Below are 123,563 nucleotides of genomic sequence, written 5' to 3'. Positions count from 1 at the left end.
TGAGTGCAAAGTGCTTGGCTGCTGTCACAGACTGCACAAAGCATTTCGCAATCAAAAACCCCAAAAGAACTGGGGCGCGCAAATCAATCAAAACACAGAAAGGACAACTAATTGCCCAAAGTAATTGTAAACAAGGCACAACAAAAGTGCTTGGCAGTGGGAACACTCTGAAAAATCTATCTTAACCAATGGGGGGGGGGGAGGACCACACATGAAAGACACCAAAGTTCTGGGCTAAGATGTCTGGGTAACATCTTTGTTTGTCAACAGCCCATACAGGTCAATGGTGGTCCCAGCAGAAGCCAGCCCTGTTCAACGTTTAAGTAACAAGTGGGAAGAGACTGCAGTTTGTCAAGTTTAATAAGGGCACTGTAGTGTAATTGCTGCCTTTGGATGGATCAACGCACACAAACTCTTAGACCATTCTGACTGGGGAAATGCTTTGTGCAGTCTGTGACAGCAGCCAAGCACTTTGCACTCAGATCCCCCAAATGCACAGGGTCTGGCAACTGATATAGCACAGGGAGAGGCGTACTACTTGCTGAAGGTGATTGTAAACAAGGCACAACAAAAGTGCTTGGCAGTGTTAAGCCACTGAGGATTCTTTCTTAATTGAGTGTTCCCAAATGGTCAAGAAACCCCAACCCAAGCTTTTGCATAGTGCTTTTTGTCCCATTGTGTCCGATTTCGGAGTGCTTTCCAGTTAATTGTGTTAACTTTCTCCTACTGATACAAGCTCAGTTGGTTAGAGAATGATGCTAACAACACCAAGGTTGTGGGTTCGATGCCCATAGGGGCCATTCATTTAGGAGTTGGAGTCGATGATCCTTCTGGATCTCTTCCAACTCAGAATATTCTGTAAACTTCTGTTTACAGTTTCATGAAGACGTCCTCAGAAATAAACCTGGTCAAATAAGGTACTTGCTAAAAAAAAATGGGCATGGGAAATTTTTTGGTGGCTGTTGAAGAAAAGGTATTTCCAAAAAGTGTTCTGTCACAGGATGGGAATGTTTTTATTAAGTTTTGTGCAAATATTATTCTACTTGGCAAACTCTACCTGTGATAACAGCAAATGTATACTTTGTAACTTAGCAGTCATGCCACTCAAAACAGTGTTTGTGAGTTTCTCCAGGAGACAAAACAAGAAAATGCAGAAGCTGCATGAGTTCTGGTAGTAAGGGCAGAGATTTCTGTTTGGGAATTACATTTGGGTAATACAAACCACCAGTTACTCCAAAGCTTGCCACCTCTTCCAAGCCTAAGCAAATATTTCATGGTTCCTGGTGTCATACTCAGGATTTCTTTTACAGCCAGAAAGCATATATGTGTGCAGAAACAGGAATTTATTTTTAGTCTGTCAATGTTACCAGTTCAATCAAAACAGACCAGTATAAAGCCTGGGATTGCATTTACTGGACTATTCTGGACCTGGCAACAGAAGCATAGAAATTTGAAGTTTCCTGTGGCCTGTCTACCATCCTTGGTTTTGGGATGAAGGTTGTGCCTCATATCTTAGAATATTTTGTGTGCATCTAGAATCTCCTATTGGGGTTGTTGGCTGCCCAGTGCTATCTACAACCAGGTTTACCTTCCATTTTCATGTTTACCAGAGTTAGTGTAATAAGAGTTTTTCTGTGTTGATTATGTTGGTTACCAGTTTCTGATTTCTTCAAGTGAACATTTAGTTATGAGACCTCCAATTCTATCAATGGTTTTGGAAACAGTTTATTTCTAATTAACCTCTGAAGTGAAACTTACTCTATAGCAGAGTTGCAATTGCTGTGATCAAAGAGATGATCTCTAGGACAGCAATTCAGAAGGAAGTTTAGTTGCGTACTTACACACTTATTATATGGCAGCCTGTGAGTAGCTTTAATTGTATTGACCTTTAAGGAGAATGTGAGTAATCTGCAGTTTTTACCAAGGAGAAAAAAAAAAAACCAAACCACAAAATAGTGTCAGAAGAGTACTTAAGTACTTTTAAGTAGAATTATATACAGGTAGATAACATTGAGACTGTTATTATGGTGAAAGTGTCCTTTTGTAGATAATAGTAATAAGTATTTGTTAACCATTAAAAGAATATAAATTACATACTGGAACTGCACAGTCTGTCAAATTAATGCTATATGCCTGTTTAAAATTAAGAGGAAATAGTATATCCCACATTTGTGAACATACTTTTCTGCCTTCTCTGTGGGAAGTGTATGCATTAAAGTTTCTGGCATTGTGCAGCTTTAGTACCAGAAGAACTAAGACCTCTGTAAAACCAAAAGCAAATGTGTCAATTTTTTCTGCAAGAAAATCTTTTCCATTAGAAATACAGACTTAATATGATGAATACCCAACAGCTGCTGTTTAAAAACTCCACTCTGCGGACAGCAGCTGAATCAGTGACTCTGTAGGCTGGATTGGAATAAGCATGTCTGATGAGCATCTGAGAATGATAGCTGGAAGGCAACACTCATGACAGCTGGACCACTGAATATAGACACTCATGCTTAGTGTTGTGCAAAGGCCAGCACTTGAGGTCCTGGTGAGTAGATAGGGAGCATGGAAGGGGACAGATGACACAGGATGCATTTTCAAATATGGTCTGTAATTATACGCACCATTTCATGTATGTGATACTAATTGCATACATAATTTCTGGAATGCTGGTCCACATGTTTACCCAACTGTGGAGTTTACATTTGACTTTTCTTTGAGCATATGCAAATTTTATCACTTATTTTCACATGCAGTCATCTGAAAAGATGAGGGCACACTGCTGTATGCACCGGGGTTTACTCATCAGTAGGCTGAGTCAAGTCTGTCCCAAAATCATACACAATCCTTCCAGTCTGGAAAGAATATGTGTTTTGGTTATGGAAGAAATTATTGGGCAAAATTAGTGCAATCAAATGACAATTTTTTAAATTACTGTTTTTTTCTCAGTTCTTTTGTATTCCAGAAAGAGTATGTCAGATGCTGCATTGATTTAAAGCAGTTTGTTCATCTAGCTATTAGTGATGTTCTGTATAATTCAATGTGGCTAATGAAGCACTGCATGCTACCTTCGGGGCTGTAACTGTGGCTTGGCATGAAAATATGACCTTGACATTGTTTGAGCTGCACAATGAACTGGTCAATAGGAAATGATTACAGTTTGTAATCCTATATAGTCTCAGAGTAAACACACATTATGTTCCCAAACACAAAGAGAAGTAAAAGCTGGAGGGGAAAGTGACTTACCACTTTAAATACATCCAAGTAAACTGTACATTTCCATTTCCTATTGTACAAAATACCTTTTGTTGACAAGCTATGTTTTACATTGAGGTGATTGGACACTCTTTTCAAGTGGTTAATGGAATGGATGCAATGATATGCTAGGTATTCTAGTAAGGCATAATTCTGACAAGATACAGTTCATTGAAATGGCTTTTATCTTTGTGGGATGACTTCCTGGTCATCTCAAAGGAGGTTGCTTCAAATTTGGGGGAAAAAAGCAACTTTGATGTTAAAAATTGAGGCCTATTTCTGTCATGCTTTTGTTCATAACTACAGTAAACAGTGGGAGCAACTCTGGAGTAGTGCATTAACTTTTCATTTCTGTTTTTCATGAGAAATTTCTGACTCATTGTAAAACTATAAATCTGAAATGATCTTTCTCCAAGTTCAGTTCCAAGATACTCTTGCAAATTATATGGATAGTTTTAAAATAAAATATATTGAACTTCTTATGTATGCCTCTGTTCCTGAATTGACAGGGATTTAATACATTAATTGTGGTGGAAATATGTTATTTTAAATAAAATTCTTGACTCCACACTACAGTGTTTTCCAGTTGGTTATTTCTTTTATTCTTTGGCAAACTTTTTACTCCTACTTGTATTCTTCTCTATGAGATCATGTTTTCTGAAAAAAGCAAGGGAAAAGTGAGTCTTACTCTTTTCACCAGTTCATTAGGTGATCTATTACTTTCACATTATTCACCACATTATTCATCACTTTTATCTCTCAGCATTTTAGAGGCAAAGAGAGGTTAAACCATGCCAGGAGATTTGAATGCTGTCACGTAAGTGGAAGCCATCAGGTCCTGGTGATTGTGTGTTGTTCCTATTCTGGAAGATACAAAACATGTCAATTCATTCCGTACTATAAAAGTGTTAAAAGCTAAATAAAGTTTGTAATTGTATCCAGAGATTTCCTGAAGGAAACTGGAGAGTTTAGTTTCTTTGCTCCAATGCTGTCAGAACATTGTGACATCAATGTTCTTTGTCACCAGAACACCAGATACATTGCAGTAGGTAAATCATGACCTTGGTTCTGATCTTTGAGACAAGTCTGATGTTGGTATGCCATGTACAGATTTATTATACTGTTTATATGCACATTTCTTTTCTAAAATGTTTATAAATGTTTTATATACTTGTAGGTGCAGGGTTCATGTGGAGGCAGTACTCACATATTTAACTACAATGAATATTGCATATAAACACAAACTGGTTTCATTTATACTTTTAAAGGAGTCCAAATTAAAAAATCTAACATGAGATCTTGCTGTTATGAATCCATGGAATCATCCAACAGAGTTTGTTTACATTCTCACACATTCTAGTGTTTCTGCTCTGCACAGGGAGGTGCATAATTTTTGCTTGCTTCAAGAAGTCATGCAGTGTGAGAAGATGAATGAGCTGTGGATTGTGATTGTTATAGAAACTCTTGTCCAACTTCATAGCTTCGCCTTTGATACTACAAGCTTAGTAGAGAATTTGGCTAAATGTTTAACATCTGCATCATTAGCCTTAACAAAAAATGTAAATGAAGAGAAGAAGGAGCTCTACAATTTAGCTGTGATGCATTTGCATGCTTTCTCCTCTTAGGTTGCTCTGATTATTTAGACTACAGAGACACTCTGTCTGAATGACATAGGACGAACTGCTTCCAAAATGTCAAAACGGCCAGGGTCCAAGTTAGAATTTACTTCAGTTTAGAAATTCAGACTCTTCTGTATTCTACAAGGAACCTAGGTAGGACAGTGAGCTTGAAATCTCTGAAATTCCTTCAGGGCCCGTGGAAGAAAAGTGCATGTGCAATGAGGATTCAGATAACCCAAACAAGCAGCACAGAATTGTGCTGGTTCTAGAACAGATACGTAAATGTGGCACCATACCTGAGCCAGTAAGATGTGTGGGGGAAAATATTGGATCCTTGCTACTCTTAGGATTAAATTATCTTTTGTGCTGTGCTATGCTTTAGAAACCTGGGAGTTTGGAGTGACGCCAGCTTGGGATCTTGAAGTAATGGCAATTGAATTTTACAAATACACACTTAGGAAGCTGGATATGCTAAACTCAGCAGTATGATTATTATGTGTCTGGGTTCTTCAGCTGGCTTGGTATCCTAATCTAAAGATTGTATCCCAATTCTGTGTTTCTGTATTTACATGCATGGCCTCCTGGGAATTCTGCAAGAAATTGGATAGCAGGTGTTGGCACTCACACATACATCTCTTGATGAGGAGAATTTACTTCTGCATGCTCTGTCTCATTAGCAGATAGCACTGTACCTCTGTTACTATTAGTAAAAGTTTAGTGAAATATTTGTCTGTTTACTTTTGTTGACAATTGTGTTCTGAATTTGATTTTATTCAGCAAGAGATTTGCAGTGGTCTGGGTATTTGTTCCCCACGGTTTCTCCCTAAAGCATATCTGCTATTCATAATATTCATCAGTTGTAGAAAGCAGCACCAAAAGAAGGTATATAAAAGCTCAAGTCACACCCCCCATTGTTTTAAAAGCTGACAGAAGAAAATGTTTCATTCTTAACTTTATAGGTATTTTTTCCTTTTTTAAAATTAATAATCATTTTCAGTTTCATTTCTCTTCTTTGAGCAGCTAATGAAATACTTGTATGCAATAAAAAAATACTAAATATATAGAATGAGCTTTGTTTATGTGCATTGTTCCCACAAAAATATATGATGCCTTCATCTTATTCTCTCAAGGGTTGAGTTTTCCATCATCTATATTTTATTAGTATTGTTACTTAACCCATTGCAGAGAGTAAAGAGGGGGTTGGGAAGGTGTCTGTTCTTGTAGCCATCAAGATGCTTTCTCCTCTAGTGAAATGTTTACTGCTAACTTTTTGTAATTCGAAATAGCAGTCAACATATAGTTAACGGCATTTAAATGTATAATGAGCATTTCCTATATGTAAGATAGGAAGGACAAATTAAGAGGCTGGATTAAAGTGATTGTATCAACCAAGTCTGGCATTTGGAATTTATCAAAGGCAGAGAATATTAAATCTTACCAAGCCATGCCTGTTCAGCCCTAAGGTTTTGTCACCTTGTCACTGATGTTGAGTTTCTTGGTATTGCAGATACTTTGACTGTGAAATAAGATGGGGGGAGGTTCTGAAGAAAATGATTTTTTTTTTTTTGTCAGCTCTTCAAGTGAGCAAGGCACCCTTATCTAGACCTGCTGTCTTCTTTTCCTATTACCATAAATATAACCTTTCAGATACTTTATAAAGCAGAAATGAGTCAAAACCATGCAAACCAGTAACAAAGGGCTTTGTGTTTGAGAATTCCTGGGAAAAATACACTAATAAAAGAGTCTGCACAACATTTGGTATAATTTTCCTTTATTTCCTTGTGTATGTTAAATGATTCATTTCTAAAACTACTACTAATAATTTGTCAGTAGAAAATAGCTATAAACACATAAATAATCTGGCTTTAGAAACCATTTATTAGTCTGTGCTTTTTGTCAAACATTTAATAGCATTAAAATAAATCAATAATTTTTTAATGCGTAACATTTTTATTTCTCTGAGAGAAAGGCTGTTGTACCCTTCTGAATTCAGAGGTGAATAGGCTTGCTTTAGGTTTTTTAGTTGCTCAGTTTTGCAGTAGCTGCAGTTTTTTCAATATTAACATAATTTAATCTTTACCGTAAGGCATGATCAGTAATGCAGTATCAAATGGTAACTGTCAGCTTCTTAGATTCTTCGTATTAGTGTTCAACTTGACAGCTAATTTGCAAGCTCCCTCCCCCTACCACATGTGATGCTGTAACTTTTAGTGTGGATGAATCCTCTGACTCCAGCTGGAAATGCAAATTTAACATGGTATGATCAGGATTCTTTTACATGAGCAACCATATTCAGTATATTAGAGGCCAAAGATATACATGACTTCTCTTTTAATGCAAACAGGAAAAACAGAGAAAAGAAGCAAAAGACAAATAATCTCGTGGTTTCCACTGGAAATTTCTGTAAGTATGACCAATCAGGTAGGTAGGGAAATCTGACTTTATAGTTTCCCACCTAGTAGGGCTGCCCCTTTGTAACCGCATACCAGACAAGAAGGCTTTGGATGCTTTTACTATATAAAGATATGTTCACGTCAAGGAGTTTGACTGACAGTTTTGTAAACTGAAGTATTGTTTATTCTTAGAAAAGAAACAACATCTTGTGTCTAGATATGGAAAAAATATTTGGAGTGGACTTTCTTGGAATGAATTAAAGAAAAGAATTAGTCTATAAAAAGCAGAAAGCATAAAAATATCCCTGAACTTGCTGCATTGCAAAACTGCAGAGTTAAAGCTACCTTTTCAGTTCTTACAGTAGCCAAAAAGTTGTTTAGGCTACTTTTAATATAAGCTCAGCAAACTGTGTGCAAGTAGAAAATGTGTGCTTTCTAATATGCAAAATCAGTGCTAAAAATCTGTTTCATGTGAGGGTTTTTTTTTTCTGAGGCCTAAGTCTAGCAGATTTCTATGGTGCATGGTTAGCTGTAGCTTGGGAATAATCCCATCCTTATACAGAAAGGCCTGTTTGTAGATCTCAAAGAAGACAATGGATTCTATGAGCATATATTAAAGACTTTGAATCAGAGCCCTGATATTTTTAAATGGGAAAGATAGGAGTGGAAGCCTGCTACAGGCCTGGTATTAGCCATAATTACAGCTTCAGATACTCAAATCAGAAAGCTTAATTTCTCCACAGTACGTGCAGATCTGTGTCTACGAAATGCACCATAGCAATGTCTGTTACAGGGAATACATCAACACTGCTGTAAGTAGAAAAAAAAAATTATCTGATGGCAGGAGTTTTCCTTTGCCTTGATTTTTGTCATTTCTCAACTTCTTGCAGATTTTCATGTCAGAAAACTCTTGTGTCATATGGAATAATGCTATCATTCAAGGCTAAAACTGATAAGTAGGCAGTTCTTGGGCTGCTGATTCTATTTAACATGTTGGGAGCAGAGCTCACCCTTGGCCTTCCTTTTCTGTGTGCAGATTCCACATACTGTGCCTGAACAGCTGCAGTGGGACCACAAAACACCAAACAGAGGGTGTGCAAAGCCCAGGACAGTCTTGTGTTGCTCTTGCTTCACAGCTGATGCATCCTCAGTGCTGTAATGATATTGTAATGTTGTGGCATCAGAATGTATCATAGCAGCATGACACAGTATTAGTACAAAGCCTGGAAGCCAGTGTCCTCATTTGAGAACCTGTGAAAATCTAAGGTTATTTTTGGACCTTTGCATCCTTCAGATACGGTTTATGAGATGTGTAAGAGCCTCATCTGTCTTAAGACAGCAGAGGAAACTTGCTTCAGGCTTTTCTATCATCCAGCTCTCAAAGTACCGTCTTTGTGTACCTATCCTATTAGGGAAGGTTGGATTTTCAGCAAAGATGACTGTAGACACAGCACTAGGATAGCTGAGACTTCTATGCCTTTGAGAGGAGATAAGCTGCCTGAGCCATGCAGGCTGGAGGCAAGGCGGAGCAGTGTGTTGCTGCCTTTCCCTTCAGCTCACCTCTCTTTGGCCAGCATGTCAGAAAGCATTGCACTGCTTGGTCGGTACTCGCTTATGGAAAATGTCTGATGAAGCCATTATATGCCATGAAGCAAAAAACTCTGGAAATGGCTACAATACTTGTAAATTATTCCATTATTTGAGGCAAGGTCAGGTGTCACTGCATAGTTTCTGTAGGACTTGGAATTTAATATCTTTTCTGTGATGCAGTATTTACTCTGGGAAGGAAAGCAAGTTATAAAATATGACTACATACCTTATTATGGCTACTAATCTTGCTTCTGGTGCCTTGTGTCCTTCCCCTACATTGATTTAGTTTCTTCTTTCATGAGAAAGTAAAAATTCAAAACATGCTTTCCTGCTTTTTATTTTAAATGAACTTTTAATATGTAGGGCTCATACTTTCTGATACATCTTTCTCGAGTATGATCTGAACATTTCCTCTTCAATAGTTCAAGCAGGATGAAAAGATTTTAATGAATGGGTTTAATGAATCTCATGAAACAATTGTTTACATACAAAAAGCTATTTTCAGATATATGGGCTGGGGATGTTTCTAAATAGGACCCACAGCCATCTAATTAGACATGCATGGTGGTAGTAGGCATTTGTACTACTCACAGGAGTAGTCCAAGGACAAGGGATCCCTGCTGAAAATCTTCCATTAAAAAGATAATTGCATAGCACAAGGTCTTTCTAAAAAACCTGTTTTTAATTAGGTGCTGAGATCTACATCTAAATAGACTGAAAATAGAAAAAGGATTTACTTTTGCAGGTAGTAGAATTAGTCATGCCAGCAGTGACTGTGGAGTTGTGAAAGATTCGAAACAGAGTGTTTTGCTTATAGTTTTATGATCTGATGATCCTGATAGACTTGAGTGTTTGGTGTATACACTGCTAAATTATTTCATATTTTGCATACGGTATGACAGACTACCTCTGGTTAGTTAATAGCTACAGTACCTAGGTGTGTGCTACCTGTACCAGGAGGGTCCAAATGTTATTTTTTCTTAAGATGCGTTTTCTAGGAGTTTTTATTCACCACCATTACCCCATTGGGTTCAGCTGTGTGAGGAGTTGATGGAGGGAGAGAACACTGGCCACTCTGGTATGCCCCTTAACAGGAAATGATCAAAAAAAAAAAGCCTGGTTTGTGTGTTAGGTGGGAGTAATGTGCTCTCTTTAAAAATAAAAACCCAAAAAATGTGTAAAAAACCCAGCACAGAGTAACCATCAGTTACTGTGAAAAATGCTGTTTAATTAATTAAAATGTTGTTTTCACTGGTTACGTCAGTGTGAGTTACTAAAACTGGATAAATAGGTAAAGAGGAGTTTGCACATTTTCAGAATTGGAGAGCAACCAACAGAGTGATTACTGGGGTACTTTTACCATGAAATTTAGATGGAACCTAAAACAAGTATGGTGAATTTCAGCTAAGTCAGAGGGCTTCAGTGTAAGGGCTATAGGCTACATTCAAATAATCTGTTACTCTGGGTCAGCATGAAGAAGGAAGAGAGAGATGTAAGGTCTTAGCTGTAGCCTCGTTATGAAGGGAATGAGAGAAATATAGTGCGCACAGGTGAAAGTGTTCTGTTCCAAACCTTACATGTTGTGAGGTGATAATGGCAACACATAATAGTATCACAAAGAGGAAAGAAGTTTTAAAGAATGGTGTGAAATATGTTTGGGCTCCTTACGTTGTGTTTCTGCTCAGTGTGTGGTATGCTTACTGAAGTAATTTTTATTTTTTAATGGGCACCTCCAGATTGAGGAATGACAATGGATCTCAAAGTATGTTCAGCAGAATTATAGGATGGAAACTAAATCTGCTTCTCAAGGCCTTAGCAAGGGCTGGAAGAGAAAAACAATATACATATCTTGAGGTGGTGTAGCGGTTCTCAGTCAAATGGTAATTGCAGATTGGACCTAGCAAAGACACATGATTCTCCCATCTCTGGCCAGTATAAGAAAGGCAAGTTACAGCCCCTTGAGCTGGGTTTGGGGAATTGCAAGGACAGTGTCTGGACCTGAGAAGTCCTGGTCCTTTCACAGGGAATAGCTGACAGGTGATGATTTTTACATAGCAAAATATAGGTGTAAATAAAAGATGTCAGGAAGATTTGGGATGGCCTTTGGACGTTAATTTTTCTCTCAGAAAAGAGATAGTCACAACAGAAGAACACAAATGTAAAGACTGAACACACAGCAGCAAATAGGTCCCATAAAAACCCCAAATTAGGTCAAACATTGATGAGAAAACTGATCCCAGTTGGGGGGGGGGGGGGGGGGATGCAGAGCTTTGAGTTAAAGCGTTGGACAATTCTACTGAGGGAAAGTAAAAATAGGTAAACTACCTATTTCTGTCTTTGATGCTTTCAAATGTATGTGATAACCTCTGATGTGTTAGGTTGTCCCATAGTCTTATTTGGAACATTCTATTAATCGGTTGGGAAAATGTTATGCACACACATCTACCATATAAAGCAGGCTCTTTTAAAAGAGAGACAAAATCTGCTTCATAATTAATAATTACTTTAGATGTGTTTATGGAAATGAAAAGAACATCTTCAGGGCTGTGCTTTAGCCATGTTTGCCTTGACTCAAGCCTTGCATCCATTTTCAGCCACCAGTTTGCAGTTGGGTGATGGGGTTTTTTCACTACTTATATTAAGAAACTGATAAAATAGTCACTATAAAAAAATCAACCAAGCTTCTTTCATTACAAATGCCTAGTGCAAGTGTATAGTGAAAAGGTAGCTAAAACGGTTGCCATTTGCCTCTTTGTGTTACTACTTGCATTGTGAGTTGTTTACATTGAGTGATGGATTTGGCAGGTAATAAATTAGCTATAGCTGTTGAACATGAGTCTCAAAAGCTATTTGCCAATGTGTTAACATTGCCAATGCCTTTATGTTTATTACAGGGTAAAAATGAGAATCTTTTTGAATTTACTCTGAGTAATGGATACATTGTGTATACATCTGTATGACCTTTCTGCTAAAAAGGCTAAAATATAAAATCCTATAATGCTCAGACTGGTCCAGGTGGCAGAGGCCAGAAATAATTTATCAAGAAGTTAGTCTGTAATCACAGATCTTGAGTCTTTTGTGTAATGATTTTTCATGGACACCTCTTTAGGAACTTTTGTTGGCTAATGCAAAAAGAGATCTAAAAGAATTCACCATTTTACCCACAAGAAACTTAAGCTTGTGCCAAAAATGACCTTGTGCATAATAAAATTGTGACAACACACTATAAACAGAACCCAGCACAGTTTATTGTAGATTAAATATGTACATTTATATTCTAAAGCTGATGTACAGAAAATGCAATTCTCCCTTACCTCTGCAATGTTTACTCACTTCACTGATGATACACAATGCACAGTTGTTCAGGATGCACTCTAGGGAATGGCTAAACCCATGCTTCTTCCCAGGCTTGTTTATTTCTGACCATCATTTTCTTGGTGAGATCATGAAGGTCGTTTTATGTCATTTCCTCCTGTACTGCCATGTGTTGGGTTTTCTATTTGGTTTATTTTTTTTCTTTGTTTTGTTTTTGTTTTTTTATAAAAGGCAAAAGAGCCCCTTTTCACCACTGCAGGTTTTTTCATGATATGCAAAGTATATCCAAAACTCTGGAACTGACTGAGTTTAGACAGGCTGTCCACTTCTATTTCCAAAACACAAAGATGGAATGTGTGGAAAAGTTAAAATGTGGCTGCAGACCCAACCTGTAATTACCCTTGACATACTTGTGATACTCTTGCTAGTGCAGCTCCTGTGCCGGTGGCCGTCATGGCTCTAAAGGCACGCAATCCACTTCTGTTCCTCTGGAGGTCCACAGGTCCTGTTTTTCAGAGTTGCTCCTTGGACTGTAAGTGCTGCCTGGAGTTATTTCATCCCTAGTGCAGGACTTCGTTGAATTTCAGGAGTTTCTTATCAGCCTGTTCCTCCAGCATTTGAGGGATCCCTCCATTGTAACAGCAACTTCCCAAGTCTGGTGATCTCCATGAACTTGAATTTGCTTGGTACTAATGACCCATAAAAGAACAGTTGCACTGTTTCAAGGAATGTTTACTTTTTTAATAAGGAGCCAAACTCATAAGTCTGGTAACCTGTCTCTTTGTGCCAAATGTACATGAAATTCCAGAAAGCTCAATACAAAAATTCCTGGCAGGCATTTTTTTCTTGCTCCTTCACAGAATATTTTGTTTCATTTATTTAACAAAATTATACTGCCAGAGTTCATATTTATTCTTTGTTCTCACATTGAGAAATGAGTCCAGGTACCCTGAGATGCAGTCCAGTACCTAAAAACATATGGTTAATTTACTCTGAGATCATTTACAGATGATTTGTTTAAAGGAAGCCTTAGCAGTCTAAGTTAATATAGCAGAAAGTTCATTCACATGTGCTCCACAGTGTCCCTTGTGGCTACTGTGAGTTAGTTCATGTCTCAAAATTGCCACCTTTTGCTCCCGGGAAGAATTTTCCAGGCTTCTCTCAAATGCCTTTTAAAAAGACTTGTCAAAAGCAGTGCAAAGAAAATTACTGTTACAAAACCACTGCCTGCTTTCTCTGTTATTAAACTCTTGCCATGTCTGCCTGCCTGGAAGCAGCTACAAGAGCTGCAAAGATGAGTCAAACACGCAGTGGAGTGGCACTGCACGTCTAGTGGGACACTGTGACGGCTCTGACCTCTGAGTGACTTGCTAACTCTACATCCAGTGGAAGCTCAAAACAATTAGAGCCTGTCCAGCTACACCCACGTTTGTTTCCTGCTGTCGTACTTCAAGGAAGTCTGCTCTGTGTGGGACAGGGGTGTGGAAAATGTTCTGCAGAAGCCCAACAGTAGCAGCTGAGAACAACACAACTACTGGTGTTAATGCCCATCATCTTCATGTGTGAGCTATACGTGCAAAACTCTGTGGAATAAAATAGTTATTAAACATAATTAGCTGAGACGTGTTGGAGTGTGGCACTTCACTATAATTTAGGTTTATATTCACTTAGCCTAGCATTCTTGGAGAAAGAAGCAAGTGGTTTGACAACCTTCTAGCCACAGTGGCGATGAATTACAAACTTCAAGTCCCGTGATGAATAATTTCTTACAAGACAAATTTCAAAAGTATCATTTTAGTAAAGGCAGGATGGCTTTTCTGTGAATCTCAACATCTCTAGTTTCTAGCTTGGTAGATAGTGTGTGGCTTTTTGATAGCGACTTTCTTGAATAGCATGTCATCTCATACAGAGTACAAAAAAAAAACCTGAGATTAGTGGAGAGGAGGGCTCTTCATCCTCCCATGTCTTGGAAACAAGGCTTGGGAAAAAAAAGGTGCTTTTTACTTGTGTATATGGTGATATTTATGTAACAGGTGACAACACTGATCTTGGTTACTTCAGTAAAATAATGTTTGTACTAGTGAAGTCCTCAAGACCTGGTTCAAATATGCTGGTAATGGTTAACCCTTAATAGGAAATAATTTCTATTTTAAACATCAAGATGGAGTTCTTAACATAAGCTGCTATGGTCAGGTTTTCAAAGCACAGAAGTCAATGGAGTACAACAGTGCAGGAATCTTGCTTATTTGCTTCAAGCACCTATTTCGACAACAGTGCTCACTGTATGTGCTCTTTTAGAATATAAATCTCTAGTTGTGTAATTATATATTTCATGGGGGAAAAGGAGAGACAGGTTTTGTTCCTTCAAGATAGCACAAACAAAAATGTTTTTCCCCGAATGAGGCTGTCTTAATGCTGTGAAGTCAGGAAGCCATTAGATGTCCTTGGTGGTATGGAAATAGGACTTCTGTAATGGAGGAAGATGAAACTAGCCTAAGAAAATTTCACGGATTTGATAATCATTAATGTGTACAATGAATTTTGCTCTTGTAAACTATACTAAAAACTGAAGTGATGCATAGGGGACAAAAGGTGACGGAATTGCTTTTTGATAGTGGTTGATAGTTACATCATTTTTTACAAAGGTCATTTGAATTTCATAATAAGGTGATACTTTGGACACTTTTGGATAGAAGTTACTGTAGAACTTGTATTAAATCACTGAGCACAGTCTGTGTATGAGAATTGAAGACAAATGCTGATCCCTTGTAAGTGTATCTATCACAAAACAAAATTGAAACAAGAAAGCCCAAAAATTACTTTGGAGACACTGAGCAGGTCTGTGGCACTTCTGCAACCAAGTCCTCATATGACAGCATTCAGAATATCACATTTATGTTCTGTATCTGCTTTCTAGAGGCAGAAAGGTAAAACTTTTGTCTTGTAGTAGTTCTTCTGTCCTCTTCTATTTGCTGTATGGTAGTACAGCAGTATATATTGTCCATTAATGTTGACAGGCCACTCCAAATTGTGATTTATTGAACATTAATTGTATCCATATAGTGGTTACTTGTAGGTGACTTATTAATGCATAGTATTAGTTTGTATTTACATAGTCTCTAAATTTAAAAAAGCAAAACAAGAAAGCCTGTATTGTGTTTGATGTCGTAAGTGGTGGAAGAAATTCCAGAGGCTGTGATGTCTGTTTACATAGAACTTCCTTGTATGAAACAGGTTTTTAGTAAGTGTGAGATAATTAAGGGGTAGGATCCTAAAATAGAGTAAAAGGGCACCATTGACCTCAGTTGAACTTCACTGGTTTATAACAGCTGAAGAAATAGCAGGAAGTATTTGCATTCTTCACTATTTCATAGACTGGAACATAGAGAAAAGAGCTGTGGCCAGAGGGCAAGCAGAAAAATTAGGGATTGTTACACAAAATGGTACATTTTAGTTTGGAGTAGGACTCTCTTTCATTGCTAATATTATGCAAATAGGTATTTATTAACTCTCAGGTCTCACTTTTTGCTTTCAGTTAATTTAGGTAGTGATTTGGTATCATTTTAAATGAAGCTGATAACCTACTCGTGCAAAACTTCAGAGGTCATCAAGTTTAAGCACAGTTTCCTTGCATTTAGCAGAAGAGTAGAGGACTTGGGGCTGCATGCTTATACTAAGTGCAAGGTTCCTTCTTGGAATGATATAACATATAGCATTTAGTTCTATATGCTTATGGAAATGAAGAGGCTTTATGCACACATGGGCAGCTTTTGTACAAGTTCAGGTGTTTGGAAGACTTTTGCCTGATACCCACTAGAAATGGGGTACATAAGAGCAGCCTTCTACAGCCACTGAACTGTGGTGGAGGATATGACTGAGGTATGTATTTGTGTCTTTCTTGCTCTTTAACTCAGGCCACAGCTTCATCTGGTATCACTATTTCTAAAATCTACCAAACTGAAGCAAATCATCCAGTCTCTAAAAATGCTGGCTAGAAAGGAAGGATGGATTGTATTTGCCAATCAGCACAGACGCCATGAGAGACAATGGGATATTCAACATAGAATAAGAGTCCCAAGGACACAAGGGAACAGTTAATCATTTTTGAAACCTACAGTTCTGGTTCATTTAATATTCAGAAGCATTTGCTGTTTCAGAGTTGCTGCACTTCATAAAAATTCAGTGGTTTTGGATGGCATGGCCTTAGTTACTGATTCACTGCTGATATGTTCATAGAGCCTTATCTTCTACTCTAATTTCTGTTTATGCTGATGTCACTCAGCTGAAGACAGTGCAGCATGGTCCTGCACTAGAGCACAGATGCAGCTTATATCTTTCTTTAGACATCCACAAAGCCTGTATTCACATCTGTTACCCTGTCTAGTAATACAGTTTTTGATAGCTATTCTCCCAGTAAGATAGCCTGCAATTCTCAAACAAAAGTCATATTCAAGAACACACCATTGCTAGACACTGATTTTGCAGTATACTTCTTTACCACCCTAATAACTTTTTGAACAATTGCAAAGTGGTCTTTTCTCTTTATTTGGTACATATTCTCCTGGCTTTGATAAGATGGAATAAAAGTTTTAAAATACAAAGCCTTCACACCACAGTAAGAATTTTATGCAGCAGTGTTGTTTGCTTTTACTAATGGATCAAATCTGATGGCTGTTGTCAAAGCAGACTAAAAATGCATGTTGTGGTTTACCCCCAGGCAGCAGCCAAGCCCCACACAGCCGCTCACTCACTCCCCCACCAGCAGGACTGGGGAGAGAATTGGAATGATAAAGGATAGAAAACTCGTGGGTTGAGATAAAGGCAATTTAGTAGAGAAAGCAGAAGCCACACACTCAAGCAAAGCAAAACAGGGAATTAATTCACTGCTTCCCATGGGCAGGCAGGTGTTCAGCCATTTCCAGGAGAGCAGGGCCCCATCACACATAAGAGTGACACGGGAAGACAGAGTCACAGAATGACTGAGTGACAGTGTTGATTTTCAAAATGCTTACTGTTTTGTGGTATTAGCACTGGGTTACCATGTGATACAAAAATTTCTAGCAAGAGTGATTTATCTGTTGTACAGCTTTCATTGTAGTGGTTGTGTTGAGACCGCTAGTTTTGTAAAGTAGGAAGCACAAGTGTTCTTTAGAAAGAAATAATAAAATAATTGTATTGAAAAGCAGTGCGACAGACACGTAGAAATGAGTTGTAAAGTACATATAAAGCAGACATCTCTTACCTGAGCAAACAATGAGTTATATTAGATTACTGTGCTATATCAAAAAATACTGAATTCAAAATAATGTATCAGGTAGAAGTAGTAGAGAAGGTTTTTAAAGATGAAGTATGAACATGAGAACATGGAGCAGCTGGTTTCAAGGAGGTATAAATTATTCTAAATACGAGCAGAATTTATATATTATAGCTATATAGCAGAAGGGAATAGGAGAAAAATATGAACCTTATCTTCAATTAAATCTGATGTTTGCCTTGTGGTTTCTTTAAGGTAACTAATACTACATTAAAATGGGCTTGAAGGCAAGGCACTGTTGCTGTGTCAGTAGTTAAACTGAGGTGACTCATAGGGAAGACCTAAAGAGCTGAGTGGAGTTGCATGGGAAACTGTTACTTTGATTTACAGAAATTGTTTTGAAATTACATGAAGTATTCCAGACTTTCTAAGCAGATCAAAACCTGAATGTCAATGTCAAATTTTTGTGAGTGGAAAGACCAGATTAAGATAATTTTTTGAAATATTTAGTTTGTTTTGCTCTTCTGGGACAATTTACAGTAAATTAACTTATGTCTAAATGAAAGCTTAGACTAGCCAAAAAATCAAACATGTGATTTGAAAACAAGCAAACAAATAAATAAAGTCAAAACAGGACCTCTTAACAATTTTGCAACTTATGCACCATTTTCCAGAATTGCTACTCTTATCTACAAACATTTTTCTATGTAAAAGTGTTTTCCTACAAAACGTTGTGTTTGCATGGTAATTACAACCTCATCAAGTTTTACAAGAGAGATACACATAGTGTTCATTAAAATAAAGAAGTGCACATTCTTCAGCAACAGAGGGGATACTTAAGAATGGGATTTTGAGTGTGAAGGGGAGGCTTCCAAGAGGTAAAACAGAATGGGATGAAATTACAGCCAAAATAGCAGAAAGCAGAGATGTTCAGAGCCACACCTTTGAAATGAAAGGACTTTATTTAGGAATTTCTGAACCTATGCCACTGATAATACTTAGAGCAAGTGGAGAGGAGAAAAATTTTCTTCAGAAATGAGAATAGGATGCCAGGAAAGTGAGACAGTGTGGGGTTAGAGATACAGGTGAATACTGAATGTGAAAAGGATCATGGTACTGAAAGAAGGGAAGTAGAGAAATTCAGCAAGAGTACAGAATAGAAAGAAAAAACTAGACATTCATCAGCAATAATACAGGTCATTTATTCTCTAAAACTGTTAGTTTCTCAAGAAGTAGATAATTTTTAATTATTTGAAATAGAAATCAGAACACTAATCTGTCTTTTTCAAAAATTAGCTTTCAAAGGCAAATTGATTCCAACATACATTCCTTTGTTTATGCCTGGACTTTCAGAATTAGCTCATTTTTTGATTGGAAGTACTCTGATACCATTTCACTTAGATGGGAGAAAGAACATCTTGCTACTTCAAATGTTACTGATCTTCAGGGGAAGTATTTTCATCTCCTGGGACCAATTTAAGGTGATGGATTTGTGGAGATATTAAAATAGCTTTTTACATTTTAAAAATTATTCCTTCTTTTAGGCTTCTGGTTTCTTGTACGCTGTGTTTTGTAAGCAGCACCAGCAACTGCTGTAAAGAATGAAAAAGCAATTGTGTTTTCAGTTCATTAACTTCATTAATTTGACAGCTTTTTACAGATAGGCATTTCATGACTTCAGGAAATTTCAAGACTAGTTAGCATAACTTTATTGGAGGAGAAAGATACATGTTTAAAAATGCAGTGTGAGTTTAAACCTTCTTCCGTTTCATTCAGAAAGTTCAGGTGAAATAAATATCAGTAATTTGAGTCACTAAATTTCTTACATCTGATTTAATATTGATCCTTTAAATGTTGAATCCTTTAAAAAAGGAGAAGCTTACTTCTTTACTCACCTGCCATACAGTCCTGTCTTACTGTTTCATGTGACTAATTATACATTTTTGGATATGAATGATTGTGAAATAACAAGTTCTAAGTAATACCGTTATAAGCCAGACTATTAAACATAAAAATCCTTAATAAGCAGGTATGGATGAATTCCACAGTTACCATATTTTCATGCCTATAGCCCCATGATTTTTAAAGATTTTTGAATTTTACCAATCTCCTATATAGGACCATGATTTGTAAGATAATTAAAATTTACCAATTGCCACTGCAGATCTTGGTATCACTCTTCTGTCTGCAGAAAAATCTGGAAATGGTAACTTTATAGATGCTGTAGTCCATTGTAGATGTAAATCATGTAGATCCACTGAGGATAGCTGGGCTGCTGCCCAGTAGCTTGTAAGTAACTTATAAGTGCTGAGAAACATCCCAGAAAGCTGGTGAGAAAATCAAGAACTGACAGAGCACCCTGACACTTCTTCCTGACAAAAATCTTCTGCGTTTTCATATGGCTAAGCTGAAAGAAGAAGGTGACAGGCTGCTATGACAGTATTAAAACATGCACTGTTCCCATCACTGTTCAGTATGAGGTCTGAATCCTGTTTAAAATTTTAGATTTTCGTATAGTGGTGATTGAAAGCAACCAAAAGGTAATAGTCTTACCTGTGTTTCTCAGTCTGCCTAGTTTGACAGTAAGATCTGTTTACAGTTAAATTTCCATTTTTTCAAGCTATTTTAAATAGCTCTTCAGAGGAAAAATTACTGTACTTGTTATGCCACTTAACAATTGGTGTAGCATATTAATGAAAATCATAGAATGTAATTTACCTTAATGATATTTTCTTCTTCTTAACACTCCTAAACAAAATTTGCATGCCTCCATGTTAACTTGTTCACATTCATGTGAAATACATGTGCTGGAGTTGAAGCCTGTGTCCTTGTCACGTGCATGTGGGTTGGCATACAGTTGAAATCAGTTGTGCTCTACATAGCAGGGGAATTTAATGAGCAAGTAACAGTGGCTTTTGAAATGACACACTGCTGCAGTGCACTGTATGGTAGGTGGCTGTAGTTATAAAACTATAATTAAGTGTGTGGGAACTGAGAACATCTGCTAAGGGAATGGCACTTACTGTTGCCAATTTAAAATAAATAAATAAATACAAATGCCTAGTGCTGTAAAACTGACATTAGGATACTGGGTACACCAGGTTGAGCTGAGGACATATTTTAATAATTGCATTAAGTAATCTGGGGGGTAGTACATGACGGAAGATATTCTGTCATGGTGCATTATGTCATCTATCCGCTATCTGTTATTCATACTGCACTTGATGAGGTTGAACAGCTGGTATTACAGCAAGGCATGTAACTGATCTATGTGTTTTCCTGAAACAGATACCATCTCATGTGCAGGCACTCCAGGAGTTAGTTGAGTGACGCTTACCAAGCAGAACAATGAGCCCTAAATAGCACTGGTGGTGGCGTCAGAACTGGGGCTGTTGCAGGTACATTTGAACTAATCTGATAACCTCAATGTAACACTGCATTTGGAACCAGTACTAAACCCACTCAATCCTGCTGGCATCAGAGCTCCTGGGAACATACCCTTGGCAAAATGTCATGGGTGGTTAGAAAGCAGAACAGGCTTTATATACTATCATTTATCATTGTAATAATGAAACAAACCTTGTCCTAAAACTTTAAAATATTCAATAATTTTGTTTAGAACTGCACTATTAGCCTATGTTAACTAGCTGGAGGAGACCAATTATCTGTTTAACTATTATCATAATTTTCTGGTTTGAGATCCTGTTTCAAGTTTCTTGTCAAAATAAGAGGTCATGGTTCTACAATATAATGATTTTGTTTACATTAAAAATTCTGGTCACTTACAGCAAAGTTTGGACTCACTGGGTGGAATACAGTGGCATTCCAGTTACAGTGGCAAACTTTTAACACAGCTTTGATAGGAATGTGACTTTTCCTTCTCATTACAAAAATTCACAAAAAAATCTGTTTGCAGGTGCTCAGTAGAGATTTGGCAAAAGTAGAATCTGAAAATCTATTCCCATTGCACATGAATAGAAAATTAGAATTGAGTACTTGAATGCTTCTAAGTGCCAGGGCTGGTATAGGGAATGAGTGGGACTATTCACGTAGTTGGTACTGCAATGAATGCTAGAGCAATCTGAAAATGAGGTGCTGGTGTTTGCTATTCTTTCAGACCCACTGTAGACTAGTCTTTGCAGAGGAAAATGCTGCCTGGCTTGAAGACTGAGGGAATAAAAGCAGTAGACTGTGACAAATTGCCTTTGGCGGGGGAAGGAGGAGTTTGGTTTGGAGAGTAGTGGCAACAAAACTGGGAATTCAGTGGGTTAGAGCGGCAAGACTGGCTAGGAAGGGATCTGGGGCTGAGAGCTTAAAAGGCGGAGGTTTCTCTGATGTCTCTAGAGGAGTGATTTGGGTGTCCCTGTGGTGCCAGATAATGCAACTTCAGTATTTCCCCTTCCTTTCAGAAGGAAAGAAAATCTAGAAGGAATTCCGGAAGGAACATAGAAGGGATGACAAGGAATTGCTTTAGCGTTGTGAAGGCTGCAGTAGGAAATGCCAGCTAATGCTACGTCTACTGCTTCAGCTTGTTCCCTCTGTGTGGATGTAGTACTTGCAGTAGTTTTATAATCACTTGTTTTCTGCAAATCTGTGGCCTCATCCAGAATGCAAACTGGATCTCCTCATGGGATGTGGGAGTAGGTTTGGGTAAGGAATGGAGTCAGTAGTAGACTCTTTAGGGTGCTTCTTCCATTTGCTGACACAGTTTGCTTTGGTAGTAGGGAACTAAGAGAGTGAAAACTCATCCTGGTTTGTGCCCTCCCTCTTCGTTCCTGTGGTAGTGGGTCTTGTACATAATTGTGGAAGAGCACGGAAAGCTCTCACTTGTGGGTGGCTGGCAGGCAGATTCCAGTGCACTTCATAGCCACACGTGGCAGTGCTGTACAGGCACCCAGTCACCTCTCGGGTGATCCCTAACCATTGTCCCATTGTCCAAGCCTTGCACAAACCTCTGACATTTTCTTTCAACATTTCTGTGAAGACTGAACATTTTTTTGTGTGCCATCTCGCAATTGTTCCTGTACCATTCTGCTTAATCTTTGTGAGTTTTTAGCTTTAGACAGTTTAGCAGAAATCTTAAATGTGCTGCTGAAGAATAAGGAGTTGAGAGGGAGAGAGAAGGATAAGCAAACAATCTAAAAATTAACCAGATGTCTAGAAGTTTTGAAATTCAGCTAGCAGGTACAGGTAGTTAGCTTTAACACTTCTTATTTTCATGAGTTAACTATGCTCCCAACTATAATGGTTGGTAGGTCTTTCTTTGGCTATTTATATTAGGAAGAATTGTAGCTTTTTGTTGTTGTTGTACATAGCATTGAGGCATGTTGGATTTCATGAGGTCTGAAATCAACTGATGGTACAGTGCACATACTCATGTTGTAAACAGTAGTAGTGGCATTATTTTGATGTCTGTTGTATGGAGGAGTGAAGATATGTGAAATGAAAATTGCTGATTGTGCCCCATGGGAAAAGGCAAAATACAATATCAGCAAAATATTCAAATTCAAGCTTGCAAGGCTGATTATTCTGGTTTTCATGTGTTGTACATGAGGAGTTTTCCTTTGTTTTGAGAGCACATAGTACTGCTGGTGTTAAATATCTTCTTTCCTGCAAACAGTTAAGTCTAATGGGACTACACTTATGCAAAGCAATGGTAAAATTCTTGAGAAATGGCAAAATGTGCTAGGAGTTAATAAGATAAACTGCATGGTATAAGGCAGGCTTTATAGCAGGGATAGAAGATAGAAGTTTACAGCACTTGACTTTCTTTGAAGCCTGTCACTGATGAATCATTAGGTATTGAGGCATTATGATATGTCAGCATGAAGATTGAAAGGCCAGAAGTATTTCTTGTGCAGCAGAACTGAAGAAACCATATGTCTGTTCAGATCAACAGTGAATAAATCTACTTTAGCTTTTGCTTCTAAACTCCTTAATCTAAAGTAAAATCTTACGATCTTTCCCCATTTCATTGCTCTTTAGTTCTTGTCACTTTGGGTTCACAGAATAGATGTGCAGATGTACCAACAAACCTAAATTGGAAGATGTGGCTCAAGGAAGGAGCCTGTCAGTGCTTCCTCTCCTGGGGGTCACTGAAGTAGGTGTGTCAGTAGTATTCTGTCTACAGAGCCAGAGTAAAGCTGATCTGAAGTCAAGCCCCTGTGTGGATGTCAGGCTTTGACACTTACCTTTTGGCTGGAGAAAGTTAATTCTACTTGCTGATGCTGGAACACGCTTTGGAACTGAATCACACCAAGGCTGTTCAGTGAGTTCCAACTGTATTAGTCATCAGCCCATGCAGAGCTTGAAATGAATATAGTGGGAAAAGCTTGGGTTCAACTCTCCACCTTTTTAGACAGCAGAAATCTTCTGGTTGTTTTTGTTGTCTTCCTCGTGTGTAACAAGGCAAATTAAACTGGATGTGGTGTGGGAGAGAGTTGTGTGTCTGGGTTTATGAGGTCCATGCATTTATCCACACACGGCTCCTAAGTCTTCCTTCCTGTATGAATTCACCTACATCTAATAATGCCTGAGTATATTGCCCACTTGGTTTTGGTAAGGTCTATATTCCCTATGAGAATTTGTTACAGAACCTGTAAACCTTCAATGTTTCCAAGACCTCTGCATCTCTGTCAAACTTAGCCAAAATTGGCCACAGGTTTTAAGTACTCAGTAGGGGTACTGAAAGTTTTTCTGTACAATCCCTTCAAGTTATTATCTTAGAAAATAATAAGGATTCAAATCCTTCACTTGGTGTCTCTTTGTTAGTCTTTTAAGTTACAGGTATTCTTTCGGGTTTTATGCACATGTTACAAAAAGATTAAAGCAAAATGCTGCTCCTTCAGCATAGTTAAAAGAATATGTTAAGGAGTCTTACATCACTTCACACATTGGTCCAACTCTATTAGCTATATGTGACATAACCCAGTAGTTCAGGGAAGTATATTTTTATATTTAAGACAAAACCGATAGAGGGAAACAGAAATGGACTTTTCTTTCATGAATTAACACTATTCCCACTGATTCTATGGGGAGTGGTATTGACTCGTGGGGGAAAAAATCTGTATTGGAAGGAATTCTATTTAGGTGGAACTTTATGCATATTTAGTCTGAAATTGGTACATATTACATACCTAATAGAAAAGAGCAAGAATGCATTGTTTGTCATACTGTATAGAAGCAGAAAATTAGACAATACTTGAAGTATTCAAGTGACCAGTAATTTGCAAAGTTCTGGAAATTAGTGATGAAACTAAAACTTTCTTATGTTCCTGACAACTTTGGTAGTTACTGCAATGTAAAGAACCCAGATTTAACCCTCCAATGATGATTTTTTTAACAGAAACATGGTTCTAATGATATTTGTTTGTCTTGAAAAAGATGGAGAAATAGTTGGATATTTTGGGAATATTTGTATCTTCTTGGAAATGAAACTTTAAAATAAGATTTTAAAGAACATCTAAAAGATTTGACAGGTGAATTCTGGGTACCATTGTTTAAAAATTGTAATTCGTAGAAGACAAATACTTCATTGTGATAAAATGAAAACTTTCAGAAGTACTAAGAACATGCAGAATACTTTTAAGACACTCTGTCTTACAGTGGAGTTTTTTGTAATTATGTCTGTGCACACCGATCCACTGCATGTTTACTTCAGTGACATGCTCTCATACAGTAATCTGCACTAATTTCCAGCCTACAGAATGAGTCCATTTGAACAAATACAATTCCTGTAAAACAACAGCAAAGGCAGAAGACAAAAGTACTGAACAAAAATAACCACCACTAAAGGCTAGAAATGTAAAATTTTGTATTATTAAAAGCAGTAGTAGGTGCCTGGAAAAAAGGCTAAGAAATGTGAATTGGAGTCAGCAAGTTAATGGAACTTTTCTTTTAACCTTTAGTCAGTTAATGGAACTTTTCTCCTTTTTTATTTATATTTAAGTAGTAAAAATAATGAAAAAAAATCACAAACACCACAAGCATGACTGGAATTATTAATAAAATTTTCTGTAGTAGTAGAGGAGGAGATGCAGAATGTAAGAGCAGCAGTCTGTCCTCCTTGTTCCTTGTGCAGCTGTAAAAATAACCAGTAAAATGTACAGAATGTTGTCAGCTTGAATAACTTTCTTGGTATCCTCTTATACTTGCAGTATCCTTTTAGGAAAATGTTCTGCTACTGAAGTATTTGAGAAGTGTTTTGAGATGACAGCAAGTACCTATTTAGAACCAAATGCAGAAATTTTGTTCATTTTTCAGTACATAGCAAGTCAAAATAAGTATCTAGTAAAAATCATGCTACAAACAGGCAAAAATTTAAGCTTTGTGTGTTTTCTTTAGAGACTTAACTTGATACCAATTTAAATACAAGTGTTTGAACTTTTTCTGCTGATGCTATGTGCAAGAACAAAGATTGCTGTTAGAAACCTGCAGTTTAGAAACATGGTCTTTGCTTTTCCTATCAGACAATTGGTAAATTTTCTGTGTTTCATGAATGAACATGGGAAAGGAAGATACTGATTTCTCTTAATCTTGCATTTTTAACATTCTCAGAAAAATTGCATTAGGAGAAGTGTCTGGAAAGAAGTTCCTGTGTCATCAGATTTATTCCCCTGCCTTCAGACAGTCACATTTTTTCACATACATTTGTCAAATTCAGAATATTAAGTCTGACCACAGCATTTGTGACAAGTGCTTCAGACCTTTTTTGTCATGAATAGAAATTGCCTTATGATTTTCAACTTAATTTAAGATACATGAAATGGTTAATAGTGCATTTATTTCCTCCACTTACGTCCAATCCCTTGATGTGCTTATAGAGAATGTTCAGTCATAGACTCCTGTGATGGATTCTCTTGTATCTGATACTCTGAACATTTGTACATGGAAACTAGAACCACTTGGATTTTCCAACACAAAATCTTAGCAGTACATTGAATAACAATGTCAGTATTGTATTTGCTGAGGAAATAGGCTCAAATATCTGATCTGCTGTAGGTTAGATATCGGCCCAAGATTGTTTGTAATACTGCAGATGATCCAGGAAACAGAGGTTTTGTATGTAGAGATTTCTCTGGTCATGCACTTACTGCTGCTGAGTACAATGTGAGTTATCTGTTGTGTTCCAGTAGAAGTTTATGACCATGTACCAATTATTCCGCCATCCCAATCGTTTAATGACCTGATCAGTGCATTTGCAGATAATGTGCATGAGTAACGTGCGCAATGACACTGCACTTCTTAGAGTGAGGATGTCTTCACAACCCTGTAAGAAAAACTGAAAAGTTAAAGTTACAGAAACTGCGATGTCACTTGTCTCCCTGTGTTTGTCTCTTTGACTACCTATCTGAAAACACTTTAAGTAGAACTGGAGTTCTAGCTCCTGAGTGTTCAGATCCTTATAGGGTGAGGCAGTGTGGTCTGGGGGAAAACAGTATTTATGCTTGTGATTAACATAAAGCATAGTTCTGTGGGGCTTTCATAAAACATATGCTTATGCATATGCTGACCATATGCCTTACTGTGTTGGATCTAAGTAAAGATGCCCTGCCATTTTGGGGACTTCTTGTTGCATGTTGATAAAATTGAAACATGGGGGAACCATTTTCATTATAAGCATCATCTACCTGTGCTCCATCAAACATTTTTTTATACAAACAATATCTTTGCATCTAAGCTTTCTACCTGCTTATAGGCTCAGCAGGAGAGACTTCTTCTAGCAAGGCAGCTTCAGGACTGTTGTTTCTTTGTGTGAGTGTTGTTGTCACAGTCTAACATTTTGGGGTTTATCAGTTTCCATTGCATTCTCATTGCCATAGTTGTCCTGCTAACAGTAAACATCTGAAACAATTTCTTTTAAATAGTGAGAGAAATAGTCAGCTTCACTGTAATTTCAGAACTAATGCTTCATACATTTTTTTACCTTCCATCACTGAATGTATGAGTTGGCATATGAAGTATTGACCTGTTGTGGAGCAGGAATGCTCTGCAGAGTCTTAATGATGTGTGTTAAAAGAATATACTGCCACATGCAAAATAGAATCCTGCCGGGTAATAAATATGTGCTTGTGGATCACCTGCAATGTTTAAACTCACCGAATAAACAATCCTTGTAGTAAACTCACCCACTGACTTGTTTTCTTAGCTTTGCAGATATTTTCTCAAGTAGATTACTCTCTCTAGCTCAAACTGTGAAATTAGCAAACAACATTAATGAAAGTTTGACACTCCTTCTGATGAAAGTCGGGACAGCTCCTGTCCTCTGCAAATATCTGGGAACTGCTCTCTACCTAAGAAAATGAAAATCTGTAATTTTCCAGCCAGACACATATCTATGCTGCTGTTGATCCATCTGCACTCTGTGTTCTAAATCAATTGCTTCTCTCACTAAAGGTCCTTGAAGTAGAATTCATTAAAAGGATGGTAACTGTAAAAAGCACATACTAGAATTAGATTTAGAATTAATATCAATACTCTATCAAAAAATTACATTTTAAACCTGCTTTTTATAATATCTTTCGTGAAATGGCAAAGAATAAATAAGAGCTAACTTAGAATCACAGAATGGGTAAGGTTGAAAGGGAACACATTGGGTCACCTGATCCAACCTTCCTGCTCAGGCAGGGTCATCTGAGAGCACGTGGCACAGGATTGTGTCTGGATGGTTCTCCTGCCTTACGGTTGTAGGTGCTTGAAGAGCTGATCAAGAATGGAATTAAACCTCTAGCAGTAAAGTCATGCATCTTGATTCATGAATAAACTGAGGGTGGGGAAACCTTCCTTGACTTCTCACTAACCCTTTTTATAGCTTCATATGAGTGTGGAACAGAAGGGGTGACAGAATGTTTTCCTTCAGCACCCCCCACTTCAGAACTTACCAGGAACAGAAGTAATCACAAGTAGATATCAGGGTCTCTTGGAGAAAATAGAGCAGATGTCAATGAGATTCCCACAAGACTTTGCAGTAACCTCTTGCAATGCAAAGAATTTCTGAGCTAAGTTAATCATTGTAATATTATCAAGGATATGTATTTAGTGAAACTAAATGTAGCAATGGTAACTGCAGTTGTATGCAACCTAGCAGGTCCATTTTTGTGCGTTAGCACAGTCATTCATTTCCTGCTTCATTAGCTCTTCCAAATGAAGCTAGCTACAGAAAATGACACGAAGATTAATCCTGGATTTCCCTCTGCAAAAGTTGGGCCTGCTACTGTGCTTAAACTCGCTATTCTTTTACCTCAGCATCAAAGATCAGATGTGAACTGAGTAGAAGACTTGCCCAATCTAGGTGACTGATTTTGAAAACTCAATAATTCCTGTGGTGCTTTGTGTCCGTACAGTCCTTGCAGGCCTTCCTTCTGTCACAGCATTGGCTGTCTGAGAGCTGAGTATTGTAGCTGATCTTTGGGTGTGCATTTTGGCAGTAGTTAGTGTCTGATGCTTCCAGTGGAACATTCATCTCTCCTCTGTCAGGGGCAAACCCATTCCCAAAGAAAAATTTTCAGAAGGAAATCAAGAAGGAACCTCAGTACAAAACAAAACCAGCCCTTTGCTCCCTGTTCCTCCCCCCACCACTTCCTCCTTGAAGCAAGGATCTTAAAGACTGATTGAAACCATGTTGAATAAAGTCATTTCAGGCATATGGCATTTAATTTCATCGCATTCATTTGGCTCCTACCCCAGTATCATTAAGTATTTGAATGGTGCTGTAGCTCCTTAGAAGCAGGGAATTCAAAATAATTTTAGTATTAAATACAAGGCCTGCTGTTTGCATGCGTGAGATTTGGATTGCCTTATTTACATGCATATGTTAGGTATGCAAGACTAAGTTGTTTTTTAGCAAAATTAGATTAATGTAGAAACGGTAGTGATTTCTATGAGGTCCCTCGGTGAGTGTCAGCAATGTAGCCTAAACTGTTCAGATAGAAATTCTTAGGAAGACAAAGCTATGGTGCTGAAACTGAGTTTTGTCTGTTAAAACTTGAGTAAGAGTTAAGCATGCTTTGGGTAAATATATCAAAGCCACCTGCTAGAAATCATTTTGGCTCTGCAATGTTCCAAGAGTCCTCTACTTGTTGGGTCTGAAAATAAATATCATGTTGCATTTCATAGCTTATACGTGGTACCATCAGCAATCCAGTTCCAAGCTAAAAGAAGGCTTGGAAATGGTGTCTCCTCTAGCAGTCTGAAAACACAGTGGGAATTTGAGGCTGTAAGAATATTCTGTAGCAGTTAAAGAAATCCAAAGTTTCAGTCTGACACCATATATCAAAAAATTTTTTTTACAAGCTGAATATGCCTTAATTTTTAAAAGATCTTTTAAAAATTCTCAGGGATAGTTTGCTGATAGCTGCAGCATAAAAATAATGCAATAGAACTTCATTCACTGCCAGTTATTTATTTCCATAGTTCTCAAGAAGTTTAACATACATCTCTTTTTGTCACAAAACTGACTGCATAATAGCAGCAGAGTTCAGATAGTTTCTGAAAAACAGTAGTTTTTTCAAGCAGTGGAATGTCTGGCCTTGTTATGAGTACAAGAGAATACAGCAATATACATGTTACCTCAGAGGTACAGTTAATTCAGGGTTCCTGTTGAGTCGAACTGGAATTCTGTTTTGATATTTTGTTTACTTGTATTAATGAGTACCTTGAGTCTCCCATCACAAAAATGGTCCCTTATGCATACCTTCCAACTTATTCCAACGTAGCCAGGCAGTTTATATTTTTAATTTATTTTTTGAAGCTGTATTACATCACAAAATCTAATTTTCCCCTTGGTTTTATCCTGGGCTTGGTGTGGGAACAGTGCAGTGGGAGAATGATTTTTTCTTTTTTTTTTTTTTTTTTTTTTTTTTTTTTTTTTTTTAAAGCCCTCAGTATTTTGGCCTCTAGTGTGTCTGCCCATTTTCTAAAGTAAATTATAATGGACAGTGTATATGTAACAATACAGCTAAGACTGGCTAGTATGCAGATGCCACTTCATCCTGAGATAAAGCTGTGACATAAACTGGCAGTAGGTGGAAAATAGTGTCTACTTTGTCCTGTGATATCAGTAGGCTGTTAATGTAGGATGCTATGAGTTTTCTGCAGTTGTAGTTTGGTTTGTTGTGTTTCACTATTTGTTTGTTTGTAAGTACTGTATAGAGTTGGGATATCTGAATAGACTCAAACTTTGTGTGCACTTTACATTACTTTGGTGCAGATTATTATCTTTCAAAAGTGCGTTGGCGTATAGTGACTTGGTTCACTACCTAATGATTCCATTAGGAGTTTTGATAAGGATTCCTGTGGGTGCGAAGACACATCCCAATTCTGTGCTTAGAAATACATCAAGCAACATTAAGAATTTCAGTGTTGTCTGTGGAGATACGTTAAATCACTGGATGGAAACAACCACATCTGCTCATAAATTGTTAAGAAAGACTTGGTAACTTTGGCTGCTTAGAAAATATTTGGAGAGACCTACTCTTCACAGCTTTTAGTTTGCACAAAGGAGTGAATAAACCTTATAAACATCTTTTTAAAATATTTCCATGTTCCTGTATGGAAAAAATTTTTAGTTTATAGTTTCAAGACCAGAAGTTAATCACTAGGGGTTTTTTTATGCCAGAGAAAATATTTACAACAGAGATATTAAACACTTGAAAATAGGGTGACTTATAATGGAAGTGAGAGTTCATCTTTAACTTTGGAAGGACAAGCAGTACCAATTTAATTAAAGCGGTGTTAAAATAGGACTGCCATTTGTATCACAGTGATTCTCCACCCCTCCAAAAAGCCCTGCTGCCATTTTGTACCACACATTCTTGTCCTGTGCAAATTAATAGATCGTTTTATTTTCCACAGGAAATCTGAAGACTTTTATAGCAAATCCTCCAGTGTCAAAATGAACACAGGTATGCTGCATCTGTGAGATTTTTTTTTTAATGTGTTGTTTTGTGAGCAGAGAAAATCCCAAATTTACTAGAATTTTCATGAACAAATTGTACTTTGAGTGCTGAACTCAAAATAACCAAGATACTTTGGTAGTGTGCCTGCTTATGTGCATTTGTATTCCATATGTAAAATTTACATACATGTTTTTCTATGTATGGATATATATGGATACACAAAATAAAAGTGCATGTTTAGCCTTCTGTTCTTAATTTTATAGTATCAGTTTTGTGCGTGTATATGTTTTATGTGAAAATGCATAGTATGAGGGTATAGCAGTGATGGAAGAGTGTCATTAAAGCATCACATTTTCCTAAGAAAATGTGCATGCTTTTAAAATCCTTTATTTCCATTCTGTACTGTCACTAAATTAAGGGGCATATAAACACAGCCCTGTATTATAAACTGCACTTGCATATCAGCTGAGGATAATCTTGAGGATATGTTGTACTTACGGTGCTTTGTATTTTCTCTCAAGCTGCTGTAACAGATGTATTGACCAAATTAAGTACTCTGTAGAAAGTTATCTTCATGATCTATGACAGCATACTAATAGTTGCTCCTGAACTTCCGAAGCCTGTAAGATAGTGCTGCTGTTTGTGCTGGAAGAGGGAATAGGTCTCTTGAAAGCAGACTGCTGAAATCCTGGCCTCATTTAGGTGTAAATTTTCGGTTGCAGTCAGCTCTTTAGGTGAACTGTCTGGTTTGAAGATTAACCTGTGGCCCAAGGATAGACATATCCATCCTTTCCAAACCAGTGGCTTTGTCACTGACCACAGTGCTTCACCATGATATGGTATGTGGGACCTGAGGACCAGAACTACCTTTGCAGTCTGATTTTCAGCAGCATGCTCTAACTCAAAGGGATTAGCTTTTCCATGGTGTAGGTGCCGTTATCTAGATCACTGTATTAATCAGGCTTCATGACTTCCTGTTGTCTCAGACATTCGGAACTCAGTAGGAGCCATTTTTTGAACATGCATTTTAATACAAAGTTAAAATATATTAGCTCACTTGATACCACTACATTTGTAAATAGAACAAGCAAGAGAAATTAATTTCCTCATTTGAGTGTGTACTTTTGTTCCCCAAAGTTTTGGTTGTTCTTAATTGTTTATCCAAGGTGGTGTATTTTTCATTTATAAAAATACTATTTGATATTTTTCCCATCCTCTCTCATTTTTAGTGAAGGTGCCTTTCCTAAACATGTCATTCTATATAATTAAGATAGTACTAAAATAAGACTTGTTTAATAGAACTGTAATTTCAGAAGTAACTTGGCTAATCATCGTACTATAATTACATTGTGCATTGCTGTCATATGAGTTAAAATCATATGATAGAGGTAATTTTATAGCTTCACATTCAAAAAACGTGAATAAAGAGGTAAATTGCCAGTTTGTGCTACTGCAACCCTGAAGTATGACTTTTTTCAATGTTATACTAAGATTTTTCATGTAAGTTATGAATTCTCAAGACAAAAGACATAAGATTTAAATAATCTGTGGCTGAATGACTTCTCTTGGGGATTGGGAATCTTCTGATCACACAGGAGCCTTGAAAACAGACCTTAAAGACCTGAACATGCCTGAAATCCTCTCCAGTTACTTAGAGATATCATGATTTTAGGTTGAACTTTCATCTACTCTTCACTTAGACAGTGAAAACATTTTTTCATCTTCTGTATGCTTGATATTAGTGTGAATATTATCAGCTGCAGTAAAAGAAGGCATTGACAGAAAATGTGGCATTTCTTATCAGTTCCATTGATGTAGATTGTTCTCTGACTGTAAAAAAAAAATAAAAACCTGCGAGTAGGGTGTAAAAGTGGACATCTTGCACCTATCCTTGCACTTACTTAAAGCGTTACTTCATTAAGAGAGTGACTCAGGTGGAAGCTGTTCTGCCTGGTGTCCTGTCTAGCTATTTTTTTTTCCTCTTTCCTTTTTTTTTTTTCCTTTTTTCTTTCTACACTATGCTTTCTTTGAACATGAGTGCTACAGCTTTGGTTTGGGGTTGATGGGGGTTTTTTTATTTCACTGCTTTATAACAGGAATTTGTGCATGGTCCAGTTGGAGGTTATCAGATACTATTGATTTGCCAGTAGTTTTTTTTAAAAATACATGTTTCATTAATGACTCCTGTAGGTAAATGAGCTCTCTAGTCTGATGCCAGTAACTGGTGGAGTGGTAAAGCTGGTGTATATGCAGCTTTAAAAGTAAAAAGTAAATCTACTGCTTAGAGGGGGCTCCCCTAAGCCAGTGCTCCCTGTGGCTGCAGACTTGGCAGTCTGTCTCAGCAAACCCTCCGGAAGATATTTTTGTCTACAGAGAAAATGTTTTGAAGAGCTTTGGTTTGCAATACTCTACCATATATGGGAGGGATTTTTTAGCATTTGATGTTAATTCTGTACCACATGTTAGGAAGGAATATTCAGCAGCATAAGGCAATGAAACATTTTTGCAAAAGCTAAGAAATAGAGGTAAAATATAGAGAAGGTTTTCAAAAGTATCAAGGGTACTTTGGCTCATGCTTCCTTTTGGAGTTCAAATGTCACAATTTTAAAATAGTAGTCTCATAGAATGTTGTGTGTGTTTTTAAACCCAGACTAAGCAATCATCAACAGAAAAGTATTTTAAGCTATATATAGGGGATTTCTTCAGTAAGTATTCAGGTATTTTACAGATTGATGAACATCATTAACTTGGTTGCTTGATTAACTAACTTACAGAAAACATGAGCTGCCCACGAAGCTCACATCAGATTAAAACACAGGATAAATGTCCTTATTGTTCATTATACATATGTGCATGCATAGCTCATGTTGGAGGAGAGGTAATTGCATTGAGGAATAATAAATGGATAGAAGTTAATAGTTAAAACGGATTTTTAGTGTTCATCTGTAAATATTTTGGCTGAATTTCACACAGATCATTCTTGATAAATGCATCTAATTTTAAAGTTATTAAACAGGTTAGCTGTTTGCATTAGATGAAGCACATAAAAACAGCCAAGAGTGAAAAGTATGCAGTTCTGGAAGACTGCAAATATTATCTGTTTGTTAAAATTATTAATGGAAGCCATTACATGGACTGTTCTCTTAAATTTTGTCTGGGACACAAGAACAGAACTTCTTGGGTCTATGCAGAGTTCCTGAATAGATTGTTAAGCCGCTTTTAGATCACTGAAGTAAATTAGCTGGGCTTGAGTTCCAGGCATTCTACAAAAAATTGACTTTTTAGCAGCATGAAAGAACCAAATAATAGGTTTGTGTAGATTATGTGGTAAAAAGCTTATCAGCACATCCAAAAAGGACTTCAGAGAAACAGTGGAAGGAGAGGAAGCCCAAGTAATAGCCTGCCCTGCCAGGATACTCCCAGGCCCATCATAGGAGCCATCAAATGCCTATCTATCTCCATAAGCCTGGAAGGGCACAGAGACACAAGGGCAGCCAAGAACACAAATTGAGAAGACCCAAGGAACAAAGGGTTTCCCTCATTCAGGGCGTTCCCAGGGCTGTCACAGGAGAGCCAGGCATGCATTGAGTGGCAGACTCAATGTTTGAGCCCAGTTGCTGGAAGGATCCACTCTGTCCATGTGTGCCATTCTCCCTAGTGGACCTTCAGCCAGAGAGGGAAGGGTGGTGAGGCCGTTGTGCTGTATTAGTGTGAGTGCTTGGAGCTGTGTGTCCACCCGTGTATGGATGGGGTGTATACATGTGTCTGCTGGGAATGCATTTCCAATCTCCCTCCTGGCTGGATCTGGGGACATAGAGAGGCAGCAGCTTTGTCTGCCTTGGACTGTTGGACCCAGCAGTATGTATTTGCTTCAGAAGGTCAGAATGCAAATAAGGAGTAAGAAGCCCTGATCTGAAGACTTCTAAACTTGAATTCACTGTACAGACAAAGGGAAAAATGGTACCATTCACAATTACAGTGAATAGACTAATAATCAGCAAACATGTTTGGATGCCATTTTTCTTTTCTTTAATAAGCTTTAAGAGCTTATTAAGAATTTCTTGCCCCTGGCTGCTCTCTCTCACCTCTTCACACAAGGTCACCATCCTTTCATCTTTGCCCCCTTTGTTTATGCCACTGCTTTTACGGACTGTCTGAAACAATCTTTTCAGAAACCCACCCCCTGTTCTTAAATGAAATGGTGGTATTTTGAATCGTCTCCATCTAGCTTTGGAGCAGGACCCAACCAGTAGCCTATTTGTCAAATACAGATACAGCTCACTCAGGGTGATGCTGTCTCTAGTGGGAGCAGCTGTTGGGGCTGTGAATTTAGGGGAAGGGGTTAAAGGTGGAAACAGAATTAAGAGAGGGAGAGAAAAAGAAGCTGCAGTTGCATTTTAGGCAGCTGTTTTGATTGTGAGTTATTGCTTAGTTTCACGTTCTAGCATTGCCTGCAGACCTTAGCTGATTCCGGTCTCCTTTGCTTCAATGTTAAAACAATACCTGGTAAGACAGGGCTCATTCCTGAAGAATTTTTCAGGTCAAAAGAGTTGGGAGCATGTAAATACATATTTGCGCGCATATTTTTTATATATACAAGCATTTTGTATAGATTGTTTCACATATCCTCATTTGTTCCTTAAGTAACAGCTATGCAATATTAATTGCTTTTAGTTTGCAAGGGAAATGAGCAGAAGATCATTAATTCAGTTTCCAGTACTGTTTCTTAATACTCTACACTCCACTTAATGGGAGCCTGGCCTGAACATAGATGGGAAGATGGAATCCATCGTGCATAAATATGTGCTTGCCCACATACATTCATATTCTACTAGAAATTTTGCTCAACTCAATATCATATAAATGGGAGGTTATGTCTTAATTGAGTGCTAATTGGATCTCATTATGTTGTACAGATACTGATAATTAATGCAGGTACAGACTTGTGAATATATATATTTATATTATATATATAGGGGTAAATATTGTATGTAGTCAGGTACAATCTGTTTTATTTATCTTGTATAAAGCCAAAACACTTTGCTAGATTATGGGTCCATGAAGTATAAAACTCTGACTCAGTTCAGTTACATTAAAAACTAAACTGAAGCAGAATTTCCTGAAGTTAAAATAGTTAAATATTTGTAGTCAGCTTCTCGTTGTCTTCACTTTCTCTATCATGAAATTCAGGAAGGTAGCTCTTGAAAAATTACAAGTAAAGTATCACTTTGTTTGAATAAGAGCTGTGACAGTATAAAAATTTTTTCTAGCTTATATTAAATGTAGTATGCTTTCAAAGTCTGCCAATATTCAGATTGGAACAGAACCTCAGTATCAACACATCATCAGATCTCATTGGAATTACCTCTGATGTATGTTGATGGTGGGGGAAAAGGAATACAAGAATGGAAAATGTGATTTTAATTACCATTGCCATTCTGTATTTATGTAAGCAAACTAAAACAAATGTGCAGATTTGATAGCCATTGCCTTAGTTTCACGTGTACAATGCCAATAATTAATGGCAGGTAATGTATTGCTTTCAACTACTGCTGGCTGAAAAAATTTGGCCTTTTGCCTTGAGCCTTGAAGTTGGCAATGAGTCTTTGGTACCACTTACATCGAGGCAGTGGCTCTGATGTTTGCCAGTGTTAACAACTACTTAGTGCATATCCTACAGGACCTGTGGCCAGGGGAGTATTGGAAATACTGAAGGAACAGGGGAATATTGGAATGAGCAAAGAAATACCAGGAGCTCACTTCTCTTAGAGACGTGGGTTAAAGATGACTCTGTGGCTCAAATTACTTCTATCTTACCAAATACTTTCTGCAAATAGGTTGCAGGTCTTCATTAAGAACTTAATTTTATAAAACTCCCTGTCATAGGTCACAGAAATAAAAAATGCATTTATCATGCTTGTAGTTCCTGACTTCATTGAAGCACTGAATGAAATTTCAGTAGTATCAAATATTAAAGTTAAAATAATTATTTTAGTGAAGAGCAGAAGAATATTCTTGCTAAATATAATTGGGAAAAATATTTATTAAGTTTCTTTTACAACTATGCTAGAGTTGCTACAAAGCTAAGTTGTGGGAAAGCTATCTTCTAATAGTAAGAGAGTATTTATAAAATGCAATGGCAGCTCCAGTGAGAGAGAAGTAGAATAAAGAAAGAAATGAGCTGGGCAAGATCCTGAAGGAATGTTTTTCTCTATACCTCATTTTTTTTAATTATTCTAGATTTCTAGTCATTGCCTCAGAATGTTATTCAGTTCCAGACATACTTTTTTTTTTTTTTAAACTTAGATAAAAAAGGAGAAGAGGGACAACCAGTTTGTTCCATCAAAATGAAAAAAAAAAAATTATGCCTTCACTAGTAATTTTGTTTCTTGAGCATAGAGAATCCAAAAGACTGAAAAAAAGTACTTTGTCAGCTGATCGAACATGAGCTTAGTTTATGAATGGTGTCTTTCTAATGCATACAATGAAATCATTTTACAGTGCAGATTATTGATTAATATTATTTTGGAATGCTTAATCCTTTATCTTGATTACTTGTTTGCTTTTACTAATTAGCTGTAATTAAGCAGTCTTTCAGGTAACAGAGTGTATATATTTCCCTAGGGGTTTAAATATTAAATACAGCTTTCTTCAGTTATTTTCTATGAGGTTTATTATTAAAAGCTTGTGAAATTTTATGTTTTCTGCAAATCTGCCAAACTTGCGAATTCACACATTTCTGCAGCAGTTCCCTAACTGCATGCTTACTTTCATACATGTTTGGCATATCTCACACTGTGATATGTTGCATGTGCTTGCTCCCTTTGTCTGGGGCTGCTGTCTGTATTGTTTTGTGCTTCCAGATAGCGGTGGGTGTGCTCGCAAACGCGCTGCAATGTCTGTCACATTAACAGCTGTGAAGAGAGTTCAGAGTTCTCCAAACCTATTGGCCTCAGGTATAACCACTAACCATTGAGATACAACTTCTGAATGGCTTTTTTGTAGTTGTGCATTCCTGCCATATTACTTTGCAACGAGGAGAAGGGTAACACTGTTTTCTATTCCACTGACAGATCTATTACTTCTACAATGCTTTTTAAAAAGTGGTGATAATTTCTCTCTGCCTCTGCTTAGTAGCCATTCATGAAAAAAATAATAAAACATGAATTATGTGTAAATTCATTTTGCCCTTGATATGTATTTTGGGTCTCACATCCCCTGTATTTTTTTCAAGATAACAAAGCATGAAAAAGAGGTTTTGTTTATTACAAACTTTTTATTGAAACTTGATTTAAAACCTCTTCTCAAGGAAAAGAATCTGAGTGTTGCTGTAAAATGATTGTCAGAAGCCAGATTAACTTTAAAAAATCATTTATGAAGCATGTTTACCTAAAAATATTCACAACAATAAAAACATACTAAATCTTCATTAGAGAGGCACACTGCTTCTTATCAGTACTCCTGTGTGGTTTTTGCAAAATTAATTTATTTCTAACACAAATTAATATTGGATATTTCTTTTTCAGGGTCTGATTCTCAGTCTCCAGATTCAGGTAAATAAAACACTGTATTATTTATGTATCAGTGTAATACCATATAAGTTGATGAATTACAACAATCTTCTATTTATTTGATTTCATTGCTCCATACTTCCTCATTCTTCAAGGAAAGCACACCTGAAATTATAATCCTAATTGTTAATGGTTAAGACCTCAAATTCAGATCTCATTTGAAAGCATTTATTTCCTGTAACACAGAGTATGTTGTCAGAAAAATGAATTGTGTGGGAAAAAACAGACTGCTAATTTGCCACCTTTAGCTTCATCACTGTGGCACCATTCGGTGGTACTTGCTATTTCCTTTTTGGTGTCTTACTCAGGATTTCAAGTTCTGCCCACCTCACTTAGCAGCCTGCTCACATAATGTGTTACTTTTCCCAGCCTCTTACAGTATTTTGTCTTCAACATCTCCCTGTATGTTTGGCCAATGCTTTGAGGGCATTCCAGGTCTGAGGATAGAGAAAAAAACATGGTTGGTTAGTTGGAAAATCGAGATGTCATTCAAATTCAGCAATAAGATACGTGATTGGAACAACTAATTGAGTACTGTGGTTAAATTTTGTGAAACTGCCATGACCAACTAACTTTACATGAGCTGTTTTTCAAAATCCACCACAGCTGTGAAGTTCAAGAACCTAACCTGAAAGTGAAAGAACTTGAGCCTGATTTATACAGGGGCCAAAGCACCAGCATCTCAAAAAGACTCTCAGGGTTAAAATACATAGTCTGTATGAAAGCTGTGGGAAGATATCAAACTGCCCGATACCAAGACTTTTGGCAATGGTTGAATTTTCTAAATTTTAAAGATCAGTATTTTGTAGAGTAGCAGCTTTAGCCATGTTCTTGTAACTTCCATGGTAAAACAGCATCATTGTCAGTTGTGTAATTTGTTTAGTAGCTGGGTTGCTATGTTGAGAGCACTGTAGATGTACTAATCACACCAAAAAAAATGGTTTCATTCTTTTTTATTTACAAAAGCTTGGCAATCTTACAATAATGGAAGTAGAGAAACGCTGAATGGAGACGCCAGCAGTTCATCTCTTTCAGCAAAAGGTTTTAGGAGTGTGCGGCCAAATCTGCAGGATAAAAAATCACCAACTCAGGTAAAACTGGACGCACCACATTTACTGCTATGCCATTGCTGGGGGGGTTATTCTGGTGGGGGAGCACATATAGATGGGATACCTCTATGAAATAGTGTCCTGATGTCTTCCAGATAGTGTGAATCACCTGTTCATATGGGTCACTACAGACTGGTTTACTGCATAGATAAAGCATACTCCACACAGGCTGTATGCCCCCCGGTTAATTACCAGAAATTGCTTTCAATGAGTAAGACAGACAGCTAAATAAAACTAGGTCATACACAAGTAAAAGCTTTCTAGGAGTGTTCCCAGACTTCAAAGAGTATTTATTAATAGTTTACACTTGGAAAAGTGCACCAGTCATCAAAATATCTGAGAATTAAAATTTATTAATTATACAGAATAAAATGCTTCTGCCTGTTTTGTGGAACAATGTAATTAGAGCACACTGAAAACAGAAACAAACAACAACAAAAAATCAAACAGAAGCCCCCCCCCACACTTGGAAACATCTTTATCTGTCCAAAAATTATCAACATACTAATCTTAAGACACTGTTACTATTTTAATTCAAAGGTGTAAGAGGCTCTGTGTTTTATATATGTGTGCTAGGTGTGAATAATTGCTTCCTATCTAAGATCATGGAGTACTTACATACCTGAATGCTTTCACATCAATAATTCTTATTCAATGTAATAATTGTTTTTTAAAAGAAAACGAATAATTGTGGGGTCCCCTCTCATCCTTTCTGATCCCACTTTACTCCAAGGAAATGGAACATCTGGCTGTTTAAACAGAAGCTGCACAGGAAATGGTGGTGGGAACCTGACCAATTTAGTTGTCCATTGAGTTGAGCAATGTTGAGATGAAGCCCTTTAATTTGCAAGTTCCTATATTTAAATATAAAAGTAAAACTGAACTGTATCTCCTGCTAACATTTACTTTCTTTCTGTTTCTTCTTCAATGTTATTTTGCTGTGTGTGGATGCTTTTGGCAAATAAGGCACCTCTGCCACCTCCTAGAAAAGAAAGTTTTCGGAAAGCAAGAGTAACTAATCACGAGAACGAAATTAATCTCCAGGCAGTAACTGCTGATCCAGCTAAACACCACCCCACAGATACTGCCTATTACACTAGCGAGACGTCTATTCAGGAGACAATGTCTTCCCAAATATCTAACACAAGTGTGTCCTATGCACAAAAAATCATTAAACCACTGACCGCAATCTCCAGTACAGACACGAGCACAGTAGCTGGCATTAGTACTACTCTCCATCAAGGCCAAAGGCAACAGTCTCAAAAACGTAAAATATCTACCCTGAAATTAACCCGGACACGTGACCCAGCAAGTAGCATTCCTTGTAATTCACAGCAACAGCTCAAGCCTGTTGAAGAGCCAGTATTTCCAGGAGGGCCTGTCTCACCTGCCTGTAACCCCATGCCTGAGATACACATAGCGTCTCTTTCCGTTCAGATAGTTCCCACCCCTGACAATAAAGCAGAGCCTGAAATCCAAGATCATCCACCTAGTATTTCTCCAGACACTTCAAAGATGCCTTCAAAGGATTTGGGACAAAAGTCTACAGTTCTTCCTTCTTCACAGGCTGCAGAATGCCATGTGGTATATTTAATTTTTCCATCTTTTATTTTAGATCTTCATGAATCACTTAATAACCATCTGTTTAGTTATACTTACATTACCAAAGTTAGATCTTGTGTTTTCTGGGTAAAACTACCTGTCACATGGATCAAAACAGAAATGAACAGAACCTGAAGGTTTTGGAAGGTTATTGGAAAAATAAAATTATCTAGCTGAGATGGAAGGCAGAATTCTTTGTTCTTCTGCTAGCACTTTATGAAGTGCAAATGCACCACAAGAAATTATTGTACTCTAGGTGATGCATCTGCTTGAGTGGCTCTTCCTAGAGAGGATTGCATTAGAGGGTTATGCTGCCATAGATGCTGGAAGGATCAAGTATGGATAGAAAAATTTAGGTTGAGTTGGGGGGAGCTTAAATGCAGCTCTGCCAGTTTGCTAGGGCCACAAAAAATACATTTTGTCAGTCAGTGCTTTCTGCAAGACTGGGCACTGCTGCCTCCTATGTGTCCTGTGCAATAGAGCTTTTTAAAGAAAACAGGTTGGTAAAATCTTTGTCAACAACCTCCATATGAAACATCACTGGGCACTGAACTTCTACTCTGTTTCCCCTATACTTTATGCCTACTGAAATGAAATTTCTTTAACTATACTGATCTCATGTAGGAGAAGTGGGAGTATCAGACACACAGTATAGGACCCAAGGAGTCTGAGCAGTATTCGTCGCCATTCAGAAACTCATTGGGTCAAATGAAATAAGCCTGGGCACAAGAAAGCAGCAGTGAATACATACTAGGCAGAAGGAGAGCTCTGAATAGACTTCGTCCTTTCTACTCTGCCTTACCTATCCACATTAGGATTTTTCTATTTAAAAAGATAATTATTCCAGTATATCTGCCAATATACCATCTTATCTGTGTTTGAAATGGAGGTAGAGATTGCTGTAGGTCTAGGCATATCTGCCTCAAAGCTTTGTCTGAGTGAGAATCCCATCATGGCATATTTGTGTTCATCTAGTTCTGCTGGAATTATTGAGGCTGCTCTGAAGTAAATACAGCACTATTGACAGCCATATTGTCAACAGTAGTAACACATCTGCTTTTCCAGACTGGTTCTTTCAGAGCATCACATTCAACCACATCTCTACTCTGGAAGCCAAAAGTAACTGCATTAAAAACAGGATAGCTTTAAAGTTGTAATATGTCTGTCTCCCCCTTCAACTCCCAAGTAAAATTTTTGATCAGAACAAAGCTCTGTGGAATTATATGGCAATAATCCGCAGTGCTCCTTTTAAATTCTCTCCGTTAAAAAACAGGAGCACAGAAGGATTAATCACTTTTGTCCTTCTCAAGACTAGGCACTATCAAAACTATCATCTTAAGTTCTTCATTTAGGCTGCATAAAATTTAGAACATTTTGAGAAAAACAAGTTGCTTTAGCTTTTAGAAGAACCAGTCTGCTACTCAGTGATTTTTGCCAGCTAAAACAAGTCAGTTGAAGCAAGAGTCACAGTAAAGAATCCATGTCAGAAACAATAAGGAAAGCTGAGCAAGAGGTATTTCTGATAGATGGGGTAGATATGAAGATTATAGATGACAGGCTTGCAAGTCTTTTAAATATGGGCATCAAAGGATACTGTCAAACAGCAGAACAGGTGTGGCCAGTACAAATTTTGTGTCTGTTATCTTTTCACTTAAAAATAGTTGCTCAGCCTGTTAGAATATGATGCATTATATGTGGTCAGAGAAATCAAAGTGTTTCTCAAAACAGAAAGTATGATAGCTAACAAAGATTACAGGAAATACCTTTTATGATCAAGAATAATACTCAAAGTCTAATCAGAAGGACTAAAAATAGTTCATCTTCAAGTTACTATTTCTTAGAATTTTAAAAGTCAAAACATATTTTGCATTTTCTTTTTAGTTTAGAATCTACTTTAGTTTCACTTCAAGCTGAAAAAATCAGAAAAGTATCTGTGGCTTATTTGGCAATTCTGCACTTACTTTTCTGCCTTCTCCTTGGTTTCAGCATGTGGGAAGCACTATCAGGAATTTGGCAACTGGGTTGCTCTAAATAAAATGATAAAAATTTGGGTCGATCACAGAGATCATTAAGGAATGTAGCCATCTTTTCAAGCTGTATCCCTTTATGGATCTCTTACCTGTAAAATTGAGTTGAAATTTTCTGTACTGTTCAAATTTGAAATAAATTCTGATGAAGGGGTGTATTTGGCATCACAATTGAGTCGTGGAACCAGTGGGTTTTGTAGCTCTTTGCTAAAATACATATCTAAAACTAGAGTACAAATCAGCATGTGAGGTGGTGTAAAATTCTGCATCAGGTGAGGTCCCAAAATGAAGATGCCATGAGCTAAAATTAGAAATAAAGGCTGCAGCTATATGTTTAAAAAGATTTATTTTCTGACTCAGATCTCAGTTTAAAACCTTGAAACTATTCTAGCTAATGCCAAATATTAGTGCTATATGTCATAGTATTTGCAAAGTTCATGATTTTTCTCACATAGAAAATTAATTTTCAGTATACTATGCAGGATAGTACTTTCATTTAAAAAATTGTTTTAGATCTGCAAGCACTACAGGACTTTGTATATGAGTTAAAATACTTTTGTACATACAGCTTATAGGTTGTGTGTCAAGCTAAGTCCTCAAAGGACGCTCTCAGACTGTAAATTAGGCCTGCCAGCAATGTTCAAAGCTGCCACAGAAACTCTCAAAAAAACAAATACGTTTGGAAAGGTGCAACTCTCCTTCTGCATCTGGGTTTATGTATGTGAAGGAGAATGAGGTAAGATAGGTAATCAACACTCCTTGAGAGGTGGTAAATGAGAAATACTGTCCACGTGGGGGTATCTGTGTCTAGCCAACATGTACAACTATATTATGTCACAAAGTATGGAAATCTACAGCCCAGAGAGAGCTTATGTGGTCCCAGTTAATGTATCTTGCTATGTTTGTGCTCCTATTTGCACTTAATTTCATTGCTTATCTGTTGAAACTTTAGGAGCAAGCAGAAGTGTGCTGTGGCTCACCGAGTGACATTTTGTAAGCACTCCTACTCAGAGAAAGGTTAAACTCCTTGAAAGTATATATGGAAATAGAAGCATTCAAGTTACTCAATACTAGGGTTTTTTACATTATTACAGTCTCTTTGTACCATACTGCAGATGCAGGAGAAATAACTGCATCTATTTCAACAGAGAAATTAGTATTTGTTAGTATGAAACCAATGGAGGTAAATTTTCTTGTCCAAATTTCTTATTAGAAGTTATGAACCAATGAAGAATTCTGAACTGCATCTTCAGAAATAATCACCTGATACTATTATTTTGTTCGTGGGTTCCTAAGTGTCCTATTGTTCTAGATACCACTCTCTAAAACTGAGATTGCAAAGCATTTGTTCTCTTATTTGAATTCCTCAGATGAGTTGAACACGTGGTTTAGTCCTGATGTCCTGGAGGAGTGAAACATCTATAACAGATGTTTATGAAGGTGTTTCTTTTGACAGCCTTATAGCTGTTGAAAAGCGCATCAAGGAAAATAAACCTGGAATTTAAAAAAAAAATTCTAAATCAATCCATCTAGTACATTTCCAGGTTTTAGGTATTGACAATATACGGTGTGATATAGAAGAAAGCGAAAACCAGTTTCAGCATTCTGGAGACAGATGTGAAGCAGAGAAAATTGAGCATGTATTTTTCATTTTAAGTTCTGCATCACTAGTATTGTTTTAGACAAGGGCTGAACTCCACCTCCTGATACTGTGTCTAGAATAAGAGAGCTAGGTAGAAAAATGGGCATTGGAATATAATTTGCAGTATTAGTTTGAAGATTTTGAAATCAGCTTTTAACAATTAAAAATAGAGGTATTTTTACCCATTTATGCAAATGTATGGGTGTAATTTGATTGTTGACTACTAAACTCTGCTATGTATTAACACAATGAGTTTATTCACTTATCTCTGATTCTCCTTATCTGTGTCTTGACTGTTGAAGCAAGGCCAGTACTCTGGTGTCATTAGTAACCTCACACCACTCCCCACACATCTTGCATAAAAACAATATGACTGATTTTGAAACCCGTGCTGGGGTCACCTGTCTGCTTTATGTGAATTGGAAAGCATCTGTGTTCTTCAGGCCTGACATTCTACTGTTTGATGGAAGAGAAGCATTTCAACAGACCAGCAGAAAGCTGCTCTTCAGACCTTCAATTCACATCAAGACTGATGACGTTTATCTCTCTGTCTCTCAAGTGTTGCTCCACAGCCCAAGATAGCCACATAGTCTAGCTAGTTTTTCATCAATCTAATTGATTAAGTACTTGTTTGGCATTTAATCCGCCTGACTTCTGCTAGCATTTCTTGGGCTATACCAATAACAAACCTAATCTGAAGCATGCTAAATGGAACCAGTATTGAAAGTTTTCTGGAATGCATTCAGCCTTGTCTTTCTCATATTTCTCACTGTGAAAAATATAAGAAAATATGATTCATATATGAGATTTCATGCACAGTGAAAAATATGGGTAAGTAGTAGCCAGTTGTATGTGTTTGAGATTACCAACATTCTTTTTTTTTAAAGCAGTGTAAATCAGTTTTCAAAAACAATGCTGTTTTAAATCCCAATTTCAGACACTCTTTCCCAGAGAGATACATACAAAAGAATTCTAGAGCCAGGCAAAATAAAAGTTCTGCTCTGCAAAGCCAAGAAGCTTCATGTTGGGAATCAGTACCTAGAATTGCTGCATTCCTTCCTCCTGCCTTGTAAGAGTGAAAACTTTATATTCTTTCTAAGAATTTGGCTTGATGAAATCAGCTGTTATTTGCCAAACACAATGAATTAAATTCTTTAAAATCTCCATTTCATTAGCTCTCTGGATGCACCCTGAATATCTGTTCTTGTGTTGTCCATCCCTTCTTTTCTCAAGCATGCAAGAAATCTTCTCAGTTCAAAGCCAGAAGATTTACTAGATTTCTCAACTCTCCAAAATTTCCTGTTATTTTAACAATATAGAGACTAATTTACACATTTTGACTCAATCATATGTAACTTTTCTTCTGGGGATGCTGAGAGGATATCTGGTCTCAAGAACTTCAGAGCTTCTTTTTGGCTCTGCCTCGTAATTACAGTATGATCTCCTGGTTCCTGTCTTTTGTTGGAGATCTTGACATGAGGATCTGATGACACAGATGATGAGAATCATCATGAATGATGATTCTGTCTTCCCTTTATGTATCTGTGAGGGGAAATTACAGTTTCTTATGTGTGTATGTGAATGCACACATCTTAAATCCCTGATGTGTTATGCTGTATAATCATCTTAATTTCTCATGAAATTATTTTTGATAGTATTTCATTGTTCTTTTGAAGTTTCCACTGGCAAATTAGTTCTGTCTGTAAATACTATGTCCTTTTACAGTCATACACTCAATACGTATTGATTATTTTGATCAAGAGGTAATCTGTTCAGATTTCCTCTATGAAAAGATTAAATTGAGGGGCAGGGGATGTTCAGTAGTAGATTTGAAACATTGCTGTGAATAAGATTTGGATTTTAAGCTGTTTGACTAAGTTCCTTCATTGTTTTAGCTGCAGATTTTAACAACAGCTTTTGTCTATTTTTGTGTACCCTAGAGATCCAGTGATGCCAAAAATTTCTTTTGAATCAATTAGTAATAGGTATCTGTTCACATACTTAAGATTCTTTTCTGTAATGCTTATTCATAGGGATGGTCTCATTGACTTCAGTAAGGTTATTTGTGTAAATTCTAGTTGATCTCAACAAGAATTATGCAACTGGAACCCCAGTGACCTCTTATAAGTAGCATAATCTGGGTTGTGTTCCAAGTCTTCCATAAGGGCTTTAGAAGATATTTTCAGATTTTGGATTAAAATGCCATTTTGGCATTTTAATCTGATGGCTTGAAACATTTTTTGAATGATTAAAGACATCTGCCTAGTCTAAGCATAGGGAATAACCATATTATTAATAACAATGTGATATGTATGACTGAATGTTGCTTTTTAAAGTAGTATTTACTACATATAGTATCTTACTGTCCTCCATTTCATGTAAATTTAAAATCCCAAAAACGCTTTCCCAGAAGCTATTCCAGATTTCCTCAGCCCTATCAACAGTGAAACCATTAGTGCTGAAGTAGGCAGTATTTTGAATACTTAAGAATTGATTGAAAGCTTGTGGTTAATAGGCAGTATAGAAGGATTTGTGCAGCTGTTTAACAAATATTAGATGCCAACATGCTTTAGTTCAAAAAGAAGTTGCAGAGGCAAAAAGCCAGTTGCAGGACTAGTTTAAACTGAGTGCCCTGTGGCTGATTTGAAATAACAGAACATAAAGCTCATACATTGTGTGGCAGTTTTCAGAAGCACTCTCATGAGACTGTTCCCTTCTACTTTTAAGGAACTGTGCTGAATCCAAACAACTAACATGTTTTGTTTTCAGTGTGTCCTGTTCTTGTGCTCCCAGTCTTCGTTCTCCAGATTTATACCAGTTACTCTAACAATCCTTATGTCTTCTAATGTTGAAAAAGACTTCTATGCATACACCTTATAGAGTAGGTTGACAGGGTGCTTCCAGGGTGCTTGGAAATTCTAAGATCGTCCAAATATTTTTATTAGAGAGGCAGTGGAGAAGATGTATTCAGTCACAAGAGGCAAAAAATTCCACTGCCGATTACTTGCAGATCATATGAACATTCATTAATAGTGTTTCTGTATAGCTGGCAGTCCTGCCCATCTTTATATTACAGTTAATTTCAAAACCATACCTGTCCTTGACCAAAAAAAAGTGTAACATTTACAGAGATCAGACTTGCAGATAGATTTTTTTCCTTTGAAAACTGAATGGACATGACATTCTCTAGCCTCATATTTTTGTGAGGTATAAAATAGTGTGAACCCTCTCAATGCACAATGGAGATCATTAATATATGCAGTACATTATGAATATTCATCCTCAGCACACTATGGTTTCTGGCATTGCTTCCACTAGTATTTTATGCATTCATTTCTTTCATGTTGTCCTAACAAAGTGTGGTTGATTTATTTCCTAATCTTAGTGAATGTGAACTTCCTTGGTTGGCTGAAAAACTTACACTTTTGTAATTCCCCTACACCCAGCAAGAGGCGAAGGGAAAAGTTCTTTATTCATTAAGTAATCTGTTTCTTTTCTTATTTTTTTTTTCCCCTCAAATCTCAGCTTGGAAACCAGAAAGTAACTGCCCCTGTGATGGAGGTAAATGCTTCACAGACACACAGACAAACAGCAACAGAAGCTTCTCCACTGCCTCTTCCTTCTCCTGTGGTACCAGTTAACAGAGCCTCTTTCTCACCAGACAGTGGCACCCATCTAGTACCATATTTTTTGCCAACGCTTGATGATTTTTTGCCTTCACGCTTTTATAAGACCCCAGCCCTCTCACAGTTTTCATATAAGTGCCCATACCTAGCTCCTGACAGTATTATCCACAGGAACGACACAGCCTCTGTGAGCACAGACTCTGCCATGAGTGAGTGCTCCTCCCGCACAGTGAGTGAGTCCTCCACAGCCATTCTAGATGAGCTGCAGACTTGTAGCTATGATACTACTGACTGCTCTGAAACACCTTCCCCAACCTTGAGCCAGATGTCTGCTGTGTCAGATGGCACCACCTTAACCAACACTGCTGCCACTTCTCATGTAATTATGCTTCCTTTTTTCCTCCTCCATTTTGTTTGAACAGGTTGTCAAAAGGGAACAGAATTCGACCTTGTCTGTTATCCCATTACACAGACAAGTATTTTGATAGTAATTTTCCATGGTCACCATCTCACAGTGTTTTGCAACAGTTGTTTAAAAAAAAAATCATTGACATAGCAGATTTGGGAGTAGGAAATGATTGTTGCACGGTTCTGTGGTCAGCTAAGGTGTATCAAACACTTTGCTTAAAAGAAAATAAATTCAAGAAATACCTGTTCTGAACGCATTAAAAGTAAGCATTCCATGGAGTTTGAAGAGATTGGTTTAAAATATTGTTAACAATTTACAGGTTTGTGAAGTTTGTAGGCTCTGGACTTACCACCATTTTTGATTCACACTGAGATGCAGATTTCAATAATGTGATTTGTAAATTCATAGTAAATGTTGGGAGTATTTAATGCGGTTTTTCCCCAGCCATGACGACTGACTGCACAAAACTGGTTTTCTCTCCTCTAATTAACCTTTTCCTCTCCTAAGCACAGTTTCTTATAGGACTGAACTGCATAAGTAACCTTGTATACCCAAGTGTCCTGTTACTTTTCTCTTGGTTAAGTCAAGAGAAAAACCAGTATGCAGTTAGGCACTTCATACATACATTCACTTTTCTGTACCTTAGTATACTCATATATGGGGAGAAATAAGGTATGGAATCTGGGTCAAACCCAGATCACTTCTGATTTCTTTTGAGATTATCCACATGATTAAAATGAGTCAGAACAAAGCCTTCATTTAAATTGAGCAATTCATTGCTGAATTGCAAAACAGAGGGATGTTCTGAATCCAAAGTTTTATTGGGTCACAGCAGTCTTCAAACTTTGTACAAATACTTTAGCATACTGTAATTTTCAAGCCTGAACATATTCCCTATAAAATAATTTTCCTGCGTTCTTCTTGCTTACGTAGTTTGAAATTGTAGAATCTAATGGAAGCTTGGAAATGGAAGTACACATTAGATTTTTTCCTTTTCTGGAGTTCCATGACTGTCACAAACTACAATCAATTCTGAGTGTTTAAGCTTAATTCAGTGTCTTGAGGTCAGGCATGTGTTGTGCAGCATTCTTGTAGAGAACTGCTCAGACATCCATAGTGGGACCTCTCTCCCTGTCTCAGCAGAGAGGAAGTTAGAAAGCAGCTCCAGTCCCAGATGGATGTCTTCTTCTGTTCTGATTCAGAAATCCAGAGAGCTTCTCTTTCTGATGCTCAGGAAAATGACAGGAATTTTAAACCTGATACCTAGGAGGAATTTTTACAAGATATTGATTGTCTTGCTCTAGAAGTAGGTGGCTCTGCTTGCAGTGGAAGACAGGTTAAGTATACTGGAGAAAAAAATATTAATAGAGGTTCCTAGGGAAAGGAATACCGTGAAAAATGATTATTTTCCCAGTAAATTGGAAAATAGGTGCATTTTGGTTGAATAGTGGTCTTTTTCCATATTGTCTTCTTCCCCCACAGATTACCTAGGAAAGCAAAATGTCTAATTCATGAATAGGTATCTTAAATTATTTCACTTCCTTGTAAAATCTGGGAATAAACTGTCACCTGGACCTAAAGTTCCTAAAATTCTCAGATTGAAATAACAGTAACTACCAAATGATTCCAAGGGAGGGAAAGACCTTTGAAACCGTAAAACTGTCTTTTATAGCTAGCCCTATAAACCATGCAAGATGCATCAGATAAACAAATTAAATAGCCACCTTCACAAAGAGAAAATCATTAGAAACTAAGAAATTATAGCTGAGCTGAGATCCTCTCTAAGACTTTTAGAAGCAAACCCAAAAATGTCATGTATGAGCATGCCACATACACATTTATGACTGATGTCCTTCAATTACTTGTGTGGGTCCTGTTTTCATGATATTGTGTACTACTTAGTGTAAGTACCTTGCTGTCTAACTGAGCTATTTGGTAACATCCTTCTAAGGAATATCTAAATTTTTTATTGCAGAATTTCATAAGAGTATCTTTCCAGTCTGCAAAGAACTCACACCAGTTCTGCTCAGAGAAACAAAGGCCATAGTAAATGAGTAAGAAGGTGTAAGGCTCTGCACGTAGTTGCACCTTGCCTTCCCTAGAAACAAGCTTTCCCACGAAGACAATATGTAGGCAAAGAGAATGGGTGAATGCCTGAAGTAGAGGAGAGATGGCTGGCCTCATCTTAAAACCTTATCTGAAAACATGCCTTCATACTTCTTGAAATGCTGTTTTTGAGTTACGTAGCTTTTCTATTCTTACATCTCCCAAGCTGGTTTTTTTGGTTTTTTGGAGGAGAGGATCATGTAAGAAAAGCCAACTTAGTTTTGATTCTAGAATTTACTGAGAGGAGACATTTAAACACAAAACTTTCAATGGAGACATCACCACAAGAGAAGCTTTTCAGCTCACGCATGAAAACAGGCATCCTTAAAGTAAGAAACCCCTAAATGCATCTAGGAGTTCACACGATGTCTGCATAAGACCCAGAAATTTTTTTTCTCTCAGCTATAGGAGGCCAAGGTGTTAAAAATTTCAAATCAATTCAGTAATCTCTGAAATAAAAATGTATACAGAAGGTCATGAATCATTTGATTTTTATTTGTAAAAATAATATGCATTTTAATATGTTTTTATTTATGCTTTTCTGCTTCAGGTAGTCTCTTGTTTACATCTGCAGCATGTTTTAGTTCATTTGTTATATACAACTGAGCAAAGTTTGTAGTTCTTCCAATTCAGATTTAAAGAACAGTTCTGCATTAAAGGAGATGTTGCAGAGAGCTTCCCTTGCTTTTCTGCTGAAATATTCACTACCCTCTTATTTCATTCAGTGCTTTGTCAGTATCTCAGTTTTGATTCTTTCAATACTCCCCATAAAAGTGATACAACCCCAATGCAGGGATTCTAAACCTGGGGGCAGGTAGTTTACTCTTGTGAAGTACCTCTAGTGACTGAAGCCTAAATGGCTTTAGGTGCTTAATGCTTTATTGCCAGTTTGCATAGCTCTCCCATTTTTGATTTTGTTCTGTCATTTTGTCGTTGTGGGTTGTTGGGTTTTTTAATTGGTGCTGTTTGTTTTTATTGTGATAGATTACATATCAGCATCCCATGGTCACTCCAGCTGGCTTCCATTTTTTAAAGAAATTTTCGCTCACTCTTTTCAGCTAGTCCTAATGAGACTTTTCCCTTCAGTCTGCACAGAAGTTCCCATTAATATCAGTAGTGCTTGAGCATAGGCACTAAGGGAATATGTCTCTTGGTGTGAGGGATCTGTGGCAGACAGCCTTCGTCACACAATGTTAGGAGCATTTACTGCCGTCTTCATTTTATATTGCTGTCAGACATCTGCAAACCTTGTTTGTGCCATCTTCATTGCCTTGACCGTGATCTTTCCATCACCTTCCCATGACAGCCTGCATCACAGACAGCACACACAAGGAGAGAAGAGGGGAGGTACAAGGTATCTAAGGAACACATTCTGCACCCTTTGTGATAAGTTTTGTGTTTCAGTGAATGCAGCTGCCTTATGGCTGTGTACCTGACAACTGGTTATTGTTGCGTGGATGACAGTCTTGCATCACTCTTTCTTTGGGATAGCAGTCGGAGGGCTTTGTGTGTAGTTTAATGGGATATTGTTTTGTCTCTCTCAGGCTCAGATCACAGTGAATGGGAATTCTGGCACTGCTGCCAGCCCAGTGAGTCACTTTCAAAGGCCTTTTTCCCCTTCTTCAGCTTACCCTCCACCAGCTTCACTCAATTCCAACATCGTTATCATGCAGCATGGCAGGATGATGGGTAAGCCTCACACAGAATGTTTGCTTTATGCATTACACAGCATATTCTGATTCATGTGGCAAAGACTGCAAACAATTGCAAAGTGCTTCATGTCCATAATGAAGGTATTGTCTATTCACCTTCCTTGGGAAGTAAGTGCAAAAAAACAACAGCATTTATTGTTAGGTACAGTAGTGATCCTGAACAGGAGTTGCTATTAAGTTTTATTACCTAGGTGTGTGGGCTAACCTCTTGCCAATTTTCTACTGCCTTTACCAAAGAAGGGATGTCTATCAAAATAGCTCAACCTGTCCAGCCCCTTCAGATTTAGCCTTAAGAAACCAAGGGCCAACTTTGCACATTGCTCCTCCCCACAACTTCCGTATTTCCTCAGCAGAAATACTGTCAGCAAAGGGAGGGGCTCTGGGCTTTTAAAAACCTAAAGCCACATCAATCTAAAATTTGTCCATGTTACTTTTTAGGACATTTTTAATTTAAAAATTAAATACAAACCAAATATTATCAGCCTTAGGCTCTTTGCCAGTATAATCCTGTTTCGCCAAGAGAATGATTTCCTTGCTGCTTTTTCTACTAGTGTTTTGCATATTCAGATAAGATTATACATGCAAAACAACTTGAATGTGGTCCCAGAGTTTACATTTTTGTTGTGCTTGCAGGGAAATTAGGTGACAGTTCTCGCTCTGAGAATTACATCTTAGAAAAATGCTGCTGTCATCATAGTGATAAGTACAAAAACTATATGCATGGGTTTCTCCACATCCCAGAATTCTAGGTTTTTTGATTGCTTCCAGGTTGCTGATCTAAAAACCTATCAGTACTGGTTTGGATATACCTAAAATACGTATTTTCCCATGACTTTCACTCTTGTATGATCCTGAAGTTCTGTCTTCCACAGTAACAGCCTAATTTAATTCTCTTTGCTCATACAAAAATCCCTCTCATGGTCTTAGTTTGAGGCCTGTGAGGAATGAAGGATCAAATCCAAAATGTTTTCTAAATTTAACATCATGCATTTTAGGAAAAAGTTCCAAATATTCAGACGTTTACCACACCGAGTTGCCCGTCACCATATATGTGTAGCACTGAATTATTTACAGGATTTCAGACTTGAGTAAACAGCCATACCAAAGCCAGCACTGCAGTGGGAGTGAGCAGAAATATTCAAATTAAAATTAGAGCTTTCAGTCACCAGAGCTCCTTTTTCAGACTCGTATTACAGTTCATCTGTTTTTCTTCAGAATAATCAGTGGATATTAATGCTACATGAAATTGTAACTGTCACCATTAGTGTTAGAACATGTATTTTCACTCCCTGCATTCATTTATCCTGCAGTGGAAATGTCTCACTGTACCTGCACTTGCAAAATAGAGGCTGCTTTGTCATAGCAGCCCACTAATTTACTGAAACCTGCTGCCTGAAGGAGTAGGGCTCTTTTTCCTGTATACAGGAAAGTGTGCGTTGTCTGCAGAAGTACAAATTTTCGTGTCACATCCCAGCACTGAGGTGTTCTTTGTTAAGTAAAGTACTCTGCATTTTAGAAGGAAATGGTAATAGTGATGTATTAATTTCATTAGTTACAAAGATTTGAGGGGGAAGGGTAGAAATACTGCAAGTCACTACAAAACAGCAGCAGCCTGCACAGCTCACCTGAATTACTGTAGGTGGATCATCAGATTGCTCTGCAGGTGCCGGGTTACCGAAGACCATTTTTATGGATTATATGTAGAGTCACATAAACATATCAACACACATTAAGGGAAGAACATTTTATGTCAGAATTTGTTTCTTAAAAATGTTAATGCATCAAAACTTCATGTTTCTAAGCGCGTATCACATAAGTTTTTGTGCAAGGCTGTTTGCTGTGCTTACAGAAAAGCAATTTTCTATAGTTTGCTAGACTTTAGGGGTGGAAGTTTTGAAATTATGTCACTAGTTTCCAAGGAATGGGTAGAAAAGGTGCAAGAGTTTGATTTATAGGAGAAAGGCTGCTGCACCTTTCTCAATAGATTTTGCTGTGTTTGTGGGTTTTTTTCTCTTTTTTGTGAGCAAGGCATTGTGAAAAAGTACTTCTACTCTAATTCTGAGTTTAATAGCTTGTCTAGTCCTTAAATAAGTTTATAATTCTGTTAATATAACATTAAGTAGGGCAAAGCCCTAGTTACGGTGATACTTCTTAAAATAATGTATATGTGTGGGATTAAGATTGTCAGTCTTTGTACAGCATACTAAAATGGGGAAGTGTGTTTTAACTGCCAGGTATGATTATTGTGTCATTACACAATATTCTGTCATGTTATCTTTACAGAGTCCACAGAGACATACTCACAGCATGTTCAGAATGTTGGCAGCACCACCACCACCAGTACAATACCAATCTGTAGATCCTCAGAAGAAGAAAAAAAAATTACAGTAATTAAAGCTCCACATTATGCAGGGATTGGCCCGGTAGATGAATCTGGAATCCCTACAGCAATTAGAACGGTAGGAAATTCTGGGAAATCTGTGTATGAACTCATACAATGAACTGATTGTTGGTAATGGGTTTTTCACATTCTTCTACTCTTATATAATTTGGAATACAGCGTGCGTAATCAGCGGCCTTGTGAATATAATATTGTGTGTTGACGAAAAGAAGAATGCTGATGGGAGCATAATTGGGCAACCTCATGTTTCTAGTTTTAATTAGAAGTAGCCAAAATTTTGTATCTTTCTTGTGTCTCTTGTAGTTTTTGCCTTTTGGAGGTGCACGGTAATTGCATTTGGTTTATTTCTAAAATAAAGTTTATGCATACTATGTATGTGTGTGTGTGTGTGTGTGCACAAATATTCGTATATATGTATGTGTGTGTGTATATGTAAAAACCTTATGCTTCTGCATTTCTTGGGGCAGTGTTCTCATGTCATCAGGGTAGCGTGGAAATGCATAGTTTTGTTCTGGTGGCAGTCTAAGGGAGTAGCATTTTCGTGGCAGTGCAGTAAATAATCATTGTGCCCTTGAGTGACACGTAAACGAATAGCTGGGGAGCCCTTTCATTGTGACCAGCCCAGTTTTGATCATCTGCCGCTGGTCACTGCTTGAGTGGTCCCAGGATGTCAAACTGAAGAGTTTTGTTTTCACTATGCTGAAGCATTCTTTCCACTCTGCTGTCAGGGCAGCCTCTTCTGGCTGCTCCAGAGAGCACAGAGGCAGTTGCACTAGGTCTGTAAAGGCAGCACTTACTGGCCTTCCCAGCAAGAGAAGAACTGCTGTGCTGGACGGAGAAAGTGAGAAGAGTGGGAGCCAGGATGAAAGCGTCAGAGCCCTTGCAGGTGAAGTCTTAGTGAGGTGCAGGGATGTAGCAGCTGTTGGATGTATCCTGTCTGCCAATATTGACATATGGGGCTGTATTTTATTGCCAAGAACTGCTTCAAGGGACTGAAAAATTAGGGGAATTGATGAAATCAGGAATTGATGGAGAAAATCAGTAGGTAAAAATCAGGTTAAGTGGTAAGATAGGGACAATTTTTATAAGAATGGGGGAGAAACTCTGGCATTTCTTGCTTTATTTTTGACATAAATAGTAATACGATCCGAATCTCTTAAAAATGAAGACATTTCTTTGCAACAATGCTCTAGGTTCCTGTCCTCTTTTTAAGGAAATAGTCCCTTTGCTTTATATTGGATACAGTAATTGGTTTTGTGCCTTTTTAGTAGCAGATTGTTCTAATAAGGTGCGTATCAGTTATATAAGATTATAACAGAAATCCCCCTTAAGTGTGCCTAATGAAGCTGGCAATCTGCCAAACTATATTTAACTTTTGGATTGTATGATCTGAGTCTCTGAGATTTTCTCCTAAAAATGTAATTCTGTTTGAATTAGGACGTTTTGCTGCTGGTTTTCTTCTGGGTTTTTTTATGTTTCAATTTCAAGAAACCTTATAGCCTGTAATCTTAGTCTTCTAGAAATTATTCTCACAATGAGTTATAAATTAAAATTTTATGCTAGTGTGTGTATGTGTAAGAGTGTGTCTGATGTGGTACTCTGCATCCTTATTCTGCTGCCTTAAGACACAGCTGATAGTAAAATTGTTTTCAAGATACTCATTTGAGATTACTTGAAGCGTGCATGAGTGTATTTCAGCCCTGTGTACCCCAGCTGTGCAAGAATAAAGTTGGTATAATTGTCAGCAAAAGACTCAAATATGCTGCACCTTGCAAAAGTGCTAAAATTGCATTTTCCATTAATAGTAGAAGGTAGGGTATGTCACCTGCCCTTACTCCAAGGTCAGTGAGCAATCCAAATAGGAATCTTCTCCCAGAAAGTTCAGCCTCAGTCCATCTGAAAAGAGAATTTTTCAAATTAGTTCAATTTATCATTGCATGTAAAGTTTAGAAGTTTCTTATTCTTCCATCTTTGCAAAAATGGCAACAGTCTATCAAAAAAGCAGTACATGAAGATTCATGGATGATAGGTAACATACACATTGTGTTCCAAAATGCTGTGCTGCTCAAAGTCAAGCTTGTCAGTAAGCAATCAGGAATATCTGTGTTCCAGACCTTGAGTGCTTTTCAGGAGTAGAGAGATTTTGGAAGATGTGATTCTCTCCTCCAAGTCTGTCTTTACTCTCAGAACATGGTTTGTCACAGCTGTTTAGGCAAGGAAAACAGAATTATGTTCTCTTCTTTCTATTCCTGCTAACCTATTCTGTCCCAGGCTTCTGAGAAGGGAAGGACTCCTATAAAGCTTTTTCAGCTTGTTCCTGTTATGCCACTTTAGCTCCTTCCATCCCATTTCAGCATGTTCCTGTTATGCCACTTTAGCTCCTTCTAGCTCTGGGAAATGCAAGTCTGAAAATTCAGATCGTTGTTAGGTTCTGCCTTTGTGCCAAGCCCTGCCCCAAAGATGGTAAAATTCCAAGACACTAGAAGTGAAGTCTCTGAAAAAGAGAGGGTAAAATGCTGTTCACTCAGAAAAGCATTCGATCAAATATAGCACCATTTACCACTGATGGGCACCTGGGAAAGGAAAAAACAGATTCATGGAAAGCAGTCATGTAAGACTGTACTGTTTTAGTCTATCCAAAATGATTGCTTTATATCTAACTATCAAAATTAATCTGTAGACTGAAAAGGCCTCTACTTAGTAAGAATGAAAAAAAAGTCAAGTCCCACTCGGTTTCTTTTTCATACTTAGTGATGTAATATTTCAGCTTGAAAAAAAAATAAGCAAACCCCTCCCTCCCAAAAAAAGCCCATGGGAAGTCTCAGAATATTCTGAGTTGGAAGGGACCCACAAGGATCATCAAGTCCAGCTCTTAAGTGAAAGCTGATCCGGGGATCCAAGCATTATTAGCACCCTGCTCCCACCAACTGAGCTAATCTCAGGGTCATAGAGGCCTCCTTTAATTGCATACTTCCTGATGGATGATTACAATGCTGCAGTGATTATGGACTCCTCCTAGGAAGCAATTGCAGTTACTTCTTATGTCCTCTACGTGCTATTTGGCTTATTTTTTTATCCACATATTATGACACTATGTTCCAACATTTAATTGCATCAGCTATAATATATGCAAAGCAGGATGGCATCTGAATGGCTTGGTGCATTATAATATATTAAATGTATAGTATTGAATACTGTCAATTCCTCAAACTATATTGGTGTGTGGGATTAGTGAATATAAGTTGAGAAAATGTATTTCAAAATTAATGTATTCTACTTCTTAGCTAATCCTATCTGGTTTATAACTTAAAGCCAACTTACTGGCTGAGGCTTGAAACGCCTAGGAGTGGTTTGAGGGGGAGATGATGAGAGAAACAAACATTTGAATGTCCGGAAAGATATTGGGAAAGCATCTTCGCTAATCATGTGGGAGCTTCTTCATGCCTGATCTCTATGTGGGAGCCTCCTTTGACTTTGTGGAGGACCTGGCGATGCTTGACGAACAGTAGGAACATAGCAGTAGTATTTATGCATTATTTGCAATTCGTTCAGCTACCACTGGTTGGAAGACTCTTCTTGGCTCAATACAATCAGAAAGGCAGTCTCAGTATCATGGGACTGGTGCAGGTTTCTGTTGCTGTGGCAAATGAGAAGCAGGGAGGGTATGCCCATCAGCATGAATTCCTTCAGACCTCCTGGCCTAGTAAACTTTTGAGTATATACTATCCTGAGCACCAAACAGCATACTTGTTTCAAGTCCAGCTAAATTATTCTAACCAAAGTTCCGATAGTATAGATATTTAATACCTTCAGGAAACAATATTAAAATTACCCCAATCTGCTTCTGAATAACTTGTTCTTGGCAGAACTCAGCAGTATTGGTAGATGGGGGAAGGGACCTGTCTTGACAAAACTGGATCTCCTTTATCTCTATCTTGCTAGCAGGTCTAGGTAAAAAGCATAACTCTCTGCTTGAATTTTTTTCTTACCCGGGAAATCCCCGAGTTCTTCAACTGAATGTCAGCTCTTCTTTTAAGCATTGTTCTAATATTATTTAGTAGCAATTTTATGAGAATTCAATTATGAGTCCTCAAAATACAGGAGCATTTCTGTCTAGTCCCTTATAGTAAGAGCTCACCATTGTAAACAAAACATATTCATTATATACAGAAACTGTAACAAGTAATTGTGGCAAAAGTGTGATTTAGTAAAGATGGCAGCGTGTGGTGAACACACTCAAATTGTCCCGTATTCTGTAGGGAAGAATTTGTAGATTTCGCTCTTTGTGGTAAAGAGGAGTAAGGAAAGTGATTGCAAATTTAGTATTAGCTAGTGCAAGATAATGCACTTCAAGAGGGGTCCTTCGAATTTTCCGTGTACCATGAGGTTCGAAGATAATTTTTTTTTTGGTTGCCCAGAGAAGCTGTGGATGCCCCATCCATGGAGGTGTTCAAGGTCATACTGGATGGGCTCCAAGCAACCTGGCCTAGTGAAAGTTGTCCCTGTCCATGGAAGGGATGTTAGAACTTGATGATCTTTCAGGTGCCTTTCAACCCAGGCCATTCTATGATTCCATTATTCTCTGCATTAAAACTTCTGCTTTTCTGACTACTGAGGGACAAGTAAAATTTTAGCATCTAAGAAGAATAGTACTGAAAACATATTTGCCTTTGTCTTACTCTTCTGAAATACTATCATCCTACCTCAAAGAAAATTGCAGCAAAAGAGAAAATGCAGAAGGGTTAAGAGAGAAAAAGAAGCACAAGCAGGTGTTGATATGAGCAGTTTGGGAATCTTGGGATTACTTTGTTTGCAAAAGTAAGGATAAGTATCATTAAATGAGTGATTATTGAAAGATATATTGCATTCACTTTTCTCAGAAGAGAAAAACAAGTTAAAATTAAGTTGTCTGGAAAGGGCTTTTAAAACTGGTAAAAGGAATACTCCTTGTTTACAGTCCCAACATTAACTCTGAAATATAGCGTGGTCTTAGTTCTTTTCTCAGTAGTATTACAAAGTTTCTCTGCATCATTTAGCAATTACATTTTGAAAGTAATTTAAGCCAGGAGGTCAAAAAAAGCTCTTCTTACCTGCTTGTAATCATAACTGCTGAGGTGTTTCTATTTTCCTGTAAAGAGTCTAGCATTCACTGTTATCAGATGTAGGGCACTAAGATGATAAATTCTTGATCTACTTGATCTAGCACTAATTCCTGTGTTCTGAACCATTGTACTCTCACAAGGTCAGAGTCCAAGACTGACTCAATCTTCAGTGTCTTGCAAAATTTGTTACAGGAATTCCTTGATAAAATGCATAAATACATTCAAAATAAATGAAAATTACTAAATTGAATAGGGAATAATGTATAATAGACTTTCTGTCCAGAATCACATTAAATGTCTGATCCAATCTGTACATATGGGTATTTTTATTTTGTTGTTAATTTTTAAAACTGTGTTTTTTTAGACAGTTGACAGGCCAAAGGATTGGTACAAGACAATGTTCAAGCAAATCCATATGGTTCACAAGCCTGGTGAGTATGTTCTTGTCTTTGTCTCCTCATGTCCAGTTTGAGGGATGAGAAATTGTCTACCGTAGATCTCCTGCCATCTGTACTGCCTTTCTTTTGGAGAACTCCAGTGTTAGAACAGCATGGGCTAGTAAACAGGCTGGTTTAAGGATAAATTTCATGCCTGAATTTAGTTGTTATCATAGAATATCTTACTTGGTTTTGCTGAAAAGGAGTTTTGGTGACATTGCTAGCTTTAATGTCCTTACAATTTTCACCAAGGATGTCAGGAAACTGTATAAATGGCAATTATGCTCATTATACCTCTGGAAGGAAGGAGACTATTTATCTGAGGTAGAGCTAACATTCAGTATGGTCACACAGAATGTTAGTGGGAGAGTAAGAAATGTAGGCAGGAGAATGTTGGCTTACAAGATCTATTTTGAACACTAGTCACATAGTAGATATTTAGGGCTGCCTTTTGTGATAGGAACAACAGCTTAACAGTCTGTAGCAGAGGAAAGCTGACAAAAGGAAGAAATTGAGCTTGAGGAAGGGAAAAGAACAGACAAAAAGTAATTTGCAATTTGGTGCCAACTTAGTAAGCATGCAATATGAGCGATAGGACCAGAAGATACCATTTTAACAATAAGGTGGTAAAAACAGTCTATGGTAAGTATAATGGGAAAATAGAGTCTTCCAAAAGCACCTATGAGATGAGGAAAAGAAATACAGTGCTTAATTGCCTACCAATCTTCTGTTTGTATTTGCAAAAACAAAGCTCAGTTTCTGCGATGAACTGGCATGTCTGGCACTACTGTAACATCTGTATTTCTTTTTGTAGATGACGACACAGACTTGTATAATACTGCATATGCATACGGTACTGGTAGGAATTATTCCCTATTCAAAATGATGCTTTTGTTAATGTCAGCAAGTAATGGTGTAGTTAACTCTTCACACTGACTTTTATAATGCTTGTAGAGACACTTTTTATTGTCTTGCTTGATCTCAGTTGTTCATGCCTTTTTCCCACAAATGAAACAAGTTTTAGTTGCATTTTTACTACAGAAATTAATTGCAGCTGTGGACCTCTTACTGCAGAGGGACATTGTAACACTGTAGTTTCTTGATTACATTGCATTTATTTTCACTAGAGATTGTGAGTAACCTTGTGAGTTTCCTTACAGAAATGGAAAGGGAAGTACTGTGTGAAAATTAAAATACTAATTACTGACATGGAAAGACAAAAAGAATATATTGAATACACCTTAAAAATATGCAGCAAGAGTGCATAATAAAACTGATTTTTTTATGAACTTGTCCATTTTTGCTATAGGCATTCATGTTGACGTTATTTAGCTGCAAGAAAAGACATACTCATCTAAGATACATAATCGTGTCTTAAGAAGATTGTAGCCATATGGTAAAATTATTTCCAAAAAAAGCAGACATGAAAGCATTAATTGACTATGTGCATAAAAGCCATAGTGCCTTCTGCAAAAATGCCATTCAAAATATTTCCATTCCAGTTTTTGTTGCATTCGACATGCTCTCAGTAGTGCCTTTTTCTATGCTGTTGAGAGGATTTGTTGTGGGTCAGTGGTTTGACATCTCTTTATACTCTTGTGATCCTCTTCAAGATACACTATTGCCTTATCATCACAAAATAATGAATTATTAAAACAATGAAAAAAGGTGTGTTTCCTGCCTCTTCTCTACCTTCTGAACGTAGAACAACTGAGGCACAGGATGAGCCTGGAGATTAATTACAGGCTGTCATTAACAGCTGTGATGGATATATACACCCATTTGCTCCTCCATCAAATTAGTAATGAATTTATTTTAACTGTACTGCACTTTATCTATGTGTTTGTAATTTTATGTAGAAATATATACTAAGTTCTCCAATGAGCTACATAATACACAGCAATGTACTTTTAAATGTGCATGTACATGTTTTTGTAACCTTGTAGTTTTATTGAGTTACTGTGGGTTTTTGTAGCATTCCATGTTGTGCTTTTTTAAGACTTACTCTCATGCCATGACTGTTTCTGGTTTTGTTTTATGTTAGGTAGCTACAGTCCATCCTTCTCTGCTCAGGCACACCCAGCTGCAAAGACACAGACGTACAGACCACTGTCCAAAAGCGCTTCTGACAGCAGCTCCAATGCCTTTAAGGTCTCATCCCCTCTGCCACCCCATGTGCCACCTCCAGTACCACCACATCGTATGAGGCAAAGGTCTACACCAGAAAAGTAAGTTAGTGCATTTTCAAAAGGTGTTCTTGCTAAGTACAACATTCCAATTGCAGAAGATAACAACAGGTAAAATAGCAGCTCTGGAATAATATGACTTCAAGGGCTTTATTCAAGGGCCAGTCAGGTGGTGAGGGGTGATCTTCGCCAGGAGTCTGGGCATCGTGCGTGGTGCTGTCATTTCTTCAGTGTGATAAAGAAATGTTTATTCTTATTCATTATGCGAACATGAGCATTAAGGATTTTTATTCTCATTAGTGTGTTTGTCCTGCTTATTGTGTTTCAGAACAGTCTGTGCTCTAGGAGCTGTCTTCAATAGTTTGTCTCTGAGTAGGAAAGGCCATTTATTGTATCCAGAAGCAAAGAGAATGGATCTAAAAAATTATGTAATTCAAAATTCAAGGGAGACCAAAACTATGTAAGAGTGTAGCAGTCAACCCACATTTCCCCAGAGCTCAGAAGTACTTTATATCCCCATTTTTTTCAATCTTCATTTTGGTAGACCAAGACAGTGTTTACAGATTAAAGAGGCATTTCAGATATCTCACGGTTTTCTATCCAAATTTTCTGCACAAAACCAAGTCCTAGGGGTTAGAGTCCAGTCTGGAAAAAGTTAGTAATGAATAACTCAGAAAAGAAGTGCTTATCCTTTTGATAAAACCATGCAAGAGACCTGCACACAAATTCTGTTGACTTCAGCATATCTGTAAGTATTAGCTCAAGCAAAAATCTTCTTTAGTGTTCACATTAATTAATACTACATGTTAATGTAATACTATGCTTTTTATGCATTTATATGTGTGTGGGTATTTATATGTTATATATTAAAAGGGTAGTATTTTACCTTTCATCTATGCCTACAAGCCCACCTCTCTTGGTTACACTCAAGCAACAGAAGATAATTTGACCACTTTTGTCAGCTTGGACATTGTAAACATATTTATATGTAGAAATTTAATTATATTAAAGAGTTTCAAGCAATTAGGAGTTTGAATAAAATATTATGAGGGAAGACCATAGTATGTGTTTAAAACTAAAACACGACTGTGGCTTTTAGAAAAATTTGTAGATAGTGGCAATCCAAAATGTAATTCAGTAGATACACACACTGCAGAGGAAGGTGAGATTGCTTGATGGTTACTGATTTTGGCTTCCCTGTTGCCGAGGGCAGGTTGTCAAGAGGAAATGCTAAAGGTTAGGGTTGGGCTGCCTTGCAGAGGCCATGAGGCTTGAATTTTGTTAGCAGGTCATACAGAAGTGCAGATTTTTTTAGCAAGACACCAAGATGTGGAACTGTTTAGCTTTGATCTCTAAAAGTCGTGTGAGACGTTGTCCTGTGCTAGGCCGAATGCCTTGGTCACAGAAATTAAGACTTGTTGCAGTTCCTTTTAAGCTTGGAAATAACTGCTCAGCACTGAACTCGGCTATTTAACCTCTCCTTTTAATCTCCTGCATGATAAGACAGGCAGTGAAAATCTGTGTTCTCCAGGCCAGGGGATGCCAAACACGTTAGTTATGCTTTGCCTGCTGCTGAAAGCGATGGCTCGTCAATCTTTTCCTGCCATTGAGAGGTTCTTTTTTTAATTGCCTATAAAGCCAGAGTATTTAAAATCTCACATAAGAGGCTTAGGTCCACATGTATCACAGTTTCATAGCTGAGAGGCAAGATATGGTTTGCATTAGCAGTTGAGCTCGAAAATATAGTCCACACAGGATAAAAAGCTGAACACTGTAAATTAGTTGAACTGAGTGTGAATCAGAATTTCAGTATCATCCTTTTTTCTTCAGTGGCTTGCAGTATACTGCAACTTGATCAGAATATTTCCATTTTCCTGTTCATTCTCAAAAAATGCAACCTTTTCTACTCTGAAAATAATTTTTTTCCTCAGTGAAAATAAACAATAAAGCCATGTAGAGCTACTTCCCTTGAAATGTAGGGCATTTTATAAATAGAGGTGTCTGTGTCCCAGAAATGCACTTGAAAGCATACTATAAACAAAAGCTACCCCATAGATTTTTTTAAGGCACATGACATGTGCATTATTATGTCAGGTCACATCAAACCAAGTCACACCAGAAAGACCAATAGAACTGATAAAATTTAATCAGTGTGTGGTCTTTCTTATCATAAATACAGACAATAGCTGGTAGTATCTCCCCTTCCCTTTCCTCCAACCTTTGAGTTACCAGTGGGTCATTTTACACAGAGTTAAATAAAAATATGTTTGAGCTACAGTTTTCCAAGTACAGTGGAGGTACGTACTACAAGAACTGCCATGAAAAGGTAGCTCTCACTGTAACTAGCTAAGTATTCTCCCAAAATAATATGACATAGTAAATGATTGAAAAAATATAGTAGTATGGGTTAGTTTTTATTCTTTGGATAGCACTATTAAATTGAAAGCAAGTTTGTAATTATAGAGAAAATGTATACATTTCTATTCAGAATTCAACTGCCAAGTTCTTCCTCTTGTTTATTGATTCAAGATAGAAAAACAATATACTGCTTACAAGGATATTCAGGAGCAATTCTCCTACAGATCAGGATAATGACCATTACACTGTCTTTTTAAATAATTCCTCATTTTTTGCCTCAGAAAATTTTATAGCTTCTTCAATATGGCCTTATCATCATATTACGTGATGACAAAAATATCTACCACTTGCCTACATTAGTAGAGTGCACGAAGCATGTATAGTTATTTGCAATGGTTTGCAGTGCCATGGTATTTTGACATGGTATGCAGGGAAGTTTTTAAACTGGTCTACTAGTTGAAATAAAAGTATGAGTGAGCACAGGCTGGACATCTCTAGTGTTTTTCTTGCTGTACTGAGCATACCTGCTGTAAACAGGTTAAGAAGATACAGTGAAGCACTGGGATGCCAGGCTAGACATTCCACAGCTGAGATCTGGAAAGAGTAACCATTCTGAATGTGATTTGGCTTTGCAGGTTTCTGTTGTACAGAGCTGTAAAGCATGTGGTGATGACAGTAAATTAGCTCAGTTGCTTGTGTTTGTTGTTTAGGAACGAGTGGGATCCTCCTGACAGAAAGGTAGATACTCGCAAGTTCCGTTCTGAACCAAGAAGTATTTTTGAATATGAGCCGGGAAAGTCATCAATCCTTGAGCACGAAAGACCGGTAAGACACATAAATGAAATGGGTAATACAGTAAGAGATTTGGTAAGAGGTTCTCTTTTTATTATTTACTACTAATAATAACCACTTAGAGGATATTGAAGATCCTTTTTCAAATACATTTTGCAGCAATTTGTCTTTGCTCTTATCTCATGACTGTATTGAAAATGGGTTTGGCTTATTTGCTAAACTTACATCTTCGGTGTTCCCAAGAAATCACCACCATGCAAACCTCATGGATGTTAGGCAGAACAGATGGAAACAGCTTTTTCTAATTGGTATGCATCTCCAGCACTTATTTGCAGTAATATTAACAGCACATATGATACCTGATTAAATAATGTGTAAAAATAAAATATTTGCATTTTCAGGATGTGCTGAATTGTATACCTAAGGAGATTTTGGTCAAATACTGGCCAAGGTTGCCCAGACAGGACTGACACAGCCCTGAGCAACCTGATATGATTAGACCTACCTTTAGCAGGAGGTTGGGCTAGATGACATCTGAGGGTCCTTTCCAGCCTCAAATGCTCTGATTACAGAGTGTCCATTAACATGTAATTGGAGGTCTTTATTCCTGTTTTCTGAGCAATGATTGCAATTGTGGAATAAAGCTGTGCTTAGTGCTTGCAAAATGACAATTAACAGAAGTTTTCATTTGCTGAAAGACACATTCACCCAGCCCTTCTAATTTAGCTTTGTGCTATAATAACAACTTTTTTATTTTAGGAAAGCTGTTATGTATCAATGGCAGTATTTTCTTTTCTTGGTGTTTTACGTTGAGGTTGAAATGTTTGAGGGAGTCCAGTTTTGAAGAAGAGCTTTATGAAATCAGTACTGGATTGTTATTTACTTCTGTATTCCATGCTTGTTCACAGAATTTATTTTGCCAATTTAAAGCAAATTAAGGAAGTATTTGAATTTCAGAATATGCAGCATATCAACAATGTGAAACACCTGAATCAAGCACCTTTTCCTTTGTTTTTGAGGTCTTTGCAGGAATCTAATTTTTGTTAGCTAGAATACACCAAGCTCTTTTTCTGTGAAACTGAGTTCTTTCAGAACTGATGTGTTTTTCAAGGAGGAAATTGGCATTTTTGTAGGAACTGGGAATGAATCAGTATAATTAGTATCTGAGTGCAGATGAACTTAACAAATAATTTTATTTAAAAGGTGGTGTCATTTGTTCCAAGGACTTTTTAAGTCCCATGGCTGCATTATAAACACTGAGGTAATTTTCCAGCCTTCCCAATGCCAAAGAGTAATAGCAGATTCAAAGTACAAATAAGAAAATTATAGTGATTTCAGTGTATTCCAAGAATCGCCTCACTTTTCTAATAAATTACATTTTCCTCTAATGTAATGTGAACAAAAATAATTCATGTAAGAATTGCACTGCTAATGAATATCATCAGAGCTAGTTTTTCAATTCTAGCAAACTAATGAAAAAACAAAAAAGTGAGGTTTGCTGACTGTTCCTGAATCCTTTTTTCTACTTGCTTACGCATTTTACTTTTGCTGATCTAAATCAAGAGATGGAATTTTGGGCTTTGTTTGGTCCTTAAAATATTTTCATGCAGAAAAGCTTTAGTCATGTTGTACCTAATAAGCAGTATCCATCAAGGGTAAGGTCATATTTTATCATCTGAAGCTTAGACTAAAAGTTTAGGTTTAGCTGATGTACATACAAGGAAGCATCTCTTTGTATCAGAAATTTTAAAAGCTGAGAAAAGAATATTCATGTACAGAATTGTGAGATTTTTTTTGTTTATGTATGATTCAGAGCTGTAAAAACTTGGAAATTAATATAAGATGAAAGTTGTGCTGACACTAGTGTAACATAGTTGAAAAAAATAGGGAGCTATCACAGTTTTATCAGTCTGGAATTTCTACTGTTGACAAAGATGCTATTTAGCTTTATGTACTTAATACGTTGCAGTGTCTGCAATTCAAAAAAATACTCCTCTTTTTCTCCAATGTCATCGAAACCATGGACTTGTTTCCTAAAATGGATGTTTGCTTTCCATTAATAGGTAAACGGGCAATGTAACAACTTAATCTTACTCATGTGTAAATGAAATTAAATTTTATTATTTACGAGTTTCTACCTTGTATATGAGAAGCAATTCCTTCATCCATGTACATATATCTATTTCTGCAGTAGAGTATGTAAGGAAAAATCTCAGTGTTACTGTAAAAAAACCATAAAATTGGTACAAGCAATGCCTCTATTTTCATTAGTTGTTTTAGTCTTAAGCATAAAAGTCTACATGTGCTAGTCAAATAAAACTGTGAGGTTGAATTATAGTTCTACGTTTTTTAATCTCTGTTCAGCATACAAATTTTCTACTGAGTTTATATGCAAGAAGAATTCATGATTAGAAGAAATTTTTAAAAATTACTGTTTTGTCAAATGCCAGAAATAGACTGAGCTTGCTTCATGATGTACATCTGTTGTTTTTTATTTTGTTTGGTTTTTACTGTAGTGAAAAAATTGAAATTTTCTTTAGAACATGCACATTTGGTTGCTTTTGCCATCTCAAGCTGGTTATCAGAATGTTCTGCTTGGTATGCTTAATATGTCATTAAAAAAACATTTCTTCTTATAAAGAAATAGACTAAGTCCATCTGGTAGTAGACTTGGAGCTACCACAGCTGTTTAAAAGTAGTCCAAAAGAAAAAAAAATGGAAAAGCAAAACCAAATTCTTTAGAGATAATAAAATGACAAACTCAAACTTACAACAGACATCTCAGCCCACTGTTCCAGACAGGCTTCAGTTTGGTGTCTGAACCTGCAAATGCAAAATATTGGTTTACGTGTGAGGACCATTTAACTTGTGAGTTTAGATGCACAGTTTTGATTATTACCTGTGAATGTCTATTTGTGTATCAAATCAAGAACAGGCAAAGCTACATGTAATACTACAGATGTAATTTTTTTCATTGTCCGTGTTCTATACTTGAGTGTGCCAATGCAGTGTTGTGTTGACCATCTGTTGCAAAAGGCAAAAGGAGTAAGGTTACTTAGTGATCTTTAGTAGTATATTTTCAACAAATAAAATATTACTAAATTACTAGATGAAGGATAGATTGTAGGAACATTACTTGACTGACAAGCCATAAAAAGGGATTTTCCTTTATTGCTTTTACCTTCTATTTCAGTAGTTTGGGAGATACTTTGTGAGACTAAGCCAAGTGCAACTTCTAAGTCAAAATTATTCATTCATTTTAAGTCTCTTAGAAGCGGAGATAATAGAAAAAGGTCTGTCAGCAAAACTGACTCCAAAACCCAAGCCAAATCAATTGCCTGGGCATTGATCTTGGTAGAACAGGGAATGCAGTCCCCTCCAGAACTGGCAGGCAGCAGGGCATTTGCAGACTTCAGTGCTCAGTTTCCGTTTGTTTGCTGCCCTCTGCGGTTGAAGCTGTAAATTGAAGTGGGACTTGTCTGCGTGGAGTTAGCTGTACATACTTTGTAACAGTCTCATTTCATTTGCAACTACTACACGAGAAGAACTGTAAACTTAGAAGCTAGATAAAATACACTCTTTCTAGATTTTTCTTTACCGGCAGAAATAGGAGGGGTTTTAAGCTTGCAGCTAATTGCAAGAGTATTTGAAGTTGAAAAGAGAGGCAACTCCCATTCTCATTTTTATCTCCTTGGCTGGCTGGGGGGAGCCCAGCTGATCTTGCCTCCCGGCAAGGAGGGACATGGGTCCATCACTGTGTAGGTGTGGGGCTGCTGCTCTTCAGGGCACCTTGAGGCTCACAAGGCTGGCACTTGCTACCCAAGCAAGTAGTGTCAGTAGGCCTGGATTTCTAGTGCCAAAAGCTCCACAACTCCAGCCCTATATACATTTCAAGTGATTTATTTATTTATTTATTTTATGTAAATACACCCATTTGCTGATATCAAAATTTCTATGCAAATTAATTTTTTGGTAGAATATAAAGGTAAAAGCATGCAATATATCAACATACGGTAACTTCGTTTGGAGAAAGGATGGTAAAGAATTGTTCAGTAATGTCTCCTCAGATTATCCATATAATTATATATAACAATGTAAATTGTGGAATTTTTTTTAAGGTAAGCAAAAAACCTCTAAATATGCAAGCTTTCTCTGTAATGGGAACCAGGTTGATACACAGCAAAGTTATCTTCTGCATTATGAATTTGTCATTTTTTGCCCTCATGTCTTCATATCTCTGTAGAAGAGAATTCTGTGGTTTTTTCTTAAATTAGTCATAGTCTCTATTAAATCCACACATTTTTTAGCAGTCAGTTCATGAAACTAATTTCAGTGGTGTTCCTCTACTAAAAACTTGGGGATCTATAGTTGAGTTCAAGCCCTTGTCCTTAGTACTGCTGAGATACAGCTGTGGATGGTGGAAATCTCAGGGCAAAACTCCAGAACAGCTTCACTTCGTAACCCAGCTGTGGAGCACAGCAAATTTTTAATCAGTGACATTCACTTCCCTTTCCATTCACAGGAATATTACTTCCCCTATTTGAAAGGACACTGTGAAGATAAGTGTATAAAAGAACAGTCGGGGTCCAGATATTGCATGAACAGCTCATATATATGTGAGCACCAAGGTAGTTCTGAAGGGGTTTTGACCTTTCAAGAGAGCAGAGTTGGCAGGCTGTCACAGTAATATCAAAAGCAGCAAGAAAAGTCCTGTAAGATGTTTAATTACATGAAATAGTCATGAGCACAATGTTATCTTTTGCAGAAAGCAGAAGTAGCTCTATGTGATTGCTCTGGTGTATTGGTGACAGTTTGACTCCAGAGGAAAAAGTGTTACATACTTGATCACCAGTATCATTCTTTATGCAGGACCCTGTTTTCTTTGATGATTGTTTTCTAGGGCACATCATAATTAGTGTCTAGGTTCTGATAATTACACTTTCGGAGAACCAGATTTTAAATTCAGAAATGTCTTTAACAAGAGGATTTCTCTGTTTCAGAGACCTTTAACCCAACAGTTCACTGTAATTCTGTGCTGCACGAAAGCCTACATCAGATGCTACAAAGAAACTGAAGCTATTTAGAAAGTAATTAATGCAGCCAAGTTTACAGTCGATTAGATATCCCATTTAGATCTGTACTGTTTTGCACCGTCATGTTTTCATGCTACTTGAATAAATCTGTCAATTATTCTTCTGTTCACTGAAGAATTTCCTTAATGCTATCTTCAATTGCTACTTTATCCCTTGCCTGTGAGAATTTTCAGATGAAAACAATGTATTTCACTGTCAACAAAAATGCTTCATTATGTCAACAAGGCCATGTGAGATAAAGCATTTCACAGTACTACTGAAACAAATATTATGGAATGCATAATTTTTTTGTTCCCTATGTTTTGACCATAGGACTAAAATACACCAGTTCCTTTTCATGTGCTGAAGTGGCTTCTCAACATAGTGATGCTTGCATGATGCATAACTTCCTTATCTCTGCTCAGCGCTTGCTTCAAGACATCAAGATTCAGAATTAACATGCTTTGTTGAGAAGACAAGGAATGACCGAAAGCAATACAGATAAAGTTGTGTCTTTAATGCTGATTAGATGGGCAATTTCTTGCTTATGCTGGAGAAGACAATCATTTAAACCATCTTCCTAACAAGGAATCTTTAGCAGCATTAAATGTAATTAACTAATGCAGTGATGTTAAAGAAAAGGTCAAAGAGCCCTCTTAGCTTTAAAGGTGTAATTTTAAAACATTTAACATCTTCCAGTCCTTGGAAGAACATCAACAAAAAGCAAAGTATTAAAGCTACCACTCAATGACAGCTCTTGAACAAGAATATTCTCTATCTTAAGTACCATCTTCATTCTTTGATTTTATTCCATTTCTTTCCCCATATTTGTTTTATGTCTGTGTGTTTGTTGTTAGAGTGATATAGCATTTCTAGCACTTTGCTCAGTGTATGCCTTTTCCTTCCCTTTTCCTTCACAACTGCTCCAGACTGATCGCATAAACCCAGATGACATAGATTTAGAAAACGAACCCTGGTATAAATTCTTTTCAGAGCTGGAGTTTGGACGTCTGGTAAGTGAGGACAGAATATTGGTATTTACACATTAGGAAAAAATATTTTTAGAATTAGGAATTTAAATTACCAGATTCAGCAAGTATATGCCAGTAAAATTAATATAATTTTTTTTTGAGGAAGGGCAGTGAAGTCCCATGAATATAAGTTTTTTTTTTCAAATAGACTCTTAACTTGCCAGAGTAGTTACAGTAATAGCTTTAAGAAAGAGTATGTATTAGACATATAGTAGTGTGTAAGTATTTAATAACAAATTTCATGATAAACAGGGATATGTTCGCTAGTTTCCCTACATTTTTGCATTTGGCTGCATTATTTTGAACAATCTTCCAGGACAGAAAAACATGTCAGTTTGTGTTAGGGATACTAAGTTACAAATCATGTATTTTACTTAAAGGACTATATCAAAATTTAAATGTATGAAGCCATAGACAAATTTCTTATGGCAGGAAATACTGAGGGTTTTTTGCCTTTTTTTCATCACTTATATGCACACATACAGAATATGTAATTTGTACCTGAACGCAGAGATACAGGTTTGCTCTTTTTTCAAGCTGGACACCTGTTTTAACCAACAGACTTCAGTTCTGCTCCAATTTTCACAAATAGGTATTACCCAGAAAAAGGGCTCTGGCAAACAGATGCTGGTTTAGACCCACTGCAAGCACTCATGTTTAAAATTATAAACCTGAGGAGTTCTATCTGGTTGAAACAGCTAAAAATCAGAAATATCTCCATTTTTCACATTTGAATTCTTAAGCACTTGCAGTTCTTCTGCAAATACCATAGGCTTAGTTGTGTCTAAGCACTAAAGGCTGTGTGTATATTTTTTACAAGGGTAAAACAGTAACACTGTCCTTGAGGCAAGACTGAGGACTAGGTTTCACTTCCTCCCTGCACAATGCCTTAACAACTAGGTTGGAAATGCACCCGCTCTTGCTTTTGCACACTCCCTCTCTGGCTCCACAGAGCTCAAATTCTTTCCTGTACACTCTAATATCTTTAGGAAAAAGGATAGCAAATGTCTTCATCCCAGAAGAATGTCTAAGAGGATAGTTGGAATATCCACCAGGTAGAAGACAGAAGTTAAAATCCCCTTAGAAAAAGGAGGGAAGTAAACCCAAGCATTCCCTCAGTCTTTTTGAGCATTCTCATAGCTCCCCAGGGTCCTCCCCAAGATTTTTGGAGATTAAAAAACAAAAGCATCTGGCCACAGGCAGGAAATCTGAAGTAGACATGAGCTTTAGAGTATCAGAGTTTAAGATATCTCCATTCTTTTCTTTCCCTGTTAGCTAACAATTCTCTGGAGGCCCGTCAGAATTTTAATTAGTGACATGCCAGGCTACATGAGGAACCTGAGCACTTGACACAGGGCCTTGGAGGACATCCTGGAACCAGGCACCTTAGTCAGTTTCTGTAGCTATCCATAAGCCAAAATCAGAACTCCCTGCTACTTCAGGGAGAGCAGAAGAGAAAGCCAATCACATACACTCTTTTAAAGCCTTAATGTTTTAATCATAGCATTTTAAAACATTATCCATTGAATACCCACTGAAAATTTTAAAAAATAGAAGTTAAATGTATCTGGGTTTAATTTCTTGTGCAGTGGTCTATAATGTTATCACATTTTCATTGATTACTTTTTATGTCCATTATCCAGCTATTGAAACCATATTGTCATTCCTCCCTCTAGGTAGACAGAAACAGTACAGATAAATTCTTCTGATGAACCATATCTCAACAATATTATACTGATAATGATAATTTTTAAGATAAAATATATTGAAATTCCTCCAACAGAGCATAACTGTGATGCTTTATACTCTTCTATCTCAGTATTAAAAACTGCTGGTATTTCTTCAAACATCCCAGTTGTAAATTTTACCGCCTAAAGTTACTAATATTTTATTAAGATATTTAAAAAATAACAAATTTATCCTTCCATTCTACCCATGTGTGTCACTCTTTGTATCTGACACTGTCAGCACTTAATTTCTAACTGTGTCACCTTTTCCACGTTTCATTCCTTGCTGCCATTGCTTCTACTCCATTTCATCTCTACACTTCTGCTTTTATGACGCAGCCACCTAAAAAGCTTTTGGACTATGTTCAAGAGAGTTCTTCTGGTGTTTCCAATGAGGTAAATGAATGGTTATTTTTCAGATGATTCTCTTGGGAAGAAGGGTTGGAATGCTCACCATTTATGTCTTAAGTTTGTTAAAATTTAGTGGTTTCCTTCTGATAGCTATGAGACATTTCTAATTCACAATCATTGTATCTTTGTCTTCATATCTTTCCAGATCACTAGTGCATTTGGATGTTGATGTTATTATCCTAGGAACTGTGAGTCCTTATCCCCAAAACTTCTCAGAGATTAACACCCAGAATTACACAACAGTCCATACGTCTCTAACTCTTTGACAAATTCCCACTCTTCAGAGTTGGGCAAGTGCATTGCACAATTAATCCTTCAGCACAGTATATTTTTTTAATTAAAATATCTGACTGCAAATTCTATGTGTCAAGTGGAAGCCTTTGTGGCTAAGCTGTCATTTCTCCAATTAAGTATTTATGACTGAGGTTGCTCGTCAGGTAAAGCAGCAATTAATAGTACTGTTGTAATTTGTAACTCAGGATTGACAGTTGCTGTCAGTACTCCCAATAAAATTCATCAAGATCAGGTAGTGGGTTGTCATTGCCCTACTCTGAGTGGGAGAGATTCAGGCTTTCATTCCTTCTCCACTCCCTCCCCATTTTTACAGCGTTAGGGCAAAAGTCAGTGAATCCTCTACTGGCAACTTTGCTTCATGTGGTGGCTTTACTTCATTCATATTTGCGATTCACTCTCATCTTCCATAGTGTCTCCAAAAGTTAAACTCAAATTGTGGTCTTAAGTTGTTAATTGCTTGCAATTTACTCTGGTTTGGTTTTAAGCTTTCTGTGTATCTAGAAAAACCTCATACTTGTGACATTTGGGGCCAGTTCTCTGAAAGAAAAAGCTTCTAGGCCTTTTCTAATTCCTGTTGGTTTTCAATACATTGAGGAAGACAATTTAAAAGCCCTAACATGACTTTGAAATATTCCCGTGTTGAGTAGGTCTGGGTAAAATGGCTATTAAGGTAACACTGGTTTTCTCTTGGATTAATTTACATAAACTCCTGTCTTTAATTTCAAAATTTTAATAATCTTTGAATATGATAAATCATGTTCAAAAACTACAGCAACTTAATATTTCTCTGGAGGGGGAGACTATTCAAAATAACTTGATAAAGTATTATAACCATCATGCTAACAAACCTATTTGATATTTACTTTTTATTTTTTGCCTACTTTCCCTAGCTTCATTTTCAGTCATAATTAAAGCCTTGATGCATGAAAACAGCTAAAATACTGTTTAATTTTAAATATATATCTATTTTTTTTAATAAAAATGAAATCAGAGTATTCCAAAAAGTCTGTATTTGGTAGTTTGGAGTTGTCATCTCCAGTATTTAATTAATTTTTTCAAGTGGCCTTTATTCATATAGAGCAATGTTGAATATTCTGCAAGATGACTAATTATCTTTGGAGATGGGGGAGTAGGAGAGACGTGTTCAGTTGCACCATCTAAAAGTGAGTCAATGCCCAAGACCTGACAGGACAGCTGTGAACAGTAAAAGAAGCAGTAAAAAATAACCACATGCAGTGTTTACTTTCACCTTTCCTCTGTATGTCACATCAATTAAGCTCTACCTATGGAGAGAAGGTATAAACTCCACACATTCTACATATGCCTGTGGTAAAAATTGGTGTTGTAGAATGGGCAGCATACAGGATCTGTCATATAGAAAAAACCTCAAAGCCAGCACCAAATAAAGGATAAAAGGGCAAGTTACATTCACGATGATAAGGGAATCTTAAAGGATGAAAAGCAAAAGCCATCTAGTAACCCAGCAGTCAATTTTGGCATGATACACACTTCTAGCCATCTTAGGCTGATCACTAACACACTGTCTATGGCTTGGGGAATGCTGTGGATAAGGAAGTTCCCTCTGGTATGGTTTCCATGGTGTGATTTACCCATAGCCTTCCATAGGAGACAGTGGGGATCTGCTCCGCCCTTGGGAGTGACATCATGGTCTGTATAGCTGTGGAGCCACTACAAGTGGTGGGAAGCAATCACTGCCTCGGGCCATTTGGCCACTGTCATGTCACAGGTGGTCGGTGGTCACTAGTGGAAGTGGTTGGCATCTGCACAAAAGAATCCACAGTAACAGTTTATCTGCAGTGGTTGTACCACCTCATGCAACAGTTCTAAGAGATCACCTGTGGTCCCGAGTTTCCTTCCTCTGCTGGTTCCAGACCGTGGCAGTGAGTGGTCAAGAGGAGGAAGATGGTTGTGGCCAGTTTTGAAATGAGATTTGGACGTTTTCCAGGACAGGCTGAATGTGTGTTTTATTGGTAGTGTAGGGAAGCACACAGACCTGAGGCCTTTGCGTACTGTGGTTGTACTGGCTGTTGGTGGAAGCAACGCTGTGTCTGGCTTCTATGGTTTTATTGCAGACAGACCTCACAGTACTGGATATACCTTAAAATCACTGAATTTGGAAGTGGTGGGAGAATCGTCACAAAGTACTTTTCAGCATTCAGAGGGTGTAAAGAAAAACTTGAAAATATGAACTATGTGAACATTAAAAATTCAGGAATAGATACCTTCCTCAGAATCTATTTTAAGAGACAAATAGCAGGATATTTTGTTTGGACAGAAGAGGTGATCAGTAGTACACTCATCATGAGCCCAATACACATTCCAGATACTGAGAAATAAAATAGGGATAATTTCCTAGGTGTTAGTGGAAGGTTTATTGTTTGAGAATATCTGATGATCATCAGCATCACCTCCATAACACAACTGGCTTCAAAAAGCTTATATTTAATACAAAAGGCTTGTATTTAATCTCTTTGCGGAAAGGAGGTTTGATTCTTTACTCCTTTCCTGCAGCAGATAGTACGGATTTGGTTTTACTGTGCCCCTTCTTTCTAATGTTTAAATCCACTGATTTTTTGAGCTAGGTTATGGACTTCAAATATTAGAAGTGTCTGTTTCTGTTCTTCACATTCACATCCTCAGATCAGTTTTCATATTAAGATATCATAAATAGTTTATTTATCATCTAAGAACAATGCAATGACAGATTTAAAAAACACCTTGAAATCTATGTTTGGATAGGAAATTAAAACTTATAAGAAATAGCTTCACTTTTATTTGCAGAAAAATAAGTTGGTTTTAGAAAATTTAGCAGCTAAAAATAAGAGGCTTGATCATATGCCACAGTCTTGTGTGCTCTCCCACCATGGAAAAACACTTATGTGGGACACCACTGCACAGAAAACCACCTGGCAGAGCGTACATCATTGTGTGAATGAGGCAAACCTTTACTGATGGAAACATGAGAGAAGCTGGGCACACAATCAGTAATGCTGGGGGCCTGTCTTCAACAGATGTGTCCTAGCGGGAGAGCCGTCCTTGTGACACCACTGATGCACACTTCCCTTTCCATGAGAATGGGATACATGTCCCTCTACCTCACCTTGCTCTTCTTGGGTAACTTGGATAGCTTAATTCCCAGTTTCTGTGAAGATCTCTCATGCACAGCCTGGAAATAGTAGATGAGCGTGGCTTGAGGACATGTTAATTTGCAAAGAATGAACATAATAGGAATCCCTAGTAGGTGGACAAATTGCCTTTGGTATTTTTTTAATGCTACTTTCTCCTTCCTCCTGTAGTGCTCATGCTCAGGGTTGCATGCTTGTCATTCTCTGCTGTAACTGAGATGCAGGTGAAGAATGACTTGAGGAGGGATTCTACCTTTGAGGTTATACAGCATGTCATTCTGATCCAAACTGGAATTTAGGAACATAACAGTACTTAACAGTGAAAACAATAGTAGTAATAAGTAGTAACACAGGAGAAATACATGAATACTGGCCCACACATCAAAAAACCTACTTTTAAGAAAAAATAGACATATTTTAACCTTATGCAGAAGTCACTTTAAATATGTTCTAGAAGACTTATATTCTCTGGAAAGTAGCTTTAAAGTCTTTGAATTATTAACCTCAGCAGCCATTCTTTCCAAAAGTCAGATTTTTTTAACCTGATTTTGATGTGATTAAATTACATTAGAGTTAAAAAGTACTTAAAAAATGAAATTTTCTTAGCTCAAGTTTTAGATAACATTTGATTCATATTGGGGCATGTTTGCGTGACTCTCCCTGTCCCACAGTATAGTGAATTTTAGTATAATACAAAAATTAAAGCTTCAGTTAGTGTCGTGATGGGATCACTTCGTATGTGATTCAGGTCTTAAAGCCAACTGACAAATGAACTCTAAGGGAACAACCATATTGTCTTTATAGTGTCCCACCTGTAAAAGCAGTTTAAACAGTTACTCTAGAATGTCTTTTAAAGTGCACAGTCCTACAAAATCTGTTCCCAAATATTCTAAGAGTACAGGTGACTTCTGGAGGTATTATACCTAAGTGTCAGTTAACAAACCTGGGTAAAGTTCTATTCATGAACTTGCAAATCAAATCACTGGGGGAAAAAAATCTAACAAAAGAAAGGACTTCTACAGGCCGTGAGTGCCATTACTACTGCAGTGCTTCAGTACAAAGATTTTTCTACGCTGGGAAAAAGCCAAGAAGGTTCTCTATAGAGGGGAAAAATATTTCCTGCATCTTAGAAATCTTTATGATAGTCTTATTTCTAGTCCATTGGGTTAACTGAAGCGATATGCCAAGAACTTGAAAGAAGTTTAATTCTTGAAACTCACTTCTTTGTACCCATGAAGAAATACCCCAGGAACCATGCAGTTCATTGTAGATTCATACCTGGTTACCAGAATTGTAGTATCACTTAATTCTGACCAAAGGCTTGAAATGGTTAATTTAAAATTAGTGGTCATTTAAGGTTGACTTTGTATTAATAATATAATTATGGAAGTTCCATCTCCCAGTGTTCGTGCAGTAGCTACACCTGTAACTCCATAAGAAATGACTAATGTTCTAGGATGAGAACTGTTCTTACCAGGATTGTAAGGTGTATAAGGCCAGTTGCTGACCACAAACATAATGGGATTTACAAAAGTTGCTGGCTATAATTGATTGTGGGATTTTGGTGAGTAACTGGGGGATGAGGAGAAGCTTTGCAGACCTCACATGTACATGAAGGAATTATTTTCAGATTTTTATGGTTTTATAGTAAAGATTTGCTTCAGCTGTTCTATATCTGGTTTTGAAAAGTGTATAGAAAAGCATGATTTGGATCATTATTTAGTAGTGCTTTAAAGGAAAAATTGTTACTGAAGTAGAATAGGAAATGAAATCTAGCGATGCTTTTTAAAAGCTGGATAATTTATTCTCATGAAATGTTGCAGTGTCTATGACAGAGTGCCCAGGATGTTAATCATTGTGGGCAGTTGCTATAGGATTTGTCACAGAGTAACAAAGAGTCATCAAACATGATAAGCAAAAATTGTCACTCTTTTTTCAAATACAAACATATAACAAACCATGTATTTGTTTTCACAGGCTTCCTTATATCATCACTATTCAACAGACAGAGGCCTGGACAGGCCCTCTAGGTAAGAAATACCATCTATTATTTCAGCAGACACAGCTTATCCAGCCTGAGGGTCTTCTTTTGGACCTGAAATCAGCAGATTTTGTGAAGAGTCAGATTTTAGCATTCACCTTGTGAGCTACTGGCAAATTAGATGCTTGGAGAGGGTGTTGATTTTGATATGGATGTATAATTTTATTATAGTTTTACAAGGACTTAGTGTTTACATTCAAAATAAACCACATTGTGTTCTGTGTCTTTCCACTACCATCCCTGAGCTTCTCTCTGAACAGCAGTGATTTATCCTTTACCCTTACTGCCTGCAGCATATTCTGTGCTGTTTTCCTAAGCATGCTGCCCTGACTGTTCTTGATCTCTGTCTTTTTCCTATCTTTGTACTTAAATTCTAGCTTTCCAAAAAATAGTCTAAAGAAACTTGATGCATATATTTCAGAGAAAATGGCATTGTAATTTTGTAAAACTTTAAAACAATCAGGTTAAGAACAAATTCATCTTTTCCCTGTGAAGTAGGCTGTAAGATGTGTGAGACCAGTGCTTCTTCCTGTTACATGTTTTTCATCTATTTGTTCTGGCATTTTTAAATCTATAAACCAATAATATAATTATGAGCTTACTTATTAAGTTCTGAATTCTGATCTCAGAATCAGACTGCTACTGATGCTGCTTTTTTTCTGTAGTTCTGCAAGTACTGCGAGTGACTACAGAAAGCGAAGGAAGTCAGAACCTGCTGTAAGTCATCAGAGGGCACACAGTGATCAGAACGCAAACAGACCTAACCTGGGCTGTACAGACACACAGGGCCCATGTACCACCCTTAGGAAGCCTTTAACTAGCTCATCTCCTTCTTCTCCATCAAGGGCAAAAGGTAAGAGGAGACCATATTAGTTGGCAGAAAACTGCTGATGATGTGTTGTACAATATGTTGGTAGCAACTGCCTCCTATCACCTGGTGTGTTGCCCCAGGGGATGTGATGTGAAGCAACAGCTTTGGATCTTTCATGAAAGGCTGGCTTGTTTATTCTTATGTGCATAATTTTCACCTGAAAAGCTGGATTTATAACAAGGATTTTCCAGTGTCAACTGCTTGTTCTAACTTGTTCTTTCTAAAAAGAAAATTGACTAAATGAGGACTATTAATTCCACCACAATATATAAACCCTAACATTTTTATTATCTCTACTTCTCTCTTATTAGATTGTTGTGATTTTGAAACTAGTTTTATTATATTGAGAAAGTAAATCAAGACAAATAACCTATGAGATTAAAGATGTGTTTCCAGGACAGTAGACCTTTTAAATCCATAGCTGATGTCTTAGACATTGTCAGGTATCAGGACCTAATGTAATCATAGTTATCAATTAATATCCGTAGTTATCAGGACCTAATTTAATCAAGAAAGCATCTATAGTCTGATTTTTTACTTTCTAAATCCTTGGAAATATTGAGTACAGCTGATGCAATCTAACTAGCTTATTTTTGGCAAGTAAATCACCATCCTGTTACTGTTTTCCACATCTCTCCAGGAAAGAGATCAGAGAGTCAGTTGTTCATTTGGATTTGGAGATGGGTTTTTTACAAAGACAAAAGGCTTCCAGTAAAACATACGTTAGAAGTAATATATAAAGTAATACTGTGTACAATATGTCTCCTTCTGTTCAAATTATTATTCACTCAATTGCTCTATTTTGTAGCTATACTAATCAGTAAACCTCTGTAAAAGTAAATTCCCAGTGAAAAGAACATAAAATCCAGGCTGCAACAGAATGTGTCAAAGAAAAGCAATGAAGAATATTGAGAGTGAGGTGGTTGAAAAGCAAATGTATTTTAAACCCAGTGTTACAGTAGCAATTTTAACAGTGGATAAACTCATCTATTTGGTGTACCAGGCCAGGCAGTACAAGGTTGATAAACTCCATTTACCTGCATGTGCCTTTGACTCCATTACCAATAACAAGCACTAAGCATGACTTAAAACACTTCCTGTGTTTGAAAATCCTTTCATTAAGTATATCTTCCACAGCCAATTAGCTTTCAGAAGGTGACATTCTGTTCTCTCCCAGCTTTATGACCCCTGTAGAATGTAGAATTTTTCTTGAAATTAACCAATTTGTTAAAGAAGGAGCACATTATAAACTGTTTGATCAGCATGAATGTTGAACTCAAGTGTTTCTGTTTCAGATCTAGATTCAGTTTTTGTAGAAAGCAGACTGAGCTGTTTGAAGCAGCCTTCCTGAACTGAGTGTTGCCACTTGAGACCATTCTTGAAAGTTCAGTGGAATTATTAAAGACCACCTTTCCAAATTTGTCTCATAGTGTCTTCTAGATCTACCATGTGCATAAAAATGTCTTAAAGCTTGGAAACTCAGGCCTTTGTTATGGAAGTCAATCTAAGGATTATTTTTACTTCTACTTTCTGGTTAGGCTCAGTAAACTGATGCACCTTCCTTTACACTTGTATAGCATTTCCTGAGCTGCCTTGTTCTGCCCTGCATGAGCTGTACAAAACACCACTCCCTTCAGTGCTGTCACACAGGGGAGGAGCAGGCTACCTGTGAATGACTAGGAGAAATTTCCTATTTGATCTGATATAAATATTTATCTTTATTTTAACTTAGAATATGCAGGTGCAGTGAACTCTTGAGCATTATACAAGTTAAAAATCCTAAACAACTTTTTCAGAATGCCTAAGTGGAAAAGTCAGTATTTTCCTGAGGTCTAGATTTGTTGTTTGGCTTCATCTTTAAATCCTTTGCAGCTTTTATTGTCTGTTGACCTGCTTAAAGCTCCCAATTAATCCCCAACTAATGCTTGGTTTCTTGTGTTGCTTTGATGGCAGGGGCTGTGGAGGAGATAACATCTCCATAATTAATATGGAATTCTTTTCGTTGTTCACATTATCATGAGGGCATTTTTGCAGCTGGAAAATAACTTAATTATGAGCTCTGCTGTCCTAGGCTGTAACAAACTATGTACTGACCTAAGTCGATAGATGCACTAATTGCTATTTCTTTTCTAGTCTTTCTAATACTGATGCTAATTCCAACTTTCTGAATCTTTTAATTTCTGGCAATGTCTCTTTTTTACCATGCTGCTCTATGGATTATAAAGGTGGGGATATTAGCAAAGTATATCCATCCCTTTTAAGTTACTCGGTGCACAACCACAACACCTCAAATGAATTAGATTACTGTAGCACTTACAGACAACATTTAGCTGTTCCAAATGATTCAAGAAGGGCAACCAGCTACAAGAATGGGTGGCAAATGACTCGCCAAAATGCAGAAGTCTGGAGTAGCACAGAGGAAACTGCTTCTCCAAAGAGGAAATCTCGTAGCTGCGATGACCTGTTAACTGATGATCGCGATAGCTATCCTGATGCACAGGCCAAGGCTGAAAGCATGGGCTCTCTGTTATGTGAGGAGGACTCCAAAGAAATTTGCTCAATGAACTGGAACTCCCCATATGTTGAGGGCCGTGGTAGTGGTAGGTCAAGAGTTCGTCACAGATCTGCACATGATGCTCCAGGTTTCCTGAAGATGTACAAAAAGATGCACCGCATCAATCGCAAGGACTTGATGAATTCTGAGGTAATTTGTTCTGTCAAGTCCAGAATACTGCAATATGAAAAAGAACAGCACAAAGGTATTCTTCAAGGATGGAGAGAGTCTTCTACTGAGGAGGTGCCCAGAGACATGGTGCCAACCAGAATATCAGAGTTCGAAAAGTTAATTCAGAAATCAAAATCAATGCCGAACCTTGGTGATGACATGTTGTCAAGTGTTGCATTAGAGCCTCCTAAAAATGGCTTGTGTCCAAAGAGGCGATTTTCTATTGAATCCTTGCTGGAAGAAGAAACTCCAGTCAGACATCCCTCTCAGGTACAACGGAGCTACAAGTCTAAAACCCTGGTGCCAATTCATATTGAAGTGACCAGTGATGAACCACAACGATCTCATATAGATTTTTCAGACAGCGATCAAGATGGAGTGGTTTCTGATCTCAGTGACTTTATCCAGATAGAGGGTTCATCCTTTTGTAGTGAAAGTGACTTTGATCACTTTTCCTTCACTTCATCTGAAAGCTTTTATGGATCAGGCCATCACCACCACCACCATCACCACCACCACAGGCATCTCATCAGCTCCTGCAAAGGCCGATGCCCAGCATCCTACACCCGCTTTACCACCATGCTAAAACATGAAAGGGCTAAGCAAGAAACCACTGAAGATCCAAGGAGACAGGAAGCAGAATCTGGCCTCTCTAAGATAGCATTCCTAGTCAGTCCAGTGCCTTTCCGGAGGAAAAAAAGTGCAGCTCCTAAAAAACAAACTGACAAGAAAAAATGCAAGTCATCCGTGTTTGAAGCACTAGATTCTGCACTTAAAGACATCTGTGACCAAATTAAAGCTGAAAAAAGGCGGGGAAGCTTGCCTGACAACAGTATATTACACAGACTTATTACTGAGCTGCTTCCAGACATTCCAGAAAGGAATTCATCTCTTAAAGCTCTGAAAAAGAGTCCCACGCACCAGCCTTTTCATCCACTGCCTCAAGATGGTGCTATCCATTGTCCACTGTACCAGAATGATTGTGGAAGATTACCTCTTAGTGCCTCTTTTCCAGACATGGATGCAACTAACAACAATGATAGTGCACTGTGTTTCCAAGGTGGATTAACTTTCTTCCTCTGTCCTTGTGATTGACTTATCCAACCTTACTCCCTGTGTTTCCCGCCCTTTCTCATTCCACTTTGTGTCTTCTATAAGAAGCTTTCATCCCACAAAATTCTTAGTGAAGGACATCATTTTCACATAGGTGTTGAGGGTAGATAAATTTGCTGTCTATTCACAAAGTACAGTAATCAGGACAACTGAAGTACCAGTGCATTTCAGTTAATTGATTATTAGTTCTATAAATTATAATGATGTTATTAAGCAATGAATTCAGGCATCATAAGATGCTGGTCAAACTGAAAACAATATGCAAATAACTCTCCCTTTATTACTAAGAAAAAAAGAATCTGCATCTAAAATGTGCTGTACTACATAATTTTGTTAAATATAAGTGATTAAAATGCTGTTAATTCTGCCAGTATCACAGAAAATTGATTCTGTTTTCTTATGAATCTGCTGCTTTGTATTACTTTTTGTGAATAGATGTGAAGGTCATTTTAGGAAGTTTCCATTTCCACTGTTCAAACAATACAATTTCCAATTTCTGTGGCAGCAAAATTAATTCTTTTCATAGAATTTCAATATGTCTGTGAAATTTTGAGAAATTTCCTAGCCTCTTAGAAGGAAATTTCTCAATAATCAAAACTTGAATGAAATTGTCAGGGTATGACCAATCTGTTTCTAAAATTACTGCTTTGAGTTGTTTCGTTTGTTGCTCTGCTTCTTTTTTTTCCCTTTTTTTTTCCAAAAAAAAAAAAATTGCTTGAAAGATATTCTTGCAATCCCAAATGGATGTAAGAGAGAATGTCTTTAAAACATAAATTATGCAATATTTGATCAGACCCATCTTATCCTTATTCTCACATATTTTTGTGTAGCTTTTTGAAGCTGTTACCATCTCTTCTTAGCTAGTTAGAATAGACATATTTACAATAGAAAATTTGGTAAAAAAACAGCTATAAAATGCAGTTCAGAGTTGAATTAGTCATACTTGAGGCCTGATCATGATTAACCCTGTCAGATAGTACTACATGGTGAGACTGCAGTTGTTGAAAAATGTGCTGGTCACATATTATAGTTGCTAAATGAGAATTTTCCAGTCCGTGAAAATGAGGAAATCCATAGTGTAAAGTAAATGTGGATTTCTAATAGCTTTTGCAGCTATGAAGGAGCCTGGCATGAGGAAAGCAATACACTCTGTCAACATTAATATCCCTGAAGTAGCATGGAGAATGAGTAAAGCAGAATATTCCTTTCGTTTCCATTAGCACCGGTCATGGCTGAGCTCTACTTCTAATCAAGTTTCGTGTTTTGTTGGACCTGTGTGCCAGCCACACAGAGACCTGGAGGTCATAGATGACTGAAAACTACCAATATTGACTGCATAAGGAGCTGTAGAGAAAAAAAAGGAAATTGTTTGTCCTAAAACTTCTGCCTTTTCACTTCTTTCCCACCCATAGCCTTCTCTTACTGCTAGGAATTAAAAAAAAAAAAAAATAGATATGTTTGGAGTCGTTGTATCTTTAGGTTTATGCAGTGGGCATCCATCTTCATTCACGAACACATACCATATCAAAAAAGCTGTCCAGATGTGGGGCTGTGATATACTTGTTGGGAATGACATGCTTGCAATCAACAGCATAAATAATAAAATTATCTCATCTCTTTGCCTCCATTGCATTTATCAATAGCCTCTTTTGTGGCCTAGTCAACAACCAATTAGAATGGATTTAATGCTTTCAGTTCTTTTTTTTTTGTTCCACTTGTGTTGCTTTAGAAATGTGTGAGCTTGGTAACAACAGATTGTGGGAGTGAAGTAAAAGGAAGACAAACATAAATCGCATTTCCACTAGAAGGTACCACTGCGGTAGTAGGAGACTAAAACAGTACTTCTCAGAAGAGGCAGTTCATTAAATAGTTCTATTTTCATTTCACATTGGCAACTTGCAGAGCTATAGGGTGTATAAGATTTTGATTTTTATTCTTATTAAAACATGAGAAGATATTCACCATCTTGTAATAAACATTGGTAAACTGTGCTTTAGAGAAGTCTGCCACATAGATTGGTAAGTAATATGATTTGTATTCCATCTCTTAAAACAGAATTGTTTTTGTGAAGTAACATCCTTTTAAATTCCCTTGTGCTGCCTAACGTGCCCCTGGTAAAGTAGAAATGCATCTTAGATCACTTAGGAGGAAACAATGTTTCTTCACATTTTCTCATTGAAGCATGCTTGAATCATGTGTTGTGCATGTAATTATGTGTTTATAGTGTTGGCATTTCAAAACAGTGTCATGAAACCTGATGAAGTCCCAGTACTGCTGTCATGTCTTCCACTTGGCCCAGTAGGGGAGCATTCCTTTTCACAGTGAGGCATAAATATGCCCTCTCAATCCTCTATCATATAGTTTCCTCTGCTCTGGATCAGAGGACAGCCTTAGCCTTTGCTTAAAGTTAGTATTCTTTTTTTCCTTTAAAGGTGCACTTTACCATCATATCATGTGCTTTGCTTTCTATTAAACGTAAAACAATAGATTTCAATATCTTTTCACCCCCCTAAATGAAACCAAGCAGCATCACAGATTTGAATGGTTTTGTTTATTGTAGTTTCACATAATTTCTGTTTTCAGTAGACCAGGAGTCTCCTGGAAGCTATTCTTCTGCTTTCACTGATGTGGGACGATGTACTCCAAGGGAGAGAAGAGGAACTACAGACAAAGAGGTAGTGAAACAACATTAAATAACGCAGCAATATCCACATGGAAAATTGGTAACATATTTGAGACAAGTTTTGTGTTGGTTGTAAGACACTATAAAAATGCAGACCAAAGGAACAGTTACTTATCATCATACAGATCAGCATCTTCCTTTTTCATTAAGGAGATTGGTACTTCAAGAAATTAAGTAATATCAAGCTTTGTAAGATAAGCAGTTTTCTTCTATTTATTATTAAATAGACCTGGACATAAATTCACTAGTCATTGATCAGCTCTGTCAAAGCTAAGGGGAGTGTGTGTTTGGAACAGATAAAAAGAACAGATGTGACTGGGGAAAGGCTCTTTAGAAACCCGAAGTGTTACCCAAAGAAACTGCCTTGGTAGTTTCAAAACTGATACAAAACATCTATATTTCACCATTATTTTTGTTTGGAAGGCAAACCACTGCTGTTAATGGATTAGACAAAACCACTTATCCTAAGAGCAGTCTCTAACATCTGTAGCAGTTGGTGACTGTAATTAGATACTGATTGCTTGTAGTAATGCTTTGGAAGAGGAAATGGAAGCAAGCATACCACCTTTAAAGGAACACAAAGTATCACTGAAAAGTACTTATTGAAAAATAAAGTATATTATTCCATATCTTAAGAATGCTTATAGACCTATAACTATAAATGCTCTCCAAACAGGCTTCATGGATTTTATCAAATTGTAAAGTACATTTAAATTAACCACCATCTACAGACCATTGATTGTTAACAATTTCAGTTGATTTTTTTAAAATATTGCACAAAATAATGGCAGCATAAAAGATTACTATATTTTAATTGCTAATATATAAGATTTTGCTAAGATTTTGCTCTGGGCTATCTATGGTAAATGGTGGTATGGTTAGAACTGAATTCAGATCCATTTACACCCCACTGACATGTTTATATTGCTGCAATTTGATTTAAAGTCTGATTTTTTTAAAGAAAGACTTTTTATTACAAAATACAGGCTAACAAAGTTCCAGGAGCCATATTGTGTGTTTCTTTTAAAGAATCTAATGACATAGAAAGTCATCTTTCAATTTGAAAATACATAAAATACTTAAAAAGGCTATTTTTAAGATCACTTTAAAAGGTTTAAAAATATGAAAGGGGAAAGGCATCTCTATTTCCAGCACATTTTGTGCATTTCAAAGTATTTTGTATTTAAACAGCTCCACTGTTCTTTTAATATTACCCCCTTTCTTCTGTTATTTGCTTTAGTAGTTACAGTACCAGCTGTACCAAAATCAGGAAAGACTGAAAAGGGCTTAGCTACAGTTGATATGAATACCCCCTCCTGTCTAAAAGACTGTTTTTAATAAGAGCAACAAACAGAAAAATGCTTTTAAATTTAGGCTATCTTATTTGAAGGAGATCTGTAATGGAAAATTGCTTTAGTATTGCAAAATTCAAGTTGGCAGGATCCCTGTAATAACTTTAGGGACTTTTTATTGTAGTGAAGACAACACTCTAGGTATGTGAGATTAGCTAGTCTTAAAATGACAAGAAGGGAGAGAACCCAGTCAAGAACACCTGCTCTGGAATAAAGGTAAAATGCAAAATTTACAAGTGTCCCTTTTTATTCCTGTCATAAAAAGATGTGCACCGTTACATCATTACAAATAGTATCTCTCAGAAATAGCATAATCAGCTCATTCTAGTCACTGGTACATCCTAGAGAGCCATTTTTTAGAACATGGCAATGTTTCCTGTGCAAGTACTTGCAGAGGAAGACTAAATCACTTTACCAAATACCCTTGTGTGGTACCGCTTATCACTTCTTGCACCTTCCTCTGAAGTATCTGGTCCTGGCTGCTTGTCAGATGCAGACAGTCCATGAGTGAAGCTGTTGGGTCAGATCACAGTGCATATTTTCATCACAGCTTTGAAAACAGTAAAAGTGTGTCAGCCATACAGGTGAGGAGAGTTAGGGCTGTTCTACAGGTTTAATTTTGAAATGATACTGAGCTTACACATACTTGGTGATAGAAGTTGATGAATGTATGAAAGAAATGATACAATGTGATTGTCTGTGATAGCAGGAGAGCTGCACAGATGACTCAGATCACCTCCAGTTCTGTGCTTTCTTAAAACTGTGAATGTAATTATAGAAATTAAAAATATTCCAACCATTTCCAGCTGTCAGAGTATATATATATATATATATATATAAACATAATTCATCATTTGCAATTGAAATTAGCCTAAAGATAACAGAAAAGGCACCTAAAATACTACAGGATATTAAGTATGTGTATTTATGTTGTACCTAGAGATCTAGTTGCCTACAAGTCACATTGACATAGTTAACTTTTTTATTTACTTTAGTGCTTCTCTTAAAGTTGAAGAGTAGTCTGCATTAAAATTTAGCTATTTCCGTTTTTAGAACACTTAAGTCCCAAACACCTAACTGCCTTAAAAAAGAAAGCCATATATTTAACTGCCTCTTTCTGCAAGAACCACTGTAAAGCTCATCCTTTTCTTTTTGGATCTTGGTCACCTTTTTAGAAGTTGAAACACATTTGTCATATAGTAATACTACCTGAATGTATTAATCACTTTGCCTATTTTTCAGAAACTGCCAGCTAGAGCTGTATATGACTTTAAAGCTCAAACTCCTAAGTAAGTACTAGACTTTTGTTCATTTAAGAATTCATATTTCAGGCAAACTCTTTGTACCACTTAACTGGTGTTTGAGCCAGTTTCAACAGCAAGTGCCATGGACATGAGGACCCTGCTTGCTGTCACAGTAGTCCCTGCATTAGCAAACTGTGTGAGAAGTTACTTTGTAATAAAAATGTCTTCAATTACTATATTCTCCATTGCATCTGTTTGAACATATGAATAGCTGTACATCTTCAGCCTTCTAGAGCACCGGTTGTGAGGGACACCCACTGAATGCTCTTTGTTTCTTGTGAATTACATTAAGGTGACAGAGAGTAAAGTGCTTAAAATATGGTCATAGATAATGAGTTTATCAAAGGTCTGTATAATGCTTCAGCATCTTCCTGTGTGTCTTAATATACACAGGCTTTCTGCAGGATGTGACATGTCACATACGAACACAAAAAGCAGTGGTTCGTAACAAAAACAAGATTGGGAACCACTAATTCAGGATATGAGAGAGTCAAAGTAGAATGTCTACATTTCATTTCTGCTGTTGTTACAATGATCATTTAAACATTCTTTAGATTGTTTAAATTTAAACAATCTTTAGATATGGCCAAACATTGACACTAGAATTACATTAGCTCTGTCTAGGACAAAACTCACAACTGAAATTACCAGAGCAGCACATCAGCTCTTGAAAAACCAAATGGATGGTACAGCAAAGATCTCCCAAGCCAGGATCTGAAAATATTCTTAATGATTTTAAAAACTCCCTTATTTTGATATCTAACATTTAACATATCACAGTCTCTGAGTATCAAGAAATGATGAGGACATAATCCTGTGTTCTTCATGCTTCTGAATTGCTGTCTTGAAAAAAAAAAGTGTAGAGCAGAAGCATGGGATTTATAAATGCGAGTAATTTGATTTTATATGGTATGATCAACTGGTAAATGTACCACAGCTGTGACACTTTTTCTTCAAATGTTTAGTTGTTACATTCTGTTTCAGTTCCAAACTGTAAAGATCTCAGGAGCCATGCAGGGAGAAGAGTTAAATGTAAAGCTATAAACATCTGATATAAATAAATTTGTTACAGAGAGCTGTCCTTTAAGAAAGGAGATACTGTCTATATCCTCAGGAAAATTGATCAAAACTGGTATGAGGGTGAGCACCATGGAAGAGTTGGAATATTCCCAATTTCTTATGTTGAGGTTTGTTCTCTGTTTTAATTCCTTTACTTAATTTGGGTAATAGGTCCACAAACCACATGAGAATGATGAAAATCTGGTTTTTCTTTTTCCTTAGAAACTTTTTCCCCCAGAAAAAGCACAGCCTGCCAGGCCACCTCCCCCTGCACAGATTGGAGAGATTGGAGAAGCTGTTGCCAAATATAATTTCAGTGCAGACACAAATGTGGAGTTATCGCTTAGAAAGGTACAGTTGAGAACTATCTTCCATCAAAATACTGTTATAGTGTCTCCTGCTACACCGAATCAATAAATGCATAAATACTGTGCTTTGGTGCACTCTACATGCAAGATTTGCAATGCACAAAACTATATATACCACGGTAGGAAATTCTTGACATAATAGCTTGTTGGCTTGCAGTCTGTCTCAGCTATCTGCAAATAGTGTAAATGTGTTGTGCCTTTAATTTGGATTGTGGCAGAATAGCATATGCAATTATCTGCTAACAGCCCAGCTAAATTTTGAGTTTGCACTTCCATTATCTATTCCTGTTTTTAATTATTATTCCTGCTGTCACAATTATTATGGTAAGGTTTTAAATACAGAATAAATAGAAAATTACAGAAGATAGATACAAGAAAAAGCCTCAGATATATTTTTGTGAATGTAAATATTTCATTTAATAACAGTTCTCTGTTTGTAATGTTCTATTATCTTTCCTGTGCACATCCTGGTGACTATACTGAACTGCACATGAGCAAAATAACTTTAATTTCTGAAGTTTGTTAGACACTGGACTGTTAACACTGTAGAGAAACTTTATTATTGCAGATATTAAATACTTGAGCATAAGTAGTGTGTACTTTTCATCCACTGGGAAGTTCTGCCCGTTACATTTTTCTTTTTTTTAAGAATTAGAATTCATAGAAGCTTTTCAATGGTTTATTTTTATTTTGAACAAAAAAGTAAGGCTAGAGATGTTTGTTGCTGACCTAGAGCCTAATCCAGCACTACTGAAAGTAACGGGTGTTTTTTACTCATTTGAAAGTAGTAAATGTCAAAGAGGTCTAAAAAAAACCCAGGAATAGGAACTTAGAGAAATTAGGGGTTGGGGTAATTCGATGTTTTGTTTCTTTTTAAAATTAGCTTTTGTGGTTTTTGTGGTGATCATAATCTTGACAGCCCAACTTTGGTTCGTTTGAAAAGCTGACTTGCACTGGTTTTCTTTTGTTCCATCTCACTAAAGACAGTTGTAGTGAACTCCACACATCAACTAGAGAAACAAAAAGAAACCCAAAATTTCAATTTCTACAAAAACAGTGTCTCTAAAAACAGTGAGGCCCTGCCCATTTTACACAGGAAAAGCACTTCTTTCTCTCGTATTTCCAGTAGACTCACTTTTTAGTTCTCTACCTCCACTTATTCCAGTTTTACTGATAACAAAGCACTTGCATGGACTTCATTGTTTAACTTTTATCACTCTTAAGAAAACATGGGCATAGCTGTTGCTGTTGCATATTATCACTGGGGCATTAGCTAGCAGTTTGACCAACAATTAAAGCAGGTTATGTTCCAAAGAGAAGTGTTAATGTTAATCTCCCAAGTAAGAGGAGAGGACTACATGAGATTCCCCTCAGATAAAAGAACAGCCTTTTCAGTCCATGCCTAACCCCTCATTTTACTGGGATGGTAGTTTTATATATGGTTATTATCAATGGGAGGAAAAATGGGAAAATGGAGATGATGCTAAAGACTGATGGGAAACAGAATTGCAGGGAAAATACTATTATGTGGTAAAATAATACCTGTTATGTACAGAATTAACTTCCAATGTATGTGCTGATAACTCATTTTCATAATGCATTTCAGGGAGACAGAGTAATTCTTCTTAAGCGAGTTGATCAAAACTGGTATGAAGGTAAAATACCAGGAACCAACAAACAAGGCATCTTCCCTGTTTCCTATGTAGAAGTCATCAAAAAGAATCCATCAAAAAGTGTTGATGACTATCCCGACCCTCCAATACCCCAAAGCTATTCTAGTGACAGAATACATCATTTAAGTTCAACTAAGGTAAGGATTTTCTGATGTTAGCTGCCACCCCTAGAGTGGGTTTAGAGGGACTTGTAATTTTTTTCTTAACATAATACATAACTTAGGCATTAAGTACACAACATTTTCTTTCTTGCACAGGTAGAATTGCATTACTATGTTGTTAATAAATTATTTTTAATAGACAAGTGTGTCTCATATTCTGCCAGGATTTATCCTCTCTTCTTCATTGGCTATTACATTATTTTTAGTAGAACCAGGCAAAATTTGGGCAGAAAAGTCAAGTCAATAGAGAAAAATTTATTTGGGAACCTTAGCAAGAATTTGAGCATTAAGGGTATGTATAGCAGCCTTTTAGTAGTACAATGTGAAGACATTCCCGTAGCACAGCTGTTCTAAAAGCCGACAGTTCCATAAGCGTGCAAGACACACCTTGCCAAGAGCAGTTCTGTACCATTTGAAGCAAAGGAGAACAGCCAGTGATTCTGTACCAAAACCTTCCTCCTTTTGCCATTCGCAGTCTTGGAGGAGGCTGTTGGTACATTCTTTGGAGCGGTACAAACTGACAGTATTGTTTCATTTAGGAGTGAGATAGATGATTGTCATCACATTGTCAATGAACTTGGATTCAGACCTTTATGGTTGTATATTGTTCACACCAGATGTGTATCGTAGGTTCCGAATTGTTTTCCTTCCTAGTCTAGATAACCATCACATATCATGCTACAGGATGCTTGTCTTGGGGTGACTTGTCTCAAACCGGGACAATGCTGCAGAAAGATTCCTGTGTTCTGGTTTATCATTCACTTGTGAGGCTTCACAGTCACCTGTGCGGAGAACATAACATTTTTGGCAGTGAAAGAAACTAAGGAAGCTTCTGCGTACAAACTATGCTTAGAATTAACATGTTATCAATTGTTTTGAACAGTCAAGATGGGAACTTTTCTAGATCTTCCTCTTCACCTTTGTTGCTTATCTCTTCAGCATGGGCAGTAGGTTTTGTGTGTAATTATAAACTTACCCTGATTTTAATCCATGTTTCATTTGGTTTTGTCCCCTTTTCTACTTCTGTCTACTTGTATACTTGGTGGTCATTCACATGCTTCAACTTTGAAATAAATTCCACATTTGCTTATCGCTTTGGGGTTGTAAAAAGCTACCAGAAGGTGTCATTTATATGCAACGGTAGCCTCTGAAAATATTACTTAGGACTAAATATTAGTTTGGGACAGTTGCTAGAACAGGTCTTGTCTGGTTTTCCAGAATGTGTCACAGCAGAGAACTAGATCCTCTCTCTTCTATTACCACAAAACTGTTCAAGTAGCATCAAATTCTGTAGCTGCCAACTGAGGTATTCATAAGCTAGGGCCCCTTACTGTTACAAGAATCCAGAGGGTCCTGAAGGCAAGTGAAGAGTATGAGGGAGCTTAAGTGCTCCATATTCCAGAGATGCCTCTCCCTATTTTCTATGGAGCAGGCTTGTCTCTAAGGTATCCTGCTAAAGTTCCATAATCCTTGTTGAGCACAGGTGGTGCTTCAGAGCATTTACATCCGTATTACAAAACTATCCTGCCATTATTACTAAGTTAGTTATTACTAAATTAGTTCATGAGGGAAGGAAATTGGTAGAAGCCTTCTTTTAACACAGGATACTTCTGCAGTGATAGGTGAAGAAAACCCCAAAACCACCAACTTCTACTGAGACTCTTAAACAGACATCTTTTTCCTGAATTCAGCTGTATTCAGAAATGTCAATACCATGAAGAAGACGTGTTGTTCCTGACTACCTAGAAGAATTTCAGCAGTCCTGAAGGTGTTCTAGGGTTTACCACACTTTCTGATACCACTTTCCCTATTCCTTTGGAGTTTTTTACCACATATCTCTCCTTGTTGCTAGAGCAATTGCACTAAACTTGTCTGGCCTAATGGCAATAAAATAAATAAGCAAGTTTTGCTCTCCGTAACTTGGCCTAATCCATCTATGTCTTTAGATCTAGCGCAGCTTATAGCCATGGGAAAGTAAAAATGGTGAAGTCTCCTCAGCAGTATTACTGACCTTAAAACCACAGGTTAGGGACACTTGTTTAAGAGGAAAGATGAGGGAAAGAGACTGAATATTGCTGTAACAGCCTAGCTCTGTTTTAGCAGACTGCCTTCTATCAGTCTATACTGTTCACTTTAGTACAGAAGACTCTGTAACAAAGGTTTGTCTAACTAAAATATAAAGCTATTTGCCTCAAGAAAACTCAAGCAGAAGGTAAGTAAACTAACCTCTCTATTCTGCAACATTAATGTAGACTTTTGAAATTATTTTTCTCTACTACATTAATACTTAAAGTCTGTAGTAGTCCAGATAACTTAGAGGTGTACATCTAATTATTTTGGATAGTTCTAACGATGAGATCAAAATATTTTTTACTCAATTTTTATTTTGAGGATTAATAGTAACAAAAATGCATTTTCAGTATTTACTGAAGCAATGGATATCTACCGATGCTGTGTACGTATGACTCACCAGTCTCTCATTCTTAGACAAGGACCTTTCTTTTCCCAGAAGGATACTTCAATCAATATTGTGTAACGGTACTCAAAGCATACTGTTGTGTACTGTGCTGTCACTATTTTAAAAGCATTGTTGACTGCCTACATCCAATTTGAATTGAATGTGTGTACCTTTCACAAATGTAGACATCATTTGAACTAATAGGGTTACTTTTGAAAAACAAATGCATTCTGTAGCTGCTCATGCCTTAATAAAAGTATGCAATGTATTAAAGATGTTTCTTAAACATTTACTCAGAAGTACTAAGAAAAAGTAGAAGTATTAACATTTGAATAATTAGAAATTACCTCTGTTGTTATACTTGGAAAGAAGTATTTAATGACACCTGAGGTGTACTTCTGAAAATGCTATTCTCAAAATAATAGTAATGGTTTGAGAAAATTTCGTTATTATTAATTGTATGATTTAATAACCTGTGACAGGCTCACTAATAGAGCACCATAAGTAACATAACTTTAGCAGATCAAATGCAGTTGCCTTCATTAATGTAATGATTCAGATCTGTCTTAATGTTTGACATTTATGCCCTAAGCCAGAACCTGATACAGTATCATGTTTCAAATGTCTTTCCTGCTGTTCTGATTCATGTAGTAGTGATTTCAGACACCTATGGTCACTGAAATTCTACCCTGTAATCCAGATGATGGCACAGACATTTTTCTTTTCCAGTTTACTCATATCCTAATTCTCCATCATACTTACCTATTTCAATTCCCGTGTTTTTCTTTTTTGAAGTTGCCTTCCCAAGCACTGACCCCACTTTCCAGACAACTTTCCTCCTCTTGGTCACACATTGATCAAAAGATTCTTCAGGCTGACTCTAGTGACTTGTTTTCAAGGACTGTTGGTTTTTCACCTTCAAACATGTGCAACTTAACTTCTCCATCACTTCCAGACAGTTTTCTTTGTGACTTAGAAGAACTCAATTCTTTAGCATTAGCTACCTCCCAAATGGTAGCCCCAGGTAATAGCATTCGCCATGTTAAAGATGGTCACTTCATGCCAAACACAGAGGTGTCTCTCAGCTCTCCTACAGCTCTTCCTCTGTCCTTTCTTGTATCTCCCTCTGTCTCATCTTCAGCCAGCTCATCTCATGACATAGCATATAAGCATGTCAGCAACAATACCAAGTCAGGAAAAGATAAAGACTTAGAAGGTATAATTGACCCTTTAGTTATTGAAGTACCTTTACTTATTGAAGAACCTTTAGTTATCAAATTATCTAGAGATTTGTCAGATACTACAAGAGAAGGTGAACATGGTGCTATCCGTAACATCCCTTCGCCATATGAAGGAGGTTCCATGTCCAGAGTGCTAGCTGCAAGTGCTGAAAATGAAGAGGAAATCTGTACTGCAGATCTGCCACTTAATATAGGGGATCAGTCAGAACCTCAAGAAATAGATTTCTACGGCGGAGCACAAGACACAACAGAAGAACTGACAAGACTGTATATAGAGGAGGATCTGGTACATGACAATTTAGAATTCCCAATAGCAAGTGGAGAAGATTCTATGGATTGCTATGAAGGATACACTTCACCAAATATTGATAAGGTATTTTAATTTCTGACAACCCTGACTTCTGTGTTCAGATAATTCAGTATATCTATTCTCTGCATTTCCTTGTATTTACATGTTTGTATTGTGCACAGGCACAATTTTACACAATTGCATTCGATAAAACTGAGCTCTGAGCAAGCTGGTTTAGTGAAAGGTGTCCCTGCCCATGGCAGGGAGGTTGGAACTACATGATCTTTAAGATCCCTTCAAACTCGAACTATGTTCTATGATTCCATGATGAAAAATTGTCAGCGTTAGGGGACAGTCCCTTCTCAGAAGCAGGCATACGCATAATTGTGAATTCCATGATGTATCAATTGTGTTGGTCCTTTCCCTTCTGTCCTTGGTTGCTGAGGAGCTTCTGATGTGAAAAGCCAGTGAACCATTTCCCTCACTGGGCCATTACGTGCTGCCCCTTTTGAGAGAGAGGCCCCAGCAAGCAAATGCTGTCAACAGCCTCCAGAGGGAGGGACATGTACCTCCTGCAGAGACTCTGCGGTTTGTGCTTCACAGGTGTCACTTCACCAGCTGATGTATTTATAGCAGCCTCTCTTACGAGAATCTGACTAACAGTAACAGATCAGATTGTGTTTGGCAGTTTGACAAATGCTTCCTCCTGAAGCCCTCCCCAGTTCCTCTTTGGGACAGTACATCATTGAACTATCCCAAATGTGTGCTGGCCATTAAATGCCACAATATAACTACACAGTTTGTTTCCAGGCAAAGTTTCAGAATAGATTTTTTTCTGTCCAGCACTTACTTCAGCAGACATTTCAGACAGTTGCTTTGACTATCAACATGCAAGTCAGGTGCATAGGACAATATTTTAGGCCTAATGTCAAACTATTTAATTATTAAATATTATTAAATTTTGCAAGTTACCTCTACCCTTAAATGACCTGAAAAACACAGGAGAAAAACTGAATAGAGGTGAAGTCCATGGCCACAAATGGCAACTTTTTTTATACTGAGGCAAGAAATTTCTCCAGAAAAGTAGATGACTAATAATAAGATTAGCATGAGGTTTGTGATTGTTCAGGTTAGTTACATGTCTCCTTATTGAGCATTTGACATCGTTCAGCTGATTTTATAACAGTTTTATAGCACAGTTATTTCTCATATTTCTTAAACATTTAAGCCCGCTCCACTTTCTGCTGGAACATCAGGAGACTGATCCTCTTTTCCACCTTTCTTCTAATCTTCCATTTCCCTCTGCCAAGGCACCTACTTCCCACTCCGTTCCTACAGCATCCCTGCCTACTGCTTCCCTCTCACCTCCTCTCCTCTCTAAACCCTTACATCAGCAGGAGAAAGATTCACTACAGCTAAAGGTAACTGCACCTCTTGAATATGGATTGTTGCAAATCTTCATGTCTATTAAATAACTGCAAGGCTAACACTGAGTTTGATCTTCTCAGATGTACTGTTTTCTTTACTAATATTAAATAACATAATGAATGGAGTATTAAGATAGGCCTTTTTCAAATTAAACACAAGGTAAAACTATAACCATTATGATACAATTAAATAGCTTAAGGAGATACCAATGATAGGAAAGCAGAAAGCCTTCGACTCAATTTCAGGTCCATATCAGGATACCAGTGTAACTTACTTAATTGAATGAAACAGAACTGTCTTCAAGTATGAAGAAACTAGATAACACTTGTGTTTCTGTTTTCAATTTTAATCCAAAGCTTGGGAGAACAGTTGTAAATTTCACAGTAAAGCACCGCTGCAGAGAGTCATGTTTTAAATACCAATTCTGTTAGTCAAGGACTGGACAAGGATTATTCCCTCTTCAGGACTACAGTTCATGTCAGCATTGAAGCTCTGTGGCAGAAAAATGAAAACTTGCTCTAGAAAGACAAAGTTAGTTTGCAGTGCTGACTTCCAGAAGATTCATCTGCTCATGAAAAGGAGAAAAAGTCATGTAAAGAGAAACTATCCTAGGAAAGTGATCATTGCATCATTACATCTATGTCATAAATACCCTCCTTTTTTTTTTTCTTTTTTTTAACATCTACCCCATCTTACAATGTGCATCCACAGAAAACACAGACACAAAGGACTTAAAGAAGTCTTAAGATAAGCAGATTTGTTGGGGTTTTTTTCTGAAGTAGGGAAGAGACATAAGGCTTCTTTCCAGGGCATGAATCTGTCATGACCTTAGGTTTATTTCACCTCCAAAAAGGGGTAAAACAGAGAACTGCACTTGTTACTGCAACTTTTAATAGTTTAGCAGTTGGTATAGGTGTTTTTGATGCTTTTGCTTAGCCTAACCAGACAAATTAAGAATATTCCTCATCTACACTGAAATTATTTTTAGGTGATTTTTCTATTCTTTGCCCTTATTTGAGGAAGATGTGTTAATCCAAGCTGAAAATAAGTAGAAGGAATATATGTTTTGAGAGTTAAAAGATCTGCCCCAGGGCACCTCCAAGGCAGTTGCTCTTAATTGGGCAAGGCAGGAGGCAAGACACCAAGAACCACGGGGATGACTCCATCTTGCACACACAAGAGCCTGAGAACCAAGAAGAACTACAGGTCTGGGGTCTTGTTACAGACTTCTAACTCTTAATTATTGTTTTCAATTATTTTTTAAATTTTTTCAGATTATTTTTTAAATCTAAGGAACGGGTTCCTTTATAAACTTAAATCAGTATAGACTTACCTATTTAAGAATTGCCAAAATAATTAGATACACTCCTACCAATGACAGATGTTTTAATCAGTCAACACTGATTACATTGCCAGAATAGAGAGCTGGATTAAAATATAGTATAAAGTATAACTTTATACTATATTTTATACAGGTTTTGGCTGTCTTCATTTCTTGCTATTTAGGCCACAGGCTGGGTTTGAGAAGATGGGACAATTCCTATCCTCTTTTCTTTATGCATGTTGCCTGTGATTAAATTCTGCTCTCAACTGCCACAGTAGAAAGAACAAAACATTTTGAAGAATCAAATATCACAGGTGCAGGGAGGTTCTTCAGAGAGTTCTTCTACTTCAGGAATTTTTGTTAATTTAAAAACACATAGATATGTATGTATATATACACATATGTAGACATGTATATATTTTTGGTATGTGGCTGAAAACTAAAGCATGACAAGGGATGTGGGAAATGGAATACAAGGAGCTGTAGGTGGGAAGTGTCACTTTGCACCATGTTGGTGGGAGGGATGTGTCCTCCAAAAAAAGAAGTCTGAAGACACATCCTAAGGAGAAATGCTGACGTTTTTCTGCCTCCTTGGCCTCTCTTGGTATCTTTTTTTGTTGTTCTTATTCACCCCTCTCCTAAGAGGGGGCTGGTTTTTTGTTTAGTTACATTCTACTGACAGACACAAATACCTAAAAAAAGGTTTGTGATATAGCACTCCACTCTCCTCACATTCCCCCCAACTCACCCCTGACCATGAGAATTTACATTTTCTGCACACACACCCATTAAGAATTGAATTCTGACAAACATGAAGCTGATTTGTAGTGATGCTAACAAAATGAGGATATTTTCAAGTATTTACTTGCTTTCTAAATGCAAATCCAAGGGATGTGTTTTGTTTATCAGCAAGGAATTACATTTGCCATTGGTATTTCTAAGGTAGCATTTCTGCTCTGTGCTGTTGAGCTTTTCTGTGTTGCTATCTGACCTACTTCATGGGTACACATGCAGTAACTGTTCCAACTGCATATGCTATATGTGATTAATCTTTTAATTGTAACATGTAAGGGCATGTGCCAGAGCAGCAAACCCTTGGGGAAAAAAGATACAGCGATAGCAATGAAAATATTGTATACTAATAGTACCCTTCCTTCTACCTGTAACAGTTGCTCTTTATCATCAGGAAAAGCATGTCTGGTTTGCATGTCTGAATGAAGCAGCAAAAATCCTATGATGCTTCATTCTTAAACTCTCACTTGATAAAGTTTTTGTGGTTCTTCTAGGCTAATTTAAAGAGGGAGATATTTGTTATGGGTAAACCTCCTCGTAGCCCAGTGATGACTAAGAGATCCTGCAGCTCACCTGTCAGAGGTCACAGCTATTCACACAGGGTATGGTACTGGATGCCCAGTGTGCAGCAACAGCTTTTCCATGGACAAGGAGCTCAGTGTCTAGTCTTTCAGTATTTTGCTTTTACCCAAGTGTCTCAATACTATCCATATGCTGTGTTTTCTTCCTGTTGTGCTTCTGTGCTATGACTGAGTAAAGGCAACAGGTCTGTGTGTGTCTGAACTTATTATATAAATCTATTAGTGTTCTCTATCTCTGCAGTACTGCATGGTATTTCCAGTGCGACAAGATGCTTGTATTTAGTCTGGTTCTTTATATTTAGTCTGGTTTTATTAAAATTACTCCTCTCTTTCAAAGCATTTTTAGTTTATTAAAATTGCAGCCTCTAAGAGTCAAACATTTATTCTTTATTGTGTGTATACAGGCTTTTGCATGTATACAGATTGAATTTTTGGGTTTGAATCCGTGTCCTTCTTTTCAAAATGTTTTGCTCCTGCTATATTTTTTTCACTCAATACTGTCCTCTTTACCCAAGCAGTGTCATTACAGATTTTAATACTCTTTAATCTTTCCCTTCTTATCTGTAACATAGCTGTAACACAGCTCTAATATTTTTACATAGCCAGAAAGTCAGGTTGTTTAGAATTTGCATGGACTTTGCTCAAAAAGGTGATCTATATTATGAAAAAGGGGGGGAAAAAGTCAAACACAAAAACCTCACCCTCAACCTAAACCATATGAGAATGAGAATTTATGGCTTATGTTTTACTTTCAGTTTAGGATTTAATTGTCCTTTGCATTGGTTTCTTAACATTTAGCTCTTAAAACTGGTAAAGAGCTGAATTGTTTTCCATGCTGTTGCTGCTGATTATAGGTGATCATCTTTCTGGTGCCTCCAATTTTAAAATTTGAATTTTAGCTTAAGATATGCAGGTTTGTGTAACTTTCAAAGTCTCAGCTTTTTGGCAGGCCTCTGTTTGCTTCCAGGTATGAGGGGACTGTGCTTTCTTCATCAGTGAAGAAAGACAGCTCAATGCTAGGAAGGCCAGGATTCTTGTAGTAGCAGACAAACACCATCTCGCAGGAAGTCCAACTAGGAATGAGAGCTGTAAAAAAGGGATTAAGCTCTATTTTAATTTTGCACATTACTCCAGAGGAATGTATTAAGAGGAGTGTATTGGTCAATGTGTAGTGTATTTATGACTTTAGTTCCAAAAGTACAAGAGCACATACCATGCACCTAATTTGTATGCTCCAGACTCTACAGAACTTTTACATGCAAGTGCAGTATCAATCATGCATGAAAATCAGGCATACAACTGGAACAGTTTTTACTGTTTTTGGGATTAGGTCCTGCAATATTTCCCAGGAAGTAGGATGGTCTAGTAAACTGAGGTGCAGTTGAAAACTAGAAATCTTTGCAATAGTCCCCTGTCTAGCCAGTGCCACTGTATGTGGGAATGAGAGCTTAGGGAAAGAAAACAGGGAGAAAGCTTCTGGATGTCAGCTGGGGGCATTATTGTGGAATGCATTCTTGTGGAAAAGAGGTAGCAAGCTCCAAGGTTGCCCTGTTCAGACATACCACCAATTACTTCACCCTATTTCTCCAAGACTGTAATTTTGTCAAAAGATTGTTTTCTCTGAGGCAATAACAGAGTTGAAAATCATGAGTTGCCTTGATTCTTATTATCTATTTCTACTTAATTAATTAGCAATAGAGCATTTTATGAAGCATATGCAGAAAAAGAAGATAATACTAGCCTACCCAGTTTCTTCCCGGCTTGGTACTATGTTCAACACATTAAATCATTTGTAGCATTGTTTAGGACTTTTACTTCCATTGTTTATAGGAAAAGTCCTTAACCTCAGTTGAGTTCTTTTGCATCTCTGACTATCTTTGGCATTCAGCTCGGTTACAGACCTGATGAAAGATTAGCAGCAAATAAGGTCAGATTCCAGTCTAAATACAAAGCATTCTGACTATTCTCCTCTTGCTTGACAAGCCAGCCATTGAAGGAGGTTTACTGAGAGCTGTTTAATTTGCAATCTTTATTGTTTATTCTTTGGTAAAAATTATCCATCTTTCTTGTACACTGGCAGAGGAGAGTTAAGTGAGGGAGAGAAGACAGTAAAGAGTATAAACAATTTTTTTTTTCTTTGAAAAACTCTTTCCCACCTAGCATTCCATAATATGAATTCAAAAAAAAAACCAAATCTCTGATCTACCTGCCTGCATATTTAGGCACCTTTTAAAAGTTATACTCTATAGAATCTAAAGTACAGACTGTTCACAATGTTTTCTGCACATATTCATAGAAACTGCTGAAAAGAAATTTAACTAATTTCATATGGAGATGTTGAGAGGGAAAAGGGGGGGAAAAAACCTAACAAACTGCATCCTGTGTTTTTCCATTCAATTTTTGCCATCAGCCTGTGGATTGTTTACTGCTGCCTCCTCTCTTGGAAGACTGTATCATCTTCAAGAGTGATAAAAGAGTGACTGAAATAGTCAAACCAAGAGAGAACCGTGGGGCAATAAGACAAATTCCATGGCTTAAAGATCAGATTGCAGTTTACTCAATTCATGAAAGAAAGTGCTATGAGCAGTGTTTGATATCCACACTCCCAAAACAGATATGGTTCCCAGACTTGTCTCTACAGCATGACCAGAGGGCATCCTCAGTCAACAGAGAATATGATCCCTGCTCATATGAAGAGCTTTCCCAAGCAGCTGCTCCTGCACTTTCTGGCCCCAGCCAGATTCTAATCAATATAAGTCAATGACTTTCTAAGCAGGATATGGTTTCTGTAGAAGGTTAGTATTTTTCATTTCCATTGCATCCAGGTGTATTGAATATCAGTGGCCAGTAATGCTCCATTAAGAAGGAACATAGTTCCTTTCACAAAGCTTTGCACTGGAAATACAAACTACTTTTTTCTGTTGAAGTAAAATTGTTAATTGTTACATTCACACAATTAAATGTATTCTTTCAAATTTTTTTTCTGTTCTTTGCCTCCCAACAGCCTGCATGGCTTGAGATGAAACAGAATTAGTTAAAGCATAGCATGTTATGCCTGCCAAGTTAGTACTCTGTGTGTGTAATGTAAATTGGTATGTTGTTCATCTGTGAATATTCTAGATTCTGCCATTATGTATAGGAGATTTTATTTCTGCTTATCTAAAAATATATTTCACCCAAAGAATGTATGATGTTCATCAGTTGCATCTGATTTTTCTAATGTTATTTCTGTTTCACAGTGAAGAGGCAGCAGGGTTCTATTCTAATTTTGTACTATACTATAAATAGAATGGACTGTTGATGAAGTTCACAGTTTAGTTTTTATTATCACCTCCAAAAATCAGATCTTTAAACATGCCAAGATTCAGTTGTTTGTCATATCTCTTAAGAATTTATTGTGCGTTGGAAGGGGGGCAGAATGGGCCATGGTTTTACACAAGGTAGAATATGAACTCTTGAGCAACTATGTGTTACACCCCTATCCAGCTACTTGGACCTTAAACTGCAAATCTTTATTACATTTCAAATCATTTCATTTCAGCCACAGCGCCCTGTGCTTTCTCATGAAAACATACACAGTGGGGGGGAACCGTAAGTATACTTCTTGTCTACTAAACGAAAACCTAACATTTGAGCAACAGCCAGCATATCATCAGAGAATTTTTTAACTTGCCAAGTACAATTATGAAGAGATTTCACAGATTTATAGATAACTGCATGATGTAGGAAGATGTCCAAGAAGGTCCCAGAGGGCAAAGCCTTATCTGTTTAATTTTACATTCAGTGCAGGCAGACATGGCAACTTAACAGTTCTCCATTGTCTATATTTATAGAAGGGATTTTGACTTTTTTTATTCTCTCCAGTTTTACATCTCAGCAAAATGACAGTTGCAGATTTAACATTGATTCAACTGATCTGTTCTACTGACTTGATACAATAATTCAGAAACAGTTCTGGATGTGAATAGAGGGGAAAAAAGTAACTTGATAATGTTGATCACAGGAACACAGGCTCACTCATTTTGGTGTGATTTACAAGTGCAATTCAAATATGAGATACAAGAAAGCTATTCTGAAAAGCGGAGAAGAAGCTAGAACTCAAGTCTTATTTTGACAAACATTGTAAGTGCTTGGGATATTTCAGTACTGGCTGTTAAAATGCAAGTTTAGTGCAAGATTGTTTCAAGACTTCCCCCCTGCTGCCAGTCTTGCACTTGGGTCCTGCTTCAGTGATCGCTGAAACCAGTAGCCATTCTTCCTTTAGCATCAGAGCACTTCAGCACATGCCCTATTAGATCATTCTTCATAAAATGTAGCTAAGGCGTAATGTCTAAAAATATTTTTAGGTTTTCCTTAGTCATTTGAAGATAGAAATGAGGGGCAAAAAGTTACCAAATACCTATACCACAGATAGATAATTAGATTTGGATATTTAGTCTCTCTAAAACCACAAGTTGCTTTTGGTATTGTTGAGTGTACTGGAGCACCTAACTCAGTTTTGAAAGCAATAATTGTCTAATTCATTTTGTTCAATACAGTATAAGTATTTCATGACTAAAGTAATTTATTCCTAAAATTAGAAATATATTTAAATGGCCAACTAACCATTCTTTCTCTTGAATATGTTTTCTGTCAGTATTGTAAATGCTAGTAGAGTTTTCATACTGAAGAAAGTCTTAGATTAACATAGAGAGAATGAAATTACTACAAAGGAATTTTTAAAATGGATTATCTATAAATGACTAAGATTCAGTTTCTGAAGTACAAAGAGAGCTAATTGGGAAGTTCTTGTTACTGTACTTAAGTAATTGGCTTGAATCCTATTCATGACACATTACATCTGCAAATCCTGTCCCCTTGGAAGCTGCATTTAATTATTTTTTGGAATATCACCATAGCTCTGCTTTCCTGGAATGATGATAAGCATAACAGAAAATATTATTGCAACTTAGTTTTTTGCACAGATTGTTCTTACTCCTGCTACACAAATTACTAAAGGTAATTGCTTAAACAACCAGTTTCTTTCCATTTTGTTAGTAAAACTAAAATATTAAAATAGATTTTTGGGGCTTGGGAAGATACTGCCAGTCACGAGAAATTTTTTTTTTTCTTGGAACATTGTCTTCTTTTCTAATCTCCAAACCAGCAATGTGAAAAATAAGTGTAGTTTATTCAAGACGACCATCATTAAACTAAACCTAGCACCAGTCTGTATATAGGATTTTCACATTGGGCTTTCAGGAGTAGGAGTTTTTTACTAAAATAAACACCTTATTTAAGCCATGGAAACTTAGCCAGAATGATTAACATATCAATGGGCAAGCTATCCTGTTTTTACTGGGTAAAGTGTAATAATGGCATTAAGGTTTAAAATTCAGTGAACTGTTTAAGAGAAAAGAATGGATACAATTATGTTTTGCTTCAGCATTCTGAAATTAAAAATATTTCCTTTTCACAATTTCTGCAGTTTCACCCTGCTTCTTTATACACAGTCAGTCATATCTGAGGCACAGTTGCTTAGAAAAAAAAGGCCAATTCTGACTTTGCAGGACTCACGGGCTTGTGCAGCAATCTTCCTGTCAACCCAAGAACACCTTCAGTTCCCCCTAGTGAGAGTGGATTCTTTCAATTCAAAGAATTTCAATTAACAGCTGGCAAGGAATGAAAGACAATGCATTTAGTAATTGCACACCTCTTGCCATTTATCCTGCAATCTGCAGTCCTGGTCAGGTGGAAAGGCACGTTCAGGGTTTGAATATTGTTTGAGTTTCCATCCATATGTATTCTGATTTGATTCAAGCCTCTCCCTCACTCTCAGAGATAGATGGCTTATCTGTGTAGCCGCTGACGAGCCCAGGGAGGCCCCCCAGCCACAGTGACAGTGTGTGTGAGCAGCTGTCCTGGGTACCCTCACTTGTGCTGAGTTACTGGCTTCACAGAGCTTAAAGGCAGAACCACAGTTTTAGGTGCCAATCGCAGAAGGTTACAGAGCTAACACATCTGGACTCTCCTTTAGCAGTGCTCTGTTTGGTGACTGAACTATAAAATAGCACTAAAATTTAAAAAAAAAAAATCTGAAAAAAAAAGTCTGTTTTTGAAACAACTGGTTGAGGAGCCATCAGGCTTGCCTTGCAACCCAGACTTTAGTGTCCTTGAGTTACCTTTCTAATGAAGGTATTATTGACTATAAGTTCCTAACCCTCAAGTCCACCAGGCAAAAAAAAAGTCCTTTTCCACTCTATTTGCAAGAAGTGTTTCTTCTTAATTAATGTTTAAACCATGTCCTTTACTTGAGAAAAAGTGCAAGGAACTCTTACTTCTTTTTAAAATGCATCATTTGTCCTATTTAAGGTTTCAGGCTCTATATAACTATACTCCTAGGAACGAAGATGAATTGGAGCTCAGAGAGGGAGATGTCATTGATGTGATGGAAAAATGTGATGATGGATGGTTTGTGGGTATGTTTTAATTTGGTTGCTTTCTTCTTCCCCCCTGCCCCAACCTCTGCTGTCCTCTTTGTGTAGTGTCTGTTATACAACCTGATATTTGGCATTTAGTGTAATAAACTTGAACCTGGCTTTATCAGGAGAAATCCCAACCAAAATCCACTGAAATTAGCAGGTGATTTCGCACTTTTGTCTTTTAAAATTGATAGATGCAAATTGGCACATACCTCCAGATTGTTGTAAAGCATTGTTGTCATTTGTGACACAGAAGGGACTGTGTATTACTTCTCTCTTTATAAAGGCCAGGTAACTTAAAACTTACACAAATACATGTACAGCACTGACCACTTGTGAAACCCAAGTATTACTGAACAAACAACAATTTCATAACCAGGCCTAGATAAGGTGGCTTAATCATTTCATAAACCCTCATGCACACAACAGCTAACTTAATCATCTGATTAGTCCTTAATACTTCAAAAATTCAAATTATTTCAATAGACTTGATGTTGTTGAAATTAAATTATTTCTCTGTACCAAGAATTTTAGCACAGCTTTTAATCAGACCTAACAATTTAATCAAATATGCCTCTTCATTTGCGTTTTGCTTCCTGCAGTTATACTTTATTAAACCTCACAAATAAAATTATATAGTGCAAGGAACTGTAGAACTTTCTGTTTGTGCAATATTAAACATAAAAATTTTAAGGCCATGCTTACATAGTGATTTTCTGTTGTTATTCCCATCTTTCATCTATTGCTTCTAATTTCAGGAACCTCAAGAAGAACCAAATTCTTTGGTACTTTCCCTGGAAACTATGTCAAGAGGCTGTGAAATTTTTTTTTCTATTTATTTATGCTGCATCTCTGCAACACATCTGCATAAAGCTGCTAGAAAACATGCTACGCTGGCCTTCTGTTTTCTTGCTTGCAGTCTCAGATAGAGGCCATCTAGTTCATCCACATCCCATCCCACCTGCCAAACCGTTCCAGCAGTATTACAGCAACGACCACAGTGTGAATAACTAAGCTTTTCTGAGACAAGAGGAATCATTTCAACACTGAAATACTCCCTGCTTTAAAGTCTTTTCATGTGAAACACAATAGGAAAAACCTGATGACAGGTACACAGATGAGTTGCCATGGGGGTTAGGGGGGGAAGGGGGAAAAAGTATTCTTGGTTTGAACATTTGTGGTACTACCATGAAGTCTGGTGGGATTTTTTTCAGCATGCATGTAATACAGGGGAAAGTTGCTGTTTACTATTTTTTAAAAAATTGATTTTACACATTCTTATTAGCTTGGCAGCATTTGTTGCTTCCACATTGCTGTGTCACGGGTTTGCCTATTGTACTGGTTTACAATGTATGACAAACTATAATATAGATTTTTTTGCCTGCACTTGTATGCTGTAACAAATGCACAGTGATTGTAAAATCTCAAGCAAGCAAAGTGAAAAATGGAAGAACTGCAAGTGTTCTGAATGGGTGCAATGGTATTGGCTAAATCTTTTTTCTTTTTTTCCCTAATGAAAAGCTGTAGTAAACCTGTAGTGTTTTCTGTTAAAAGGTAAGAAGTGCAAAAGGCACAAAGACCTGGGAAAGAGGACTTAAGGAAGAGACAGACAATGCTGTAAGCATTGACAATAATAATGTGCTACTGATGTCTGATATTAAGTGGTTGTAATCAAAATGTTGTAATAGTAAGCAACATGAAGTTTAAGAGGTTAGTGTTTTTACTTATCAGGAATTTAAAGAAGCAGGAAGTAAACAGTGTTAGTGCAAAGGGTTGTTGGGTTTTGGTTTTTTTTCTTTCCTAACATAGCCACCTGAAAAATATTCACAAGCATCATGTACTGATTTATTTCACTATATATGTGTATGTATGTTAATGAAACCCAAGTTACACATTCTTTTTAGGAATTTAGACAGAACAAAAAGTCACAAGTATTAAAACCGATATATTTTAGAGGTGTTGGGTTGGTTTTTTTTCTGAATGAAACAAGTGTTTGAAAACATACATTTTCCATAAGCAAAGGTAAGCATAAATAGCAAATGACATTAAGGCACAGTATGATAATGGCTATGGCTTTATAAAAACAAAAATTCAGATCTGGTTTCTTTGGCACCTTATAGATGGCAAAAGCTTCTGCTGCATTTTTCATGGGTAAAGGATCAAAATTATCAAAATGTATGTAGTCTCTGTAGCATTTTGTACATAAGTTTGCTTTTTTGTACAGAGCCATTTGGTTGTTGATTTTTAAAAAATTAAGTTTCTTATTTGCCCTCTTCACATACAGAACATTTCAATGTGTTTTTCTTTTCTTGCTCTGTTTACCATAAGCACATCTGGATAGTGCAATTCTGTAAGATAGCATTTTATGCAAAATTTTATTAATTAAAATATGGTTTACCAGCCAAATCTAAATGTACATATGTCTTTATTACTGAGAAAGGTCATTAAGGCAAAGGTAAAGAAACATCTTTGTGCAGCATACCTTTATTATTGCAGATTTCATGGCAAAAGCTTTATATTCAAAGGCTTTCAATTTTAAACTAGGTCTGCATGCAGCTTTGCTGTGAGATTAATACTATCTTTGATGCCATTTATGATTGAAGACTTAAATATCTGTTGCCTGTGATATTTAAAAAGTACTGTTTCTATTCTGTATCTGATTTTAGAAAAATGCAGGTTTTTCATACCTGGCTTTCAGGTAACTGACTTTGAATTCCTACAAGCAAAAGGTCTCTGTGGTTTTTTTTTCTTGAATAGACTTCTAATAAATTTTGCTTGGAGTACAAAACTGTTTCCCCCTCATTTTTCTAAATACGTGTAACTTACCACTTAAGTATTGCAAAGTGCTTAACTCTTCAAGCTTATATGCAAATAGTTACGCCTTGTAGTTACACACGCACACACCCCCGTCAAGCATACACCAGTTAGGTATATGGGCAACTGGCATTGCCCACACAGCTCTCAGTTGGTCCACTTCTGTGTCATCCCTGAAACACCTGAATGCAACATTAGGGACTTCCTGCATAGAGTGTGCCAATTTGAGATGATTTTTCTCTTGCCAGAACCACCCTTCACACAGAAGCACAAAGATAAAACACACAATGGTAAACCCTTTATACATGCCAAAAGTTCCTACCTCCTAATTCTTCAACAAAACCAAAATGAGAACTCCCATGTAAAATGACAGCATAGGAACGAAAATTAAGGAAAACACTGGTATTTTGAGGAACATTTTACACTTGGGACATCTCTGTCTGGCAAGGAAAAATTGTCCAAAAAAAACTTGGAACAAGAAGCAAAGCAGGTTCTGGGTTTTGGGTGGGGATTGTGTTGGGTTTTTTGTTGAATTTTTTTCTCTGCCTGGTAGCACAGTTACCGCTGGCGCCTCAGAGTAGCCCTTCAGCATGCCACACTGGCCATTCCTGCCAGGCTGCTTCTTCCCAAATGCTGCGCATGGTGGACTTCTACCACTAGAGAATCCAGTACAACAGCAACCTGCATTTGGACAGGACTAATCCATTTCCTCAAGTCTGATTTATGCTGTTTTGTCTTTACAATTGCTGAGCTGGAAAACAGTCTTCTATAAAAACTAATTACACCAGCTGGTTAGTATAGGCCCACTAACATAAGGAAATTCTGGATAGTTAAGGGTCTGAGTGGTTAAGGGGTAAAATCGAATCCTCTGCTAATTGCAAAGTGAAAGAAAAAGGGGAAAATGTAGGCCATTGTAGTGAGAATAGCAAGTCGTCGACACTTCAGGAGAAGATTGTAGTCTTAATGTTTTAGTTAAAACGTAAAGAAATATTTAAGTATATCCAGGTAAACCAAACATACTCAATTCTGCTAAGTCTGCTGAAATCCCAACTACACTATTTAAGGAACAAACAAAGGATTTTTTTTGTTTCCTTGTATAAGCCCCTATAAAATCATGAAGGACACCCTACAGGACTAGGTGGTGTTTTGTCCTAAAAGCCAGAGCAAGAGAGACCTGGAGAATTAGAGGCCAGCCAGTTAGTATCTAGGAAAAGATGAAAAAAGATCAATTAAAAGCCTCAGACATTCACTGATTTTTCTGGAAAATTATTTATCAAACCAACTTCCTTTTCTCTTGTCAGCATACGTAGCATGCTTCTTGATTTCTATTAGAAATTTCTTTTAATGCTATTTTATATTTTTAATTTCTATTAGAATTTTCTTTTAATGAGTTGGCAGCTGGGTTTGCAGGCTAAGGAAAGTCAGTGCCAGTGCAATAAAATCAAGTCTGCAGACTTGCAGACTTTTGTGCAGAGTTGCACTACATTACAGACAAATAGGTAATGTAACCACAGCATCCTGAAAACCCAGTTGATCTCAGTGCCTACCCTGCAGTGAATATATTTGCTGTCGAGGCGAAGACTTCCTAAAACAAGAAAGCCCATAACATACCAACAAGCCAGGGAGACTAATGCATGAGCAGTTCAGAGTAGTGATCTATATCCCAAACTAAGCAAAGGGTCACCCTAGCAGGTCTCACATTCTGTCACCCGCGCCAAAGCAAAGCACGGTGTCATTCTGCGATGCCTGGTATTTACTAGTTGCCTTTTAAATGCTGATATACAGAACCCTGACAGGAACACGAGGTGCTTCCTGTGCATTTGAAAAAGCAGTGCATGAGCCCATGGGAAGCTGGAAACATGAAGTCAGTAGCTCTAGAAAGACCTTAGGTCATTGCTAAGTATAGTCCCTTACAGCATTAATAGTTACAGGGTGAAACCCTGCCTTTGCTCCAGTTAAAAGCAAACTCCTTTGAATTCAACAGATCCCACAGGATTGGTAATAATTTCTGTGTTAACTTGAAACTAAAATTGCACAAGAGAGAAGCATGAGAGCAACTGAGTGTCCAGTTTGGGTTGGTTTTATTGTATTGAAAAGTATGAGTGCATGCGGAGACCAGAAACCACTTCTTTAACTGCTACCCCAAACAGAGCTGAGCAGATAGCTCCCATTTTTAGTACCTAACTGACAAGTCAGCTTCAAAAAAAATCAGGTTTTTTTCAAAAACGGTTTTATCCATCAGAAGCCCTTGATACAACCAGCAAATATCAATCAGACCAATACCTGAATCTATCCATTCTACAGAACGGGGAACTGCCAGACCAACACAATGGAAATTGGCACCTTATCTGTACACAGTAAATAGGGATGCTGAATTTAATAAGACTTTCTTCTGCAACTTTATGGATAATCAATCAACACCATGCCATTTAGTTGACTGGATGAAAAAAAAAGCCATTTTACTTTTATCCCTCCTGTAATGGCCAGATAGTTAAGCTCCCAAGTCCTCACTAAAAATTGCCCAATAGGATCTATTGTTCTCATCAACATAGCGAAGTCATATTCCTTTGAAAATTAAAAATATTTTTACACATATCTATGCAGAATATCACAGAAATCCACTGAAACAAAAGAATGAATTAATTCTTGCTTGCACTTCCCTGAGTCAGAAACAATTTAGGCCAAAGAAGGTGATACTGGTGACTGCTAGGCTCTCATATATGGGTTTTGTGTCACCTCTGAAACAAACAAAAAAAAAATAGCAGAAGCTTCTAGTTAATATGGGGTGATGAAACCAGGGAAGAACCTGAACAATCCAGCAGGTAAAACTTCTAGTGCAAATGTGCTGTAAACAGTTACACTGTGCAGCTGCACCCAGGATTCCCAGCTCCTGTTTCATTTGTATCAATAAGAATCCCATTCCTAATATATGTATTAAGAAATATGTCTTTTGATATTTAAGTTTTGTTTCCTTGGGTCACAATGGAGCAAAGTTTTGTGGTAAAAGGTTGTTTTATGCTACAAAAAAGTAGAAATCATTCTTATTAAAATAGCTTTAATGCCTATAACAACTATCCCATACCAATTTTTTGAGAAACCTATCATGATGTCACATCTAATTACAAATCAGGAGCACAGAGGGTTCCATTACATCAGAATGGCATTACATCACAAGTGACACCAGGGCAGGGAGGGGGGGAAGTGTTGACTGACAACCAGAAATGCGTTGCTATCCTCAGTACAGACACTCACATCTGAAAAATTTGTGTTTCTTGCTGCCCACACAAATAACAAACTTAGAAGCCATTATTTCATCACCCACATAAACGAATAGCAAAGTAATCCTCCTACATTTTCCATCCATCAGATAAATGAGTAAACCACTTTAAAAACATCCCAAGAATAATCTAATTATTTATTTCTACCAGTAAAGAATTACCAGAAAATTACATGCAGTAGCTCTTGATACTTGCCTCCAAAAGGAGGGATTCCTCTCCTCTCTCACAAGCCCATGTTTCCCTTTGCAAGAGAGGGCCCAGTATTCACGTGTGTCCACTTTGGGGCTCGAGCTACAGCTCCAAGCGACTGGAAGAGTTGTTATTTAAATATCTTAAAGGATCTGGTCCTTTCAGATTGTTTTGGCCATCTTACATTAATATAAAATGGAGTAATTTTATCTCAAGACTTTCTACAAGTGCCACTTAAGAACCAAAGAAATAAACTGCTCTATTAAAATAATCAAGCCTTCAGTCATTTGCACTGAGATTTTTTTCCCTCACCCTTGAGTTAAGCCTACAAGTGAAACCAGCGCTGCGGATGGGGAACGCTGAGGAAACTGAACATGTTGTTCTAAGTGGGTCATTGCACTGCTTCTGTCTCTGTGATTTGCTAGATAAACCCCAAGCATGCAGTGACCCAACTCATGCTTCCCTGGGTTAGTGCTCCAAACTGTAATGTGAAACATGTACAAATACCAGCTGGTTTAATACCCACCAGAGGCTTTTCTTACACTACCACAGATTCATCTGTTATAGATAGGGGGTTTTTTCACACGTAACTGGAAGTATTTGAACAGGTGAGAATGAGCCCTTCCCTCCTTACACCATAAAAGAGGACAAATGAATGTTCCCAGTATGTCTGGGGTAGTAGGGAGCAATATTTATATGCCATGGAAGAGTTCAAGGAACTATTTATAGATTCATTTCATCTGCTCCTGCAGCCAGCTCTGAGGTACGAGACATAAAGCAGCACACAACACAATCTGAAGCAGAAAGTATGAAAGTCATATGCCATCAAAACCACAGGGAAACACCCAGGACACACAAAAAAACCCTCTGCTAGCCACCAATCCATACTTACATTCTGAAACAAGCATACTACTACAGAGGGGTACAAAATTTTTGTACCTACCATTTCAGTCAAAAGGAGTTTAAAGAAGAGTGGTCAAAGAAAGAAATTGGCCCAAACCTACATCAGCATCAGATAATAATTTCTGATCACAGCTTTAATTACAAAACTTCTGGGGTTTAAGCTGTTACAGAAAACTGACTTTTCAGTTGCCCACATCACTGATAAATTCTGTGGACAGTACCCTGAAATTACTGCTAACTATCCAAACTTTCTCTGTTCTTTGCAACACACACTTCCTTTGTTTATCTATTTCATTGTAGGGTCCCAAACAGTGCAAGCTTTGAGACAGGAATCCTCAAGACAGAAAACCTGCAACTTATTTGTACAGCATTCATGAAGATAGCCTTGGTGCTTTAAGGTCTTGACCATTGCTTTAATGCAAGGGGGGAAAACCACCACTAAATTAAAATAAGTTGTGTCACTTATAGACATACCTTCACAGATATATCCTGTACCTCAGATACGAAAACAGCAGATGTTTCAACCCCCTCCACTCAAAAAAAAAAAACCCAAAAACAAACAAACAAACAAACAAACGAATCCAAACCGAACAAACAAACCAAAAAAAAAAAAAAAAAAACCTAAAACCGCAACAAAACACACCAAAATCAGAGAGGTGCAGTGGTTACCAGTGGAGAATGATACCCCAAATACACTGCTATGAGGCAGACAAGACCAGGGAGAACTGTTTCAGGCCCTAGAAACAGGATACCTGGCCATTTTATGGAGCCAGCCTTGTCAACCTTCTTCCTTCACCACCCACATCCTGTGCTTCCATGAATGATAGGTCCCCAGGAAAGCCTTAGGAAGGTAACTATTACAATCAGACTAGACTAAAAAGAAAAAAGAGTGTGATAACAAGGGAAGATACAAATATCTATGGCAAGCCCAAAGAAATTCTCCACGCTCTATAGGCCTGCCCACCCTGAAGGGCGTGGTTCTAAACCCAGATGGAAATTTGACTGTCCTGGTTTTAAGCCCAGCTGGAAATTAAGAACCATGCAGCCGCTCGCTCAACCCCCCCTATAGCAGTGACCCATCCTACTTTTCCCTCCTGTTCTACCACTCCTTCTGTTCCTGTCAGCTCCAGAGGCAAAAGTACTATTGAAAGAAAGCAGATACCCATGGAATATGAATCAATTTACTACTGAAAAATACTGCAATTCTGTTTTATTCCGTTCAAGCTCTCACACTCTGGCTCTTGCCTTATCCAGCGGTCTACAAAAAGACCTCAGCATCCTGACATCATTATTGAAATACAGAACTTCCAAAGATGAAAAGGTCTCCTGCATCAGGCCATAAAACTTTATGTTAGCTAACAGCTCCCACAGCACATGGACTGGAGTTGGTTAGAAGATCCCGACTTTAAACATTCTGGCGTTCCCTCAAGTGAGACGACTAGCAAGTTACTTTTAAGCTCTGAGAAGTGCTAAACCAGAAATTGCTGAAATGCAACGGACAGGCAGGAGGTGGGAAAAAAAACCCAGTCTTAGGTACCTGACTATTTTTTTGCATTTCTGAATACTTTTTAGTTTTCAGGGGTTTCAGTGTTTGGTTTGTTAGGTGATTTTTTTTGGCTGGAGGGAGTTGGTGGTAACGATTGCAAGCAAAACTGTTTCCAGGTCCTTATTTCCAGAGAGATTTTTGTTAGGAGAGTTTACTCACATTTCAAAGCATTACCTGTAAAAACCATTATTTACCTGTCTTCACATTGTAGAATGAGGATTACCCTTTGAAAAGCCATGGAGGAATTTTGACCTGGATTTCCACAGTACCAGCAAACATCAAGAAAAAAAATTCCCAGCTATGGCATGAACTACATTAACTCCCCACGTGCTGGAGTATAGCAGTAGTGGATGTAAGAATATTGGTTTTAAGACTCTTTGTGGATATGCGTATCTGACAGTTTTCACATCTACCATTTCATTTATATTTATTACATGTTGATAAAATGTGAAGTTTGTCATACTTAGGTTTCTTGCTAGTTTTGTCCTTGGTGCAGTTCACTGTTTTTCACAATACAGCCAGTTTTTGCAAATGTTTTCTCAATTCTGTGCATTTACCCCTACATTCACTAAACAGAACCAAGCAAATAGTCCAGTCAGGGCAATGTATGAAATACATAATTAATTACTTTCATCCAGTATTTTCTTTTGCTGATAAGAAACTAATTCATGGACACGAACAAGCTGCCAGTGTCCTTTAAACAAGCAGAAGGAAATCAAGATAGTAATGGGGAAAATATTTACAGTATTAGCTACATTTAAGCATTCTGCTTGAGTAACTAGAGTGTGCGTCAGGACCCGAGGACCCAGCTTTGTGGCTAGCTATATTCTGAAGCTGCTAATCTCTGGCTCAGGGCCCACCTTATCCTTAAAACAGAATACAATATTTGTCTTTCAGCTGTTGCCGTTTGTCATGACCCAATAAACATGGCTAGCTCTTCCATAGCAACTGCAGTTAAAATGCTAAACCCAAGCCACAAAGTGAAAGAAAAGCAGATGCTGAATACAGTACTTTCTGGAACATAAGACAACAGTTGTATATTAAAAGACATTCTGATGCCTGCTTCTAAGAGAAAAATACTCAGAAGTTTTGGCACTTGGACTACAAGTGACTGTGACTTAACATGTGATCTCACATGTGATCTCATCATTTGTTTGTGTATGAAGTCTTATCTCTTGGGAGACCACAAAATAGGTCAAGGTATTGATCTAGAGGTTTGACACACGCTTTGAAGAAGCACTTGACTGCTCTATAGTTAGAAAAAAGAAATCCATATATTTTTTCAGGCTTAAGGCAGAACGAACTTTTGTTTTCCCTTCCTCCTAAGCCTCCCAGAGGTCTTGGGTCAGTAGACTAACACAGAACAACTGTAAATACCTATTACCAAGGATATCTTTCTCTCACAGACACAAATGCACAAAAGCTCATAGACAGGGGTTGACAGAAAAACCTGTCAAATACAGCAATACAGAATGATCCACTGTGGACCACAGTCCAAATCCTATGGTCTCCTGTTGCTTACATGCCTCCAAAAACCTGTAGACAGCCCCAGGGAAACACCAGACACACTCTCAATGGCATTCACACAGTTGGAGTACAGTTGCATATAAGCACTTTGCTCTGCTATATTCAAAGAGCCCTATGCAAGAGCACTATTTTACAACCAAGGATAAAGATGTGGTTAAAAAGAGCTGCTTAGAATAAAAACTAGGAGAAATTTCAGAAGAAGACCCAGACAGGATGAGCAGCTTTGCCTCCCACTTTATTTCTGTCTTTCAAAAATGTATTTTGTAGATTGTCTTACATTGTAAATAAGAGATAATAAAAGTCCGGGAATTCTATGACTTTCTCAATACATCAAAAGATAATAATTTAAAAATTATAGATGGAAAAAAATCTTTTAAATCTTAGAGCAGGAATAAAGTACAAATCACAATCACACAGGGATAAGCATTTTCTTTTTAACCAAGAAATTACTGTTCTTTTCTGACACTTCAGATCTTTTACCAGATGTCAGTTTCACTGACAAAAATATACTAGAAGAAGGACATACACACTAGTGTTTCCATGGGGAGGGACATACACTATAGACAGGATCTTTATTGACAGTTTTACCACTCCAAGCTCTCGTTCTAATAGTAATCTAGTAATTACTCTCTCTAGTAATCTAATAATTACTAGACACAATGCTATTTCAGAAGCACTGCTACTACCCCCTGTCTGATGGGTCCCTCTAGTCACACATGTTTTACTATGGATCTATTCTTAGTCCTGAGTTTTGCAAAATTCTCTGCAATTTTTGTTGCATAGAAGGGACATACCACAGCATTTTGTGCCAGCTTTAGTCTATGAATAATGTGTACAGTAATTCACATCCCATGAATGAGACTTGAACAGCAATTAAAAAATACATGTCTGAAAAGAAAGGATGCAATGTCTAAGCAAGATGTACACAGCAGAAGCTGACTGGGTCGTGTCTGAAACATAGCTGGCCAACAGCTTATAAGTGTCTAAAATTACTGCTATTTGCTAGATTGCAATTTAACACACCCCTTTGGAAGGCCTTATGCTACCTCCATCACTTCCACTGCCCATTTCCCTGGTCCTAATCACCTTATTTCCTCCAGAAATTCAGATAGCCTCTTCTTTTCAACTATTGCCCTGCCAATACTTGACTTGTATCATGCAACCCAGCACAAGAAAAGGTGTATGGTTAGATACCACTGGCATACTAACAACATCCAGACCTGTTTTCGCCCACACAGACACAGGCAATAATAATCTAGTGGTAAATGTTTACCTTTTACACTTAAGGTTTGGAAAGAACAAGAGATAAGTGTCTTGATAACACTTGATCTCTTCACTACCCCTTTAGTAAAGATAAGCTTTTCTCTTGAAAAGACACAGTTAAAGTTTCCAGGTAGCAATAAAGGATTACATAGCTAAACACATGAAATCACACATTAAATCAAGAAATAGGACTAATTCTTGTAGAAATAAAAAATGAGACTTTGCTTTTAATAGAGGCAGTGCTGGGTGTCTGAAGAGAGAGGTATGTTATCGCTCTTGGAGGTACGTGTCATTGCACACCTGATGAAGTATTTGGACTGTTTCCTGAATGCTGCTCTGTAATATGCCTCATGAAAGAGGTTTTATAAATCTAACAACTGCTGTGCATTATTTTTTCAGGTAATGTCAAATGGCAAGCACATCAGAGAGTTGTGTAACAGCCAGGTTATGGTGTTCAAAAAATTATGTAAGTGCCAGCATGTTAATTTATGAAGCATACTGGACTTATCTGCTGGCACAGAGCCTTGCTAACTTCATTCCAACTTTAGTCCTTTGAAATGAGCTTATCTCATTTCCAATGCCAAAATGGGCTTTAACTTTAAACAAAAAAGGCATCAGCTTGCCAAATTTGGACATGACGTTTGACTGCAGCTATTAAAGGGAGCAGAACCACTGATGAGGGAATGAGCTGGAAAGAAAAACAACTCTTTCCTCAGTCAGCTTTAAGATTCTCCATCAGAACTTCTACAGGCTGTCAGAACTGAAGGGCAAACCCTTTTCCATACACAACAGGAAAACCCAGCCTCTCAGAAAACATTCAGCTCTCATAAAATTAATTGTGACATTTGAGAAATGCAGCAATTAAGCACAAGAAACCAGTAAAGGCCAACAAATTTCTTTCCCAGTCGCAACCATATCTAACCCCCTGTAAAACAGGAAAAACTGAGATAATATGACAGAAGAGACACTTCAGAAAAACAGTGCAATAATCAGAATCTTAGCAATGCAGATTGAGAGCCAATACATGCATATGTCAGTTTGCAAATACTAAGTTGCAAGCAAAGGGTACAGACATGAGTTTTCAAAATTGAGCTGAGCAGTACTTCAATGCCTTAATGTGACATCAGCATCTTGTTCCATTCAATATACTCTTTAGATGTTTTTTTTAAACTCTAGTTATTGTTTTATAAATGTCCCTAACTCCTCCTTTACATTTTTTGAAAATTAAAAGGAAAACAAGGGGAAAAAAAAAATCACTGCACAAATATCAGGTAAGAAGAAAACCAAGTACATCTGTAATTAAACAACTTTTGAAAATAAAAGATTTCAATTTTTACTTTCAATTTGCTTAGAAGTTTATGAAACAGCTCTGAAACAGCATTTCACTAAAAAAATTACTTTCCACTTTTTGGCTTGTTAATTTAGAACAGATCTTTAATGTGGGCTTTTAAAGGATCTAAGACACCTACTCCTCACTTGCTGAGCAGGAAGCTTCTTGAAAAAAATTGAGGTTTAAGTCTTCAGTTCCTGCAATATTCATGGAATAAATTTACCACCTTTGAAAGTTAAATCAGTGGGGGGGAAAAAAAAAAAAAAAAAACTTTCCTGGCTTCCTGAACCTGCACACAAAAATTTAAGAAAATGCTTATCAGTTGCAGTTTGCTACTCAGAACCTAAACAGCAAAGTACCAAAGTCATGTGAAAATGATAACCAAAAGTTCAAAATGAGAGGTCAGTTGACCTAAATCACTGCTTCAAAGCATCTACAAAGCTGAGGCAGGCAGGAAGGAGTTGTAGGAATGTCCTTCTCCACCTCACATGTATTTCCAGCCTAGGAATTTCTAATGCCTGGGAGAGGGGTATGGTACAAGAGCCCCACTTCTCCCTTCTTTGCCAGAGCCATGAGAAGAATAACAGAGCTGCTTGTCACACCACCTAGGAAAAGCAGAGAGGATTTCTCTCTTGCCAGGAAAAGCTAAGGGTACTGCTAATTTGTCAGACATCCACTAACCAAAAGCTGATAAGAAAAGCTCACCAGTATGCAAATTATTAATCATTCCTGTTCCTTAACAATGCCATTAGGAAAAACTACAATCTGTATGTAATCAGTCTTATTGCTTTGGGAACTCTTTTAAAATAAGTCATATTTATTATAAAAAGACTTCCCATGAGTTTTGAAACAGAAAACAGGCTGTGCAGTTCGGAACACTCTGACCTTTCACCTCTGGACAGCCAGTTTCAGTACATGCTATTCCACATGTGCAAGTGATTTTCTGGCTCCATTTAGCATCCTAGCCTGTTACTATCTAAACTTCACAAACGGTGGCCTAGTCCAATATAGTTTATTATGATATAGACTAAGCTCCAAAGTAAGACAGGAGGTTTATGACTTAAAATGCAGACTTTGAAGTGTTTGGGGTTTTTTGTTTGTTTCTGCCTGTACCAGGGTTTATTCTGTTTCTGCAGCCTGAAACAGAGCACTCCATGAGTTTACAGAAGGATGAATAGGTTTTAAACATTTGCTCCTTAAAACTTTTTTCTTCAACACTCAGCCTGCCAAGTTGTCAGGAAAACAACATTTTCTTCCATCGAGACAGAGACATACTGGGAGACAAATTAGAAATTACATCCAAAAATATTCTGATGTGAGGTAAGAAGCACGGCGTTTACTAGCAACACGGAAAACAATGCCATGCCGTGGGCACAGGAGTTTGATTGTCCAAAGTTAGATAGGTGGCATGGTGTGCAATGATGGATTTGTGCACCATGCTACTATTCCAACGCCTAACTTGTGACCCCAGATCCCAAATCTAAAAAAGGTGAGCGACACAAAGGAATTTCACACAGCTTCCCCCTCCCTTCAATTTTTGGGGGAGGAGGCGGGTGCAAAAGAGTAGTTGCACTCTTTCAGATTGCATTGGCTAGAAAAATAACATTTGGACCAAAAATCAAATGAAATATCAACCTGGAAAGCAAAATTCTGCTTCAAACATTTGGGTAGTCATACTATAAACCAAAAGACTGCATTATGATTCTGAGGAGGCTAGTTTATACATAAATTCATAGCACAGCCATCAAATTCAGAGAGTGTATATTTGCAGGTAAAAAAAGGTGTAATGCCAATGATCTTACAGTACAACAAAACAAGAAAATCTATTAAAAATACTTGTTTTCTTATATGAAAGCTTCAATGGCGCAAAGAAAAGAAAGAGGAAATGGCACACTGCTTTGTATTTACAAAAATCTTTTTTCATAGCTACAACTATTACGACAGAAAATATGATGCCCTAGAACCAGAGAGACAAAAAGAAAATGTTCTTTACTTTACTGAAAGGAATATACCTTTGTCAAATGGATAAAAGACTATGGCTTCAATCGAGCTCAGCTGGGCATTTTGGTCTAGTATGTAAAAACAGAAGTGCTCTAGGTAGATAAACCAAAAAAAAAGTACATATACTATGTAAATGGATGAAGGACTTTCTCGAAAGCAGCCACTGAAAAGGAACTTGGAAACAGCCTTATGTGGCAGGCATCAAGTCAGTATTGCCTGACTTGATTTTTTTATTGTTTAATTTACTTGATTTTATTATTTTTTTTCCCCTCTCTAATTACAAAGAGGGAAGAAAAAAAAAAAAAAAGCTGAATCTAGGGAACATCAATAAAACAGGATCTAGCAATTGCTCTCCAGAGCAACAGCACCTTGGAGAGCAAGTCACCCTTCCAGTAAATCAGGCAGAAAAAAATTATTCCTTGAGCAAGAGGTCAGCATCATATATGCATATGATTTCCACTGAAACTGGGAGCAATCACCTGCCTAGAAAAAGGTTAAACCTACCCTGCCCTTACATATATATATATATATCAAGATTTGTAAGGCCATATGAGCAAATCTCAGTATAGTATAGAAACATGAACAAGTTTTACAGACACTTAAGCAATCCCAAACTTGGGTTTCTTAAAAAAAATTAACAACAACCAAATAAAAAACTCCACACCCAAAAAGTAAGCCTGCACATTAATATACAAATCGATAACTTAATAATGGTAAT

The 123,563-nt window shown here is 37.2% G+C and overlaps 1 protein-coding gene across 42 annotated transcripts; it reads left to right on the top strand.

Annotated features, from left to right (window-relative positions):
- The first annotated feature begins 31,248 nt into the window (after positions 1-31,248).
- Positions 31,249-110,782, top strand: SORBS2 (sorbin and SH3 domain containing 2). Of its 42 annotated transcripts, none has more exons than XM_042014807.1 (28): positions 31,249-31,315; positions 38,173-38,265; positions 38,836-38,862; positions 39,847-39,971; positions 40,956-41,573; positions 48,786-49,265; positions 52,946-53,090; positions 55,397-55,572; positions 60,981-61,047; positions 61,868-61,912; positions 63,098-63,281; positions 66,308-66,422; positions 72,391-72,474; positions 74,559-74,615; positions 80,048-80,100; positions 80,777-80,964; positions 83,208-84,767; positions 87,404-87,495; positions 90,098-90,144; positions 91,232-91,346; positions 91,441-91,569; positions 93,193-93,396; positions 96,674-97,492; positions 98,719-98,829; positions 101,447-101,554; positions 105,075-105,124; positions 107,885-107,991; positions 108,753-110,782. In XM_042014807.1, exons 1-28 carry the CDS (start codon positions 31,306-31,308, stop codon positions 108,812-108,814), a joined length of 5,871 nt encoding a protein of 1,956 aa, XP_041870741.1. In that variant the 5' UTR covers positions 31,249-31,305; the 3' UTR covers positions 108,815-110,782. The 42 variants fall into 42 exon arrangements, with proteins under 42 accessions (XP_041870741.1, XP_041870738.1, XP_041870754.1 ...); XM_042014809.1 differs by having other exon boundaries at positions 31,270-31,315; positions 41,427-41,573; positions 48,786-48,821; positions 61,868-61,906; XM_042014808.1 differs by having other exon boundaries at positions 31,270-31,315; positions 41,427-41,573; positions 48,786-48,821.
- The last annotated feature ends 12,781 nt before the right edge of the window (positions 110,783-123,563 follow it).

Source organism: Corvus kubaryi, unplaced genomic scaffold (assembly GCF_017639235.1).
Source record: "Corvus kubaryi isolate FWS band 111438036 unplaced genomic scaffold, C.kubaryi_AGA036_p1.0 split3-131, whole genome shotgun sequence".
In the NCBI taxonomy this organism is placed as follows: Eukaryota; Metazoa; Chordata; class Aves; order Passeriformes; family Corvidae; genus Corvus; species Corvus kubaryi.
This window is presented reverse-complemented; position numbering and strand designations above follow the sequence as displayed.

Excerpts from the sequence above, each read along its gene's own strand:
- SORBS2 (XM_042014807.1), top strand. Across the intron at positions 39,972-40,955 it reads ATAAAAAATCACCAACTCAG|GCACCTCTGCCACCTCCTAG; the intron begins GTAAAACTGGAC and ends TTGGCAAATAAG. Across the intron at positions 61,048-61,867 it reads CCATATGGTTCACAAGCCTG|ATGACGACACAGACTTGTAT; the intron begins GTGAGTATGTTC and ends TTCTTTTTGTAG.